We start from the raw sequence: 141164 nt of genomic DNA, 5'->3' as shown, positions 1-141164 counted from the left end.
CTGAATTGATGGGCTTGCCGAAAGGTCGAAGCCATCACTACCCTCTTGCTCTAATGCGTGAAAACTTTTGCAGCAGGCAACCGCTAAATTAAAATTATTGGAAGAAGACGTGGTTTAACTTGTTGGAATTATCGTTGGGAATTTTTCCCTTTTCCCTTTTCCAGTTTTAATTTTCTAGAACACTCCACTGCTGCTGAGGAATACCAATTTCACAGTTGGCAGTCTTCTTCCTTCTTCAGTCTGCAGCCTCCACTCCCCTTCCAAAGGTGAGCACAGCTCGGGCCGGGATTGCGAAATGGCGCCCGGCAAGAAATCGAGGAGGAGCAAGAAGGAATCGAAGAAGCTGAAGAAGCGGCGGAACGCCTCCTCCGCCGCCGCCGCCGCCGCCGCCGCCGGCCCCGCGGACCCCAACACCAGCGACACCGATTGGTGGGACGTCTTCTGGCGCAAGAACTCCCCGTCCCCAGGTTCCCTTCTTTCGTCTCGCCCCGCGTCTTTGAATTTTCCCTTTGATGGTTCCGGTCGCGTCGGCTTCTGGGAAACCGGCCCATCTCGCTCGCTTGGCGAAAAGGATGGAGCTTTTGCGGTTTCGCGGATTTGGGTCGGAAAAAGGATCGGATTTTGGTTTCTGGGTTTTGGTGTTGTGATGCGGTGATGGTTGACGGGACGTGTTTCTGCATTGTCGAGTGCAATCTAGCTTGCGTTGCCGGTGGAAAATGTGAGCTCCGTGCGATAGAAAGTGAAAAAATGTCTGCCTCTTGGTTTGGTTTTTCTTCTGAGTCGGTGATTTTTATTGGCTTTTTCTTGATATTTTGGGGTGGGAGCTAGATTTCAAATTGGGGTAGGACAAGGGTCGAGCTCTTGGCTGCATATGGAGGAGGGGAAACTGGGCATTGAACGGTTTCAGTGGAGTTGGCTTGAAGTCAGATGAAGGCATTGGAGTTCTTCGACGTTTGTGTTCTGAAGATGTTTAAAATAGATGTTTAAAATGTTTGGTTGACGGGAAATTTCTTGAAGGACTTTGAAGGGAAGGCAACTCTTGTTAGAATTAAAACAGTTTCCTTCCGTTGTGTGGGTTCTGAAAAACCCTGAAGCAATTGACCTGCTAGAACTGAGGGAAAATAGCCTCATAAGTTATCTTGCCTAGTGGCTCTCATGAATTTTGATCAAGAGACTTGAGCACATTGCATTGGCTGTTCATTTCACGATACTCTTCTGGCAATCAGGCTAGGCATTTCAAGTGCTGTTTAAGCTGCTAAAGAAATTTTAAACAAAGTCACTGGGGGTGAGAGTAGAGTCATTAGCAGGTCAGGTATGGAGAAGTCACACATCACCATTCTTGGGATTTGCTTGTGCATTAAGAGACTAGGTTTCTTCAACCTTTTGCTGTGGAAACCTGTATCTGTTCCTTTCCTGCCAGTGGATGCCCTCAATAAAATCTTTAAAGGGCTAAAGTTGAGACTCTGTGGAAGGTTTACAGGGCGGGCATAGGAATGAGGAGATCAGGTACCGTGCCACACTAATGATCTGCTGGTGGTGTTCTGGTGGATGTCCCTGTGAGGAGGATATGTACTTTGGTATGGGGTTTGAGGCAATTTTCGATCTGTTTGATATGTAGAAACTCTTACTGTATGGTGGAGTATATAAAGTGATGGATTAGATGGGAGCCTATTGGTCAATTTGCTGGGTGCGAAATTTAAGAGTAACCAAAAGTTAGGATTGCATTGTGCAGAAGCTTTGGAAAGAAACTAGTGAGGGCTTATCTTTCAGCACATGTCCGACGTCCACAAGTTGGCCTGTTTGGAAGAGCTTACCCTTTCCCACGTTCACCACTGCAAATCCCACCTTCTGTGAGAAGAGAAAAGCATGTACCCATGCCCACACAATCTGCACCTGCTGCATCCCATTTTAGGATTAGTTGAAAATTGAGTGAAGGCTTCCTTGGTCTGCTAGATAATGCTGATGGTGACTCCAAATACCATCTGGGGCTGGACCACAGTTAAACATTCACTTAAATGTTATGTGATTTGCACCAATGAACCTCACATACATACACCCGGGTTTCATAGAAGACTAGGAGATTGATTTTAAATGTTGATTATGCATGAAATTGAATAGCAATCATTTTTTTTTCAGATCATATAGTTGAATGTTGAGTCTACAAAGGCTTTGTGAGTCTGGTTTCTGGAGGTGGATCTGCTAGAGGGATTTTATCACTTGCATCCTGTTCAAGGTTACTATTTTAGAAAAAGAAAAATTGGGTGGTTGTTTAATTTTCTAGATCTCATGATTTTGAACCTTGACTTTGCATTGTCACTCATTTTAGTGTCTCCAGACTACATTTGATTCAAGGCTAGTAACAGGCAAAGGGTTCTTTTGATTAACAGATGGTGCCAGTCCTTCATCTGGACAATTCAATCTGTATGGCATCAGACAGGAGTGAGTTTGTTTGTGGCTTAACATGAATTAGAGCAGAGATCCAGGGGGACTTTATGATGTGGCTGGTATGTGTCATTTCAAGTGCATATATTGGTTGATTTGGAAAAGAAGTGGAGACTCTGGGGGTAGGTGCTGGTAGGTTGTCCATCATGATGTATAGTTCCATACATTGAATCAATTGTCTGAAAATTTCTGTTTGATAGTTGTCCTTCATCTAATTGACAACAAATGTTTTTCTTGACCTTTATGTGAGGACTAGTCTCTGCCCTTTAGATAAACTTTCTGTTGGCTAACATGTCTCGAAATAGGAAGGACAATAATTTTTCCATGAGTTTTGATTCTGAAGTGCATTAAATTTCTGTGGTAGTCGTACACTTTTAATTGTTAGTCAATCTTAAAATGTGGCTCTACTTTTAGGTTCCGCAGTGCCAGAGGATGAGGCGGAAGGATTCAAGCATTACTTCCGGGTGTCAAAGGAGACTTTTGCCTATATTTGTTCCCTCGTGAGAGAAGATCTTATTTCTAGACCACCTTCAGGACTAATCAATATTGAAGGGAGGTTACTTAGTGTGGAAAAGCAAGTGGCAATCGCCCTAAGAAGGCTAGCATCTGGGGAATCTCAAGTTTCTGTTGGAGCTGCCTTTGGAGTCGGACAGTCGACAGTCTCTCAGGTGACCTGGAGGTTTATTGAAGCACTGGAAGAACGCGGCAGACACCACCTTAAGTGGCCAGATGCCTCTAGGATGGACGAAATAAAGGCCAGATTTGAGGCATTTTGTGGATTGCCCAACTGTTGCGGGGCCATTGATGCTACTCACATTATCATGACCCTTCCAGCTGTGCAAACTTCAGATGATTGGTGTGACCCTGCTAATAACTACAGTATGTTATTGCAGGGAATTGTGGACGATGAGTTGAGGTTTCTTGATATTGTTACAGGTTTGCCTGGAGGAATGATAGGGTCCAAACTCCTGAAGTTCTCTGGGTTTTTCAAACTCTGTGAATGTGGAAAACGATTAAACGGAAATACAAAGACTTTGATCGAGAAATGTGAGGCCAGGGAATATATAGTTGGTGGCGCTTCATACCCTCTCCTTCCATGGCTTATAACTCCTTATGAAAGTGATGGAAATGGACTTACAGGATTCCATGTCTGATTTTAATGCTATGCATGAATCTGCAAGATCACTTGCGGTGAAGGCATTCTCGCAATTAAAGGGAAGTTGGAGAATTCTCAGCAAAGTCATGTGGAGGCCTGACAAACAGAAGCTACCTAGTATTATATTAGTTTGCTGTTTACTCCACAATATCATTCTTGACAGTGGGGATAAGTTGCATTCCGATGTTGCTTTACCCGGTCACCATGATTTTGGCTATGTAGAACAGGGTTGCAAGCAAGTTGATCCACTGGGAGTGCATTGAGGGAAAACCTTGCTAAAAACTTGCAATGCCGACGAGAGAGTGTTCCATCAAAGTAAAAGAGTCTCTTTCATGTATACACCTGGAAATTATTATGAATAGTTCTCACCTAACTTTTCAGTTCAACCGACCTTCCTAATGTGCAGATTCAGTTTCACTTTTCCGTGTGGAGACTAAGAGGTGGTGGACTAAAAGAGTCTGCACTCTTAGTTCACCATCTTTTGGCAGGTGTTCTAAGTACATTATGAGCCTATCACGAATCAGTTCTATCATCTGAAAATGATCAGATAGCTTAACCATCATATATATTGCTTGAATCTCTTTATTGGTCCTGTGATGACATTTTTCAGTGAACTAGATTTTATGGCACAGTGGCTCGCTATGACTGAGTAGAGGCAATGACACTTATGACGCTAACTTGAATCAGCTTATTACAGAATGCTTCAAGTCCAGATGCATGAATAATAATGATGAGCATTTTGCCTGCATTGCCTTTGGGGCCAATTTCAGTGGCACTGTGTATTAGCAAACCCCATTTTAATCGATAACAGTTTATCTGTCTGTCCTATGTTTCTACTATCTGGTATTTTGCCCCTACTGTATGTGCTTGTGTGGCTGATGTAATAGAGAATTGTGCTTAAATGTGTCCTACAGTGAGATCAGATTTCTGTCTCCATGCAAGCCCATTTCGAGAATTAGGGTACATTTGGTAATTTGGTAATGTTTTTGTTAAAAAATTGTTCTAGGGAACATAAATAGTTGTTCCGGGGAATAATTTTTGAATAAAAGAATGCGTTTAGTAAACTTGTTCTGAAATAGAAAAAGAATAGGAGCATGCTTGGTAAACTTGTATGGTTTTTTTCGTTTCTTTCAATTTTTTTAATATTTTTATTTTATTTTTCCCTTTTTCTTTTCCTTCCTTTTGGCTGGTCGTTGACCTCGGCCATGGCTAGCGATTGGTCGACGAGGGCCGGCAGCCTCGCTCACCCACGGGAGGCTCGTCGGCCCAGACGAGGTCGAGCCTCACGGTGGTGGGCGAGGCTCGCCGCCTAGTGGTGGCCCGGCAAGACCGGCCGACACGTTGTCGGTGGGTGGTCGGACGAGCTTGAGCTCGCCTGCATCTAGCGAGGCCGAGCTCGTCGGCCGGCGCGAGGTCGGCCTCATCTCGCCGGGCTAGCGACACTCTGGTGAGGTCGTCGACCCTCGACGGTCACGCTGCCATGGCCGAGGCTGGCAACCGGCCAAAAAGAAAAGAAGAAGAAAAGAAAGAGAAGAAAAAAATAGGAGAGAGAAAATTTGTTTCTCGAAAGTGTTCCGGAAACAAGAAATAAGTATTTTTTTTATTGTTTCTGTTTTAAAGTTGTTCCCTGAACAAAAAATAGATTTGAAACAAAAACACAAACAAACGCGTTTATGTTCTTTTTTGTTCTCCGGAACAAAAAAAAAAAGAAAATGTGTTCATGAACACATCTGGGAATCACAAACAAACACACCCTTAAAGGATAGGGTGGTCTGGTTGGCTACTACTCCTAGCATATTCTCTGTTGGCAGTGCATGAAGTATTTTTAAGAACTCGGAGCCAGTGAGGTTACACGGCATAAAGTCATTTCGTTTGTTCCAAATATTCCAAACCGCAGCTTCATTTGCTGGTTGGCTATATTGAATAGGCTCTCTACAGAAGATATTTTGCCTAGATGGTTCAACTCGGTTGATACCAATTTTGTGTTTCAATATGCTTTCCTCAGAGACTGGAAATTATTTGAAGTGATGCCACACATCTAGGGTTGTGTATGATGTAACCAACCAATCATATTACTTGCATTCCATGCACCTCATCTTATGTGGTGCTTAAATTTTGTGATCATTCACTTTTGATTGGCATATCATGTCACGTATATCACTCCCACATAACATAATCATCGCACCAAATAACTTCATGGATATGCACTTGCTGGGGAAATATGGCACCGAGTCTATACCAGATGTGGAGTGCAAAGGGCTTCTCATTTCCGGAATACTGAGTTGCAGTAGGTGTCTCGGTGTGCGAAAGGCAAATCACTTTCATCTGTCATTTTCAATGTTGCTCGGCAAGCTGCAATTTATAGCATATGGGCTGCCAGGAACTGGAAGATTGACGAAGCTGAATTTCATGTAGACAGCAGTGTTGTTTTTCCAATTGACGTAAAAACTGGTGAATGTCTGGTTTTATCTCAACATGTTGAGCTATGTAGGAGCTGGAAATTGATGCAACTGTTAGTACGTTTGTAATAGTCTTAGGACTTTGAAGTTATGAATGAGATCTCTCGCTTACACAGCCACCAAAAATAAAATAAAATAAAAAGTTACCGTGATTATAAATAATGCAACTTAAACAGTACATGCAAGAAGAAATCACTGAATTTTCTTACTCTACTTGAATTTAAGAACATGCAGCTCTGGCTGGACTGTGAAAAATGAAGCAACCTTCTTAGTCAAAAAACAATAAGCAATCGAGAAGCCATCAAGAAATTTTGGGCGCTAGGAGCAGCCAATAGTGCATGAAAATTTGAGAAGATTGTGCAGAAGCAAGAAGCAACCATGATAGAGCGGCCTTTGATCTTTATGTTCTAGAGTTTATACCGAAGCTTACTGCAAATTCTTCAAATGCAATCCCACTTTCAAAGTTACCTAAGATGGAACATGTAGCATTGTACATGCATTGATAATGTGTCCTAACATATAATCGAAAGCATGAGTAACAGCGATGACCTTCGACATATTTCTTCATATATCTTCCCAAGACTTCAGAAAGTCGACATAGAGCTGAAACGAACAAGCCGGTGAAACATAAAGGAGCTCTAACTTGTCTCTTCCTAGGATAAGGCCTGAGATATACAATATGATCCCTACAGTAAATAAGATAATGATCTCAGAGAGTTGACAGAGCTTAAAGTAACAAAACGCTGAAACGTATGGAGCTCTAGTTAGTGTCTCTTCCTAGGATATGGCCTGAGATATACAATATGATCCCTACACTAGAGAAGATAACGCCTTTCTCTGCTAAATACGCCCATTAAACTAACTCTACTTCTGCCATTGCTCACTGCCTTCTGGACGGGAGTTGAACGCACGAGCAAAAGGGAGATTTCTTTCTGCTCTGTGGGTTTCTTGGTCTGCCACTTATTAGATAATCCCTAAGCAAAACTCTTGTCTTTCGGTCGACCACTCTGGTTCTTGTTCTGCACTCTTTTTCATCATCCATCTTCAGCAAAAGGAATTGTATCTTCTGCACTTCCAACTGAAGCTTCCCGATTTTCTCAGACCCTCTTCGAGCCTGCTCTGAGATCAGCCTCCTCGCACAACCACGATCATCTGGATCTCTGGTGGATTTGCTGTCACAGGAAGATAAGCGCCTCTCAGCATTTCTAATCAACTTATTATTTGAGTCGGATAATTTGTTGATGGTCGATTGAGCTTCTTCCAGCTGCTCCTTCACATTGCTGTACTCGAGGCCTTTTTCCATTCTGTTCTTCTCTGTGTTCTCCACCTTCCTCCTCAGATCCTGCACTGTTATTTGCAGGTTTGTCAGCTTCTGAGCATTAGTGTTAAGCCTCTCTAATATTTTCCTCTTGATCCTTGCTCGACGAGGTTCTGTCAAGCTCTCGGGTATCTCTAATTTATCAACGCTGAGATCCTTCTCATCAGGTGACTCTCCAGAAGGGTTACAGGACCTCTGTTCCTTATCTGCTTCGACAAAGTAATAGTCGTTGGGCATATCAAAGGTCTTGTGAGCTTTCCCGACTTTAAGATCGATAATCCCACTTGAGTCGCTGGTCTCCCACAGCTCAAGCATTCGATCTTCAGCCTCAACTGAGTCAGTCCTACGAGCCCCATAGGGCAAATGTTTGGAAATCTGGTCGAGCATGATGTCTTTAGTCAGAAGCTCATTCTCAGTCAGAGACATCTGAAGAGTTGCTTTGCGTATCTTCATGTCATTATCAGGTCCATCACCACGTCTTTCCTTTTCTTTTTTTCTTGGGACATGTTTCTGAGATCTGGTAGATTCCAACTCCTCCAATTTGGCATTCGAACTCAAGATTTCCAGAACAGTCGGATCCTCAACTTTCAGCAGCGTATCTCCAATTACCTTGATTCTTAATTGCAGGTCCTGCATTGCAGAAAAACAATCTGGCACCATCAATCTTGTATTTCCAACAGATTCAGAAATCCCAGATTGTTGTTGTGTCATCATGTTGATTTCCTGGTAACAAGGGAATATAAACAAGGACATGAAATTGGAGTCACATGATAATGTACTAGCAAAATAAGCAAACAATAGTTCTCTTGTTTAGCAAGAAGATTTCAAATTAATGTCCACAACAGGTTTGGATAGAAAATAAAGGATAGATGATCAAGTTTTAAGGCCAACAATTTCAGAAAGATTTCAAGCAAAGGGAGTGCAGAAATTTCCCGTGGACTAGGACGACAGACAGACAAGTCAAATTATTTTCAACAAATTTAAAGAAAGGAGATGTAATGAGCAGATCCACTAGCATGTGGTGCGTTAAGGGCAGGGGGAAAATTACCTTGACAACTTCTCTCTTGGACTTGTAAATATCTTTATGGACAGTCGTACAATTTTCCAATGAAGAAATACATTCCGCCAAAGAAAGTACTCCTGAAACGTAAGAAGCAAGCTGAGTTTTCAGTCCGCCATTTTCTCCTTCCAAAGCAATGATTGTTTCTTTTAGCTGTTCAATCTCCACACGTCTCACTTCACTTGCACTTTGATGGGCTTCATTGAGCTCAAGAATTTCCTCCTTGAGAAATGCTTCATCAATCTTGGAGGTTATCAGCTCAGCCTCCAATTTCCATTTTGCTTCCTGAAGAAATCTCGCCTCTCTGGTCCAATGACTCAAATCTTTAGACAGTCTGAGAATCTGCTTCTGTTGATGCTCTCGTCCTATGTTGATATCAGCATACTCTATTTTCAAATCCTCCAGCTTTTTCAGCACCTCTAGCTTCTCATTCTCGATTGCTCTCAATATTTCGGATTTCAGCACTTTTTCATTGTTGATTCCCTCTGAGAACTTCAGCTTCAATTCTTCATTTGTATCTATAACCTTTTGCAGGCCATAGTTCAACACATCGAAGTTCTCAGATTTGATTTTTAGCTCTTGATGAAGGGCATCTCGTTCTATTGCAAGCTTTGTGGCCTCTAGTTCCACTTGCTTGAGCAGTGAATATAGGACTGATTTTTCGAAAACCACCCGGAGATTTTCCTCTTCTAACTTAGAAAAGGATTCTTGCAGATCTCTAATCTTTGTCAGAGTATTCCGTATATAATCATGGTCAAAATCCATATGGTCTTCAAACTCTTGACACGAACAGATCTCAAGAGTCTTTGAAATCCGATACAATGCCAATCGTTCTACAGTCATTTCATCAGACAAAAGTTTGAGCTCGGCCAGATGTTCAAGATTTTCACTCTCCAAGTAAGAAATTTGCTTCTGTGAGAATTGCCATGCGTCTACTAGAGTATGATATCTGAGTGAGAGTGAGAAATACTTCTCCCGCAGATCCTCCAGGAATTTCTGCAAAATGAAGATCTGCATGTGAGAGTCCAAAGCTTTTTCCAGTTCCTCTTCACATTCTGTATCTTTGCTCCGAGCTTCTTGCTGCAGGTGAATGATCTGGCACTCCACATCAGCTAACCGGGTCCTACTCAACTGCACAGAATTGTAATGATCCTCAATCTCTCTGTTCAAATCAAGCTGCAGATTCTGGATGCTCAAGATCAAGGATTCTCTCTCCTCCTTCATATCCGAGTAATCACCTTTTAATCCCTTATAACTGCTCACCAGGCTTTCCAGTCTTTGCTGAAAGACATTTAACTGATATTCCAGCTTTTCCTTCTCAAACTTTTCCTGCTTGTGCAAGACATGCATATCTACTGCATTCCTCACTTTGACATGTTCTTTTTCAAGATCCACATATTCATCATTAAGCAAATGCTGAGAAGTATCGTTCTTCCCCATGAGTTTGTAAAAGTTGCCAATCATACTCTCTATATAAGAAATCAGACTGGACTTATATGCCAGGAGAGATTCACAGGATTCTTCCATTCCCTTCAATTTAAGCTTATACTCTTCCACCTCAGCATTCAAATCCGAGATTCTATTCTCCAATAAGACAGTCTTCTCCACAAGCTTCTGGGAGACTTCCAGTTTCCTTAGTAGAGCGATTTTTCACTTTGTTCTAAATCGCAGCACTTCTCAAGCTTTGAATTCGTATCCATCAACTCCATGAAAGCTGACCCCAAATGCCCCGGATCGAGACCCACTGAAGCCACCTGCTCCATCACTGAGCAGTGCTTCTTTCTCTGGTCATCCAGTTGCTCTTTCAGGTAGTAAATATCTTTTTGAAGAGAATCTCGTTCACCCACTATGGCTGCAGTCTCCGCTTCAAGTTTGTGCATTATTTCTCGCATGCTCAAGATTTCATCTTCCAAGTTTTTTACCAACAGTGATGAAGCCATATTGACCTCATTTAGATTCTTCTTCTCCCCACAGGCCTTCCAGATTTCATCCTTCAAACCCTTATTGTGCAATTCCATGTCTTCTAGAAGCTGAGTCTTCTCCTGAAGCTTCATGGCTAGGGATCTCACCTGTTCCTGAGTCTCAAAGTGAAGATTATGTAGATTCTGAAAGGAAGTTTGAACCTCAGAAAACCGTAACCGTTCTTCTTGCACACAAGTCCAGAGCCTTCCCATTTCCTTCTGCTTCTCTGTAGTTTCTTCACTCTGAGCTTCCATTTTCTTTGTCAAAGCCTCCAAAGCAGACTGCAGAGTCTGATTAGATCTCTCCAAAAGAAGACACATTTCTTCAGCTTTCTTTAGCTTTGTCGAATCCTTTTCCCGATCAGGATCCAACATTTGGGCCTGGTTTCGCATAATTTCCTGCTCGAGATTAGAAATCTTCATCAGCAGATTGTTGCAACGTCCAGCAGCAGCTTCCTTAATCTCTCTGTTATTCTCCTCTGCACATTTTAATTCATCTTCCAGATTTGATATCTTCTCGAGGCAGTGGTTGTGCTGAAGAAGTGCAGCTTGTTTTTCAGCTTCCACCCTTGCAAGATCTTGTTTTAGAGTGTCGGCCTTAGTTTCAGCTTTATCAGCTCGCTGCTTGATTTCATCCACCTCTTCTTGGGCACATGACACAGTGTTCTCAAGAGCTCTTAGTTTTTCTAAAGCCAGGTGGTACTGAATAAGATTGCCTTTCTTTTCGGCTTGTAGATCTGCTAGCTCTGTCTTCAAAGATTGAGCTTCTGCCTCAGCTTCATTGGCCCTTCGAGTAAGTTCCACTTCCAATTTTGATAATCTTTCCAGACTCTGATGAAACTGAAGCACGTAGACTTCTCTCTCAGCCTCCAACTCTGCAAGTGCTTGGTTCAAGTTCTGAATTTCTTTCTCAGTATCACCTGCTCCCTCAAGTTCGCGTGTCATCGCATCATGCTTACAAGTACATTGTGCACTGTATTCTTTTTCTCCTGCATCACGACACATGAGGACCACATTTTCACTTCCTCCTCCAGAATCAGAAGTCTCATCGACCTGTTTCGACTCATTTCTACTTCTCATACCCTTGAAATCTTGATGCACGGCTCCATTCTTCTCACAAGCTTGGAAGTAAGACAGAGCTTGCTCCAAAATATCCTTGGGAAACTCATCACTGTCAAGAAGCGCTGGCTGGACTTGGTTGGGAAACGCTTCCGCCATAGTTTTGTGGGCCTGGCACAGAACTCCTGTGGCGTGATCATATCTCTCAGCTAATCCACGATATGCTCGGTAAAACTCTTCAACCAAATGCAGAAGTTCAGGCCGTCTCTTATAGTACATCTCTGCTCGTCTTGCGAATGAGTCAGCATCTTCCTCAATGATGTTAATCATCTGTTTGACTTTGGCATCCACATCTGTTCAAAAGGAGAAGGATAAGTACATTTAACATCATATGCAGTCACGATATTGCGATGAAATCATAAGAAAAGGTCTGAAGGTAGAATATGCACTACAAACTGCACGATACCTCATGGATTGTATGCATGATTATCAAACTTTTCAAAGAAAGTAACCAGAAATTTTCGTTCAAAAAATTGAAATTCTAAAGTTTTCAGGCAAACCAGATACTAGAACTAAATTTAACCAGTGCTTGAGACATTGATTAAGATAGCGGCCAGCCTTCTCTCCTAGGTCATTTGAAAACTCACTATCCTGTAATGTGAACTTTACTGCTTAGCTATAACACTGACAATAGTGTTGCAGGACCCCTTTCTCTAATTGATTTTCAAGCAAATTTCCTAGTCCAAGCATACAACACCGAAGGAAACATTAAGTTGAGTTGTCAATTCTGTGTCCCAGAAGCCGTGCTGAGCGAAACCATAAGCAACGGAACCATACCTGTAAGATTTTCCACGAGCCATTTGGAATTCTTTGGGGTAACGTGACTACCCCACCACCAAGAATACATCCCTTTAGAATCTTCATTTGCAGTGGCGGCCATAACTCCAACCAACAATGATAAATTTTCGGCACACTTATCTTGTAGTCCCACTGCAGTTTTGGTACCAACTGCTACGTGATCCTGTAGAGAACGAAAAAGATCTCTCTTTATCTTGAGATGCAGATCTACCAAAATGACACAAAATAAGACAACTTTGCTTCATTTTGCTACGAACACAACGCCCACCAAAAATTATTGTCAAAATTATAAATCAAGGGGCAGTAAGCAAAGTACCGGATCAACCGCATCAAGTTCCAGGAATCAGCACTTCTTCATCAATTGATAACAGGTTTACCTGATCAAAAGAGAGTTCATAGGATCAGAACCAACAAAGAAAAAAAAAGATTTGACAAGTAAGGATTTTAACTAGGGATGCATAAATTCCTCATTCACCATGACGTAATCAAATCGCATACCATAAAGAAAAACAAATGCTTAGATGAATAGGCAAAAAGAAGCCCACATTGTCGTCCTCACATCACAAGACCGAAGGGGTTGAGAAACCCAAAACAGAAAAGGAGGAGAAAACGAAAGCTTTCTCGATTAGTGCAGAGAAATCGATCAACCAACAGAGAAACATTGAACCATCAAACGAATAACTGTACCAGCTCCTTACCACGAAAGAAGAGAGTTCAAACGCTGAGCGAGCTCTCCAGGAGACTCCTCAGCTCCTTCCCACGAAACCCAACGTTCAAGAACCAATATGACCCAACACCCAAAAAAGAAGAGAAAGGAAGAGAAAGAGTAAAGCCTGCCGCACAAGGAGGAGCGAAAAACAGAGCTCACCAAAGCTAACAAAAGATTCCAATTCCTGAGGCCTGTAAGAAAAAAAGCAAAACTATAGCACAGCTACTTTCACTGTTCGTGGTCGCAAATCTCAACCACACTGCTGGGTCAGATCTCTCTCTCTCTCTCTCTTTCTAAAGCACACTCACACTCCCTCGCTCTACTCATTACTGCTCGCTGCTCGCTCTTAAAGCTGCGATCTTTTTTAATGGGGATTTTTATATTGGGCGAGATAAAGAAAATTCGTTCTGGGTTTGCCGAGAAAACAAGGGAAAATCCGAGTGTTGCGCCATGACTGTCGTTTTGCGAGTTCTCGGGAGAGAGAGGGCGAAATGACGAGCCTCGCCATGTCGAGAAAGAGGCCTTCGACCCTTGTCGTCTTTTGTCGTGTCTCTGTCCGACGAATGTTTGACCGCTTTCATCGTAAATGCGCAGATCACGATATTGTACGGGAATCGCCAAAATCGAAAAGAACAGGGTATTTGGACAACATAGACAACGAAATAAAATATTTATGGATTATTGATTTGCCAAAAAAAAAAAAAAATTATGAGATTCTTCGTATCCCCATTTGGGGAGGTACAAAACAGATCGCTCGAATCAAAATCATCCAGACCGGACGAAACTAGTTGATTGGGTCTAGTTCTCGAGAATGTCGATCCGATTCTAGATTCCTAAAAGTGAAAATCGATGTCCAAACGCGGTTCGATTCCCAGTTTAAAGAAGAAACTTGATCGAATTGCTTTCATAGATTTTTTTTATTATTTCTTAAAAAATAAAAGTAATCATTTTATATTTCTTTATAAGATATAGCATTAAATAGTGAAAAAAAATTATCGATTTCATTGAATCGGATCAAAAACCAATCACTCTTATCCATATTTCTATATTACAAAGCAAAATTTTGACCAAAAATAATATTATAAAGCAAATTCTCTATTACTTTCAACTTCAAGCTTTCATCTAAAAAATTTCAATAAGTGAAAATGATTGGTTAAAAGCGTTCATATAAAAGTTGCATAATCAAATAAACATGGTAAATGACATGTGAAATTTAAATTCAGTCGCCATCAATCTCGTTAATTTATGTTAATTTCCTAAAACAGTCAAGTTTATTTCTTTATTAATTGATCTTTTGCATTTTTTTTTGTAACGCTCATCTGTGCTTGCCTATTTTGCTTTCTCTTATGTATTATCTCACTTCTAATTATGTAAAGGAAAAGGAAGTTCTTTTTTTTTTTTATATAAATGAAACCTTCCTTTTATTTTCCTCAACACTCTCACTTCCCATATAAATTGTAAAAATAGAAAAAAGATTCACAGATAGCAAAGTCAAATCTGCACCTGACTAGCACTAATTTAATTAGTGTAACGTTAATGACTACTGAGGAGAAAAATGAAGAAAACAATTTAGGAAAAATTACGATTCTCCAATGTTTTTATTGCTAGAAAAAAAAAGGAAAAAAAGGAAAAAATCTATTTTATTGCCTCATGTTATGCACAACAGTGCCTCAAAAATCGAATTATTCCAAATAAAATACAAAATGACTTGTTTCATGGAAAAAAATAACACTGATTCGGTTATGGATGCACCAATTTGTGATGTGTGAGGAGCCTTTTTTTTACAACCAAACAAAATATGCATTTTGAATTTTCATGCAATTTATCGATCAAAGTTAGACAAAGTCACTCGGTAAAAAAAAGATCATGAGGATCGATCCAACCATCAACCACATGACTACAATCAATCAATCCTCCTAAAACAAGAATGTAGAAAAAAAGAATATAAAAGACAGAGAATAGAAAATACTAATCGCGCTTAAAGAGCACGAAATTAATTATTTAATCCTCCTGAATAAGAAATAAGAATCATTAAGGGACAAAAAGGGAAAAGGAAGAAGAAGAGGAAGCATCGCCCATCATTTCAAAGCTGAAAAAGGTCATAAAGGCGTAGTTTTCGATTGCTTCCACCATAATTCATCTTTTTTTTTAGTTTCATCTCATCAATAAACAGTAAAAAGAAGGGAAGGTAGGACAAGATTAGGGACAGAGACAATCACCTTCGCTCCCAAGCATTAGCTTCGCACTCTCATTGCTCATCGAGCACTTGATGCACTAAAAAAAAATAATATTTCGTGTGTGTATTATCAAAATCAATAATGATGTGTGATTTATAAATATATAATCTCTTGATTTTTTTATTTTCAATAAATGCCATATATCTGGCTGAAATCTCTCCCTTTTCATAGCCGTTGTGGGGGAGGGGGATACATGGGTATGTGTTGTTTTTGCAAATCACGAGAGCTGTCGCTAATGATTGATGATTTTCGATGGCTTCCGAGTAAATGTTCCTGCGGAAATCTTGGCGCTGACATTGAAGGGGCGGTAAGGTCAAATTGCGTCGAGAATGACGTGACAGGTGTCGCCATCGTGGAACAGAAGGATTCTGGTGGGGCCCCATTAGGGCATGATGGACGGTCTTCGGTTTCTTGATTTCGTCCACGGCCAATTGGGGGACGTTTCTCCGTACAACTCGGACCGCGTAACATCATGGCTTTCACTGACTGTTTGGAATTTTTTTTTCTTTTTATGACAGTTGAGCTTCATGACGCATAATTGAAATTGAGTTGGGTGCCACTCTCGTAGCTTATTTATTTATTTATTTCTTTTTGCTTCTTTCTTTTTATTTTTTATGCAATTTAATTATGTGACTTTCCCAATTTATGCATCATAATCTTTTCCCAACCAATGTAACACCGATAGAGGGTCTAATGGATTGAGAGCAACCCCTACGGTTCTCAAGTAAGGGCCGTCTAAAAGAGAGATCAATGAGCATGGCGTGATTAATATTGACAATAATAAGTGCGAGTAGCTTGTTCTTGCCTAAGGGCATATGACACCTCAACAAAGGTTATAGCTCCTAATCATTAATGGTGGCAAGTGAAGCGAAGGTTGCCTACCACCAGTGAGGACCTCCAACCCTATGATTAGATATCAAATTATTCCTCGTGAGGGTCTTTAAGCCCTTCTTGGTGTTTGGATAGGGTTGGCATGCTAGCCCATGTGCTCTCACCATTTTTCCTAGATGGCGCCTCATATCCAAATTTCATCAAGTGAGTGACATTATGTCAATGATTTGAAGGTGTTAATGATGAAAGGATTTGCTTGAGCAAATTAGGATAGTTGAAGGGTTACATTGCATAAAAGTAGTAAGAAGGCCAAATTGCACTACTTAGAGGTTTAGAATTATAATTGACCTTTCTATGATGGGCCATATGTTCTTTGTAAATTATGAACATTACTCTCATACAAAACTAATTAAATATAAATGTGAGTGATATTTATGTTCGTAATTCACCAATCATAATGGTGGTTGAAAGTTAGTCTCCTTTAACTAAAGCTAAGGAAAACGTAACCCTTTTCTACGACCATCTACACCTGCTTTTCCTAGATTAAAACTGCCCTTATCGTGCAATATGAGTAGACATAACATTTTTACCACTCAACGTTGAAACATAATTGGATACAAAAAGTTTTTGCTTCTTACACCCACACATGTGAGGGACTCTAATCGCACTTTATGTAAGGGGCGAAACTTCCAACATGTCCAATAAAGTATTGACTTATATGGTAAGCAAGTTTGCTCCTAAGTAAAATTCTGAATGCACTTGTCTTGAGATCGGCCAAGATGGTGGACCAATTAAGGTGTGCAAAATTGACTTGGGCACCACCTGACTACTATACTAAAAAGGAACTCACAACATGTTCGGTTTGATTTGGCTTGGCTCCCCACCATTATCGCCCTCCGCCTCATGCAATCAAGCCAAACCTCCAAAATACTTTATTTAAGATTGCATTGTTGCAAGTCAGGAAAAAACTGTATAGTTGATGGGCGCATTTGTTTTGTTGAAAAATAATGTTTTAGAAATTTTCTTCTTAACATTGATCTTTTGTATTGCTTTTGGAAATTGAGTGAATAAAACAAATTGTCCATTGGTAACGAATTATGTTTATATATTTATTGATAGCAAATATTTTTTCTTAATTATCTTTTTAGTAATATAAACAATTAAAGTGAGAAAAATATTTTCCAAATTGTCACAAACATAAGCAATTTTTTTTCAATGGTAATCCTATAAACCCGGAACTTCCAAGTGGAAGTAATAATCCAAGAGAAAATGCAGCAACTCCAAGGCCAGACCAAAGTCAAGGGGGATGGTCTAACCTAAAGGCATAAAGTCTGATTTTCCTGACACATTTACATTCTTTATCTTAATTAAAGAACTTACTTTACCCTTTATCTTGATTAAACAACTTAGTGACTCAGATAAATAACATATTATAATTATCGGCGTGGTGGTGCAGGTTGGTCACTGACCAAAACACTGTCATGCCGCACACCATCATTTTCTTTATTTATTTTACGGTGGAGATTAAGGACTATTTTACATAATACTCGTTTAGAATATAGTTTGAAAACAGATTCCGAAAATAGGGGGATAAATAAGAAAATGAAAATTTTTGGGGGTAATCAGTTGGGGACCTATTTAGTTATCGACGGAAGAAAATGCCAAAAAAGAGAAGGAGCGAAATTAATAGTTTTGACTTCTGTCTACATTAACAAAAATCTTTTAGAAACAATAATACTGATAATGTTGATGATGATAATAATAAAAAGGATAAGTGTATTGAAAGTTCTAAAATTTGTTGTGAAACTACAATTAAGTTTTAATTTTTTTTGAAAAATCGAAATCAAATTCTAAAACTAGTCATACAAGTCCAATTGAATCTTAAAATTTTCAAAAAGCGAACTCAAGCCCTTAAATTTACTAACATTTTTTGTTTTATAAAGTAAGACAGAGTAAAAAAAAGATTTTATTGCATAAACTTGATAAGATTTAGGATTTGATTAGATTTTTTGAAATTTTTAAGATTTAATTGTACTTTAATGATAAGTTTTAGGATTTGATTATATTTTTTTTAAATTGTAAGATTTAATTGTACTTTTGTGATAAGTTTTGTAATTTTCAATATACTTATTCATAATAAAGAAAGAAGCATTGTGGGCAAAATGTAGATAAGAGAGGGGGATGGAAATTCCAGTTGGGGGTGAAATGATGATGTCAGGTGAAAGGCAGTGCAACCTTGAGACAAAGAATAGTGGGTCAAGCCACATGTTGCACGAGAGCCATCACCAAGTTCACAACTCAAGAATGCTAGTCTAATCATTCTCCTCGCCAGGCCTCTTTCTTATGTCATTCTTCCCTCTTATAACGAATTCCTGTAATGGTATGCTAAATCAATCCATTCAAGCTTAACGCTCCATTTATTTCGTTAAAAATAAATTATTTTAATTTTTTTAAATGATCGCTTTGATCGCTTGAAATTATTAATAAATGGAAAATATTTTCATAATTGACAACAATTTATGTTTAAACATCTTCGTAAACAATGTAAAATTTTTTGTTTATTCATTTTTGAAAAGCATACAAAACGATCATTTTTAGGGAAATTTTTCTAAATAATTTATTTTCCATGAAATAAAAACATTTTTCTTAAAGTGAATGTTTGTATCGCTTAAAATAATTAATCAATGAAAAATATTTTCATTATTAATCACGATTTATGTCTAAATATTTTCGTGAGCGATGAACATATTTTTTCATTCATTCATTTTTGTAAGTGATATAAAAATCATTTTTATGATTTTTTTTTTCAAGTCATTCATTTTTTGTAAAATAAACGGAGTTACTGCAATTATCAATTACTTTTACTGAAATGGCTTTTGCACTCAAACACATGTTCCTACACCATCTGATCAAAACACATATGAATATATTCTCTCATCATTGAAATTGTTTGGAGATGTATTCCAAAATTATCTCCCCTTTTTATGAAAACAAAAACCTTAGCATTAACTCATTTATCCTTGAGGTACCCGCGTGTATAAAAATACATAGAGCCGCTTGCGTTTATGACAAAGAAAGTCAATAGAAAGCAGATTTAAGCATGAAAGCAAATACACTTGTACAAGATTTGCTAAGCACTGAAATTTGTAAAGGCAACTTTGCAACACCCGACCACGAGCAGCGAGCTGACGCACCGCGCCAACCCTGGAGTTTCCGTTAATAGTTCTCGCGAGAAGTTCTGATGTTATGCTCAATCAACTAGTCATTCTGTCCATCTGTCTTCCCTTGGAAATCTTGTGAAAATTCCACGAAAATCACATGTGTAAACTCTCTCGAACCTAGCCAATCAATTGGATTTTTCTGTATGAGGTCAGTTTGGATCGCATCTTTTCCATCGATTTCAGGACGGCTCCAGTCCACGAATTGCTGTTGCAAGATACTTGGATGTCCTTATCTTATGTACATGAGCAGGGACTTCAAATATGGAATTCCAGCAGTCGCGAAATCTATTTATGGAAAGTCCAGGTTGATCCCGTACGCGTCGGTTCGCTACTTCTATCACATGTTTCTACAAGTTGCCCATACAAAATTCGGAACTTGGCGAATCCTTCCTCGTATAAGTGTAGAACCGACGGCCAGTACTTGTTTCTGCAGAGTAACTTCCGTTCGTCTTTTGACATTCTTAAACATAAGTTTCTACCACACATTCACGTTAGATACATAATAAATCTCGCAATCGTCAGGATATTTTAAGGATGTTTTTCCATCGATCTCCCTCTCCGTTATGATGACAAAATACGTACGTGCCCTTCACAGATAAGTGAATTATCTTCGTGCGCAGGTTTCCAGTTCGCTGACCCATGAAAGACAGAACCAGAATCCTATAGAATCAAGATGAATGCTTGCTTTCACATGCTTTTAACAACAAAAAATTTATCTAAGGACTTGAAAACAAACTCCCCACTTGCTTCATGATTTATCCCTTGTTTGTCACATGGAGAATGAATTAAACGCAAAAAGCAGAAAGAGACAGCATATAAGTGAGATTCATCAAAGGCATATACAACCGCCACTTTAAGGTTGAATGGAACTTCTCTCGCTCGCGCACATTCCTCCTGTTGTCTCTGAATCCTGGAACTATATTGCATCAGCTGGTGGTTCAAAGCGGCAGATTCAGAGCTGAAAAATCTCTTTCGGTTATTCATCTGCTTCCCTTTAGGGTAGATGAAATCCCCATAGGTTCCAACACCAACTTCTACTTTATTCTGAAGCATCTTAGGCTTCTCATTCGAAGTTTCCCATGATCTCTAACACGGTTTCCATCGTGCCTATGAGTTACCTTGATCTCATCCGTAGTTTCAGCGGGTCCAACAAGTGTGAAGAAGCACCAAGAACCTGCTTCTGCATTTCAGCTCCTACTTCATCTTTATTTAATTCTTCCCACAGTTTAGTCATATAATTCAGCCCAAAGTTCTCCTTTAGTGAGGGGTCATCTTCCTGCCTTCTTCCCTTTTCTCTCACTCTAATTTTTTGAGTTTCTCAGCCATCTTTTTCATACTAGTTTGCATAGAGACTCCCTTACTGAAAGTCTAAAAGCTGTATCCTCATCTTTATCAAAAACAATTAAAGACACTGCTTTATCTTTCCATCTGTCTTGCATCAAGACAAACTCTACCTCGTTTAAAGTATCCTTCAAACTTCTTTTGGGCCAAAAAGCCATCGTCACGCGTTTTCTTCAATGCTCTTACTCCTTTTAGCTTCAAATTCTCGAGATAAGGGATCCATGAAGGGAAGATCCCTCTATGCCTTCTTTCTAGCCTCATGAGATTGTGAGTGAGATCCAAACGGGATAGACTGATAACATTTCATAATCCCTGAATCAAATTGAGCCAACAGAGCCAACCCTCTTAATCTCTCTTTCTTGTTTTTGTCCTGAGTTGTTGATATATGGCCTCTTCCAAAAGGAATTACCATGTGCTCCTGAGTTTCAGAGGCATGGACGTCCGCAAGAATTTCCTCAGTCATCTCTATGTAGCTTTGGATCAGAAAGGGATATACACTTTTATGGATAGTGAAGAGCATAAAAAAGAGCAAATATCGCCAGCGCTTATGAGGGCGATTGAGGAATTGCGCATTGCAATCATCATTTTCTCCAAAGGCTGCGCTTCCTCACGGTGGTGTTTGGAAGAGTTGGCAAAGATCATGGAGTGCAAGGCACAGAAGGAGCTGATTGTGTTGCCGGTGTTTTACAAAGTGGAATCAAGAGAAATGAGAGAGGGGAGAGAGGCTTATGGGAGAGCTATGGCTAAGCATGAGTCCAATTTTGGGAAGGATCCGGAGAAAGTGAAAAGATGGAAGAAACTCTTTTTGATGCCGGTAACTTGTCTGGGTGGGAATCAATGATGGGTAAGTAAATAGTTGACTTGACGCACTGCTTTGCCATAGTCAGCTGGTGATTGTTTGTTCGTACGTCAAATCCTATGCAGATAAATTACCCCTAAAAAACTGAGAGATATTGTTAAATCGGTCTTTTTAATTGAAGATACAAAGCGGATATATGCTAGATAGCAGACACAAAAGTGGAATAACTAAAATTTCGAGTTAGTAGATTGTATAAACTCGATTCTTGCTGTGTTGATAATGAAATTTTTTTGTCTTAGATAAATAGTCTAGTTTCATGATACCCGAGTCATTTTTGTCTTCAGGCGCAGGTTCACCCAAATGTGTTAATTTCTTTTCATTTTATTATTTGCTAACCTTCTTATGTTATTTTCCTTATGACGTTAGAGGTTGAATTCCTGCCATGGCTTTGAAACTGGAAAACACGTTTCTCTTTCTTTTGATTGCTCATCAGAGATGAAGCAGAACTCATACGATGCATCGTAAAGCAATTATCAATTCATCTAGAGCGAACACACTTATATTTTGCTGTGAAGCAGAGCTCATACAATGCATCGTAAAGCAATTATCAATTCATCTAGAGCGAACACCCTTATATTTTGCTAAGTATCCGGCTGGAATAGATTCTTGAGTTGAAGAACTGATATCATTGTCACAAAAAGACTCAGATGATGATGTTCTCATGATAGGCATATGGAGACCTGGAGGCATAGGGAAGACGACGGTTGCTAAAGCGACAGATAATGCTATTGAGAGACATTTTCAGTGATCTAGTTTTTTGGTGTGAGTGAGAGAAACTTTGAACAAAAGCAATGGTCTAGTTAATTTGCAAGAAAAACTTCTATCTCAGATCTTATATCCTAGACATCTAACAGTTTATAGTGTCTACAGAGGAATTAGTGTGATAAGGGAAGACTTTGTTGCAAGAAGGTTCTACTGGTTCTTGATGATGTTGACCAGTTGCATCAATTGAATGCATTAGCTGGAGAAGGCAATTGGTTTGGCAAAGGAAATAGAATCTTTGTAACATCAAGGGATTAATATTTGCTAACTTCTCATGACATAAATTGTGTGTATGAAGTTAAAACTTTAGACAACGATGAGGCACTAGACTTTTTTTTTTTTTTTTTTTTCAGCATGCCTTTCCAAACTGTAAAAATCTGAAACAAGAAAGGATCTCATAGATAGAGCACTGCATACGCTAGTAGCCTTCCATTAGCCCTCGAAGGGTTGGGCTCCTTCTTGTGCGGAAGAAAGGAACCGGCATGGGAAAGTTCACTGCATAAACTCACCAAAACTCCCGACCAAAGTATCAATCGAGTTTTGAAGACAATCTTCGATGGATTGGAGGATAATGAGAGGGAGATTTTCCTCAACATTGCTTGTTACTTTAAAGGAAAAAGTATAAAATACATCAACAAAGTTCTCGATAGCCTCTCTTTTGTACATAAACTCAAGAAGCCAAAACTCCCAAATGACCAAAGTATCAATCAAATCTACCCATTGTTTTAAAAGAAGACAATCTTTGATCTCGGTTTCCATAAGTTGTATACTTCGAATCATCGGATCCTTAATCTTCGAATCAATCATGATCAAATAAAGGATTCCGTTATTTTCCAGCCAAGAGATCTCGATAAGGTCACATTTAATAAAACATCCAATTCTAGATAGCCCTTGTTACTTTAAAGGAAAAAGTATAAAATACATCAACAAAGTTCTCGATAGCTGTGACTTTGACACAACTACAGGAATAGGAATTCTCATCGAGAGGACCATGAAAAGAAATGAGCATGGGACCCCGCAAATTGATGATCACTTTCTTCATTTGAATCTTCAACAATCATTTATTCTTGGTCTTTCGGAGTCAGTTGCTTCTTGTAATTTAGACTTTGTAGAGTCTAGAAACGAGGTTCAGATTCTTCAAGATGAGTCTCGAATAGATTCATTTTGCATAGAATCTTGGAATTTGACATTCATTGATTCCTCCACGAGTTGAGTCTTTTGTTGTAGACTTTGTAGGCTTTGCTTGAAGTTGAATATCCAAGGAAGATGCCTTCATCTGATCTTTCTTCAAACTTGCCAACTCGATCATTTGCATTTTTCAATAGAAAGCATTTGCATCCAAACATATGAAAATATGAAACAATAGGCTTCTTTTCATTAAATAACTCATAGGGGGTTTTTTCCAGAATAGGCCTTAGAAAAACTCTATTAATAATATAACATGCAGTAGAAATTGTTTCAGCCCAAAAACGTGAAAAGATGTTACTTTCAATTAAAAGAGTTCTAGCCATTTCTTGACGACCTATTCTTTCTTTCCACACTCCATTTTGCTTCTGTATATGGAGAGGAGAACATATGCTGAAAACCAGATTCATCACAAAATTTTGTGAAATCTTGATTTTCAAATTCACCTCCATGGTCTGTTCTTATACTTGAAATAACATACCCTTTTTTCTTTTTGAACCTTCTTAGCAAACTTTTCAAAATAAGAAAATGTTTCAGACTTACTTGCCAGGAAATATACTCAGGTAAATCGTGAGTAGTCATCCACAATTACTAGGCAATATTTCTTACCTCTAATGCTTTGAGTTGGTTGGTCCAAAGAGATCCATATGAATGAGCATGATTTGGTTTAGTTGATGGGTATAAAATACATCATTGTCTATCAAGAATGTTCCATTCGATGATTGAGCATGGGAAATGCATGATTTGGTAGATTATGGCTTTTTGAAGATGTTCAAATGCAACATCTTTTTATGTTTAAATAGCAAATCTTCGAAGATACGGTAAAAGTTGTTTATGCAAACATTGTTATATTTCATTTTTATGTTACTTTGATTTGGACATTATAATGTAAATCTCAATGGAAAGTTTGCGTGACAATTGAATTTGCTCTGTTTTGGATAGGGAACGAATGTAGTAAAAGGCAGAGTATTGGACTTGTCCACACCAAAAGAGAGAACTATGAGTCTTAAAGAGATAACCATAAAGCCTGATGCTTTCACAATCATGAAAATATTGAGAATGCTCATTTTGCTTGAAGTGCATATCTCTTCACAAGGTCCTGTTCGGCTCCCTAACAATCTAAGATGGCTTATATGGCCCAATGCCCCGTTTCTAAAATTTGGCTCTAGTCTAAGGAAACTTATTAGACTTGATGTTCAGAAAAGTCATATCAAACAATTTGAAGGCAAGTTCAAGGTTAGTACTTGTGATGATTAGCTTTTCCCTATTTATAACTAAAAATATTTACAGAGCTTAATGATGGTTTTGGTATTTTTGTTTTTCTACAGAATTTTAGAAAGTTGAAGTACATCAATTTCAGCCAATGCAAGTCCTTGATTAGTGTTCCTAACCTTTCGTCGGTTCCAAATCTGGAGAGAATGAATCTTGAAGGGTGCAAAAACTTGGTGGAGGTTCACCAATTTGTCGCATATCTCGACAAGTTAGAATTTTCGTCACTACCGTTTTGCTCCAACCTCGGTATCTTTCCTAACGCACTTGAGACAAAATCTATTCAAACCCTTGATCTCTTTGGTTGCTCTAAACTTGAGAAGTTCCCTGATATAAGAGGAAAAATGGAACATTTAGAAGAGCTTGATTTAGGAAGGAGGGGTATTAAAGAACTCCTAGCGGCATCAATTGAAAATCTCATATCTATGAAGAGTTTTTTTTTTTTTTAAGATATTGTAAAATCTCACAAGGCTTCCTTTAAACATTTATTAATTGCAAAATCTTGAGCATATGAGTCTTTAAGGCTGCCTGAATTTTGTCATGTTTTCAAAAAATGTAAGGATGTAATTGATTCTAATGACAATCCGAGATTCTCAAATTTATACTGGCTAGAATTTAGTGGGTGCAATCTATCAAAAGTTAGAGTTCCTTGAGAGTTCTTCCAATTTTCCCAAATTGACATACTTGGATCTTTCCAATGACAAGTTTACTCATCTGCCGACATGCATCAACAAATACCGTAATTTGGGAGAGTTGTATGTGGATCACTGCAGGCAGCTTCAAGAGATTCCTCAGCTTCCACCACATGTGCATATCCTATCGACACAGAGATGCAAATCTCTACAAAGATTCCCAGATTCGTCGAGTCTCTCCTCCAATGAACTTTTAGTTGACTTAACTTGCTGTGAATTATTCCACAAAGGGGCAAATACGACTTGATATGTTATTATCACTCAATGTGGGGCGAATACAACCGATATGTTATTATCACTCAAGGTTTCTCTCTCTCTCTCTCTCTCTCTCTCTCTCTCTCTCTAAATGCTTGATAGCTCCCTAAGATGAGAAAAGTGAAAATTGTCTTGATGGGAAGAGAGATGCTAGAATGGTTTCTCCACTATCAAGATGGTTATATATCGTTTATGGTTCCCCAAGACTTGTACAACAAGTTCTTAGGACTAGCACTATGTGTTGTTCTTGGCCAGAAGGAACGAAAAGCGATTGATGTCATATGTCTTATCATAATTCTCGTTAATAGCCGAGCGGTATTTAAAGAAGTGAAACATTTTGATTCGATGGAATCCGATCATGTGTAAATTGAGTATCTGTTGTGCAGTATGCTGCATATGAAAAGGGAGCTTCTGCGAGACGATTGGAGCCAATTCCAAATTGGCCTCTGATTATTTGGAGGAAGATTGAAGAAGTGTGGATTCCATCTAATATGCAAGCAAAAGAGGATGATCTGAGGGTTGTGATCCCACACTAACCGCAGATAGAAACATATTGGTCTTCAGAGGAAAATGATCGGATAGACGCCGAGGAAGACGATAGTTCAAGTGAAACAGATGATGAACTTTTCGAAGCAAACGGGTGGGACCCTCCCAACCAAAGAAATCGGTGGTGGATAGAAGCAAACTGTCGAGTTGGTCTCCACTTGGCTTTGATTCTTGGGGAGGCAATATCTTGATTCCGATGCCTCTTGGTCTTCCCCTCAAATCAAATTCAAAATCATTATGAAATACAGGTTTCGCATCATGCTGTTGAAATGGTTGAAGAAACTTTCTTTTTTCCCTCTCTTTCTTTTATGATTTGTGATGCAGAGTGCATTAATACAAAATTCAGTGGATTCCACGTTGCTTCGTGAAACTTATGACATAAATCCTTGTCACCTTTCTTCATCTAATCAATGATGCCGATACTTCACACTGGAAAATTCTGAGATAGTAAGTTTTGTTCAATCTAATGTATGATCCTTGTCTTTAGGAAAGTGTTGATCTCATCATATCGAAAGATCAAAAGGTCTCCATGGGGAAGAGTAGTTGATTCCTCTGCTTTGTTGCTGGCCAAGTTGCACTTTCTCCCACTTCCTTCAATATTAATTAGACATGTTAACTTCATGTGATCGTCGCATCACAGCATCTTACCGTGTTTGTGTCAATTCTCAAGCTTCAATAGCAGTTTGGAGCAGCTGAAAACTTGTACACTGAAAGACAACTTCAAACAAATCTGAAGCAGCAACCTCACGCACTAATCCCTCTAGCGAAACAGTTTTCCATCCGACCGGACCAACATTGGTATGATTATCTCAGTTCTTGTATGATCTCTTGCATCGTTCTCTCTACCTCTTCAGTAATGCCCGGGATTCAATCATCTCCAAACCTGTTGAAATGGAAGAGCTAGAGAGATGCGGATGATCATGAAACATAGCCACCGACTAGCATGAAGATAGCAGCATAATCTTGTAAGAGGAGTATATTCATAGGGCCAAAAAGTTTCTGATTCAGTTCAGTCTTATTCCAGCTAATATTGACTTTGGTAGCAATAAAATCTATTGAATAACCAAATATATAAATATATATATACACAAACCTGATGGGTTTTTTATTTGATGGGCCAAGTCAAACCCGTTTGCCCATGTTGAGCTAAAATCCAGCCCATAAATAAAGGGCCATAAGAGAGTGCAATTACTGTTGTATAAATATAAAAAAAAAAAGGGAGAACGTTGAGAATATACTGTGAAAAACACATAACGTATTTTTCTTTCTCCTTGGACAACAATGTTTTCTCCCTTGACGAACGGAATTTCTGGGTCTCAATTCATTCTTTTGAGAACGTCTGACAAATAAAGTATGTTCGTTTTTGTGATAATCTTTTGATTGGTGTTAATGTTTTCCCAGGCACGTTTTCACATTCGTTTTTCGGGATTTGTTCGTTTGAGTATCAGTTCATTTACAAGAATCTGTTTCCAACAAAACGAAGAAGAAGAAGAAGAAGAAGAAGAAGAAGAAGAAGAAGAAGAAGAAGGTAGGTGGCTATCGACTTGGAGAAAATATTGGGTGGGGCAAGTACACTATCCAGACAAAATCAATGCCAGGTCATCTCCACATCATATGCAAATCTGAACTCTTCTTCTTCATAGATGCCGCATAAAAGCATCATCCTCATTGCTACTGGTCCCAAGCCACGGGCGACTAACAATGCCTTCGTCAATAGCTCTACTGATCCTCCATCGCAAATTCCATTGTTGAGCTTCCTCGCTACTCCAGGTGAGACTCTTGTCCCATTCGCCAAAGGAGGCGGGCGCTCCAAAGTGACAGACTTTAGAGCCGGAGCCCATGAGAAAATACTAGTGGCGAATCGAGGCTGAACAACAACTATTAAAGAATTTCCTGCATCAGTTGAAAATCTTCCCTCTATAAAGCAAATACATTTGCAAAAACCTTGCAAAGCTCCCTCAAGGGTTTATAAGTTGCAAAATCTCAAGCATTTTCAAGCATTTGAGTCTTCAAGGCTACTCCAATTTTGTCATGTTTCTAAAGAATTTGGAGGATTCAACTGATCCTAATGAAAATTTGGGGTTCTCAAATCTAAAGAACTTAATGACTGCAATCTCTCAGAAGTAGAGTTCCTTGAGAGTCTTCTAATTTTCCCAAATTAGCACATCTAAATCTTTCCAAAAACAAGTTTACTCATCTTCTAACATGCATCAGCATATACCATGATTTGGAACACTTGTACATGGATGGATGTAAGTAACTAGAAGACATTCCTCAGCTTCCGCCAAACGCACATATCCTAATGGCAAAGAGTTGCAGATCTCTACAAGAATTCGCTGATTTGCTCATCGAATCCCTTTTTATTTTGATCCAATTAATGAAGAAGTTATCAAATCCAATTTTTAAGCAAAATAAAGCTTGGTCATAATTAAATGAGAGAAGAAAGACGGTCAATACCACCTTCTGTAGTTGGATCAATTCTTCGATCGGGCATGAAATAACATTTTGTGCTATCTCAAATAATGTCATGTGTACTTGGCAAGTTCCATGAAGAGCCACGAGTTTAAGCATGTACTTGACAATTCTTTAAAAAAAAAAAAAAAAACTATCTATCAACTTTCTTCACAATAAAAAAGAAAAGAGAAATTAAAGTAGAATTGTGAAGAGGCACAACTACTTTATATAAAATTGTTTGCTTTTGAATAATTTTATGATATCATTAACAGATTATATGTGATTATATTTTGATATAATTATTCCATTAATTTTGTAACTTATTAATTTTTAATATATTTTGAATTACTAATCCAGCCTAAAGCATAGGAATTCATGCCAATTGATTACACATATTTTTTTAGGAGCATTTATGCGATTTAACATATTATCAATGTGCTTCCAATCATTATGATCCATCCTCTGAAAACATCACGCTTCATTAGTCCAAGTCACTGAAATTCAGACTACAACCTCGTTAGCCATTGTTTTGGTCATGCTGTTGTTGTCCACATTGCCGGGTCATCGATGCCCTGCTGAGACGGTTGTTGATTGAACCTTATGTAGGCTTGCTTCGCATAGGCCCCATAAGCTTATCACAATTAATTTTGCTAATATATGGTGCACCTGTTATTATAGTGAGGAGGCACTATTACTATAGCTAAAATTAAGTCGCCGCTTACACAAATTTATGGTATAATGACATGTACTGTTCAAACAAACAATTAATTTCTATAATTACTGCATTAAAAAAAATTGAGACAAAATCATAGGCATACCTTAAAGTCAAAAATCAAACGTTGTAAGACATCTTCTATCTGCACGGGCTCATCGTTGGCGAGAGATAATCGTTTATTGATAGTTCCTTCTTCTCATTGCCATTAAGTAAATTCGACTTTAAAGATTATTTTGATCATTACATTTTACTAATTTTTGTTGTGTGACGTTATCTTTGTTCATTAAGGTTTCCTCCATATCACAAGTTATCCATCTATTTCAACTCAGGAAAAACTATTTGTGAAAGCTCATTGACTTTTCCATTGTTAAGGTTTTAAGCTAATATTCTAAACATTGATGTACCTTGAAATAATTGAATATGAAATTAGAATTTTTTTTTTTGAAAAAAGTGATCCACTAACAAGTTAAAATAAAAAATATAGTGATTTGGTCAATTCATCAACAATATCTTCTAATTATTACATGTATAATGAGTTTGATTAGGTGGTGTAGAAACATTTGTTTTAGTTTTGTGTCAAAAGAAAATTTTATTCTTTACTCAAGTGGGTAGAAGCACCAAGAACCTACTTCTACATTTCCGCTCATATTTCATCTTTCTTTAATTATTCCTACAGTTTAGTCAAATAATTGAGCCCAAAATCCTCCTTTAATGAGGGGGTCATCTTCTTCTTGCCTTCTTCCCTCTCATTTTCTCTCTAAACGTTTTGAGTTTCTCAACCGTCTTTTTCATACTGGTTTGCATAGAGATTCCTTACCAGAAGTCTACAAGGTGTTTCCTCATCTTTGTCAAGAACAATCGGTGACACCGCTTTATCTTTCCATCTTGTAGTCATCACGCGTTTGCTTTAGTGCTCTTACTCCTTTTGGCGTCAACATTCTCGACATAAGGGATCCACAAGGGAAAATTCATCTGAGCCTTCTTTCTACCCTCATGAACAAGAGTGAGATCCAACGAAAAATACCGATAATATTTCGTAATCCTTGACTCAAATCAAGCCAATGGAGCCAACCTCCTTGATCTCTCTCTCTATTTTTTTTTTTTCTTTTCCTTTTGTCGGTGGCTGGCCACCAACCACAGTTGAGTCGACTGGCTCACCTGGTTGAGGGAAGCCCTCCCTAAGTGAGGGTCGGCCTTGCCAAAGCTATATTTGGCAAGGGTTGGCCTCATGGGGTGGGTCGCTCGGGTGAAGATGATGTTGGGTGCCAAATCTGCTCAAGTGAGGTGAACCCTTGCTGAGCCTTTCTTGGGTGAGGGCTCCACTAACTAAGGCTTGCCCTCACCCGTGGCGGGTGAGGCTAGCTCGCTTGGCCATCGCCCGTGGCCGGCCATTGATAATAAGAAGAAGAAAGAGAAAAAAGGAAGAAGAAGAAACGATTCAAAAAAATATTAAAATATTATTAAAAATTATCAATGTCAATAGTGATTGTGTCATTTAGTATGGTTAGCATCTACATTAGCGAATTTCGACCAAAATCCCCAGTGGTCGGCCGTCATTGTTGTGGTCATGCCATTGTCAAGGCTGAGCCATGACCACAATCCTAGGTCACGGATGCCCTACCACTATCGTCATTGATTGAACCCTACGTAGGCTTGCTTCGCATAGGCCCCCAAGCTTATTACAATTAATTTTGCTAAAATATGGTGCAGCTGTTTTTATCTTTGTTCAGTAAGGTTTCCTCCTCATTATAAGAAATCTATCTGTTTCAACTCAGGAAAAACTATTTGTAAAATAGTTCCTTTTATTATTGCCTCATCATTTTACTTTTTTTGACTTATTTGGTGACATTATCTGTTCATTGCCAAGGTTTTGAGATAATATTCTAAATATCAATGTACCTTAAAATAACTTAATATCGAAATAGAAAGTCCTTGAAAAAAGTAATATACTCAAAACTATAAATAAAAACATTACGCAGCGTTTTGGTTAATTCATAACGATATCATCTAATGATTATATGTACAATGAGTTTGAGCAGGTGGTGTAGAAACGCGTGCTTGAGTGCAGAAGCTATTTCAGTAGATGTGACTATCAGCGGTCAGGTTCTCCACTTGCTATTCCATCTTTCTTGGAAATATCATGGGGAACTTCCACGAAAGTCACATTGTATGATCAACGGGTCCAACAATGCAGGTAGAATTACCAAGAATCTTCTTCTACATTTCAGCTCCTATTTCATCTTGCTTTTGGTTCTTTTTACAGTTTAGTCAAATAATTCACCCCAAAATTCTCCTTTAATGAGGGGGTCATCTTCCTGCCTTCTTCCCCTCATTTTCCCTCGCTCTCAACTTTTTTGAGTTTCTCAGCCATCTCTTTCGCACCAGTTTGCATAAAGATTCCCTTACCGAAAGTCTACAAGGTGTAGAAACGACACTCCCATCAACTAGGGGTACTGCCATGCCCTCTAGTTGATAGGAGTGTTGTCAGGCAGGACTGTAGCAACTTTCGTTACAACCATTGATACTAGCTAGGCTTATTTAGGCCTAGCCTTACCGAACCGATTAACTTGGTTGTTTCCAACCAAGCCCCGAGGGTTATACTTTTACTTCACGGGCCCCCAATTTCCAGCCAGGCTTTTCTTCCCGACCAAGTGAGACTATAGGGTGACATTATAGGGTCTTAAGGTTCACACTTGCTTTTTCATCTTTCTTTGAAATATTGTGGGGAACCTCCACGAAAGTCACATTGTATGATCTCATCAATAGTTTCCGCGGGTCCAACAAAGTGGGTAAAATTACCAAGAACCTACTTCTGCATTTCAACTCCTATTTCATCTTTCTTTTTATTCTTCCTACAGTTTAGTCAAATAATTCACCACAAAATTGTCCTTCAGTGCCCCCCCCCCCCCCAGGGGGAGGGGTTGTCATCTTCCCACCTTCTTCCCCTCATCTTCCCGCCTTCTTCCCTCTCATCTTCCCGCCTTCTTCCCTCTCATCTAACCTTTTTTTTTTTTTTTCTAACTTTTTGAGTTTCTCAGCCATCTTTTTCGTACTAGTTTATCTTTCCATCGACACAATTTTTTTTTTTTTTTGAGCCAATCGACACAAACTTCACCTCGTCTAAAGTAGTCTTCACATGTCCTTTGGGGCAAAAAGCCATCGTCACGCATTTTCTTCAGTGCTCTCGCTCCTTTTAAAAACTTCAACATTTTCGAGATAAGGAATTTATTAAGGTAAGATCTCGCCATGCCTTCTTTCTAGCCTCGTGAATGTAGGCTTGCTTCGCATAGGTCGCCAATGCCCTGTCGCAATCATCGTTGATTGAACCCTATGTAGGCTTGCTTTGCACAGGCCCCCACAAGCTTATCGCAATTAATTTTACTAAAATATGGTGCACCTGTTATTATAGTGACAAGGCCTTATTACTTTAGCCAAAATTAAGTCCCCTCTACCCCAGATGCATGGTACAACAACATATAATGTTCCACGCTTGAAAACAAGCAATTAATTTCTATAAATACTACATCAGTAAAAAAAAAAAAAAAGATTTTGAGACAAAATCGTAGGTATACCCTAAAGTCAGAAATCAAATGTTGTAAGATGCCTTCTATTTGCACGAGCTCGTCATTGGCAATATATAGTCGTTTATTGATAGTTCCTTTTTATCGTTGCCATTAAGTAAATTTGACTCTTAAATTTTATGTATTTATGGATTGAATTATTTTAATCATTACACTTTACTTATTTTTGTCATGTGAATTTCCTTATTTGGCGACATTATCTTTGTTCATTATGGTTTCCTCCGCATTATAAGTAATCTATTCATAAACTATTTGTGAAAGTTCATTGACTTCTCATCTATCAAATATTGATGTACCTTGAAGTAACTTATCTCATCTATCATATATTGATGTACCTTGAAGTAACTTAATATCGAACTAGAAAATCCTTCGAAAAAAAAGTAGTCTACTCACAAGTAAAAAAAAATAATATGTAGTGATTTGGTTAATTCATCAACAATATCTTCTAATCATTATACCTATAACGAGTTTGATTAGGTGGGTAGAAAAGTGTGTCGGAGCGCCGAAGCTATTTCACTAGATTTGACTAATAGCAGTCAGGGTTCTCCACTTGCTATTGCATAGTTCTTGGAAATATCTTGGGCAACTTCCACGAAAGTCACATTGTATGATCAGCGGGTCCAGCAAGGCGAGTAGAATTACCAAGAACGTACCTTTGCATTTAATCTCCCATTTCATCTTTCTTTTAATTTTTCCTACAGTTCGTTCAGTCAAATAATTCACCGCCAAATTGTCCTTTAGCGAGGGGGTCATCTTCCCGCCTTCTTCCCTCTCATTTTCCCTCGCTCTTAACTTTTTGAGTTTCTCAGCCATCTTTTTCGTACCAGTTTTGCGTAGAGATTCCCTCACCGAAAGTCTCCGGGGTGTTTCCTCATCTTTATCAAGAACAGTTAGAGATCCTGCTTTCATCTTTCCATCCCTCTTCCATCGACGCAAGCTCCACCTCGTCTAAAGTAAGTCTTCACGCATCTTTTTGGGGGCAAAAAGCCATCGTCCGTCACGCGTTTTCTTCAATGCTCTTACTCCTTTTAAGCTTCAACATTCTCTATATAAGGGATTTATTAAGGGAAGATCCCTCTATGCCCTCTTTCTAGCCTCCTGAAATTGTGAGTGTGATCCAACGGGATAGACTGATCATATTTCGTAATCCTTGAATAGAAACGAGTCCACAGAGCCAACCTTCTTGATCTCTCTTTCTTGTTTTTGTCCCAAGTTCCTGATATATGGCCTCTTCCGAAAAGAATTACCATGTGTTCGTGAGTTTTAGAGGCACGGACGTCCGCAACACCTTCCTACGTGATCTCTATGCAGCTCTGGATCAGAAAGGGATATACACTTTTGTGGATAGCGAGGAGCTTAGGAAAGGAGAGCAAATATCGCCGGCGCTTATGAGGGCGATCGGGGGATCGCGTGTCGCCATCATCATTTTCTCCGAGGACTATGCTTCCTCGCGGTGGTGTTTGGAAGAGTTGGCGAAGATCATGGAGTGCAAGGCACGGAAGGAGCTGATTGTGTGGCCAGTGTTTTACAAAGTCGAACCAAGAGGTGTGAGAAGGGGGATGAAGGTGCATGGGAGAGCTATGGCTAAGCATGACTCCGATTCCGAGAAGGATCTGAAGACGGTGGAGACATGGAATAAAGTTCTCTTCGATGCCGGTAGCTTGTCTGGGTGGGTTTGCAATGATGGGTAAGTAAGTAATTGATGTGATGCACTGCTCTGCCATTGTTAGCTGGTGCTTGTTTGTTATATGTCAAATTGTATGCAGAGAACCTACAGCGGAAAAACTGATGGATATTGTTAAATCGGTCTTTTTTAACTGAAGATACAATGCGGAGATATGCTAAGACAGTAGACACAGTAGTTGAATATTAAAACTTCAAGCTAGCAGATTGATTGAAGTCGATTCTTTCTGTTTGGACGATGAGAAATTTTTGTTTTAGATAAATCGTGCATTCCATAGTATCCGAGTCATTTTGTCTTCAGGCGCAGGTACCCTAATGTGTTACTCCTTTTCATCTTATTATTTGCTAATCTTATCTAATTTTCCTTATGACCCTAGAGGTTGAATTCCTGCCATGGCTTTGAAATGCTAAAACATGTTTCTCTTTCTTTTGAGTGCTCATCAGAGATGAAGCAGAGGTCATACAAAGCATCGTAAAGGAATTACCACTTCATCTAGAGCGAACACCCTTGCATGTTGCTGAGTATCTGGTTGGAATAGATTCCCAAGTTAAAAAACTAATATCATTGTCACAAAAAGAGTCAGATGGTGATGATGTTCTCATGATAGGTCTATGGGGACCTGGAGGAATAGGGAAGACGACAATTGCTAAAGCGATATATAATGCTATTGAAACACAGTTTCAGGGAGCTATTTTTTTGGACCGAGTTAGAGAAACTTCAAACAAATGCAATGGTCTAGTTAAGTTGCAAAATAGACTTCTCTCTCAAACATCTCGTAGACATCTAACGGTCTATAGTGAAGGTGAAGGAAGTAGTTTGATAAGAAAAAAACTTTGTCACAAGAAGGTTCTCCTGGTTCTTGATGATGTTGATCACTTGGATCAACTGAATGCATTAGTTGGACAAGGCAACTGGTTTGGCAAAGGAAGTAGAATCTTTGTAACATCAAGGGATCGACATTTGCTTACTTCTTCTCATTGCAAAAATTGTGTGTATGAAGTTGAAACTTTAAAGAATGATGAGGCGCGAGACCTTTTTGTTTGGCATGCCTTTCCAAACGGCAAGAAAGTTGAAATAAGGGAGGATCTCATAGATAGAGCACTGCATTACGGTAGTGGCCTTCCATTAGCTCTTGAAGTGTTGGGCTCATTCTTACGTGGAAGAAATGAACCAGCATGGGAAAGTGCACTGCGTAAACTCTCCAATAGTCCTGACAAATACATTGACCGAGTTTTGAAGATAAGCTTCGATGGATTGGAGGAGAATGAGAGGGAGATTTTCCTTGACTTTGCTTGTTTCTTTAAGGGAAAAAGTATAGAATACATCAAAAATGTTCTTGATGGCTGTGGCTTTGAGACAACTATAGGAATAGAAATTCTCATTGACAGGTCTTTGATAAGAAATGAGCATGGGACCCTGCAAATGCATGATTTGGTTCAGTTGATGGGTCAGAATATTGTTAATCAGGAATGTACTAATGATCCTAGGAAGCGCAGTAGATTATGGCTTTTGGAAGATGTTCAGGACATTCTATGTGAAGACACGGTAAGAGATGTTTATGTAAAAATTCTTATTTCTCATTTTTATGTTACTTTGATTTGGACAGTATATCTAAATCTTAATGAAAATTTTGTGTGACAACTGAATTTGCTTTGTCATGGATAGGGAGTGAATGCAGTAAAGGCCATAGTATTGGACTTGCCCGCACTAAAAAGGGGAAGAACAATGATTCCCGAAGAGAGAACCATAAGTCCTTATGCTTTCCGAAACATGAAAATGTTGAGAATGCTCATTTTGAAAGAAGTGCATAGCTCATCGCAAGATCCGATTTATCTCCCCAACAATCTGAGATGGCTTGAATGGTCCAATGCCCCATTTCTAGAATTTGGCTCTGTTCAGAAGAAGCTTGTTGGACTTGATATCCAGAAAAGTCACATCAGACAAGTAGACGGCAAATTTAAGGTTAGCACTAGTGATAACTAGCTTTTCCCTTTTTTATAACTACAAATATTTTCAGAGCTTAATAATTTTATTGGTATTTTTTCCCCAGAATTTTGAATGTTTGAAGTACATCAATTTCCGTCAATGCAAGTCTCTGGTTAGTGTTCCTGACCTTTCATCAATTCCAAATCTGGAGAGCTTGAATCTTGATGGGTGCGAAAGCTTGGTGGAGGTTCACCAATCCGTGGCGTGTCATGACAAGTTAAAATTTTTGTCACTACAATTTTGCTTTAACCTCACTAACTTTCCTCACACACTCAAGGCAAAATCTCTTCAAGCCCTCGATCTCGTTGGTTGCTCTAAACTCGAGAAGTTCTCCGATATACCAGGAAAGATGGAACATCTAGAAGAGCTTGATCTAGGTTGGACGGCTATTAAAGAACTGCCTACATCAATTGAAAATCTTGTCTCCGTGAAGATAATAAAGTTAAGAAAATGCAAAAAACTCACAACGCTCCCATCAAGTGTCTATAAGTTGCAAAATCTCGAGCATCTGGATCTCGGCTGCTCCAACTTTGTCACGTTTCCAGAGAACTCGGAGGATTCAACCAATCCTAATGGCAATCCAGGATTCCGAAATTTACACCGGCTACATCTTGATGGCTGCAATCTCTTAGAAGTGGAGTTCCTTGAGAGTTCTTCCTGTTTTCCCAACTTGGGGCACCTAGATCTTTCCAGAAGCAAGTTTACTCATCTGCCGACAGGCATCAACAAATACCACGATTTGGAACACCTGTGGGTCAATAAATGCAAACAGCTACAAAAGATTCCTCAGCTTCCGCCAAATGTGCATATCCTACGGGCACGTGGTTGCAGATCTCTACAGGAATTTCCAGATTTGTCGAGTCTCTCCTCCAACTACCTTGACGTTGACGTGTCATCATGTCGTGAATTATTCCGCAAAGGGGCAAGTACGGCTCATGTGTTATCACGCAAGGTTAGAGACTCTCTCTCTCTCTCTCTCTCTCACTAACTATGAGTGCTTGATATGCGAACTATTCGTATGACAGGAGCTCCCGAAGATGAGACGTGTTGATATTGAACTGAGTGGGAGAGAGATGCCAGAATTGTTTCTCCACTGTAAAGAAAGTTCCATATCTTTCATGGTTCCCGGGGACTTGAGTGACAAGTTCTTAGGAATAGCACTCTGTATTGTTCTTGGCCCAGAGGAAGGAAAAGCGGTTGGTGCTGGATGTCACGTCGAAATTGATGGCAAAGGGTGGTTTGATCAACGGCGAGGATTTCGTTCAATGAAATCTGATAACGTGTGGATTGAATATTTGCCACGCAGCGAGCTGCATATAGAAGGGGAGCTTCCGCGAGACGATTGGAGCCATTTCCGAGTTCGCCTCAGTGTATCAAAAGGAAGATTGATTAAGTGGGGATTCCGTGCTATAACCGAGCAAGAGGAGGATGATCTGAGGATCGTGCTCCAACACCATCAGCCGAATGAAACAAATCGGTCTTCGGAGGAAAGAGACTCAGAAGAAGACAATTGGAAAAACACCAAGGAAAAAGAAAGTTCAAGTGAAACAGATGATGAATCTAACAAAGAAAAGCTCTCTCAGCCGAATGAAACAAATTGGGCTTCGGAGGAAAGAGACTCAGAAGAAGACAATTGGATAGACACCGAGGAAGAAGACAGTTTAAGTGAAACAGAACATGAATCTCACAAAGGGCTTCCCTTCGAACTCTTACCGTACAGCAGTTGTGTCGGAGGAAGTCCCTGTCGAAGTTACAACTCGATGAAGAAGCTAATATTGGGGTCATCGTACAGACAAAAAAGATATAGAGAAAGACCGCGCGAACGAGAAAGCTATATATAAAAAAAGTTCAAGTTAAACGGATGATGGATCTTGATGCATTTTGCTTTTCCCTTGTTTCGATCCCTACTAGATATTTTTGATTGTCTGCTCCTTCGATTCACATTCAGAATCATTATGAAATACGGGTTTCATATCATGCTACCGACATGGTTGAATTTGAGGAGCTTTCCTTTTTCCCTTTCTTTCTTTTGTGATTCGTGATGCGGAGTGCGTTAATCCAGAATTAAGTGGATGCTTGTTGAATGATCACGGTCTTCCAAGTTGCTTTGTGAAACTCATCACATAGACCTCACCTCTATCGCATCTCTTCATCCAATCAATGATGCCAATACTTAAGCTCGATAATTTTGAGATGGTAAGTTTTGCTCAATCTAATGTGATCTTCTCTTTTCGGAAGTGTCGATCTAATTGCGTCAAATATCAAAAGGTCCTCGCAGGGAAGACTAGTTGATTCCTCTGTTGTTACTAGACAGATTGCATTCCCTCCACTTCTTTTTGTTAATCAGACACGTCATTTTAACCTAGTTATCACATTAAGTGTCTTATTATGTCCGTGTTGATTCTCAAGCTTCCGTAGCAGTTTTATGCAGCCAATACCTCACACACTGAAAGACAACTTCAAACAAATGTGAAGCAGCAATGTCACCCACCAATCTCTAGTGAAATGGCTATTCCGTGCGACGAAACTGACGTTGTATCTTCATTCCAATTCACATCCCCTCACTCCGACCATTCTCTCTATCTCATCAACAACACCTACATCCAATCCTCTCCATTCCTATTGAAACCGAAGAGTGAGAGAGAGAGAGAGAGAGATGCATATGGTCATGGAATATAGTCATCAACTGACATGAAGCGAACTTGCACAATCCGGCATGAGGAGCATATCAACTAGGCCAAAAGGTCTCTAATGCGCAGACCATCCTTCCCATAACCCTGCCAAATTGGAAGTGAACAGATATAAGCAAACCCGAAAGGAGGAGAGAGGATTTGATTGTTGACTCGAGCGGGGGCAAAGCAGTGGGATTATCCAGTTCAAAGTTGCAATGCCAGGTCATCTCCACGTCAGATGCAAATCCGAACTCTTCTCTCCACTCAAACGACGTCGCATAAAAGCATCATCCTCCTCTTCGCTACCCGTCCCAAGCCGAGGAGAAAATATTGGGTACCCTAACAGTGCCACGTAATCGGTGCTCTAAACGATTCATTGTGTGACACCTGTCCATGTGTCAGTCCACGTCGTCCACTTCTCTGTTTCAGCAGTTCTGTCTCTCTCCTCTCTCTCTTCACGATAAAATAGGGGCGGGCTCGGCTTGCCTCGGCTCGGCTCGCTGCAGAAGAAAAGACAGGTCATATGACTCCCGCCCAAAAGATTTCTCTCTCCTAGTTAAATTTTCTGCAATTTTCTCTCTCTCACTTTCTCTCTCCTCGCAGAAGAACAAACAGAGAACGATCGAGACCTGCGTTCTCTCTCTCCCCTCCGCATCCGCTGGTTGCTTCCATCGCCCCCACGCTGAGGCCGACGCTCCTCCTCCTCCCTCTCGCGACGTTCGCTCTGCTCTCCCTCTTCCCCCCTCCGCGAAGTCGTGCCTCTCTTCCAGCGAAACGCGACGCCGACGGCCCTCCGCCTCCGCCGGTTGCCTCCGTCGGCGTCGGAGTCCGTCGCCCCTGTCTCCTCCGCCTCTGCCTACGCGCCTGACAACAACGCGTCGAACCACGACGCCGAAAATGGAGGAGAGAGAAACGACGAAGCAGAAGACGGAGACGAAGAAGCAGAAGCGCGCACGCTCGGGGTTCTGGACATGGGTCGTTGCGTCGTTCGCGTTCCGGCTCGCTCTCGTCTACCTCCCAGGAACGTCCGCCTGTCCACCCGCCCCGAGGTCGCCACCCCTCTCACCAGCATTCGCCGCCGTAACGCCGCCTCTCTTCGCTCCGTCAATCGATTCCCGATCCCCGATCCCCCGCCCCCTCCTCCCTTGAAATCTTAGAGGTCCATTTTCTGATACGATTTCTGGTTTTTCTTGTTTGTGCCGCCTGCAGTTGGCGAAGGCTACTGGTTGAAGCAGTCGGTGATGTCTCTCCCTACGCAGGTTCGGCTCCGTTCGATCAGGAAGGAAGCTGCTTGTTTGTCTACGGTTCTCCTTTGCTGTTGCTCGTTCTCGGACCTCTCGCTGTCGAAAGGTAACTACGGGAGTATAATCGCCGACGCATTTTGAAGGCTAGGTTGATTGTGAGCTTCGCTGGTTATCTTCTAAAATTGAACTAGATTTATCTGGCGTCATCGAAGCGGAGGCTGTGGCTTATGCAATTATGATCCTTTAAGAATGGCCGCCACCACATCTCTCCTTGAATCCTCCATATTCGACCTGTCATTGACTGATGCAAAGATTATGTGGGGACTCCATCACCCATACCAGACCATCACAGGGAAATCTGTGGAGAGACAAGTTCTGTGGAAGTCAGTAAAATGTGTCTTGTGGTTCCCTGATTTTGAAATTTATGGATATGGAAAAATTTGGAGGGACAGAGAAGTTTTTTGAAGAACTTCTTTGAGTATTTGGCGATTCAGTTACTTGCCGACGCATTATATGAAGTGCCGGTTATTCAGTTACTTTTTTGGCGCTTCGCCAGAATGATGGTGGTGACGGACGACTTCGTGGAGGCGGACAACGCGGAGGCCATCATCTCCAGGATCGAGCACAAGTCCCGCAAGACCGAGAGCTTGCTCAAGCAGTAAACTTCCCCTCCTCAATCCCTCTCTTGCCGCCTTTCCATCTGCGATTTCGCTGGATTGATTTTGAGCTGACCCACCTCCGCATTTCCTTGTGTTTCGTTTTGTCGCGTGCAGGTCGAAGCTGGTGGAGGCTCTCAAGACCGCCCTCGAAGGATGGCCTCCGAACACGCGGGACGAGCGATGCAAGGTTTGCCCTGTTTTTTTTTTGGTGGGTGTTTGCTGCTTGTATCAAAGATCTTTCCGGGTGGTGAAGTCGCGGTCTTTGCAGTCGGCGAACTGGATAGTGGTGCACAGAGCGATAATGGCGATGAAGGATCTGGACGCCCTGTTCTCTTCCCTGGATCCCGAGTACTACAACATCCTCATGAAGTGAGTGTTGCGTTGTCTTTTCCTTGTTTTTCGTACCCATCTGTTGTCGATGTTCGGATTTATTGCTTCGTGTTTGCTAAGTAATCTTTACCGTGGAATTGAAATGTTTGGAGTGATGGTAGCAATTTAAGGCACAGGGGATGGTTTTCTTGTTTCCATTAAGTTTGTAGCGCTTGAAGGCACAAGTGATATCAATGCCGAAATGCTACTGTGTGTGGGGGGTTTGTGAAGGGCTTAATCTTTTCACTCAACTGTCTTGTTCTTTAAATGGGACATTTGAGTACTCCTGTAGTCCCTTGATACAGATTAACATAAGGATCATGGGCTCATTGGGTAGTGATGATTATGCCTAATGATTATCGGTTGTGAAGGGCTTAATTATTGAGCTGTTTGTTGTGGCTGCAGCTTTTGGTAGAGATATTTAATAAACCTACAAATAATTGGGTGAGAATAACTCAAACTAATGAAGTGATCTTGGAAGAATTACCATTTATGAATTTGACCATAACTTTGCTAAGGAATAGCCTACCACTTTGGTTTAGGTTATCAGTTTCTCAATTTTGCTTATGAAGAATAGGTTGCGCCAGTAACTACTATTAATTGTATGCTTTGGCTGATCATAGTCTATCTATTGAAGGCCTTGTTAAAATGTTTGTGTTGTTGTATTGTGAATTCACTGAATTATGCTACTTGTGATTGCTCTACTTATTTATTTGTTGACACCCCATTTTTTGAAGGAACAAACCTTGTTAAACTATGCGAGGCAGTCAAGTTAGAGTGTATAGGGATTCCTATTCCCAAAGAAAAGCCCTTTTAGAGGCTATGCTCAGACTAAGCTGGACTTTCTTTATTGCTCCAATGTGATTTGTATTAGGCATTCTAGTTGCCTCTTCCCAAGGATCGGTACCAATGCTTTGTTTGGGAAGGAGGGGAGCGGAAGGAAAATTGGGGTAAAGTTTGAAACTTTGGCGCAGAGAGGAAATTTAATACCACTTTCCATTTTCATCCCATCCCTGCCTTCTAAACGAAGTATAAGAATGATAGACTGGAGAGGATAAAGCAGGGCAAGTAAGGTTGTCAATTTGGAATAGATGGTAAGATATGCTCAATGATAGTTGCTCCTGTCCTGGGGTTATATGTGTTAATGCTTGGGGGTGGTTGTGGATCTAGAGTAGCAGAAGCAACTCCTGCTTTAGATTGTCTCAAAACAATGATGACGTGTAGCTTTCCCTGAATTCTAGACAAGGCATTTCATAAATTTTATCGACAAAGTCCTTATTGGTTGCTTCTTTGTTGGTTGTATTGAGTGCCAAAATCTAGTCATGCAATCTAGTCCTAAAAGATCTCCTTTCTAGATCAAATCCCTGAGACTTCTGAGTAGGTTGATCTAATGGTATTTCTGTTATGAGTGATTGGAAGGAGAGGAATTAAATTGACAACTTTTGGGGTTAACTTGATCTCAAGGCCGGTTTCAAGTAGGAGTAGAATAATTTTGTTACTGCAGGATTCTGGTTTAGATTTCATTTTCACCAAGGTGCCATACTCTATTGGCTTGCCATAGTCTTCACAACTCAGCCAGAAAAAAAAGTAGTACCATGTTCATTCGTCTTGTGTGTTCTTCTCACTCACTGAATTTTGGCATATAATGATCATACAAGACAATTGGATGCTGTTTTCCCCAGTCTCCCTGCAGTAATGTATTTAAAATTCCTTCCTGTCCATAACAGTGTCATTTGACCAGATAAATTGCGTTTGATAGCACGATACTTTTCTTTCTGGTTGGAGAACATGTTCCTTCTTTTCATCAGCACTCGAAACCTATCTTATTCTATGGATACTGCAAATATGACTTATTGGCTTGTCAATGCTTAAGACTGGCTTAGAGCATTATCTAACTCTCCTTGGAGAATTATATGCAAATGCTCTGGGGATGTTTCTTTATCGCTATTGATACTTGAGTTAGTCTAAACTGACAAGATGGTATCCAACAAAAATTGTCTTGAGGTCATGGTCAAAGTACTTGAATGTTCTTACGGCTGTGAACATCGTCATTTAGGACTGGTTATTAAGTAGATGGGATTTGATGGCATCTATTGTTTGCCTTATGTATGTACGCTTAACATGTATTTTACTTTGACCTTCAGGCTCATCATGCAACTATGGTCTCATGACCAGCAAATTGAGCATTGTCTTCTAATTTTACCATGGTTAACTGAGATTAAAGGTAGATATATTTATTGACCAATTGGTTTTGTTGTTTGGCTGGCCAATAAGTCCGATTCGAGGAGAGCAGAGTTTCCCCATGTATTATTTATTCCTCATCTGATCGTTACCATCTTGCTTGGATTACCGTTATTGTTAAGGCCTTTGATGGAGTTAAACATGCATTCCTTCTCTAGTGAGTAGTAAGAGAATTCAGTGTGCAAATGCCATCGCTGTTGTAGTTCGTGTGTGCTACGTTTCGTTCGTTAATGCCTTCCTTCTTTTCCCACGGACAGCATATCTGCAAAACCAGAACCTACCTCATTAATTTGATCCTCTCGTTGCTTGCCAGATACTTGTACAGAGGCTTGTCTACAGGGGATCGCCCCACCTGTGACCAGTGCCTGCGGATTCACGAAAGACTCACGGAGAGGGCCGGCTTGGGGTGCATACTTCGTTCCCTAGCAGACACCACAAATACAGTATGATGATTATTGCTATCGTGATCTGAAGAGAGAAAAGTGCCCACTGTATGATTGTACAGTATGGCTAACTGATAATTAACAGTTTAGATTGCATCCAAATTTCACGTAGACGATTCTGCGTCGTCACTTGGGGACTGAGACAGTCAAAAGCAACATTTTGATTAAGTCCAAATTTGTCAAATTGAAATAAAATGAAATCTCCATAGCTCATCTTGGTAGCTGACTTCTGTGCATTGATTGTACAAGGAGGACGAAATGGCCATTGTTACATGACAGAGGTGATGTGTAGAATCTTCGAAGTCGTAAAAACCGGGTCAAGTACAAGCCGAAACATACGCATGTGTTCTAAACCATCTTTTCCACTTCTTGAAGCCACCTTATGGGAAAGGTACTTCATGTATCAGTCACCCAACTGATGTGCACTATGTACCTCGTCCTACTCAATCAATGCTTGAATTTCCGAAATTTTTCACTTTCGATCAGTTTATTACACCTTAAGTCGCCATCATATGCCATGTGATGTAACTACTTGCTCTACCAAATGGGCTGGTTAGGAAATTGACTTTATTCCAAAAACTTAACCAGTTTACTCCTAGACCAGAAACGTCGTCAGCGATCGAGATTTATTAAACAATAAGATGAAAGAGAACTGTTAGTATTCTAATATGGTCATTGCCTAATCATAGAATGTGACCGCCATGTACATATCCATGGTTAGGGGACATCATACAACTTTTGCCCGTGTTTCAGTACTTTGCTCCTAAATTTACTTTCGAAAGGCATATTTTGTGTCACCCGTCAACAAATATCACAATTGAATTGCTTGAAACAGCTGATGACCCAACATGGTAGATGAGACCATGATTCATCAACATTTGAATAGATTCCACAATCACCCACATCATGATAGATCATCAAATTACCTAAGTGAACAAGTTTCATGAACAACTAACGTTCACCTTTTCTGTTTCCTACATGTTTTCGACCTTAAAAACAGGGATAAGATTTGTCTATCCCAGCAATCAATGTCCTATTATCAGCAAAAAGCACAATAGACACTCTATTTTGCCAATCATTGGATCTTTCTACGTCATACTTGCTAATGTATCGTCAGGATGAGCTGATTCTCTTTGCTTTAGGCCTTGGCACACGCCGCACAGATGTCAGAAAAGCTATTAAGAGTGCAAATTGTTCAGTCCTTGTTGCATCTGTAGCCTTGCCCAAGGGTTGATGGATGGTCCAAACTGACTAAAAGGATTATGGACCGGCCCCATGGGGCTAATCACTGAGGCAGTGACTGAAGATGAAGATGGAGGCGACAATGATGCCAAAGGAACAGACACTCGCTGTCATGAAGGGCACATGGTGAGCGTGGTGGGACGGTTCATATGCATGTAGAGCTGTGGGGAGAGCTTCAGTGCTCTGAGCTCCTGCACTTCCTTCTGCAGCCTCTTGTTTTCATGTGTAAGATTGTCGCAGCATCTCTTAAGGTACTCACAGTCCACCTCAGTTTGCTTCGTCTTAGTCCTACACCAAATTGGTAAAAAGAAAAAAAGATGTTACGGTACATCCTCATACAGAGCTACCCCACACAGATTGTTGGTGCCAAACTACAGCATGATAATAACACATTATCAGCTCAATCTAGTAAGGTATGAATAACAATCTTCAGCCCATTTCCATGTGATTAAGAAAATCAAGATGGCAGCTATTAGACAAAAGAATTGCACATTTGCTCAAACTTAACATAGAGAAGCTGCTTCATCAAACCAATTCTTTGATGCAAAAGACCCAACGTCATTATCCTAACCATAAACAGAGCTTTCCAGACCTGCATTGTAAATCATGAGTGCATGAATCTAAACTGGGGCCCTCGCATAACAAAATTTTAGGTATTTGAGTACTCCTAATAACTTCGCTTCCTCCCCTGGCGGCTTAGAATTTATGGATCCCACATATCGGTGCTCCATACTAAAGTGAGAACGCGAAGTGTACTCCTAGATTAAGTGACAAGTCACATCACTGGACTCCCGCTACACGCTCACACACCTCGTGTGCAAGATGAACCAACTGGGATACATGTGGACCCAAAGATTACATGCACTCACTATAAAGAAAAACAACTTCGCTGTCGAACTACCATCAAATGATTAAGAGAGAACCAACCACCCCACCCTACCTGCCTCTCTCCCACTCCTGACATTTTTCTTCCACAATAATCAGAATGATGCAGATGAGACGCAGATGTAAAGCCGTGTATTTGGGCAAAAAGAACTCAAAACTATCAATTACCTGGCACGGCTGTTCTGAAACCATAAACAGAGCTTTCTGGGACTAAGATTCAGCTGCTTGGCCAAGGCAAGCTTTTGCTTCTGAAACTCAAAACAATCTCCAGTTAAACTCATCGAAACCATCCCTTTATTACATCCAAAGGGAAACCTAAAGATGATCTCATTATTCATAAATAAAAATGAAAACCAATTTGTGATTCAATCCAATCATTGCAAAAAGGAAAACAGGAAAAAGGTCTCAAATCCCCAATTCGACTGTTACCAGTAAATGGCAACTACAGATAAACATCAATCTCATGACAGAAACGCACTTTAAATTCAATTTTTCCTACCAAACATCCATGTCAGGTTTATAAGCAGTGATTACATGCTCATGCACAATTAAAGAGAGCATATATTTATCAGTGATAGAATGACCAAAATTGCCACTCACAGGGTTAAGAGTGAAAGCTGAAAATGTCAACATTCTAACCAAATCATCCAAGAATCTGAAAATTAATTTTCTCAAGCAATCGCCATTATGATCTTCAAAAGGTCAAAGAATGTATACGAATGCAGCACACCTTAAACTCAACACCATAGTCTAGATGCGAGCGCACACCAACAATGGAGTGTTCAATACTACATTGTTGCTTTTCAATGCTACATTCTTGCAAGAAGCAACATGAGAGATTATTGCATCTACAATCTGCAGAAACAGTTCAAATAAGAGACAGTTTAGACCATTACAAAAACAGAGACTTATCGTGTTGACAAGCTTACCTTGCATTTATCTACGACGGCACACCGATTCCTAGAAAAGAAAAAAAAAAAAAAACGCAGGAACTACAGACTCTCTTACCACACAGAGCAACAACGACCGGAATTCCAGAACTGACCTCACCGCTGACCACGTCGGCAGCGAAATTGCAGACGGCGTCGAGTGTGCTCTCAATCTGCGCCTTCAAGAACCGGGCCGGCGCGAGTTCCGACTTCCTCAACCAGTAGTGCCCGACCATGCGGCCCTCACCCAGGCCGGGTTCGCGATCGCGCCCTTCTCCAGCTCCTCCATCGCCTTGAACGCGGCCTGGAACCGAGGCTCCATCTTCTCCACAAACTCGTCCGTCAACCCGATTGGCTCGTGTCCAAGGAAAAGCCCTAAATCCGGTGCTGGTGCAGCCAGTCCACGTACCTCGTCCACAGCGACCTCCAACCCTCTAGCCCGCACCTCTCCTTCTTCGCCGTGCCGTCGGCCCTGCCCAGGTGCACCGAGATCTCCCTCGCGACCGATCGGACCAACGACAGGGACAGCACCCGGTCAACGGCGGGGAGCCTAGCGCCGCTCGGGAACGAGACCGAGACCGCCTCCCTCCTGCCGGAGGCCGACGGCTTCGCGGCGGAGGCCGGCAGTATCTTCGGCCAGAGGGAGGGGGTGGACGAGCAGATGCCAGAGACGGAGGACGCCATCGGCGGCGGCGGCGGCGGCGGCGGCGGCTCGGAGTCGGAGTTGATGACGAGTTCGTCGGAGGGAGGCAATCGGACGGAGGCCCAGAAGTTGCCGAGAGACCAACGCGAGCACAAATGATCTCGGCGTTGGAAACCGTTGGAGGCGAAGGGGGTCGGGAACCAGCTGTGACTGGTGGGGCTCTTGGAGGAGGCGACGTGCCAGAGGTAGATGACCGGCGAGGCCTCTTGGAGAGGGGGAGGCAGAGGCGGAGGGGGTGGAATGCGCTGAAAAGGAAACAGAAGAAGTGCAGCTCGTTCACGAGGAGAGAGAGAGTCCAAAAATATTTGAGTGAGGAGAGAGAAATTTTAAGCGGGATGTTGCGCATTTATTATCTATTCGCTTGTGCTTTCTTCTGCTCAGCCGAGCCGAGCCACCAGCCGCCGAGTTACTGGGAGAGAGTGAGACAAGAGAGGAGAGAGAAGCGCGAGAAAAGGGAAGAGGCCGACGTGGACCTGTCGCTGGACAGGTGTCGAACGGTGAATCGTTCAGAGCACCGATGACGTGGTCCTTTGAGGGTACCTAATATTTTCTCCGAGCGGAGAAGACGCCGTTGACTCATCAGTCTTCTCTCTCTGTGACTAATCATGCCTCCTTCAATGGCGTTGTTGATCCTCCGTCGCAACCTCCATGGTCGAACCTCCTCGCTCCTCCAGGCGAGGCTCTTCTCCCGTTCGCCGGCGGCGGCGGAGGCCGAGGCTCCGAAGCGGCGAACCTCGGAGCCGAAGTCCATCGAGAAGATACTGGTGGCGAACCGAGGCGAGACAGCTTGCAGGATCATGAGGACGGCGAGGAGGCTCGGGGTTCGAACCGTCGCCGTCTACAGCGACGCCGACGCCGGGGCTCTCCACGTCAGGTCCGCCGACGAGGCCGTCCGCATCGGTCCCGCTCCGGCTCGCCTCAGTTACCTCAGCGGAGCGTCCATCATCGACGCCGCGCTTCGTGCCGGTGCTCAGGTGAGGGGTTGAGAATTAACTATCTGCCGTTTGAAGTGCCAGTAATCGCTGCGGTTGGAGGATACGGGATTTCGCATGTAGCATGATTCCATGTTAGATTCTGGCCGTGAGAAATGGTCGTGTTCGTTAGAGCAGTGGTTGTTAGCTTGGAGTGAATGGAATTGGTGACAGTGGAGGAAATTTGTGAGAATTTGAACTTCAAGTATTGGAGCTTACTAGTTCCCATTTAGTGTTGCCTCCGTGAACTTACTGCTACTCTACAAATTTTGGATGGATGATGATATTATATACGCTATCCTGATGAATACTGAGGGAGCATTTCTCTGTGTCGAATTGTTTCCAAGTCTCTGGACGAAATAATATTTCCAATTGTTTCTTGTCTTTATGGGTGTTGCTTTAATTTCCAAGTTAGGTGGCTTTCTGTTGGCTGAAAGAGCGGTTGAAGGGTTATGGATATCTCTGCTCTATAGTAACCTGATCTCTGTCAATTCAGTAGATTGCAATTGCCTAATTTGTTAGTACGTGTGGGGCATGCTTTCAGCATGGCTATCTTTTTTGATGACTAGGCTATCCACCCAGGATATGGTTTTCTGTCAGAGTCAGCTGAATTTGCTCAGCCCTGTGAAGAAAATGGCCTCGCTTTCATTGGTCCTCCTGCGTCAGCTATTAGAGACATGGGTGACAAAAGGTATGAAAGAGGAACCTTCTGCCATTGTAGGTTCACTGTTTCGATACTAATTGGGTCTGCTTAATTGGTTCTGTGTGGGAGACAAGAATTCTGTATCTTTGTTCTTTGAATGATAATATATGTTTATCCAGTGCATCAAAAAAGATAATGGGTTCTGCTGGGTTCTGCTTGTGCCTGGGTATCTTGGTGATGAACAGGACATTGACTTTATGAGGTCGGAAGCAGAGAAGATTGGTTATCCCATTTTGATAAAACCAGCACAGGAGGTGGGGGGAAGGTATGTTTTTTTCTCTGTCGAAAAGATCACCGATACATCTAATGTTCTTAGAGATCTAGAGTTTGACATCATATTCAAATGCATTTAACTTTCCTTTTCTTTTCGTTTTCCTTGAGGCTGTTACTATCTCACAACTTATTCTTCATACATATAGGGTATGAGGATTGTTCAAAGTGCAAATGAATTCGTCGATTCCTTCTTAGGAGCACAACGTGAGGCTGCTGCTTCTTTTGGCGTAGACAAGATCTTACTGGAGAAATATATCACAAGACCGAGACATATAAAAGTCCAGGTACCTATAATGCTGATAAAACAGAAAATATTTAAACAGAATGCACCTGTTCTCTTTGTCAGTCATGTCCTTGAGCCCAAGTGGTCTCTTGTTTATCTGAATTTTTATATCCAGAGCAACATATCAATCTCTTTGAACTTGCCTGATCAATGTTTATGAATATGTCGTGACCAGCTAAATTGTTTCTCTTATTGTTTTAGATATTTGGAGACAAGTATGGTAACGTACTCTACTTAAATGAGAGAGGTTGCAGTGTACAAAGAAGACATCAGAAAATTATTGAAGAAGCTCCTGCTGTAAGAAATGCATTTTGATTCTAATCTGGGCAGTTCTTGGCATGGGTAATCCGTTCTCCATACCCTTGGAGGCTCGTCCCACTTCCACTTCAAATCAAACGGACCTGTCGACAGCAACCCACGTAGATCTCTTCAAACAGCGATCCCCGGTCGTCATCCATAGACACCTTCCCCCCTCTTTCTAATGGACAAATCACTGTCCCTCGTGCACGTCAAGCTCCTAGCCTTCGACCTCCTCTCCCTGGCCCAATCCCCACCCGACACCCCAACCTTCTCCCGCAATGGCGTCTCCCTTTCGCAGGCTGAGGTGCTTGGCGTCGTCATCCACCGCGAGCACAAGCCCGGCCACTTCCTCAAGTTTGTGGTCGACAACGGCACCGGCTGCATCCCCTGCATCCTCTGGCTCAACCACGCCGCCTCTCCCTACTTCGCCCGCCAGCGCCCACAAGGTGTCCGACTGATTGCCAATGTGGCGAATGGCCAGGCTTCCCTGGTGAAGTTGGGCGCGGTCACTCGAGTGCACGGCAGGATCACGAGGTACCGGGGCGTGGTGTAGATCACAGCGTTGAGTGTTGCGGTCAAGAGGGGCCCGAATGCAGAGGTCCTGCATTGGCTGGATTGCTTGAAGCTGGCTCGAAGGGTCTATGATCGCCCAGGATCGTGAGAAATGCTTGCACGGACGGTGCCCATGGACAGGACCCGATTGCTATAGATGACGGTTTTCCGCAATGTCAATTTGATCTGATCGTTCGAGACGCTTATAAATATATTATTCATTTCCATATATATCAAGTAAACATTTCACTGCACTTGCTGTCGAATGGTAAGATGTAACAACCATGCATTTATTGGCAGACGTAAGAAATCATGTCAAATTCATGGAAGCCGCCACGCAATCATCGGGATTGTTCCGTGAATTTGTAATTCTTGTATCTGATCCTGCAATCTTGAAGCTGAACCTGCGCTCCAAAGTTCCAAGTACACTCGTCTCGTATCCATTTCCACGCGACAATCAAGCACGACTTGCAATCCAAAAGAACGAGCACACTGTTGCAGGCCCCAGGTGCATAATCATGCGGCACTCCATAGTGGTTTTCAGATTTGTCGTAGTAGTTATAACCGTTGTTGGATGTATGCTCCACGACGTCAGGGAGGGCCAAGTCTATGGAATTGTGGAAGAGACTAGATGGATCGTACATGTCGCCGTTACCTATCTTATACACTTGATTAACGTTTGGAGTGGCACTAACCACATGGTAGATGAAAAAGAGCTCAATCACAAGAAATGTAAAGGTTTGTGCAAAGCAGCCATGGAAAATTGTGTTTGGTTGCTCCCCGTGTTTGTCCCTATTTGCACTATTTATTGTAGCGTTTTTTCGGTGTTGGTGAAGTGCTGATCGAATTATTTTCTTTTTCTATACTGTATCTCCATTGTTCATCACTTGCTATGACCTAACCTATGGAGGACGATCTCTCTCGCTCTCTCTATTTTCCAATGCACCCTATATTGTCTTAGGTACTCAAACCTCCACTAGAACTTTGGTCTTTGAGCAAACTCAAATGAAGTGGAAAGAAAAATGAAAAGACCAATGACAATGCAAAATATATAAGTAGATGATGTATTTATCTTGTGAGATCTTATACGAAATTCCATTATTATTATTTTTTTCTATTGACATAGGCTCTTTCTTGAAAAGCAAAAAGTACGTATCGAAAATAGCAGACTCCAATTTGTTTAGACCTTTTTAAGTAAAAAAATACTTAGTTTCTTCCTGATCAGAATGAAAACAATTATTCCATATATATAAATGACAGTAAAAAGAACCATTGCACGAGCATCGTTTAAATGGTAACGGCCATATCTGATTTTACATATCACAACTTTCGCAAGCTAAAGATACAAGGGCTTAAAGCTTGACAATGAATAAAAGACTTCTGTACTTACCATCCAAGATTCCTTTTCATCAGAATCTATATACTAATTCGTATGATTTACATATCACAGCCTAATCAGATGAAAGAGAAGGGCTTGGAAAAAAGGATGAAGCGAAATATAGCTGCTACACCAAAACTAGGCTCAAAGAACAAAGTAGCAAAACCTGGGATGTAAGTCCCAACTAATTCACGAAACAAAAGTGTCCATAAAAAAAGGGACTAGAGTACATTGTCATGTAGCATTCCCATTTTCTAAACTCAAATTGAGATAGCGAGTGTCCCAAAAGACAGGAAGTCACGTTTCTTTGAGGCCCAGGGCCTTCTTGCACAATGTCTTCGTCCAAGCAACAGCGTCTCAATCTATGGTACCCCACAATATCTGCACAAGGTTTGAGAAATTAAAATGTGTATGAGCAAAAAAGCATGTGTTGCTAATGCAGCATGCTTCATCTGAAACATCCGATCCCAAAGATGAAGCAATAGTTTCTTTAACAGGCTCTGTACATACGGATGCGTCGGTTGGCTTTACCTAGAGTCTCCACTCTAAAAATGCTCCAGTGTAATGTATACCACATTGCAACCAATTTTCCTGGCAGGTCTCGCGGCATATCAAAATTTATGGTCATTCATGTGAAGTGGAGGTTGACTCAGTATTTCTCTTCCCCCTCCAGAGGATGATCTGCTCATCCTTAAATAATATAGGAACACACGGTACCAAATCCTGCATGTGTGTAATACAGACATTAAGCTCTAAAAAGACAAATACAGATCAAGATGATAGTAGAAAACATCCCATGCAGAAAAGGAAGAAAAAAAAAAAGAAATTTAGAGAGCATACTCGAAGTTTCACGCCAATCAGTTTGCAGTCACTTGTACACACATATTTGCAGTCTAACCTCACAACCTCTTCAGTCTTGAATGCTTCCCTCACTTTCTCCACCACATTGACATACACGCCATTCCTCGCTGATATAAAATGAATAGTTTATTATGTCGTATTGAGATCGATTATAGCAGGTAAGAAAGAAGGAGACTAAGTAAATGGCTGAGCCATTGGAAACAAGTTTACTTACTAAGTTTCATTAAAGGGGGTCCGCTGTTTCTCATTTGTTTTTTTTCTTTAAATGTCAACCCTTCTGCAACGTTCTTCACAAGCTTCGGGTATATTGGTGCATAAGGCTTTCACAGCATGAGAGGTATAACTGGTTTTTGCTTTGGATCATAATGTCGACCTCGATACAAGAGGAGGATATTGATATTGCGGTAAATTATGTTCCCACCAGCTTTGTCCTTTGAGAAAACTGGTAACCCGTCAAACAATAGACCGTGAAAAGGCAGAAAGGGTCTTATCATATTCTCAATCAGTTCATTCAGTTAATACCTCAAGGTGAAAGCACACATTGTCCATGTCAAGCGTCGGAACTCCCAGGCACTTAATCCTAACTGCTTCGGCCCTTTTCCAGTGATTGTGGATGTCATCCAATATGTTGTGAGTAACTCCTCCTTTTCCTGCGCAAAAATAATGACATCAATCAGAGTGCAGTCAGAGGTAAAAGAAAATAACACAAAGGGCGAAAAGGAGATAACGACAAAGCGTAGCAACATCTCTCATTGACTCTTCTCGACAAAACTTCCATGTTCTGCCTACATACCATAATCGAGTATCTCAAACTAAGTCTCTATTTTCAATTCCACCCGAGAAGATAGCTTGCACCCAAATCACACTAGTTAGAATTGTTGGAGAAATCTTCTTGAAGTGTTTTGAAGCTGACAAAACGTTTCCATCAATCTAGTCTGAAGGCTTGCAGACTCTGTTATTTAAAGTCTGAAAACCTCCGGATAGCCAGACTCAAGACTCAAGACTCAAAGTCTATCCTCATTGACAGTCTCTAATCCGTTGAAAAAAGGTTATCCAGAACTGGATGTTTCATTAAGAATATGACCTTATCGACTGGAGAAGATCTCTTGGCTGGAAAAGACACAACAAAATCCTTTGATTGATCGAGATTGACTCGAAAATTAAGGAACCGATGATTGCCTAAATATTCTTGAAAGGTTCTACTTATGGAAACCGGGATCTTGATTGTATGGGCGAACGGGATTGATGGGCTATCGACACGTTCCTTTAATAGCTGGAATAATCTTCTTAATTGATTCCGTCCAACGGGTAGATTGGAGGAATTCCTTTGGTAAGTGCCAACGGGTATGATGGCATAAAGGAGTATATAAGGAAGACGTTCTAAGTTGTTGTGGGGTGCGCGATAGAAGAATTCCAAAGTCTGAAGCTCCTTGTTGTTTAGACAATTCCTTTGAGCGAATACTTGTATACAAAAGAGAGTCTATATTTGTGAGAAACCTTGAGGAGGTGTGGTAGAACATCTACACTATGGAATCAAGGAAAAGCTGTGCTATAACTTCTCTTTTGTTCATAGTGAAATCCAGCCGGTGGGTTGTCAGTGCGGAAGAGTGGACGTAGGCTTGAAATAAGCCGAACCACTATAAACCTTGTGTTCAATTTTCTCTTCCTTACTCTCTTTACTTTGATCGTACTTCATTTTGTTAATCAATAGAGAACTTTCTTTCTATCGGTTGCCAAGAATCGCTTCTGTATCTCGATAAATTGTTTGTGCACCTATTCACCTCCCCTCTAGGTGATTATACTAGCTATCTCAATTGGTACCAAAGCTCATGTACTCACTTTGTTTGAAGTGTTTTACTTCAGAGTTAAAGATCCATGACTAGTATGTTGGCTCCAGGGCTGGTAGAAGGGCAAAGCAACACCAGACCGCCTTACTTTGATGGAAATGACTACAACATATGGAAAAACAAGATGAAGGCGTTTTTAAGATCAAAGGATCCTTTGGAATGGGACGTTGTAGAAAAAGGAATCGTTCATAAAGCTGCATCTGTCTTAGAAAGAGGAAAAGACACTGTTGAGTCTAGCGAAATGACTCAGGAAGAGATAATCAAGAGACAAGCTCTTGATGCAAAAGCTATTTATTCTTTATATTGTGCTTTATCACCTACTGAATATAATAGAATATCTTATTGTGATACAGCCAAAGAAGTCTGGGATAGACTACACATTACCTATGAAGGAACTGATCGAGTGAAAGAGACCAAAATCAACATTCTCCTCGGTCAATACGAAGCCTTCAGAATGAAATCGGGAGAATCAATAACTGACATGTTTAGTCGTTTTACAGATATCGTGAATGGTCTTGAAAATCAAGGTCAACCAATTTCGATCCCATGAAAGTAAACAAACTACTCACGTGGACTCTCCAAGGATTGGAATCACATAAAGACCTCAATCGAGAGACCCAAAGAATCATGCCACTGTCTGTCGATGAGTTGGTTGGGACCCTTCAGTTTTATGAAGTGGAACGAATCAATGAAGACGAAGATCCTAAAGGTAAGAAATCTATTGCATTAAAATCTAATGATGATTCTGATGTAACAGATTCTGAAGACGACATGGATGATGAAGAACTTGCTCTCATGATAAGAAGATTTAGAAAGCTGAATAGAAAAGGAAGAAGATTCAATGCAAAGAAACAAAGTTTTCAAAAGCAAATGCACAAGTCTGTCAAGATAATGAATCAAACAAAGATGTAGTCTGCTTTGAATGTAAGAAAAATGGACACATCAGACCCAACTGTCCTCTTCTGAGGAAGAAGAAAGGAAAAACTGAAAAGTATCGAAAGGCTCTCAAAGCTTAAACCTGGAGTGATACGGAGTGCGAAGATAGTGATGATGATTATGCCAACATATGTCTAATGGCACAATCGGATTCAAATTCAAACTCCGAGACAGACTTCGTTCGAACCGAATTTGAGGTAAGTAACTTCAAAATCCCTATTAAAGTTTCTAAATACATTGATGAGTTGTGTTTTAGTCTTAAGACTTCTCTTAAAAGGATTTCCGAACTCAAAAGGAAAATTCTGCTTTAAAACAACAAGAGAATGTTTTGGAAGAAAAAGTGAAATTCTTAGACTAGAATGTTTCTTCTCTCGAGAGAAAGTAAAGATAATTTTTTAAAAGAAAATGCATTCTTGAAAAATGATATTTCAAATATTTCCAAAAGATTTTCTCTAGGATCTGAAAAACTGGAGAAAATACTTTATGTTCAAAGACCTTATTTCAATAAATCTAGTTTAGGAATGACTGCATAAACCATTCATTTAATCGATTTTCCTAAAGTAAAAGAAAGAATTAAACAAAGACCCACAAGAAATGCTTACAAAAATCATTTTGAAAGGACCTTTGTAAAACCAGTAGGTCGCAATGCTCTTAGATGTTCAAAATGCCATAGTGGAGATCATTTTGAGAAAGAATGCCCTATGGTTTGGAGACTCCAATAAAGTCTGGGCAAAAATTGTATATCGACTAACTCAAAATGACCCAAGAAAATATGGGTACCAAAGAAAGCTTGAGTTTCTTTTTAAATGTAGGTCACTATCAAGAAAAAAGTGAAATGGTATCTGGATAGTGGATGCTCGAGACATATGACAGGAGACTCAAATTGTTTCATAAAGCTTGTTCAAGTGAATGGTGGAAAATTCTCATTTGGAGGAAACAGCAAAGGAAAAATAGTGGGATTTGGAACTGTAAAGATTGAGAGCCTCACAATAAGCAATGTTTCTTTAGTTGAAGGGCTAAACTATAATCTGCTCAGCGTCAGTCAGCTGTGTGATGCCGGTTTTAAAATCAACTTTCAAGAGGGTATTTGTTTAGGAACTAGTAAAGACTCTACTCAGTCATTCATGGGTCGAAGACATGGGAATATCTACCTCTTAGGTGTGAAACCAGATGAATCGCAATGTCTAATCTCAATCCAAGACGAAGCGAACTTATGGCACAAAAGCTTGGGCATATCAACATGAAGCGAGATAGCCAAAATCTCAGCAAAGAAGCTTGTTCGTGGTCTACCCAATTTATCATACCAAAAGTCTGATCTATGTACACCATGTATATTGGGAAAACAGGTAAGAAATTCCTTTAAACCAATAAATCAAGTTTCCACTAACTGTGTACTGCAGCTTTTGCATATGGATCTCTTCGGACCAACAAGAACGTAGAGCATTGGAGGTAAGAAATATTGCCTAGTAATTGTGGATGACTACTCACGATTTACTTGGGTATATTCCTTGGCAAGTAAGTCTGAAACTTTCTCTTACTTTGAAAGATTTGCTAAGAAAGTTCAAAATGAAAAGGGGTATGTCATTTCAAGTATAAAAACAGACCATGGAGGTGAATTTGAAAATCAAGATTTTGCAAAATTTTGTGATGAATCTGGTTTTCAACATTTGTTTTCCTCTCCATATACTCCAGAGCAAAACGGAGTCGTGACCAGAAGAATAGATCTATTCAAGAAATGGCTAGAACTATTTTAATTGAAAGCAATATCTCTTTACGTTTTTGGGTTGAAGCAGTTTCAACATCATGTTATATTATCAATAGAGTTTTTCTAAGGCCTATTCTAGAAAAAACCCCCTATGAATTATTCAAAGAAAAGAAGCCCATTGTTTTATATTTTCATATATTCGGATGCAAATGTTTCATATTGAAAAATGCAAATGATCGAGTTGGTAAGTTTGAAGAAAAGTCAGATGAAGGCATCTTCCTTGGATATTCAACCACAAGCAAAGCGTATAGAGTCTACAACAAGAAGACTCAAACTGTGGAAGAATCAATGAATGTTAAATTCCAAGATTCTATACAAAATGAATCTATTCAGACTCATCTTGAAGAGACTGAACCTGCTCCATACTCTACAAAGTCTAAATCTCAAGAAGCAGCTCAAACTTTGAAGGACAAGCAACAAGTGACTGTTGAAGATTCAAGTGAAGGATGTGACATCCCGATTTTCCAATTATGGTTTCAATTAAATAAGTCGGGCATTTCATCTTCGCGTCTATAGCTTTCTTCTCTCGAGCTGATCACTCACGAGATAACTAGTCTATCGGTGAAGCCGTTAAGGAATCTAAACGCAATAGACTTGAGAATTCGACCAGAAACGACCGCTCGACCGTACGAATCTGCAAGGGTCATTACGGCACGGACGATTAGAGACCCGAGAGATAGGTTGATTCAACAGAACCATGTAATTCAGTGTGGGTGATTCCACCTAATTGCACAATTCTTGTTGATCGGCACTAAACTGATTTCTCTATCGTTTTGGTACCATGTGTCCGTATTTGAAACCTCGAGATTTCTACGACAATCAAGAGTCGCCAATGTGTCGAAGATGCACTTTGTGGTTTGAGAATAATCAACCACAGTCAATTGCACAGAAAATTCCTAAAAGCTACTCGGTAGGTTAGGACGCGCTAAAATCGTGCCGATTGAATTTAACCGTGAAATTGAACCCGATTACAGAAATTGGAAGTTCTGTCAAGTCACAATTCATTTTAGGAATGTCGACTCATCTCCAGAAGATTTTTCTACAAACCGAGATTTTTGGCGGAAAAGCAAAGTAATGCCGTTTTTGTTCGGGATTCTCAGAGGGCCGTTTTTAATCGAATCTTCGGGATGCAAGTTGGATCATTTGATGGGGAAATGTCTTGAGAAGGCCGAGGACACATGGGTTAATTTAATTGAGCTTCAATTGGATGGAATTGAGTGAGAATTGATTGAATTTGATGCACAAATGTCTAAAATTCGTATGCCATGGGGCTAGGGACTTTTTGCACCTATTGCCAAGCTTGTAGAGGAAGATTGGAGGAGAGAGAGTGGCTGAGGTCATGTGATGTCATGGTGGGGGCAAAGCCAATGAGAGAGTGGCAAGTGTTGAGCTCTAAAGAGCCCAAGGAGACCCCCTTGCTCAGCAGCCTTCTTCTCCCTTAATTTGTGGCTTTCTCCATTATTGTTGAAGGAGAGAAGCTCAGCAAAAACCAGAGAAACCGAGCAGCAACAGCCCTCCACCGTCGCATGCCCATCGGACTCCATTTCCTCCTCTGTTTTCTCCTCGTTCCAGTTTCTGCTCCAGCTGATTTTTCGCCAAAGATTCGAGTTAAAAGTCGACTTCCCGGATGAATCAGCGAACGCTCCACCCACGTCCGTGACGAGGACATCCATCCCGTTCCGGAGCACCCTGTCTCTCGCCGGAACGATTCTCCGGCTGTCCCGAAATCCTGAGAGAAGCTGCCGCCGCCGGACCGTCCGGTTCCGCCCCGCTCCGCCCGTTCCGCGTTTCCTTGCTGTTTCGCCCCTTTCCGACCCTTCCTTTGCCCATCCCAACCTCCTATAAGATCCCCAAGACCCCGGGAGCCACCGGTTGCCAACCACCCGCTTGCCTCGAGCTCCGATCGGCCCGTTTTCGCCGTTGAAGTTCTTTGGTTTCTTCTCTGCGTTGATCCGCATCGAAGCGAGAAGACAGCAAGGTTTTGGAGACTTCGGGGCCCGTTTTCAGTGTCTTCCCGGCCTCCGTTGGTGTCGCCGCTTTGGGGTTTATCGACCGCCTTGGCGTCGCCTTCGCCGTGGACTCGCCGGAATGTTAATCCGGTGAGTTTATCCTCTAATTCCTTCTTAGTGAGTTAATGATGCTTAAGGGGTGTTTAGATTAGTCTAATTAGGTTTAGGTGGTTAGATTAGATTATTTTAATGTAAATTAGATTAGTTGTGTGATTAGTTTAATGGATGTTTAATTAGGGCTAATTGTATGTTTAAATTAGTGTAATCTAGTTTAAGCACTAATTAATTATTTTTAATTAAATATTTATTTCGAATTTATAAATATTATTTTATTAAATTATATTATTATAAAATAATATTTAATTATTTAATTTTCGGAATTAAATTTAATTATTTAATAATTTCGAAAATTATGCTTGGATGGCTAGGTCGTTAGAATTTCGCGCTAATCGCAAAGAAAGCGGTCGGTTTGTGTTAATTGTATGTTTAAATTGAGAAATTGAGTGATTGATTATTATGGTTAATAATTCCAAAAGTGTGGAATTGAGTGATATTGATGAAGTTGTGGTATTTAACTTGAAAATACCCTGTGTTAGCTTCTAACACCGTGATTGGTTTGTATGGCCGCTTTGAATCTATTGATTGATTTGATTGAGGATTGGTTTGGGTTATTGTTGAATTGATAGCTTTGGTGAGCGCTTGTTTATATATGTATCAGCTTGGGCAAGCAAATATTATATACATATATGCTACAGCTTCAGTGAGCTATCTATATGCTACAGCTTCAGTGAGCTATCTATACGCTACAGCTTCAGTGAGCTATTATATTATCTATCAGCTACAGCTTCAGCGAGCTACCGTCTATATAATATAGCTTTGGAGAGCATTTGTCGTATTAACGACTGGTTTGATAGACGGTATGGAAAGATAGATAATATGATTGAATTGAATCATTGCGAATGATTGGATTGATTGAATTGATAGACCGATGTAAGTGTCGGTAGTTTCAGCTTGTATGAGCATTGTTTGAATATGAATTGTACTGACATGCAGGAAAGGGACTGAGGAGAGGTAAGTCCTCCATCCTTTTGTGTGGCTAGAGCGCCCTGAGGCGTATTTTCTTCCTAATTGAGTTTTAGATGGTAGGACTCGCTGAGACGTAGTCTCATCCCGGTTGTGGGATAATATTTCAGGTCCCTAGATGACGGTCATGGAGGATCGGAAGTCCTGGAGTTCGGAAGGTGGAGGCTGAAGAATCGGCGAACGTGTCTGACAAGTTGGTCATAGGACAGTTCCCTAGTTGTTGAGCCTGTCTATTTTGTAGACAATCCAGTGTTGTATATAAACCTATGTGTTTATAAGAAAGCTTGTTTGGTTGTGATTGATTGCCCTTTTCTATCCCAAGTTAATTGTTGTCAGGGGATTTGTTTCGCTTCCGCATGCATAATAAAATTGAATGGGTCGGCGACATGTCCTGGGAAGTCACATTTGTATCGACCAGAGTGGGATGTGCGCGCACTCGGAGGATCGGGGCGTGACAAAGGAAGTGACCATCAATCTGATAAATCAACAAGCAACTGGAAACATAAGTCCAGTCATCCCAAAGATCTTATTATTGGCGACATCAATGAAGGAATTCGCACAAGATCCAAAAGACGAGAAGAGTCTAGTGTTTGTGGCTCTTATTTCTAAAATAGAACCCAAAAGCATAGATGAAGCTTTATCGATGAAAGCTGGATTGAAGCCATGCAAGAAGAGCTCGGCAATTCGGTATCAATGATGTTCTGGGAATTGACTCCAAAACCGAAAGGTAAATCGCTTATTGGAGCTAAATGGGTTTTCGAAACAAGATGGACGAAAAGGAAAGGTCGTAAGAAACAAAGCAAGACTCGTGGCCAAGGGATACACGCAAGAAGAAGGGATAGACTATGACGAGACTTACACACCAATAGCAAGGTTAGAAGCAATTCATTTATTACTTGCATTTGCTTGTCATAAAAATTTCAGGTTATTCCAAATGGATGTCAAAAATGCCTTCCTTAATGGATTCATCCATGAGGAAGTCTATGTGGAACAACCACCTGGGTTTGAAGACCCAAGGAAACCAGACTCAGTATTCAGACTCAAAAATGCCTTATATGGCTTAAAACAAGCACCCCGAGCTTGGTCCGACAGACTAAGTAAGTTCTTAATACATAATGGTTTTGTCAAAGGTAAAGTAGATACTACTCTATTTATCAAAAAGGAAAACAAAAGCTTTTTACTTGTTCAAAGATATGTGGATGATATTATTTTTGGATCTTCTAATGAAAGTCTGTGCAAGAAATTCTCTAAGACTATGCAGGATGAATTTGAAATGAGCATGATGGGTGAGTTAACCTTCTTTCTCGGGCTTCAAGTGAAACAACTGAAGGAAGGAACTTTCATTCATCAAGAAAAATATGCAAATGATCTTGTCAAAAAGTTTGGACTGGACAATTGCAAAAAGGCTGACATACGAATGTCAAGTTCCTTGAAGATAGACAAAGATGAATGAAGAAAGAAAGTCGACCAAAAGTTATACAGGAGTATCATCGGATCACTTCTTTATCTTACTGCTTCTAGACCTGACATTTTATTTAGTGTTTGCATTTGTGCCAGATTTCAATCAGACCCAAAAGAATCTCATTTAAATGCAGCAAAGCGTATTATCAAATATATTTCATCAACTTCAAGCTTTGGTCTCTGGTATCCAAAAAGGGGAGACTTTACTTTTCTTGGATATTCAGACGTAGACCTTGCTGGATGTAGAGTCGATAGAAAGAGCACCTCGGGTACTTGTCAACTACTTGGAGGCGGGGATGGTGTCTTGGTTTTCAAGAAAGCAAAGTACAAGAGCTCTCTCTCTGTGCAGAGCGTGAGTATATAGCTCTCGGAAGTTGTTGTTCGCAAATTCTCTGGATAAAACAACAGCTAAGAGACTTTGGAATTGAAGACTCATGCACAGAGATTAATTGCGACAACATCGGTGCTATAAACCTCACCAAAAATCCAATTCTCCACTTAAGAGCAAAGCATATAGAGATTCGACATCACTTTATTAGAGACCATGTTCAAAATGGAGATGTTTCAATTCAATTTGTTGACTCAAAGAACCAACTGGCGGATATATTCACAAAGCCTTTGGAGAAAAATCAATTTGAATCTATCCGTTCCAGACTCAACATTTTAAGGTATGAGGAAATCAAAGTCTAATGACTCTCAGACTCAAACATACAAGACTTTAACTGTAAGTTAGTCTCTCTCTCTCTCTAATCTTATCTTGAAGAGGTCCGACCGTCAGATTGTGTTTAAATTGCTATATTTAATCAGCGTAATTATTGTATCGTTTCCTTTTCAAAAAGGAAGTTATTTTTTAAATGACTATTTTCACGAAAAAAGAACGGTTATTCTGAAAAGGCATCTTTTTATTTTCCTTTGTGACGGTTCGTTTATCTCCCTTTTAACCGATCGTGCACTGTTGATTGCTCTCCACTTTACTCTCAAAAACCCTATAAAGCATCGATCTTCCATTCCCGTTTTTCTTCCTTGTTTAATTTTCGAAAAAGTTGTCATCTTTCTTGGGAAAGTCAAGCAAGGAATCTTCCAAAAACTGAGAAAGATGTTGTCTTCAAGAAAGTCTTCGAGAATCGCAAGCAGGGGACCACGGCGAATGAGTGAGGGGCCTACGCACTTCGATCTCACCGAAGAAGAAGTGTCTCCAAATTAGCAACAGAGCCTACAACATTCTCAGCAACGTCACTCTCCTCCATCTAGTCCTCAAGGCATTGATCATCAACAAGAGGAAGAAATCATCGAGGATGCAGATCATGTAAGAGTTCAAAAGCCTGCTTTTATTTATAAGCTGTATTGTGCTTTAAAAGGGACTCATACTCCTTTGAAGTATGTCGATGATTTTCTTACGGACAAAGGGTATGGAAATGAATATATCTTTTTGCGAAAATGGAAAGTATGGGAATTGCTCGTAAAGGGGTGGCGAAGAAACCCTTGCGAATATCCCAAGTGATCCTCGTGATTGGGGAGTGAATCCTGTAGATGGGAATGATGATGATAAATTGTACAGCCAATTTCAACCGAGAATGGGTATTGCGGTTGAAAATCGAGGAAAAAGGGGAGACTTGTTCAGATCGAAGGAACAAAAGGATCTGTAGTCAAAATTGTTAAAGCGTGGGGTGATAAAACCCTAGGAGTGTGGATTTTGACTTTCGGATCTTTGTGAATGTGAACTTGAGGGAAAAGTTCGGTTATCTTCAACTTGAAAAGTTACCCTTTCTCCGACACTACTGAGGGCTATGCCGAACTAACCGCATATTTCTATTCAAATCTTAGCTTTTTGGATGCGAATAGATTCTCTTTCAGTGTCAAAGATCAAGACTATGTTGTGGATATGGATATGCTGACAGATGTGTTAGGAGTTGAGAGATGAAGATATCAACCAATCAAAGTTTCTATTGCTCGTGCTACATTGGAACTTGTTAAGGTCAGGAGAACAGATGAAAAGATTTCCTACTTAAGGATGAGTGCATTCAACATCTTGCTTCACAAGATTGTGATCAATTGCCTCCGACCAAAATCAACTTCCAAGACTGATGTTTCAAGTTCAGAGGCAAAGCTGATGTATGCCATCCTCACTTGGAAAAGGTTTTCTCTTCCTCACACTGTTATGTTCCACATGTATAGAGCCATGATGAAGGACAGAGGCCAACTTCCTTACCCAAGTCTTGTGACGAAGTTATTCAGATATCTGAATATTCAGCCTCCGCAAATTTTTTGTGTTCGATCGTGCGATCAAATGGTGGTAGGACTGAAAATGGTGACCAAGATGCGTCTGAAGGAATTGAACAAGGCGTTGGAGAAATTCAAGGAGAAGACTCCAGTCAAAGCTCATCAACCCTCTTCTTCATCAAAACGGAAAGGAAATGAGCCATTGGTTGCTTCAAAACCGAAAAGAAGAGCTCTTATTGTTGAAGATGAAGATGATGATGAAAATCTCACCATCTTTGCAATGGCTTTGAAGAATTTAAGTTGTCCTGTTCCAGAGAAAGAACCGGAACAAAAGACGAAAGAAGTAGAGGAGAAGGAAGAAGAAGAAAGAGAAGCTGAAAAGGAAAGAGATGAGAAAGAAGAAGAAGAAAAAGAGAAGAATGAGAACCTGAGGAACACTCTTCTCCACCTGAAGGCATGGAAATAGGAGGAGATCAAGAGAAAGGAGGGAAGTCCTCATATCCTGATGCAAGTGAAGGCGTCAGTCGCTCTCCTGCAGACCCAGAGGACATTTATGCCTCTCAATTTTCAGAGGAAGGTCATGAAGTTTCATCGCCAAACCTGCGAGATTATGCTGATCTACCATCGTCTGCATTTACTCCATCAGATCAAGCCGAAGCAAGTACTTAGACTGATAATGCAGCAGATTTTCGCAGAATCATGGATATTCTCTTGGAGATGCGAGGTCAAATTTATGCTTTGGGATGCGAGGTTCAAAACTTGCAAAACGCGGGTCAAGTTTCTTCATGTTCATTGAATGATAAAATCCAAGCCCTCTTTGTTCAGATTCAGGTCAATGCCAAGGGTGAGGAGATTGCACAATTGAAGGAAGACTTGAAAAGGCCGAAGGCATCGTTCGCCTATGGGAGATTTCCAGCTTGTCCGCATTCCCAAGAAATCTTGACTTTATTCCATTTTCATCTCAACCTTTTTTAATGCTGACAAAAAGGGGGAGAGATGCAAGATTTGAACTTGAACAATTTGACTTTTAATCGTATGGGTTGTTGGACTGTTTGTTGGATTTTGTTGGATTGTTTTGATCTGTTTGACTTTGTTTTTGTGTCTAGATGAGAACTGAACTAGACTTACACTTGACTGCTTCTATTGACTATTATTGATATCTTATGGATGGCTTTATCGCATATTAGACTAACCTATTTTCGTGGTTGCAGATTCTAGTGTTATTCATTTAGCCATTTATCTCTATAAGATATGCATATGTGTTTGAGAAATGTTTCGCAGTCAAAGTTGTCCAAATCTGCAGGAAAGTTTTGTCACCATCAAAAAGGGGGAGATTGTTGGAGAAATCTTCTTGAAGTGTTTTGAAGCTGACAAAACGTTTCCATCAGTCTAGTCTGAAGGCTTGTAGACTCTGCTATTTAAAGTCTGAAGACCTCTAGATAGCCAGACTCAAGACTCAAAGTCTATCCTCATTGACAGTCTCTAATCCGTTGAAGAAAGGTTATCCAGAATTGGATGTTTCATTAAGGATATGACCTTATCGACTGGAGAAGATCTCTTGGCTAAAAAAGACACAATGAAATCCTTTGATTGATCGAGATTGACTCGAAAATTAAGGACCCGATGATTGCCTAAATATTCTTGGAAGGTTCTACTTATGGAAACCGAGATCCCGATTGTATGGGCGAACATGATTGATGGGCTATCAACACGTTCCTTTAATAGCTGGAATAATCTTCTTAATTGATTCCATCCAACGAGTAGATTGGAGGAATTCCTTTGGTAAGTGCCAACGGGTATGATGGTATAAATGAGTATATAAGGAAGACGTTCTAAGTTGTTGTGGGGTACGCGATAGAAGAATTCCAAAGTCTAAAGTTCCTTGTTGTTTAGACAATTCCTTTGAGCAAATACTTGTATACAAAAGAGAGTCTATATTTGTGAGAAACCTTGAGGAGGTGTGGTAGAACATCTACACTATGGAATCAAGGAAAAGCTGTGCTATAACTTCTCTTTTGTTCATAGTGAAATCTAGCCGGTGGGCTGTCAGTGCGGAAGAGTGGACGTAGACTTGAAATAAGCCGAACCACTATAAACCTTGTGTTCAATTTTCTCTTCCTTACTCTCTTTACTTTGATCGTACTTCATTTTGTTAATCAATAGAGAACTTTCTTTCTATCGGTTGCCAAGAATCGCTTCCGTATCTCGATAAATTGTTTGTGCACCTATTCACCCCCCTCTAGGTGATTATACTAGCTATCTCAAGAATGTCAGTCTGGTGCTGACTTCGCTGAAGGATTCGCAAAATTCCTCATCTCGCCCAAATGCATTCATATCATTACCAGAATATTCAGAAGCAGCATTGGTACAGGTATCAAGTACAGCAACTATACTAATGAGCAGGCAAGCCAATCAAGAAAAATCAAAACTTAAAAAAAAAAGATCCAAAAACAGGTTAATTTCATTCATCATCAACGAAGTTTTCACAAAGATTCTACAATCTACACTAGGCAGTAGCTCATCTAATCATTTGAGGCCTCGGGGATCATCAAAATTATCGCTACAAAGAAAGGACGAAAACGTACACTTACCCAGATTAATCTAGCGATTGCAATCGTCGTGCCGATACCGCTCCACGAGCTCCGCCGCCCTCCTCCAAAAGCGGAGCTCCCAGACCCGTTCCTCTCCCCCACCACCTTCTCCAGTCCGGCGCCTCTCGGGCCGGCGCGGAAGTCCCCGTCTAAGTCATGTCGATCCGACCAGGCCTGAAGAGAGAGAACCGCGGCGGCTTACGGAACCCGATGGGCTCGACGGCGGCACTCATCTCTGAGTACGAGTACCTGAAGTCGAAGGAGGTCTGGCCCAACCGGGCGACCCGGGTCGCCGGCCGGGCTTGATCCCGGGGTTCCTTCCAGCCTTGCTACTCCGGGTCGCCGTTGACTCATCGCCTCGCTCCCTCCCTCCCTCCCTAACTAACAATGCCTTCTTCAATGGCATTTGTAGAAACCTGGAGGATTCAACGATCATAATGAAAATTTAGGATTCTCAAATCCAAAGAATTTAATGATGACAATCTCTAAGAACTAGAGTTCCTTGAGAGTTCTTCTAATTTTCCCAAATTAGCGCATCTAAATCTTTCCGAAAACAAGTTTACTCATCTTCCAACATGCATCAACAGAAATCATGATTTGGAACACTTGTACATGGATGAATGCAAGCAACTAGAAGAGATTCCTCAGCTTCCACCAAACGTGCATATCCTAATGGCAAAGAGTTGCAGATCTCTACAATAATTCCTTGATTTGCTCATCAAATCCCTTTTTGTTTTGATCCAATTAATGAAGAAGTTATCACATCCAATTTTTAAGCAAAATAAAGCTTGGTCGTAATTAAATGAGAGAAGAAAGACAGTCGATACCACCTTCTGTAGTTGGATCAATTCTTGGACCGGGTATGAAATAACATTTCGTGCTATCTCAAATAATATTATGTGTACTTGGCAAGTTCCATGAAGAGCCACGAGTTTAAGCGTGTACTTGACAATTCTTTTCAAAAAAAAAAAAAAAAAAAGCCTATCTGTCAACTTTTTCACAATAAAAAGAAAAAGAAATTAAAGTAGAATTGTGAACAGGGAAACTACTTTATATAAAATTGTTTGCTTTTGCAAAATTTTATGATATCATTAACAAATTATATGTGATTATATTTTGATATGATTATTCCATTAGTTTTGTAACATTAATTTTTAATATATTTTGAATTACTAATCCAGCCTAAAGCATAGGAATTTTTAATATATTTTGAATTACACATTTTTTTTTAGCATTTACATGATTTAACATATTATCAATGTGCTCCCAATCATTGTGATTCATCCTCTAAAAACATCACACTTCGTTAGTCCAAGTCACTAAAATTCAAACTACAACCTCGTTAGCCATTGCTTTGGTCATGCTGTTGTCGGCCATATTGCCGGGTCACCGATGCCATGCTGAGACGGTTATTCATTGAATCTTATGTAGGCTTGCTTCGCATAGGCCCCACAAGCTTATCACGATTAATTTTGCTAAAATATGGTGCACCTGTTATTATAGTGATGAGGCACTATTACTATAGCTAAAATTAAGTCGCTGCTTCCACAAACTTATGGTATAACAAGATGTACTGTTCAAACAAGCAATTAACTTCCATAAGTACTGCATTAAAAAAAAAATCGAGACAAAAAATAGGCATACCTTAAAGTAAAAAATCAAACGTTGTAAGACATCTTCTATTTGCATGGGTTCGTCGTTGGCAAGAGATAATCGTTTATCGTTTATTGATAGTTCTTTCTTCTCATCGCCATTAAGTAAATTTGACTTTAAAGATTATTTTGTTCATTACATTTTACTATTTTTTGTTGTGTGACGCTATCTTTGTTCGTTAAGGTTTCCTCCATAACATAAGTAATCCATCTATTTCAACTCAGGAAAAATTATTTGTGAAAACTCATTGACTTTTCCATTGTTAAGGTTTTAAGCTAATATTCTAAACATCAATGTACCTTGAAATAACTGAATATGAAATTAGAAAGTTCTTTGAAAAAAAGTATTCCACTAACAAGTTAAAATAAATAAAAAAATACAGTGATTTGGTCAATTCATCTACAATATCTTCTAATTATTACATGTATAATGAGTTTGATAAGGTGGTGTAGAAACATTTGTTCTAGTTTTGCATAAAAAGAAAATTGTATTCTTTACTTAAAGTGGACTGGACCTGAGCAGATCCTTAAATTGCTCCGTCTGGTCGGAAACAGCCCACGGACGTAAAATGTGGGCAATGTTAACCGTGGGGGACCGGACCACCCTGTGCAAGGATCCCCCGGCTTAGATTCCCGCGATGCCCTTCTCCTAGCGTATTAGGCTAGGTACAGAAAGATGACGAGCAGCCATGTATAATGAGTTTGATAAGGTGGTGTAGAAACATTTGTTCTAGTTTGGCATAAAAAGAAAATTGTATTCTTTACTTAAAGTGGACAGAAGCACCAAGACGCTACTTCTACATTTCCGCTCAAATTCCATCTATCTTTAATTGTTCCTACAGTTTAGTCAGATAATTGAGCCCGAAATCCTCCTTTAACGAGGGGGTCATCTTCTTCCTGCCTTCTCCCTCTCATTTTCTCAGCCGTCTTTTTCATACTGGTTTGCATAGAGATTCCTTACCAGAAGTCTACAAGGTGCTTCCTCATCTTTATTAAGAACAATCAGTGACACGGCTTCATCTTTCCATCTAAGAAGAAGAAAATCCAGTCAAAGCTGTAATGCCAGGTCATCTCCACGTCAGATGTAAATCCGAACTCCTCTATCCTCTCAGACGACGTCGCATAAAGGCATCACCCTCAACGCTGCCCGTCCCGACTCCCAAGACAAGACGCCGTTGACTCATCACTCTCTCTTTCTCTCTCCGACGACTGATCATGCCTTCTTCGATGGCGCTGTTGATCCTCCGTCGCAACCTCCATGGTCGTACCTCCTCGCTCCTCCAGGCGAGGCTCTTCTCCCATTTGCCGGAGGCGGCGGTGGCGGCAGCTGCTGCTGCGATGGGCCTCGGAGCCGAAGCCCGTCGAGAAGATACTGGTGGCGAACCAAGGCGAGATAGCTTGCAGGATCATGCGGACGGCGAGGAGGCTGGGGGTTTGGACCGTCGCCGTCTACAGCGATGCTGACGCCAGCACTTATGAGGGCGATCGAGGAATCACACGTTGTGATCATCATTTTCTCTGAAAACTATGCTTGCTTATGGTGGTGTTTGGAAGAATTGGTGAAGATTATGGAGTGTAACGCACGGAAGAGTTGATTGTGTTGCCAGTGTTTTACAAAGTGCAACTAAAAGAAGTGAGAGAGGGGAAAGAGGCTTATGGGAGAGCTATGGCTAAGCATGAGACTAAGTACGGGAAAGAGACAGTGAAGAAATGGAAGAAGGCTCTATCCGACGCCGGTAGCTTGTCTGGCTGGGATTTTAGTGATGGGTAAGTAGGTAATTGATGGAACGCATTGCTTTGTCACTTTTAGCTGGTGATTGTTTGTTATATTTCAAACCGCATGCAATAAACTACTGCTGAAAGCTGATTGATATTGTCAAGTTCGGTCTTTTGATTGACATATACTAGACAGCGGACTCAAAATTTGAATAACCAAAACTTCAAGATAGCAGATTCTTTGAATTTGATTCTGGCTGTGTGGATAATGAGAACTTTTTGTCTTCGATGAAAGTGCGCGTCAACAGTTCCTTAGTCATTATTGTCTTCGGGCGCAGGTTATTCGTAATTTTCATTCGGCAGGGCGGGTTCACCAGATGTGTTAATTTCTTTTCATCTTATTATTTGCTAACTTTCTTATGTTATTTTCCTTATGACACTGGAGGTTGAAATCTTGCCGTGGCTTTGAAATGCTAAAACATTTTTCTCTTTCTTTAGAGTGCTCATTAGAGATGAAGTGGAACTCATACAATGCATCATAAAGGAATTATCAATTCATCTAGAACGAATACTCTTACATGTTGCTAAGTATCAGGTTGGAATAGATTCCCAAGTTGAAGAAGTGATATCATTGTTGCAAAAAGAGTCGGACAATGATGATGTTCTCATGATAGGTCTATGGGGACCTGGAGGCATAATTGCTAAAGCGATATATAATGAAATTGAGAGACAGTTTGAGGGATGTAGTTTTTTGGAGCGAGTTAGAGAAACTTTAAACAAAAGCAACTGTCTAATTGATTTGCAAAAAAAAGCTTCTATCTTAGATCTTGTCTCTAGACATCTAACAATCTATACTAAAGACGGAGGAATTAGTTTGGTAAGGGAAAGACTTTGTTGCAAGAAGATTATCCTAGTTCTTGATGATGTTGACCAGTTGGATCAATTGAATGCATTAGGTGGACAAGGCAATCGGTTTGGCAAAGAAAGTAGAATCATTCTTTGAATTCGACTCTTGTTGTGTGGATAATGACAACTTTTTGTTTTCGATGAAAGTGTGGTTTAACAGTTCCTTAGTCATTATTGTCTTCAGGCGCAAGTTCTTCGTATTTTCCTTGGGTAGATGTTGGGGCAAGATCACCACATGTGTTAGTTTTTTTCATCTTATCATTTGCTAACCTTCTTATCTTATTTTCCGGGAAAAGTACCAAAAAAGTCCTAAAACTATTGCGTTAGTATCAATTCAGTCATAAATTTTTCATTTAAACCAATTCAGTCTTAAATATTTTTACATTAGTACCAATTCAGTCTATCCAGTCAATTTTGGCAGGTGGCGCTGACATGAACGCCAGCTGGTGGCCGGACACTGATGTGGTAATTTTTAATATTTCTTTTATTTTTTCAGGTTTTTTATTAATTTTTTCTTTTTTCTTTTCTTTTTCCTTTTCTTCTCTCTCTTCTTTCTTCCTCCTTGGGCTGTCCTTGCGGTGGTTGATGAGCCTCTAGGGAGGGCCGTGGCCCTTGCTCGGCCTTGCCTAAGGCTGGGCAAAGGTGGCCTCGCTTGTGGCTAGCGAGGCCATGGAGGCCATCGCTAGGCTAGAGGCTCGCCAGCCACTAGGCGAGGGCTGCGATGACCTCGCCTGCAACCTTGGGCAAGGCTAGGTGAGGGATGCGAACCCAGTGAGGACTCCGTGGCCCTCATCCAATGGCTGGTGAGCCTTCGACTTGGAAATGGCCGCCATGGCCTTGCCAGTCCACGCTTGAGGCCACCTTCGCCTATGGCAAAGCTTGGGCGAAGCCACATCACATGCGGCCTTGGGTGAGGCCAGGCGACGGCCACGACCCCCACAAGGGCTTCATGGCCCTCGGCCAAAATGGTCGGCAAGCCTCCGGCCTAGTGATGGCCGCCATGGCCTAGCCAAATCCAAGCGAAACCACCTCACTTATGACCTTGGGCAAGGTCAGGAGAGGGCTATGGCGCTTGCACGAAGGCTCATCAACCATCATAAGGATAGTCCAAGGAGGAAGAAGGGAGAAAAGAAAATGGAAACAAAATTAATAATAAAAAAATTCAAATAAAAAAATATGAAAAAAATTGTTACGTTAACGTCAGGTCACCGGCTAGCATCCATGTTAGATTCCAACCATCGGCCGGCCAAAATTGTCCAAATGGATTGAATTTGTACTAATGTGAAAATGTTTAGGACCAAAACTTCTAGCTAGGGTGGGGACATGGATCTTCCATTACTCATTTGTGTTATCCCTGCCGTAAAAGAAAAATTAATTCAATTGAAAAGTTTAGGACTAAATTGGTACTAATGCAATAGATTTAGGACTATTTGAGCACTTTTCCCATTATTTTCCTTATGTTAGAGGTTGAATTCTTGCCATGGCTTTGAAATGCTAAAACATGTTTCTCTTTCTTTGAGTACTTATTAGAGATGAAACGGAGCTCATACGAGGCATTGTCGAGCAAGTGTCAAGTCATCTAGAGTGAACACCCTTACATGTTGCTAAGTATCCGGTCAAAATAGATTCCCGAGTTCAAGAAGTGATATCACTATCATAAATAGAGTCAGATGTTGATGATGTTCTCATGATAGGTCTATGGGGACTTGGAGGCATAAAGAAGACAACAATTGCCAAAGCGATATATAATACTATTGAGAGACAGTTTCATGGATCTAGTTTTTTGGAGCAAGATAGAGAAATTTTTAACAAAAGCAATGGTCTGGTTGATTTGCAAAAGAAACTTCTATTTGAGATCTTGCTTCCTAGATATCTAACAGTCTATTGTGTTGATGGTGGAATTGGTTTGATAAGGGAAAGACTGTTGCAAGAAGGTTCTCCTAGTTCTTGATGATGTTGACCAATTGAGTCAATTAAATGCATTAGCTAGAGGAGGGGATCGGTTTGGTAAATGAAGTAGAATCTTTGTACCATCAAGGGATAAATATTAGCTAACTTCTCATGGCATAAATTGTGTGTATGAAGTTAAAACTTTAGAAGACGATAAAGCACTAGACCTTTTTGGTAGGTATGCCTTTCAAAATTGCAAGGAAGTTGAAATAAAAAGGGATCTCATAGATAAAGCATTGCATTATGCTAATGGCTTTCCACTAGCCCTCAAAGTGTTGGGCTCATTCTTATGTGGAAGAAACGAACAAGCATGGGAAAGTGCACTGCGTAAACTCTCCGATAGTCCTGACCAAACTATCAATCAAGTTCTGAAGAAAATCTTCGATGGATTGGAGGACAAAAAAAATCTTCGATGGATTGGAGGACAAAAAGAATGAGATTTTCCTTGATGTTGCTTGTTTCTTTAAGAGAAAAAGTATAGAATACATCAAGGAAGTTCTTGATGGCTACGACTTTGAGACAACTATGGGAATATAAATTCTCATTGAGAGGTCCTTGATAAGAAATGAGCATGGGACCCTGCAAATGCATGATTTGGTTCAATTGATGGGTAAGAATATTGTTAAGCAGGATGTCCCAATAATCTTGGGAAACGCAACAGATTATGGCTGTTTGAAGATGTTGAGGACATTCTATGTGGAGATACGGTAAAAGTTGTTTATATGAACATTTTTATTTCTTATTTTTATGTTTCTTTGATTTGGACAGCATATTGTAAATCTCAATGGAATTTTTGTGCAAGAACTGAATTTCCTCTGTTATGGATGGGGAACGAATGCGGTAAAGGCCATAGTATTGAACAAGCATACAACTATGAGTTCTGAAGAGAACCTTAAGTCTCGATGCTTTCAGAAACATAAAGATGTTGAGAATGCTGCTTCTGCTTGAAGTGCATATCTCTTCGAAAGATCCTGTCCTTCTCCCTTATAATCTGAGATGACTTAAATGGCCCAATGCCCCAGTTCTAGATTTTGGCTCTGTTCTAAAGAAACTTATTGGACTAGATGTCCATAAATGTCATGTCAAGCAATTAGAAGGCAAGGTTAGCACTTATGATAATTAGCCTTTCCCTTTTCATAACTACAAATATTTACGGAGCTTAATGATTGTACTTGTTTTTTTTTTTTTTTTGCAGCATTATAGAAAGTTGAAGTACATTAATTTCAGTCAATGCAAGTCCCTAGTTAGTGTTCCTGACCTTTCATCGGCTCCAAATCTAGAGAGCTTGTATCTTGATGGGTGCATAAGCTTGGTGGAAGTTCACCAATCCATCGCATATCTCAACAAGTTAAAATTTTTGTCACTACAGTTTTGCTCTAACCTCAGTATCTTTCCTCACATACTCAAGACAAAATCTCGTCAAGCCCTCGATCTCTTTGGTTGCTCTAAAATCGAAAAGTTCTCCGATATACCGAAAAGATGGAACATCTAGAAGAGCTTGATCTAGGAAGGACGGCTATTAAAGAACTCCTTGCATCTGTTGAAAATCTTCTCTTTGTGAAGAAAATAAATTTAAGAAAATGCAAAAAACTCACAATGCTCCCATTAAGTGTTTATAAGTGGCAAGATCTCAAGCATCTGAATCTTGCAATTTGCTCCAATTTTATCAAGTTTCCAAAGAACTTGGAGGATTCAAATAATCCTAATGGCAATTCAGGATTCCAAAAATTAAAGTGGCTAGAACTTAATGGCTGCAATCTCTTAGAAGTAGAGTTCCTTCGAGTTCTTCCAGTTTTCCCAAATTGAGGCATCTAGATCTTTCCAAAAACAAGTTTACTCATTTGCCGACATGCATCAACAAATACAAATATTTGGAACACTTGTGCGTGGATAAGTGCAAGCAGATACAAAAGATTCCTAAGCTTCCGCCAAATGTGCATGTCCTTTCGGCAAATTGTTGCAAATCTCTACAAGAATTCCCAGATTTGTCGAGTCTCTCCTCCGACTATTGCTGGGTTAACTTGTCATCACGTCGTAAATTATCCCGCAAAGGGGTAAATATGGCTCATGCATTATCGCTCAAGGTTGGTCTCTCTCTCTCTCTCTCTCTCTCTCTCTCTCTCTCTCGCACCCTAACTTTGAGTGCTTGATATACATGCTATTTGTATGACGGGCTCCCGAAGATGAGAAATGTTGACATTTGCCTAATTGGGAGAGAGATGCCAGAATGGTTTTTTCACTGGAAAGACAGTTCCATATTTTTCACTGTTCCCTGGGACTTGCACGACAAGTTCTTAGGACTAGCACTTGTTTTGTTCTTGGCCCAGAGGGAGGAAAAGCAGTCGATGTTTTTTGTGAAGTCCGAATTCTTGTTAATGGCCAACTGGTGTGTGGCTCGCAAGAGGCGTGCATTCAGTGGAATCCGATCATGTGGGGATGGGATATTTCCCGCGCAATAAGCTGGGTATATCCAAGAAGCGTTTGCGATATGATTGCAGTGATTTCCAAGTTAAATTCGTACCAGAAACCGGAGCAAGATTGAAGAAGTGTGGATTCCATCCAATATGCGAGCAACGGGAGGATGATCTGAGGACCGTGCTTCAACCCCATCAGCCAATTGAAACAAATTGGCCTTTGGAGCAAAGAGACTTGGAGGAGGACAATTATATGGACACCGAGGAAGACGAAAGGTTCAAGTGAAACAGATGATGAACTTATCAAAGCAATCGACCAAGAAAAAGAAAAACAAGGACGTTTCAAAGCAGATAAGTTCGGGCCATTGGAGGAAAGAGACTGGGAGGAAGACAATTGGGCAGACACCGAGGAAGAAAGTTCAAGTGAAACAGATGATGAACTTATCAAAGCAATCGACCAAAAAAATGAATTACAAGAACTTTATGAAGCAGATAAGATCGACGATGACCTAGTATCATATGAATGTGTAGCTACAGGGCCATGTCGAAGTAGTAAGACCTTGAAAAGGAAGCGATTCTTGAGGAAGAAAATTTGGGAATACTGATTCCAATGCCTATTTTTTCCCTCTTTTTTTTTTTTTTTTTTTCCGTCTCTACTGGAAGTTCTTGAATGTCTGCTCCTTCAATTCAAGTTCAGAATCATTATGAAATACAGGTTTCACCTCATGCTACTGACATGGTTGAGGTTGAGGAGCTTCCTTTTTCCCTTTCTTTCTTTTATGATTTGTGACACGGATTGCATTAATACAGAGTTAAGTGGATGCTTGTTGAATGGCCATGGTCTTTCCAGTTGCTCTGCGAAACTCATCACATAGACCTCTGTCACCTCTCTTCATCCAATTAATGATGCCAATACTTCATGCCCAATAATTCTGAGATAGTAAGTTTCACTCAATCTAATGCAATCTTCATCTTTAGGGAAGTGCCGATTTGATTGTGTCAAAAATCAAAAGGTCTGCACAGGGAAGACTAGTTGATTCTCTGTTTTTACTAGCCAGATTGCATTCCCTCCCACTTCCTTTTGAAATTAATCAAACACATCACTTTAACATAGTTGTTACATCAAAATATCTTACCATGTCCGTGTTAATTCTCAAGCTTTGATAGCAGCTTTTGTTTTTTGGTCGGAACGACAGCAGCTTTAAGCAGCTGTTATTTTGTACAATAAAAGACATTTTCATACAAATCTGAACAGCAATTTCACACACAATCCCTCTAGTGAAATAGTTATTATGTGCAACCAAACCGATATTGTCAGGATCTTCATACCAGTTCTCATATGATCTCTCCCATCTCTCTCTATTTCTTCAGCACCGCCCGGGATCCAATCATCTCCAATCCTGTCAACACTGAAGAGCGAGAGAGATGCGGCTGATCACGAAATATAGCCATCGACTAGCATGAAGCAAATAGCATAATCCTGTAAGGGGAGTATATTCACAGGGCCAAAAAGTTTCTGATTTAATATTGCTGGATGTTACATTAGCGAGTTCTTTTCTCGTTACGGATGTAATATTGCTGGATGATACACATCGTTTCTGGAGAATACACCAAAGTACATTTTCATCCATAGTATATTATCTTTTCATTCCTTAAAACCCAATCCTTCATCTCATTTCTCCTCATTTTTATCATAATTATTGGAAGGATTATCTTAGCAAGTGTCCTAAGCACACTTTTTAAGCACCTAAATCAACGAAATCTTACCGTTTCTAATGCGCAGACCGTCCTTAAAATATGTTTGATTCCTTTTTCCTGCCAGCCAGAAACTAACACAGGCATCGGCAAACCCAAAAGAAGAAAGGTTTTGACTGTTGACTCGAGTGGGGGCAATGGAATTGTCCGGTTAAATGTTGCAATGCCAAGTCATCTCCACGTCAGATGCAAATCCGAACTCCTCTATCCTCTCAGACGACGTCGCATAAAAGCATCATCCTCACCACTCCCCGTCCCGACTCCCAAGACAAGAAGACGACGTTGACTCATCACTCTTTCTCTCTCCCCCTCTCTCCCACCGACAAATCACGCCTTCTTCAATGGCGCTGTTGATCGTCCGTCGCAACCCCCATGGTCGGCGAGGCTCTACTCCCGTTCGCCGGAGGCACGGCGGCGGCGGCGGCGGCGGCGGCGGCGGCTGCTGCTAAGCGACGGGCCTCGGAGCCGAAGCCCATCGAGAAGATACTGGTGGCGAACCGAGGCGAGATAGCTCGACGGGATCATAAGGACGGCAAGGACGCTGGGGGTTCGGACCGTCGCCGTCTACAGCGACGCCGACTCCGGCGTTCTCCACGTCAGGTCCTCCGACGAGGCCGTCCGCATGGGTCCCGCTCCAGCTTGCCTCAGTTACCTCAGTGGAGCGTCCACCATCGATGCCGCTCTTCGCGCCGGTGCTCAGGTGAGGGGTTGAGAACTAACTATCTGCTGTTTGAAGTGCGTGTAATCGCCTTCGGAATGATCGTGTTCGTTAGAGCAGTGGTTGACAGCCAGGAGTGAATGGAATTGGTGACGGTGGAGGAAATTTGTGAGATTGTGAGTTTCAAGTATTGGAGCTCATTAATTCCCATTTGTTCATTAAGCTTTCCTCCACGTTACTCAGGAAAAGCTAACATTTTAAATATGGAAGTACCTAGAAATAACTTAATATCGAATTAGAAAGTCCTTTGAATAAAGTAATCCACTCAAAAGTTAAAAATAAAATAATACGCAGTGATTTGGTTAATTCATCAACAATATCTTCTAGTGATTATATGCATAACTAGGTGGTGCACATACGTGTGCTTGAGTGCATAAGCTGTTTCGGTAGATGTCACTAACAGTAGTCAAGGTTCTACACTTGCTATTCCATCTTTCTTCGAAATATCTTGGGCAACTTCCACGAAAGTCGGACTGTATGATCAGCGGGTCCAGCAAAGCGGGTTGAATTACCAAGAATCTACTTCTGCATTTCAGCTCCTAATTCATCTTTCTTTCATTTCTTCCCACAGTTTAGTCAAATAATTCACCCTAGAATTTGTTGGGGGAGAACTTGGGTACAACAATTCACTACAAGCCAAACACAATCCAAGATCAATTTCTCTCTCGAAACTAAATCAACTGAAATTCTCTCAATCCCCAATAACAACTAGCAATATATAACCTCACAATATGTAAATATAAAACCGGAATGATAAGTAGACAAAGCAAATAATGACACCATTGATTTAACGTGAAAAACTCGATGAGGAAAAAAACCATGGACCGCCCAAAATTATCCACTAATAACCAAAAATAGTAGGATAAACAAAGTATTCTCCTTTAGTCACATAGTAGAGGCTTAACATCAACATTAAAATTATATTTTTCTCACCACATAGTTAGATTAACAAATTTGGAGCACGAAAACCTTAACCGCAACTGGAGAATTCAGAGACGGTTCTCGACGAACAAAAACCATCAACTTGTAGTCCTCGGCCTCACGAGCAACATATTGAAATTTGACTCAACTCCATCAATATTTGGCATTCGAATCAGAGCCGCAAAGTTGCAGCTCTCTTCTTTTTTTCTCTTCTCCCTTGCTTCAGTAGTTTTTTGTTTTCTCTCTCTTCTCTTCACTTTTTGGACGCACACTTGCACACCACCACTTCCACTTCTTTTTGTTCTTTTCTTTTCTTTTTGTTTTTATTTTATTTTATTTTATTTAATGCTAGCTATGCCTCACATGAAGGTGGACCTAGCCAACAAATCTCCCCTTCCACCTCATGTGGGAAGGTTAGTCATGCCCGCTTTTCTTCTACAAGCATCAAGCTTCACCACGAACAAGGCCTTGGTCATCATGTTGGACCTATTATTGTTAGTATGAACTTTCTCAAGTAGGAAAAGCTTATCTTCTAACTTCTCTCCAATCCAATGATACTTCACATCAATATGCTTCGATCTTGAATGCAATACTAGATTCTTGCTAAGATAGATAACACTTATGCTATTGCAATATAGAACAAACTTCTCTTACTTCAAGCCCACCTCTTGTAGGAATTTTTGTATCCACAAGAGTTCTTTACCTCCTTTAGTAATAGCGATAGATTCCGCTTCAATTGTAGATAAAGCAGTATATTTTTGCAATCTCAATTGGCATGAAACAACTCCCCCTACAAATATTATTATATAACCCAATGTGGATTTCCGAGAATCAACATCACCGGCAGAGTCCGCATCCAAGTAGCCACTCAACTCAAGCTTCACATTTCCATAACACAAGCAAAGTGTAGAAATGCCTCTAAAATATCTCAAAATCCATTTAACAATGGTTTAATGCTCCATACTTGGATTAGAGAGAAATCTACTCACAACATCAACTGCATGAGTACATCAAACTACCCATGGTTGATGTATAAGGAATTTTCATCATCTCTACCTTCTTCTCTTTCTAACTTGAAGGACACTCATTACTACTCAACTTAAAATGGCCTGTAAGTGGAGTACTCATCGGTTTATATGTGCTCATGTTGAATCTTTCAAGTGCCTTTTCAATATACTTTTCTTGAGATAATCACAATTTCTTATTCTTCCAGTCACAAGTAATTCTCATGTCTAAGATTTGCTTAGTTGGGCCTAGGTCTTTCATTATAAAAGCTTTACTCAACTCATTTTTCAAGCTCTTAATTTTCTTGGCATCATACCCAATAATCAACATATCATCCACATAAAATATGAGAATAAGAAAATTATTATCTGAGAATCTTTTCAAAAAGACAATAATCGGAGCTTGTCTTACCGTATCCTTATTTTTCCATGAATGATTCAAACTTCATATATCATTGTCTTGGCGTTTGCTTGAGACCATCTACACTTCCTCAAGGTTTCACAAAGATATTAACTCTCTTTTGAATACAAGATTTCGCTTAACAATTGAATTAATTAAGAATAAGAAGCTTCAGACTTTGGAATTCTTCTATCACGAACACACTTGAACAACTGGAATGTCTTCCTTATATACTCCTTCATGCCATCACACCCATTGGCACTTACCAAATGAGTTCTTCCAATCTACCCATTGGACAGAATCAATTAGGGAGATTTCAAGTTATTTAAGGAATATGTCGATAGCCCACCAATCCTACTCGCCCATATATCAGGATCTAGGTTTTCATAAGTAGAACATTCCAAGTATACTACGCCAATCAATGGATCCAAAATCCCTGAATCAATCTTAATTTGAATAATGGATTCTGTCATGCTATATCCAGCTAAGAGATCTTCTTCATTCGATAGAATCAAATCCTTAACGAAATACTCAGTTATGGATAAGCCTTCTTCGACGGTCTAGAAACTGTCAATAAGGATAGACATAACTTTGACCCGCAAAATAATACTAAGCAAACATGGATATCTCACAAAAGATAATTGACTTAGTAAAGATAACATTAAAATCTGCATCCACAAAAAGTAAGTTAGTCCTATAAATGAGCAACTATCTTTGCCATGAAATACCAATAGTGCTTAAGATAAACAAACGATCAAACAGTCCAAATCCAAATCCAAATCTAGCCAAACACAAAAGTAAAATCAATCAAACACAAAAGTCAAGAGTTTAAATCTCAAATTTGCACCACATCTCTCATAAATTTTCCCTCAATCTACATCAAAGTGCTCTTTGCCTTCATGTTGGGAATAACGGATTCCCTAAACCGATCCGATACTCAATCGAACCCCTAAAACGAACGCGGAAGACGAGTCCATGAGTTACATATATCACCGATCAAAGATACACTACGGAATCGAACATACCTTGTCTTTCATATATTAAACACCAATGTTGAAGTTCGAGGAAGAATTCTGATTCCATTCTACCAAGAAGCGTACTATTGTTTTTAAGGGGAGAGAACTCTGAAAACATACTTTCTTTTTTGGAGCGTTGTTACTGAGAGAGACATATTCCTTCTCTATATAAAACGCTACTTTAAACAACATAATCCTTCGTACCCAAACAATGCAACCTTTCACATCGTAACCATTCCTCCATGAGCCCTTAACTTGCGAGCCAAATTCTTATGCTCAACATGGGCGAACGAGCCTACTTAGGCCCATCAACACATAGAAAAACCTATCATCTCTCACTTACACATGGTGAGCCGAACATGATCCTCTTTACCTCTCTACAACAATCATACCAATGAATAATCCGTGCGACCAACATACTTTGAGAGTTTGTTGCTATACATCTGTTAGGAATATATAGCAGCTCATTATGAGCATCACACTCTGAGTAGATTTAGTATGCAGTACCCTAAATCGATCAATCACATTTATATCTCTCTTGATCTCTTTTTAAACAATGATATATTGTATTCACAATTATGATTATCCCAAAAACAATCATAATTAGTCGACCAGTGAATAAAAAACTAGAATGTGATTCTTCAAATTCGATCTTCCTCTTTCCTTCAAACTTTTAATTTCAGTTTAGCTTGCTTTTCTAGAAATGTTCCATTAGATCGAATCAATTCATGATTATTAGCAACATACTAATATAGCAAAAACTGAATAAAAATCTTGAGAACAAGTAAGAGTCATGAGGGTACTAAATTGAGGAATTCTTTTCCTCAAAAGTCTCACACGGTATAAAAGTTGAGATCAAACTTTTCCCACTCTTATTGATCGTCTCATGCATACATAGTATGAAATATGTATTACAGTATTAACTCATTTCCCATGGAGCGTATATCTATATCATCAATACCATACAGATGATAGTTCAGACATACCTAATGTCTAACTTGAGTTCACATATCTACTCATTCACAGAATTCATTAAAACTCACATTTTGTATCATAGATAGATAAAGTAAAATATGTGGGTTACTTTACTTTTGGACATGGTAAATATTAGGGTTAATACCCTAAAAAGCCTTAAACTGGTATACTTATGACAAATTTACCCCAAACTATTTTTTTTACCACAAAAAACCCAAAACTGGTATACATTTGACAAATTTACCCCAAACTAGTACACTTATGATAAATTTACCCTCTGAGTTAAATGACATGTAACAATTGATTGGTATACTAATTTGAGATTTTATACTTCGTTTGTCACAGTTTACAATTTTTGTGATTTTTTTGTGGTATTAATCTAATTTAGCAAATTTACCAGGTTTAGGGTTTTTTTATGATCGAATAAATTAGTTTAGGGTAAATTTATCATAAATGTACAAGTTTAGAGTTTTTTATGGTCGTCGGGTAAATTTGTCACAAGTGTATCGGTTTGGGGTTTTTTATGGTCAAAAAAGTAGTTTTGGGTAAATTTATCACATGTGTACCAGTTTAGAGTTTTTCAAGATATTAATCCTAAATATTATGCCATCATCTTAACACTCAGTTAATGTGACATATATATTTTAAGCTTGAGCTCTCAATTATCACCTAGATAATAAGCTTAAAAACTGTCTCATATCTATTTATCGCATAGTAAATAGATGCGATTACCCATGTGAGTGGGCTATCTTTTATCTGTCCGACATACTTTCTCAACTTTATATAATGCACTGAGCATTAAGATGCATAAATGTCAAACAAAAATTCATATGCATTAATAATGAAAACACAAATTCATTAAATGTGAACATTTCAGGGAAATTACAATATTCAGTACATTAGCCTCTACGCAATTCTAGAGAATTTACATGACCACAAAACACATCTTTAGGTATTGACTTTGTCATAGGATATGCTACCATTCTATGCGTGGATATGTACTGTAAATTCATATCTTTTCATACAATCATATCCTTGACAAAATTATACTTGATATATATATATATATATATATATATATGTTTGATCTTGCCATAATATTTTGGATCTTTGGTGTACGCTATAGCTGCTTGGCTATCACAATGAACCAATAATTGATTTGCAGCATACCCAATAACACATAAATGATCCAAAATTCTCTTAAGTCAAACACATTCTTGTATTACTACTGATAATGCCATGAACTCAACTTCCATCATGAACAAGACTATACACGTTTGTTACTTACTGCTTCAAGATATGATGCAATTATTCAGTAAGAAAGCAAAACCAGAGATAGATTTCATTTCATATAAATCTCATCCCCAATCAACATCTGAATAGCCTTCAAATCGCAAATCATTTTCTTGGTATTTCAGCTTGTATTCAGCAGTTTCCTTTAGATATTTCAGTATTATTTTAATGGCTTTCCAATGTGCTTGACCTAGATTGGATTTGTATGTACTCACCATTCCAATTGTAAAACATATGTCAGGTCTTGTATACATCATAGTGTATATTAAGCTTTCCACAGCACTAGCATAAGGAATATGTTTCATTTGTTCTTTCTCTTGTGGAGTCCTTGGACCCAGTCTATGGTTCAATCATTCACCTTTTGTAATAGGAGTATCTATGGGTTTATAATCGTGCATACGAAATCGTTCAATAACCTTATTTTTGTATGTTTCTTGCAAAAGAGATAATGACATCTTCGAACGATCTCTTAAAATCTTAACTTCAAGAATATATATAGCCTCACCCATATCTTTCATCTCAAAGTTGGAAGACAACCAACTTTTGACAGTATTAACAAACTTTATATTGCTTCCAGCAATTAGTACATCATCAACATATAATGATATGATCACAAATTGATCTTTAGATCTTTTGATATATACACAATGATCATAATCTATCATTGTAAAATCATACGCCATTATGGTATTATGAAAACATATATACTATTGTCTTGACGACTGCTTAAGGCCATATATCGATCTAAAAAATCGACATATCTTTTCTTCTTGGCCTTCCATAATGAAATCGGCAGGTTGTTTCATATATATTTATTCCTCTAATTCTCCATTGAAGAAAGCAGTCTTTACATCCATTTGATGTAACTCAAGATCCATACTTGCCACTATTACTAGAGTAATGCGAATCGAGATAAATCTCACTATAAGAGAATGTTTCCTCATAATCAATTCATTCATGATGATTATAGCCCTTCGCTACAAAATGAGCTTTATGTCTTTCTATTGAGCCATTAGATTTGCTCTTTATTTGGAGAACCTACTTGTTCCCAATAGTTTTGCATCCTTTTGGAAGATCAACTAGTTCCCAAATATAGTCTAACTTCATTGACTACATCTCATCTTCCATTGTATGCATCCATCTTTCTTTACTAGGGTAATTTAGAGTCTTATGTATATTTCTTGGCTCATCTTCATCTTGTGGAGCAACCATAAAAGTTTCTCCTTCAATGTCAAAACGTCGATGGGAAATACTTTTATGACTTGCTCGCCATATGGGATATTATACACTTTACATATCATTCCTCACCATGCTCCTACTCGGATTAGATAATGACGACATCATCTCATTATGTGGTTGTAATTGAGAGTGAGTTGAATTAAATTCATTACTTCTCATGTTACTTTCACTTGAACGAACTCCACTAGGTTCATTATCTTGATCCAATGTTTCAAATAGGGAGTAATCCTCACCTATTTCGCCTTTCTTAGAAAATTCATTCTCTAAGAATGTGACCTCCCGTGATTCGAATTCAGTTATACTTCCAATTTCATGATTACCTATAAACACATACCCTTTCGAGTATTCTGAGTATATTATGAAAATGCTCTTCTTTCCTCTAGGACTCAGTTTGGGAGGGCTCATAAGTATGGGCAGCACAACCCCATAGTTTAAGAAAAATTAAGTCCATTTTCTACACATCCATAACTCATATGGAGCGGAAGTAACTGATTTGGAAGGCACCGAGTTAAGTATATAGGTAACAGTTAATAATGCATCACTCCAAAAAGTAATAGATAAGTTAGCATGCATCATCATGAACCTAACCATTTCTAGTAAGGTTTCGTTCATTCTCTCTACAACACCATTTTGTTGAGGAGTATATGAAATAGACAACTGTTTTTCTATTCCTTTTTCATCACATAATTTTCTGAACTCATCAGATAAATATTCTCGAACTTGATCGGATCTCAATACTTTTGTTTTCTTGTCTAATTAATTTTCTACTAAGTTCATAAACCTTTTGAAACAATTGAATACTTCAAATTTATGAGAAATCAAATAGATATATTCGAATCGAGTATAATCATCTATAAATGTGATGAAATAAACAGCCTTATGCATTCCCCTCACATTCATCAAATCACAAATGTCAGAATGAATTAAATGCAAAGGAAATTTAGCTCTTTTACATTTTTCCAAATGGTTTTCTTGTCATTTTCTCTACTAGGCAATGCTCACATATGGGCCAATCGATTTTTTTAATGTTGCCCAACAAGCTCTCTTTGGCTAGTCTATTTATATGTTATTGGCCAATATGATCAAATCTAATATGCCACACATTCACATCATTATCATATAAATTAAGTGACGTGAAAAGGGAATAATAAACATTGACATTACCATAGTCAACATTTAAAACAATGAAATCATCTAGAAAATAACCACAGCCATAATAGTTTGTATTCAAAAACAAATCAACATCATTATTATAGAAGTCCATACTAAAATCAAGCTTTACCAACATTAAAATAAAAATTAAATTTTGACGAATCTCTGGAGTATATAATATATCATGTATGAACAAAGTACGTCCACCACGCATATTCAATTGGCAGGTGCCAATTCCTTTTACTTTGGCTCTAGAGTTATTTTCTACATAAATCCACTTAATTCCAATTGGTACTCGTCGGAATTCCATGAAGGATTCTCTATCCTTCGCTACATGGTCCGTCACTCTAGAATTTACATTCCACAAAGGATTAGACTTAGTTAAGAATACAAAACTTGACACATAAGTAAAGTTTTGAAATGTAGAAGATGTGTATACCTTCTTTGGCTTGCGACAGTCGCGAGCATAGTGACCATTCTTGTCACAATTGTAACACTTGACCCTTAATAGCTTCTTCATTCGAAGACGCTTTCTACTTTCATGTTGGGCAACCTTTGGTTTCTTCCTTGAAGCACTTACTCCCTTGTCTTTCCTTTCATTAAACCAGTTAGGACGTTTGCGCTTGGAGCTCGAAGCTCCATGTGAGCTGGAACCAGCATGATAAATCTCAATTTCCGATTTAGCCACCAAGAGGCGGTCCTCTTCCAACTCAAGATGACGCACTACATCCTTAAAGGTTTTGATATTCTCATTGTGAGTCAGGCGCACTTTCATATGTTCCAAACTCTGAGGTAAGGAACGAATCACTACTTGCACTTACTGCTCGTCAGTCAGGACATTGCTAGCATCTTCCAGCTCATTAATCATGTTTGACATCTTTCTTAGGTGTTGCTTCATGGTTTAACTATAAGGCTTCTTGTAAGAGTCAAATATAATAGTAAGCTACCTCAGTCTGGTCATCGAAGTATGACCAAATCTTGCTTTCAATACTTTCCACATTTCCTTGACATTCTCAAAACGCCTGAACTCTCTCATGACATCATTCTCCATGCTACTCAACAACGTAATGCGAGCAAGAGAGTTCTTTCTCTTCCATGCAACAAATGCATCCTTATTTCCTCTTATGTTGTGTAGTGTTTCCATTTCCAGGTTCTTCCATAGTTAAGTTAAGAGTTTCTAGTGCCTCTTGTTCTTCCAGCACATATTGAATTTTCATATACCATATTTTATAGTTATCGCTGTTGAACTTCTCACATTTGTTCAGCTCAACGACTATGCTCCTTGTGGGTGAAGCCATCGATCTGAACATATCAGACACATATGCACGAATTATTATTACTTATCATTTATGCATCTATTTTGCACAAACCCATCATATTAATTAATAATTTCAAGTAAGATTTTAGAATCAAAATATCACTATATTTACAATCATCATCCAAAAATCCTAACTTGGAATTATTATTAATATAATATTCTATGCAAAATAAATTCTTTGAAGTTACAAAAAATTTTATGAACTACCCACAACAGTTAATAATAACATAAGCAAATAATATTTGACAACCAATAATGATAGAATAATAATGCTTTCACATAATACAACTAGCATATTAGTTGTTATACCAACAACAACTAGGTAAAAAACATTTACATAAGATGTCTATAAAGCATACTAAATAAAGACTAGTCAAAACATCTAACGTCAAGACAACATATGAATTGGGAAAGATTCCTTTTTGTTCAATTTTTTGATATTTTCTTCTTTAAATTCCTTAGACATTCTAGGCAGCCAGGTAAACACAGACAAGTATCCCTTAGGATTTTTCCTTCGCACATTCATCCCCCTTCGGATTGAAGTCATTCCATGGATCGCAGTCTTTGTGACTTCAATCCAATGATGTTCATCTATAAAAGCCATTACAAGCCTCATATACGTAGTAGCTCTGTTGACCTTCCATAGGCGATTCAACATTCCTTGTCATATCAGTAGAAGAGTGTTCATGAAGAATCGCACCATCTCAAAATGTGACATAGGATGACTATTCCATATGACATCTTATATTTTACTGTTGACCTCGAGAAATGATCAATCAGTCAACTCAGCTATCAACCTTGAAAGCATTTTCTTTTGTTCATCTGTAGTTGCGCATATAGGTGTGCATGCCTGACGATGAGGCATTGTTCTTGTAACAAATGCAGAACAAATAAGGGATTACTTATAATTCACATAAACTTAATTAGAAAAAGAAACAAATTCTTTTCCTCCTTTTTTTTTGGGTCAACGGTCAATGATCAATGGTCAACGGTCAGAATAGTCGAGGTCAACGGGTTGGGTTGGGTCTAACTGACCGACCCGGCACGTGCCTGCGTGTGCGTGGCTAACGTCATGATGACGTCTATTGGCACATGCCATGCTCGTGCGGCTGATGTCACGATGACGTCATCTAGCACGTACCACGCTCGTGTGTGGATGATGTCACGATGACGTCAGCTGGCATGTGCTACACACGCGTCAACAACCACGCGTGTGTGTCGCACGCACCTATGACCGAAACGAAATAGCGTGCGTCGCACGAGCCTAGTGGAGACCGAATCGGCATGTGTGTTGCAAGCACCGACGACACCAATTCCTTCCGGCCGCACGTGACGGCGCGTCCGGCGGCCTCTAGTGGCAATCCGCCACTTGATTTTCTCATATCAACAAGAGCTTCGACCATACGCTATCAGAAACGGATTTTGATTTACAGAACATCACAAACATATGTGAACAGTACACGGATGTCGGGATTTTTCGTCCCCGATACGAAAATTCAATCAAAAGCAATTCATAAAGATGAAAAGGGATCGGGAAACATAAACATGGCTCTGATACCAAAGTTGGGAATAACGGATTCCCTAAAACCGATCTGATACTTAATCAAACCCCTAAAACGAACGCGGAAGACGAGCCCAGAAGTCACATGTACCACCGATCAAAGATACACTACGGAATCGAGCGCACCTTATCTTTCACAAATTAAATACCAATGTTGAAATTCAAGGAAGTATTCTGATCACATTATACCGAAGAACATACTGTTGCTTTTAGGGGAAGAGAACTCTAAAAATGTACATTCTTTTTTGGAGCGTTGTTACTGAGAGAGACGTATTCCCTCTCTATCTAAAACGCTACTTCAAACAACATAATCCTTCGTATCCAAACAACGCAACCTTTCACATTGTAACCATTCTTCCATGGGCCCTTAACTTGCCAGCCGAGCTCTTAGGCCCAACATGGGTTGACGGGCCTACTTAGACTCATCAACACATAGAAAAAGCCATCACCTTCAACTTCAAAACCCTTCGGTTGCTCTATATATATTTCTTCTTTTAGGTCTGCATGAAGAAAAGCCATCTTTATATCAAGTTGTTCAATTTTTAAATTCAAATTGGCAATCAACCCAAGAACAATTCAAATAGAAGACATTTTTACAATCGATGAAAAAATCTTTTCAAATTTATGCCATTCTTTTGACAAAAGCCCTTCACAATAAGTCTAGTCTTGTGTCATGATTGCATACTATTTTATTCTATTTTCAACTTGTACACCTACTTATTTGTGAGTGTTTTCTTACCCTTAGACAATTTCACCAATTTAAATGTGTGGTTCTCATGCAAGGATTTAAGCTCCTCTTGTATGGCTTCATGCCACTCATTCTTTTGTTTACATGATATAGCTTCTTCATAAGTTTCTGGCTCTCCTGCATCAGTGAGTAACATATACTTATGCGACAAATATTTTTTAGAATGCCTATGCTCTTTTTTAGATCTTCTAACTTGAGATAAGATAGATTGCTCTTGCTCAACTATTTCATATGTCTCAGCTGAAGAATCAACATTATGTGAGGATTCACCATCTTCATGATTTCCATGCACTTCTCCCCATGATTTCTATCAACATCATAAGGATTTGGGCTGAAACTAATTGAACGTTGAGCTATATTATTTGGTCTCTCCGCATTGTCAATGTCTTCAATAGTTTAATACTCATAAAACACCACATCTCGGCTTCTAATGACTTTCTTTGCAACTGGATCCCATAACCTGTAGCCAAACTCTTCATGTCCATAATCTAAGAAGATACACTGTTTAAACTTGTCATCAAACTTTAATCTTTCATCTCTTGAAACATGCACAAGTGCCCGACAATCGAATACTTTTAGATAGCCGTAGGAAACATCTTTGATACTCCAAACTCTTTGCCGAACATCCCCCTTAAAAGGAACCGATGGATAAAGATTTATCAAGTCCATTATTGTTCTTATCACTTCACCCTAATATGACTTAGGCAACTTCGCATGAAAAAGCATATGCCGAATCCAATCATTAATCATCCGGTTCATTCTCTCTGCTACTCCATTATGCTGTGGTGTTTTTGGAATGGTCTTCTCAAGCTTGATACAATAATCCCTGCAATAGTGTTCAAATGAGTCTCTATATTCACCACCGTTGTTAGCCTGAACACATTTTAGCTTCCTCTCGGTTTCTCTTTCCACATTGACATGGAATTGCTTGAAAGCCACAAGTACTTGACTTTTAGATTTCAAAGCATTAGCTCACACTTTTCTATAACAATCATCAATAAATGTCACAAAGTATAATGCACCTTTAAGAGTTCTAGCATCCATGCAACAAACATCAGTGTGAATTAAATCAAATACATTTGATTTCGTGTGTAGAGAGAAACTATGAAATGAGAATCTATGTTGCTTACCTATAAGATAATGAATGCATTCCTTTAGATTTTTATCCTTCAAAGGTAAAAGATTCTTTTTAGCAAGAGTTTCAAGTCCTTTCTCGCTAAGATGACCCAGCCTCATATGCCATAAATCAACCGATGAATCCTCTACTGCATTTACCTCTTTTTTAATCAAGTCAGCTTACATAGTGTAAAGAGAACCTATCTTCTTATCCTTTGTCTCTACCATGAAACCTTTAGTCAACTTCCATTTGTCATCAAATAAGGAATTGCAATAACCATCATCATCTAAGACAACCGTGGAGATCAAGTGAAGTCAAATATCTGGAACGTGTCTCACATTTTTCAAAAACAAATTACATCCGACATCGGTCTTTAAATAAATATCTCCCATGCTAATAACCTTGGAAACACCACTATTTCACATCTTAATACAACCAAAGTCGCCACCATGATAAGAAGCAAAGTAATCACGCCATGAGGTAACATAAAAAGAAACCGTGGAATCGACAACTCACATAGAGTCTTGGCATGTAAGATTCACACATCCGTCGTCACATACGAAATACGCTGAATCCAATCATTAATGGTCCGGTTCATTCTCTCTGCTACTCTATTATGCTGTGGTGTTTTTGGAATGGTCTTCTCAAGCTTGATACAATAATCCCTGCAATAGTGTTCAAATGGGTCTATATATTCACCACCGTTGTTAGCCTGAACACATTTTAGCTTCTTCCCGGTTTCTCTTTCCACATTGACATGGAATTGCTTGAAAGCCGCAAGTACTTGACTTTTAGATTTCAAAGCAATAGCCCACGCTTTTCTATAACAATCATTAATAAATGTCACAAAGTATAATGCACCTCTAAGAGTTCTAGCATCCATGCAACAAACATTAGTGTGAACTAAATCAAATACATTTGATTTCGTGTGTAGAGAGAAACTATGAAATGAGAATCTATATTTCTTACCTGTAAGACAATGAGTGCATTCCTTTAGATTTTTATCCTTCAAAGGTAAAAGATTCTTTTTAGCAAGAGTTTCAAGTTCTTTCTCGCTAAGATAACCTAGCCTCATATGTCATAAATCAACCGACGAATCCTCTACTACATTTACCTCTTCTTTAATCAAATCAGCTTACATAGTGTAGAGAGAACCTATCTTCTTATCATTTGTCTCTACCATGGAACCTTTAGTCAACTTCCATTTGTCATCAAATAAGGAATTGCAATAACCATCATTATCTAAGGCAACCGTGGAGATCAAGTGAAGTCGAATATCTAGAACGTGTCTCACATTTTTTAAAAACAAATTACATTCGATATCGGTCTCCAAATAAACATCTCCCATGCCAATAACCTTGGAAACACCACTATTTCACATCCTAATACAACCAAAGTCGCCGCCATGATAAGAAGCAAAGTAATCACGCCATAAGGTGACATAAAAAGAAACCGTGGAATCGACAACCCACATAGAGTCTTGGCATGTAAGATTCACACATCCGTCATCACATATGAACACAATATTGCCATCGGATGCAACCGCCGTTGTAACTTGTTTCTCTTCTTTCTTTCAATCTCCATTTCTATCACGAGATCTATCTCTCTTTGGCAACCAATACTCTTTTACATAATGTCTCATTTTGCCACAATTATAACACTTCACACTCCTCCTCAGTCTTGATTTCGCCCTTCCTCTTGGCTTGCCTCGAGTATCATTTCTTTGAAACCTTCTTGAATGACTTATTGCCATGTTTTCTATAACAAGAGCATCCGATATAGAAACACAATTTAAGCATTTTCTTCTTATTTCTTCATTAAACAAACTTTATTTAACCATGCTCATAAAAAGCACACCAAAATAAGCCAAGTTGTTTAACGCCATAGCCAAGATGTCCCAACTATCGGGAAGAGTACCAAATAATAAGTATGCTTACAATTTATCACCAAGATCAATTTCAAGGTTTGTCAATTGATTTACAACATCTTAAAATTCACTCAAGTGTTCCACCATATTACTCCATTCCTTTTATCTCAAATTCACAAATCAGTTAACTAGAAGAGCTTTATTTTGTGGAGTTTTTCTCTCATAGAGATCTTGTAATTTCTTCCACCAGTGTCCGCCTTCGTTTCTTGAGTAACATGATGAAACACACTATCATTAATCCATTGTCAGATAAACCCAACCTTTTTTCAATTTATTCTCTCACATTCTTTGTCTTCCTTATCTCCTTTGACTTCATCACCCTTAATAGGATCAAACGAGTCTTTGCAATATAATACATCTTCCATTCAAGACTTCCAAATAGAATAATTCAAGACATTTAATTTAAACATGGTGCCGCTAGTTTCTTCCATTTAACCCTAGAATTTCAACCTAGCTTTGATACCACTTTGTTGGAGAGAACTCGGGTATAATAATTCACCACAAGCCAAACGCAATCTAGGATCAATTTATCCCATAAACTAAATTAACTGAAATTCTCTTAATCCCCAACAACAACCAGCAATATATAACCTCACAATATGCAAATATAATGCTGAAATGATAAGTAGACAAAACAAATAATGATACCGAAGATTTAACGTGAAAAACCTAATGCGGGAAAAACCACGGATTGCCCAAAAATATCCACTAATTACTAAGAATAGTAGAATACACAAAGTATTATCCTCTAATCACACAGTAAAGGCTCAACATTAATATTACAATCTTCTTTTTCTCACCACATAGGTAGATAAATAAGTTTGGAATAAGAAAACCTTAATCGCAACTAGAGAATTTAGAGACGGTTCTCGATAAACAAAAACCATCAACTTGTAGCATTTCATGAACAACATACTGAAATTTAAGCCAATTCTGTTAATATTTGGCCTTCGAATTGAAACCGCAAAATTGCAGCCCTTCTTTTCTTCTCTTCTCCCTTTCTTTAGCAGTTTTTTTGTTTTCTCTCTCCTCTTCACTTTTGGACGCACACTTGCACGACCACCACTTCCACTTATTTTTGTTCTTTTTTCTTTTTTTTTTTATTTAATGCTAGCTGGGCCCCACATGAAGGTGGACCCAGCCAACAGAATTGTCCTTTAGTTAAGGGTCATCTTCCCACCTTCTTCCCTCTCATTTTCTCTCACTCTTAACTTTTCTGAGTTTCTTAGCCATCTTTTTTGTACTAGTTTGCATTGAAATTCCCTTACGGAAAGTCTACAGGGTGTTTCCTCATCCTTATCAAGAACAATTAGAGGTCCTGCTTTATCTTTCAATCCCTCTTCCGTCGATGCAAGCTCCACCTCGTCTAAAGTAAGTCTTCACGCATCTTTTTGGGGCAAAAAGCCATCGTCCGTAACGCGTTTTCTTCAGTGCTCTTACTCCTTGTAAGCTTCAAAATTCTCGATATAAGGGATCCTTTAAGGGAAGATCCCTCTATGCCTTCTTTCTAGCCTCCTGAAATTGTGAGTGAGATCCAAAGGGATAGACCGATCATATTTTGTAATCCTTGAATTGAATCGAGCCAACAGAGCCAACCTTCTTGATCTGTCTTTCTTGTTTTTGTCCCCAAATTCCTTATATATGGCCTCTTCCAAAAAGAATTACCATGTGTTTGTGAGTTTCAGAGGCACTGATGTCCGCAACAACTTCCTCAGTCATCTTTATGCAGCTCTAGATCAGAATGGAATATTCACTTTTTTGGATAGTGAGGAGCTCAGGAAAGGAAAGCAAATATCGCCGTCGCTTATGAGGGCGATCGAGGAATCGCGTGTCGCGATCATTATTTTCTCTGAAGACTATGCTTCCTCACGGTGGTGTTTGGATGAGTTGGTGAAGATCATGGAGTGCAAGGCACAAAAGGAGCTGATTGTGTTGCCAGTATTTAACAAAGTGGAACCAAGAGAAGTTAGAGGGGGGAGAGAGGCTTATAGGAGAGCTATCGCTAAGCATGAGATCAAGTTCGGGAAGAATTCGGAGAAAGTGAAGAGGTGGAAGAAGGCTCTCCTCAATGCTGGTAGCTTGTCTGGGTGGTATATTAGTGATGGGTAAGTAAATTGATGTGACGCACTGCTTTGCCATTGTTAGCCAGTGATTTTTTGTTATATTTCAAACCGTATGCAATAGACTACCACTGAAAGCATTGATATTGTCAAGTCGGTCTTTTGAAATTCGAATGAAGATACAAAGCGGAGATATACTGAACAGCAGATTCAAAATTCGAATAACCAAAACTTCAAGCTAGCAGATTTTTTGAATTCGATTCTTGCTGTGTGGATAATGAGAACTTTTTGTCTTCGATGAAAGTGTGGTTTAACAGTTCCTTAGTTATTACTGTCTTCAGGCGCAGGTTCTTAATTTTTCCCTTGGGCAGATGTTGGGCAGGTTCACCAGATGTGTTAATTTCTTTTTCTCTTATTATTTGCTAACCTTGTTATGTTATTTTCCTCACGACGTTTGAGGTTGAATTCCTGCCGCGTTGAGATGCTAAAGCATGTTTATCTTTCTTTTGAGTGCTCATCAGAAATGAAGCGGAGCTCATACAATGCATCGTAAAGGATTTATCAATTCATCTAAAGCGAACACCCTTACATGTTGCTAAGTATCCGGTTGGAATAGAGTACCAAGTTAAAGAAGTGATATCATTGTCACAAGAAAAGTTGGATGGTGATGATGTTCTCATGATAGGTATATGGGGACCTGGAGGCATAGGGAAGACGACCATCGCTAAAGCGATATATAATGCTATGGAAATACAGTTTCAGGGATCTATTTTTTGGAGCAAGTTAGAGAAACTTCAAACAAAATCAACGGTCTAGTTGATTTGCAAGAAAAATTTCTATCTCGGATCTTATCTCCTAGACATCTACCGGTCTGTAGTGTCAATGAAGGAATTAGTTTGATAAGAGAAAGACTTTGTTGCAAGAAGGTTCTCCTAGTTCTTGATGATGTTGACCAGTTGCGTCAACTGAATGCGTTAGCTGGAGAAGGCAATTGGTTTGGTAAAGGAAGTAGAATCTTTGTAACATCAAGGGATAAACATTTGCTAACTTCTCATGGCATAAATCTTGTGTATGAAGTTAAACCATTAGACCATGATGAGGCACTAGACCTTTTTAATCAGCATGCATTTCCAAATTGCAAAAAATCTGAAATAAGAAAGGATCTCATAGATAGAGCACTGCATTACGCTGGCGGCTTTCCATTGGCTCTCGAAGTGTTGGGCTCATTCTTTCGTGGAAGAAACGAACCAGCATGGGAAAGTGAGTTGCGTAAACTTTCCCAAATTCCCGACAAAGATATCAATCAAGTTCTGAAGATAAGCTTTGACGGACTGGAAAATGATGAAAAAGAGATTTTCCTCGACATTGCTTGTTTCTTTAAGGGAAAAAGTATAGAATACATCAAAAAAGTTCTCGACGGCTGTGGCTTTGAGACAACTATAGGAATAGAAATTCTCACTGAGAAGTCCTTGATAAGAAAGGAGCATGGGACCTTGCAAATGCATGATTTGGTTCAATTAATGGGTCAGAATATTGTTAATCAAGAATGTCTTGATGACCCTGGGAAACGCAGTAGATTATGGCTTTTGAAGATGTTGAGGATATTCTATGTGAAGACACGGTAAGAGTTGTTTATGTAAACATTGTTATATCTCATTTTTATGATACTTTGATTTGGACAATATATTTAAATCTCAATGAAATTTTGTGTGAGAACTGAATTTTCTCTGTTATGGATAGGAAACGAATGCAGTAAAGGCCATCGTATTGGAATTGCACGCACCAAAAGTGAGAACTATGAATCTGAAGAGATAACCATAAGTCCAAATGTTTTCGGAAACATGAAAATGTTGAGAATGCTTATTTTGATTGAAGTGCATATCTCATCGCAAGGTCCTGTTTGTCTCCCTAACAGTCTGAGATGGCTTGAATGGCCAAATGCCCCGTTTCTAGAGTTTGGCTCTGGTCCGAAGAAACTTGTTGGACTTGATATCCGGAAAAGTCATATCAGACAATTTGACGGAAAACTTAAGGTTAGCATTAGTGATAACTAGCTTTTCCCTTTTTATAACTACAAATATTTTCAAAGCTTAATGATTGTATTGATATTTTCTTTTCCAGAATTTTAAATGGTTGAAGTACATCAATTTCAGTCAATGCAAGTCCATGGTTAGTGTTCCCGACCTTTCATCAATTCCAAATCTGGAGAACTTGAATCTTGATGGGTGCGAAAGCTTGGTGGAGGTTCACCAATCTGTCACATGTCACCACAAGTTGAAATTTTTGTCACTACAGTTTTGCTCTAACCTCAGTAACTTTCCTCACACACTCAAGGCAAAATCTCTTCGAGCCCTCGATCTCTTTGGTTGCTCTAAACTCGAGAAGTTCTCTATATCCTAGAAAAGATGGAACATCTAGAAGAGCTTGATCTAGGTTGGACGGCTATTAAAAAACTACCTGCATCAGTTGAAAATCTTCTCTTTGTGAAGATGATAAATTTAACAAAATGCAAAACACTCCCAACGCTCCCATCAAGTGTCTATAAGTTGCAAAATCTCGAGCATCTGAATCTTGGAGGCTGCTCCAATTTTGTCATGTTTCCAAAGAACTTGAAGGATTCAACCAATCCTAATGGCAATCTAGGATTCCGAAATTTATACCGGCTAAAACTTAAGGGCTGCAATCTCTCAGAAGTGGAGTTCCTCGAGAGTTCTTCCAGTTTTCCCAAATTGGGGCACATAAATCTTTCTGGAAATAAGTTTACTCATCTGCCGACTTGCATCAATAAATACCACGATTTGGAACACTTGTATGTCGATAAATGCAAACAGCTACAATGATTCCTCACATCGGCTTCCGCCAAATATTCATGCCCTAAGGGCAGTTGGTTGCAGATCTCTGGAGTTCCTTGAGAGTTCTTCCAGTTTTCTGAAACTGGGGCACATAAATCTTTCCGGAAACAAGTTTACTCATCTACCGACATGCATCAATAAATACCACGATTTGGAACACTTGTATGTCGATAAATGCAAACAGCTACAAATGATTCCTCAGCTTCCGCCAAATATTCATGCCCTAAGGGCAGTTGGTTGCAGATCTCTACAAAAATTCCCAGATTTGTCGAGTCTCTCCTCCAACTGCCTTTGCGTTGACGTGTCATCATGTCGTGAATTATTCCGCAAAGGGGCAAGTACGGCTCATGTGTTATCGCGCAAGGTTAGAGACTCTCTCTCTCTCTCTCTCTCTCTCTCTCTCTCTCTTCTCTCTCTTTAACTGTGAGCGCTTGATATGCGAACTAATTGTGTGACAGGAGCTCCCGAAGATGAGATATGTTGACATTACCCTGATTGGGAGAGAGATGCCAGAATGGTTTCTCCACTGCAAAGACAGTTCCATATCATTCATGGTTCCCGGGGACTTGAGTGACAAGTTCTTAGGGATAGCACTCTGTATTGTTCTTGGCCCGAAGGAAGGAAAAGTCGTTGATGCTGCATGTAAAGTCGATATTGATGGCCAAGGGTGGTTTTTAGGGACAAGATGGTTTCTTTCAATGAAATCTGATAATGTGTGGATTCAATATTTACCCGCGCAGCAGGCTACATATAGAAGGGGAGCTTCCGCGAGATGATTGGAGCCATTTTCGAGTTTGCCTCAGTGTATCAGAAGGAAGATTGATTAAGTGGGGATTCCGTCCGATAAACGAGCAAGAGGAGGATGATCTGAGGATCGTGCTCCAACACCATCAGCCGAATGAAACAAATCAGTCTTTGGAGGAAAGAGACTCAGAAGAAGACCATTGGAAAGACACCAAGGAAGAAGAAAGTTCAAGTGAAACAGATGCTGAATCTAACAAAGAAAAGCTCTCTCAGCCAAATGAAACAAATTGCGCTTCGGAGGAAAGAGACTCAGAAGAAGACAATTGGATAGACACCGACGAAGAAGAAAGTTTAAGTGAAACAAATTTTGAATGTAACAAAGAAAAGTACTTCGGAGATTTACAGAGTTGCCGTTGTGTCACTGGCAGTGCCTGTCGAAGTTTCAACTCGTGGAAGAAGCTAATATTGGGGTCATCGTACGGACGAAAAAGACATATAGAAAGCTCGTACAAATATATATATAGAAACTTCAAGTTAAACAGATGATGAATCTTGATTTATTTTGCTTTTCCCTTTTTTCCGTCCCTACTGGATGTTTTTGATTGTCTGCTCCTTCGATTCACATTCAGAATCATTGTGAAATATAGGTTTCATATCATGCTACCGACATGGTTGAGGTTGAGGAGCCTTCTTTTCCCCTCTCTTTCTTTTGTGATTCGTGATGCGGAGTGCATTAATACAGAATTAAGTGGATGCTTGTTGAATGATCATGGTCTTCCAAGTTGCTTTGTGAAACTCATCACATAGACCTCACTTCTGTCACCTCTCTTCATCCAATCAATGATGCCAATCAAGCTCGATAATTTTGAGATGGTAAGTTTCGCTCAATCTAATGTGATCATCTTTTCGGAAATGTTGATATGATTGTGTCAAAGATCAAAAGGTCCACGCAGGGAAGACTAGTTGATTCCTCTGTTGTTACTAGTCAGATTGCATTCCCTCCACTTCCTTCTAATATTAATCAGACACATCACTTTAACCTAGTTATCGCATTAAGTGTCTTACCATGTCTGTGTCGATTCTCAAGCTTCTGCAGCAACTTTTTGTAGCCAATACCTCATACATTGAAAGGCAACTTCAAACTAATGCAAAGCAACAATATCACCCGCCAATCTCTCTAGTGAAATGGCTATTCTATACGACAAAACTAACGTTGTGAGGATCTTCATTCCAATTCACATCCGGTCACTCCCATCATTCTCTCTATCTCATCAACAACGCTTGCATCCAATCATCTTCATTCCTATCGAAACCGAAGAGCGTGAGAGAGAGGGAGAGAGAGAGATGCATATGGTCGTGGAATATAGCCACCAATCGGCATGAAGCGAACTTGCACAATCCGGCAAGAGGAGCATATCAACTGGGCCAAAAGGTCTTTTTTTCTTGTTATGGATGCAATATTGCTGGATGATAGACACATCTTGCTACAAAATACACTAAAATATATTTACGTTATAGCGTATCATCTTTTCATTTCTTAAAACTTAATCATCCAACTCATTTCTCTGATTTTTATTATAATTATTGGAAGGATTTTGTTAAACGAGTGTCCTAAGAGTACTTATTAAGCACCCAATCGACGAAATTTTACAATATCTAATGTGCACATCTTGACCCATTATAGCCTCTTTCACCAAAACTAACCCTACCAAATTGGAAGTGAACAGATATAAGCAAAGCCGAAAGTGAACAGGCGAGAAGAGAAAGGATTTGACTGTTGACTCGAGCGGGGGCAAAGCAGTGGGATTATCCAGTTCAAAGTTGCAATGCCAGGTCATCTCCACGTCAGATGCAAATCCGAACTCTTTTATCCACTCAAACGACGTCGCATAAAAGCATCATCCTCTTCGCTACCCCACCCAAGCCAAGAAGACGCCGTTGACTCATCTCTCTCTCTTTTAATCATGCCTTCTTCGATGGCGTTGCTGATCCTCCGTCGCAACCTCCATGGTCGAACCTCCTCGCTCCTCCAGGCGAGGCTCTTCTCCCGTTCGCCGGAAGCGGCGGCGGCGGGGGCTCCGAAGCGGCGAACCTCGGAGCCGAAGCCCATCGAGAAAATACTGGTGGCGAACCGAGGCGAGATAGCTTGCAGGATCTTTAGGACGGCGAGAAGGCTGGGGATTCCGACCGTCGCCGTCTACAGCGACGCCGACGCCGGCGCTCTTCACGTCAGGTCCGCCGACGAGGCCGTCCGCATCGGCCCCGCTCCGGCTCGCCTCAGTTACCTCAGCGGAGCGTCCATCGTCGACGCCGCGCTTCGCGCCGGTGCTCAGGTGAGGGGTTGAGAATTAACTATCTGCCGTTTGAAGTGCCAGTAATCGCTGCGGTTGGAGGATACGGGATTTCGCATGTAGCATGATTCCATGTTAGCCTCTGGCCGTGAGAAATGGTCGTGTTCGTTAGAGCAGTGGTTGTTAGCTTGGAGTGAGTGGAATTGGTGACGGTGGAGGAAACTTGTGAGAATTTGAGTTTCAAGTATTGGAGCTTACTAGTTCCCATTTAGTGTTGCCTCCGTGAACTTACTGGTACTCTACAACATCGTGAATTTTAGATGGATGATGATATTATATACGCTATGCTGATGAATGCTGAGGGAGCATTTCTCTGTGTCGAATTGTTTCCAAGTCTCTGGACGAATTAACATTTCCAATTGTTTCTTGTCTTTATGGGTGTTGCTCTAAATCCCAAGTTAGTTGGCCTTTGTTGGGTGAAAGAGCGGTTGAAGGGTTATGGATATCTGCTCTATAGTAACCTGATGTCTGTCAATTCAGTAGATTGCAATTGCCTAATTTGTTAGTATGTGTGGGGCATGCTTTCAGCATGGCTATCTTTTTTGATTACTAGGCTATCCACCCAGGATATGGTTTTCTGTCAGAGTCAGCTGAATTTGCTCAGCTCTGTGAAGATAATGGTCTCACCTTCATTGGTCCTCCTGCGTCAGCTATTAGAGACATGGGTGACAAAAGGTATGAAAGAGGAACCTTCTGCCGTCGTATGTTCACTGTTTCTATACTAATTGGGTCTGCTTAATTGGTTCCGTGTGAGAGACAAGAATTCTGTATCTTTGTTCTTTGAATGATAATATATGTTTATCCAGTGCATCAAAAAAGATAATGGGTTCTGCTGGGGTTCCGCTTGTGCCTGGGTATCATGGTGATGAACAGGACATTGACTTTATGAGATCGGAAGCAGAGAAGATTGGTTATCCCATTTTGATAAAACCAACACATGGAGGTGGGGGGAAGGTATGTTTTTTTTCTCTGTCGAAAAGATCACCGATATATCTAATGTTCTTAGAGATCTAGAGTTTGACATCATATTCAAATGCATTTAGCTTTCCTTTTCTTTTCGTTTTCCTTGAGGCTGTTACTATCTCACAACTTATTCTTCATACATATAGGGTATGAGGATTGTTCAAAGTACAAATGAATTCGTTGATTCCTTCTTAGGAGCACAACGTGAGGCTGCTGCTTCTTTTGGCGTAGACAAGATCTTACTGGAGAAATATATCACAAGACCGAGACATATAGAAGTCCAGGTACCTATAATGCTGATAAAACAAAAAGTATTTAAACAGAATGCACTTGTTCTCTTTGTCAGTCATGTCCTTGAGCCCAAGTGGTCTCTTGTTTATCTGAATTTTTATATCCAGCGCAACATATCAATCTGTTTGAACTTGCCTGATCGATGTTTATGAATATGTCGTGACCAGCTAAATTGTTTCTCTTATTGTTTTAGATATTTGGAGACAAGTATGGAAATGTACTCTACTTAAATGAGAGAGATTGCAGTGTACAAAGAAGACATCAGAAGATTATTGAAGAAGCTCCTGCTGTAAGAATTGCATTTTGATTCTAATCTTGGTTTTCACAATTTGGAACTGCTAGACTATAATGAGAGTGCCACTGGTGCAGCCAAATGTTACTAGCGACTTCCGCACCCACTTGGGTCAAGCTGCTGTTTCCGCAGCCAAGGTACTATATCCGAATTGATTAGAAGCTGTATTATATTGTAAAACACACCATTGGATTGACTATATTAGCTTAGCAAGCTGTTTTCTCTCAACGCCCTTTTGCAAGCAAAGGACTACAATTGAGATAACTATTCAGTTCAGAATATAGTCTATAAAATATCTAATATATATGGTCAGAAGAATCATAAGTTGAATGAATTGGCAAGATATAGTGTATATGTGTCACTGATGACATAGTTACTTGCAAAATAGGCATACATTAGACAATGAGGTAGTAGAACAAAGAAGAGGACCATGTGCCAATATGGACCTGGGCACAAGAATCTGCATTGTACTGAGAAATTCTGTCTTTATGGCTTTGTTGTCTGCTCAGTATAAAGGTGGTCTTAGATGGACTTAGGGGATTAACCTTTGCAGTCTTTTTTCATTTGAGTACCATTGCCTTTTGTCTAGGTGCCAGTACAACAATTATTGCCTTATCTCTTGCCATTCATGTGTATGCCATGAACTTTGAGGAAGTATCCTAACCTTAGCAGCTAATTTCACTGTTGTTACCACTTACTTCGTTTCACCTTTGATCAGACTTGAAATTGGCTTTGCCCAAGTCTAGGGATAATCGTTGGCTTTCATGACAGTACAGACTAGCTGCTGCTGAAATTCAGGGTCCAACTAAATGATTCCAGATAAATAGATTCCGTTTTGACAAATGTCCCCTACCACAAGTTATTGATGTTTGGTGCAAATGAGATTTGTCCCTCCTATCATTATGAGTCCTGCATGTAAGTCAATAGTTTTGATTTCTTGTGTTTGTGTGGACAAGGAACTGTTCTTTTCTGAGTGCATGAGTTTATTGATGAACTTTTGGTCTTTGGATCCACCAAAGCCAAAGTTCGATGTTCTTGTTTAGCTCACCATACAAAGATCATGTGCCTAATGGATTACATATATGGCTGCTGAATGTTGATCTTGGTTAATTATCTGTCTTCTTTCGTCATAATTCTGATGAACTGCTTAATACATTTATGTTTCCTCTTGGAATATTGAGGCAAAGTTCCTTTACAATATGTGAAGGCAGTAAATTATCACAATGCTGGCACTGTGGAGTTCATAGTTGATACTGCTTCTGGCCAATTTTACTTCATGGAGATGAATACCCGTCTACAGGTGCTTTGATGATTCTATCTGTCTACTTTTTGAACTTACGTCACAGATGGAATCTTTCTAAAGTTTGTTTTGTATTATCTGCCAGGTTGAACATCCTGTGACTGAGATGATTGTCGGTCAAGACCTTGTCGAGTGGCAAATTCGTGTTGCCAATGATGAACCCCTTCCCATTGATCAGTCAGAGGTTCCATTGTTAGGTCTGTGATTTTTCCCGTGAAGTCATAGCAAAGTACTTCCTACATGTTCTCTGGATATGTGTTCATTATCAACTTGTGATGATGTAGTTGAACACTAGATGACCTGTGCAATGCACTTTTGATAATGGGCCTGTGCATGTGTGTGAGCGCGTGCAGGCACATGTGTTCAGAGATTTAATTATGGAGATATATATAAAATACATCCCTCTTCAGCATTTTTGTTTGGAGGGTTTGCAAGTAGTAAGGGTTGCAGGGAAGAAAAGGTAGTTTATTTCTAAGTGAAATGTTCATTATGTTTTTCTTTTATGGCCTATTATATGGCAGCATTTTGCCATTTGGTTGTTGGCAAGTAGAAGTACAACTGGCTTAGGTAAATGGTTCAGATGTTCTCTATAAACAGTTGTCCTTCTTTTTTATAAACTTTGACAAAGGAATATATATTCAGAATAATAATACATGCTATCTTCTTATTCATATTCTTGATGACAGGTCATGCATTTGAAGCCAGAATATATGCTGAAAATGTTCCTAAAGGATTTCTTCCAGCGACTGGAGTCCTTCATCACTATCGTCCTGTTCCAGGCACATCAAGTGGTCAGTTACATCAGAGATCTAGCTAAATTTCCATCAGATAATTTGACATTGTTTGAAGATCCGTCTTCTTCTTTTGGAATGAAGAATTGTAATGCTTATAATGATTTTCCTTTAAGAAACTCTTCCCTGTCTTGTGCTTTTGAAAAGCTTTGATAGTGCTGAGTTGGCCATAATGTGCTGGATATGTCATCTGGCAGTGAGGGTCGATACTGGAGTTGAGGAAGGAGACACTGTTAGCATGCATTATGATCCTATGATTGCGAAGCTTGTTGTATGGGGAGAAAGCCGCAGTGCAGCACTGGTTAAACTGAAGGATAGCTTGTCAAAGTTTCAGGTATCTTTTATGAAGATATCAGTTCTTCGATGAGAGCAAAGCACTTATAATGATTCTTTTGAACTATCAAATTTATGTACATGGATCGCTAGTTTGATAGGTCTTTGGGCCTGACTGAACTTTCCTTCTTGAGTTGTCCTATGGCATTGCAAAATTAAATGAAGCGCAATAATGAAACACATCCATGACATGATGAGTGCTATCCTTCTGATGATGACTACAGAATTTAATTCGACTTTATTGTTTGAAATTTCTTATAGCTTCCTCCTTTAGAAGTTTCTTTTGCTTTAGTCTCAGATGATCAACTTTGACAGGTTGCAGGCCTTCCAACCAATATAAATTTTCTCAGAAAGCTTGCTAATCATTGGGCATTTGAGGATGGAGATGTGGAAACTCATTTTATTGAGCACTTTAAAGATGACCTCTTTGATGATTCCTGTCATGAAAACGAGGCATACAAGGAGGCTATATATAGTGCAGCCCTGGTTGCTGCATGCATTTGCAATAAGGAAAATTCAAATTTTAGAGAAGGTTTTCCTGGTGAATTCAATGTGCTATGTGATTGTATTGTCTTCCATTCTTTGTAAAATTTCCTTGTAATGTGAAATTTCTCTTTGCTCAGGAGGCAATGGATTAAACTCCATATGGTACGCTAATCCCCTTTTCGAGTCAATCACTGTGCGAAGCGTGTCTTTGAATTTAAGTGGGATAATGATTATGATAGCACTGGCTCAAAACCACTGGTGCTTTCTCTTACTTATCAGGCTGATGGGCAATATGATATCGAGGTACTTTCCCATCTGCAGTAAGTTAAATATTATAATTAGCTGTAAAACCACTCCAAAAAAATATTGCAGTTCTTTGTTCCAGCATTATATTTATTATGAATTTTCAATTGTTACCGACAATTTGAGCATCATTTGCATAGATGAAACTCATAATGCTCTTCATCTTCTCACAGGTAGAAGGAGAAGGCACTTCCTTGGGCTTTCATGTCAAAGTGACATACCTAGGCAACCATGACTTTAGAGTTGAAGTCGATGGTGTCAGTGTTCAAGTTAGTTTAGCAACCTACGAAAGGTATAATTCTGTTCTGACTGTACTGTCTTTTTATCTGTGCTTTCTTGTGTAGTTGCATATAAAAATTCTTATTGGGGAGAAAAATCATATGCCCCAAATTAGATGGTTGTGGTGTGGTCCTGCGAGTACTTTATCTGTAAAGATTGCAGTAAACCTATCATTTAAGTCTGCACCCACGATAATTGGTTCACCATGCTTTTCTTAACCATAATTTTCCAAATTTATTTAGTTTTCTTTTTTTTTTTTTCTGATATGAGCCAATCGGGAGGGCCACATTATCAATCATCTGTTGCCAAAGGAAGTTACAAGAATAAAAGAAAATAATTAACAACACTAAGCAAGAAAATGCCATTCACTTGCAAACGAAAATTATAAATGCTTCAAGTAATTTGAATATAGTATAGATGAAGAATATTCTTAATTAATCTTAGGAAGTTTTCTGAGTTTAGTTCTATCAGCATGGTCAGTAAACTTAGTCCCAATTGTTTTCAGCATTTTAGACCATCATTAAATGCTTAAATACATGTCTGGTGAGTATATATTTCCTTATGAAAGATTGAGTCAAGTCATACTTGTACTCCACAAAACCATAAAACTCAGGTTGTTGCATCTTCGTCTTCGGGGATGTACAGTTAGGTGTAATTTTTTAGTCAGCTAGTCATAACACAGTATTCCATGTGAACAAGATTGAGCTCAAATTCTAGTTGAGTATCTATGCTCTACTTTGGTTTATATGACTTAAGCTCCAAATCATGATCAATGTCTGAAACTTTGTTGAGGGATGGTCAATGTCCTATCTTACCTGTAAGTTCGAGAGTAATTGATTAGATGCTCCATCCTCTTCTGTTAATGAAGAATTTGGTTTTGGCAGGATTTGGATAAGCATATTCATATCTGGCACGGGTCTAAACATCATCATTTCAGACAGAAACTGGGACAGCCATTGTTTGACGACGACGACAGCCAGCACAAGCCCAGTTTTGAGATGGCATCACATCCACAGGGAACGGTAGTGGCACCAATGGCAGGTTTAGTGGTTAAGGTCCTGGCGAAGGATGGGATGCGAGTGGAGGAAGGTCAACCTATATTGGTTTTAGAAGCAATGAAAATGGAGGTATGCAGTAGTGCTAGATTCACCTGGTACATTTCACCTCTATGTTCCCCTGTATGGAAGAACTGAAAGTTTCTGTCGGTCACAGCATGTTGTCAAAGCACCGTCTGCTGGGCATCTTCATGGGCTTGCCGTAACTGCTGGTCAACAGGTTCCTGACAGTAGTGTTCTCTTCAGCATCAAGGTTAGCAATTTCTTTACAACGAACTTTTTCAACGAGTCAACTAATCTAAATGAAGATTGGTTGACTATTTCTCCTGATATTACTCACAGGAATAGTATCCAGACCAGAAAGAATAATTCAAAATAAAACAAATCAGTGCGCGTGACAAATTGTTACGACGACGGTGATTGTTTGTGGCTTAGTGGCATCGCTGCTGGTTAAACTTGAGATGGTGCTCATTTGCGACAAGGAGTGGAAGTTCACTCAATGCCGGCAAGGAAAGGCAGTCACTAAAATGTATCAAATGTTATTCGTTACATTGTATATTTACACAGCCAAACGCGCAATTTCTGCTCTCGTCTATTGGCGGAGTCAATCGGACCTGTAAAACATGTACATTTTTGGGGATTCATCGGCAGATGTTCCATGTATTGGATGGCTTTCGTCCTATGAGCTTATGTCCTAGTTTTCTCTGCTACTCCTAGGGGATGGACGTATCATAGTAGTTCTAACGGTAGTTCTCTTGCAGGTTGGTTTAATCTAAATCTAGCTAGTTTATGCAAGGGTTAAGCCACGTCACTAATCAGAGTGGTATAATGAATACGTTGTCGCTTTTATCTAAGTAAGAATCAAATGGATAAAACAAAGATAGAAGGGAGAGGCTTGTAAGGATGATCGATTCTTGGTTCCCTTACAATTCTTGGTTCGGTCTAATTCAACGGAATCGGTCGAACACGAAGTGAAAGAAAAAAGATTTTTGAAGAATTTCTTTGTATTAACTCTGCTTTGATATGTATTCTTTACATGTATTTATATTCCAAAGTGTAAACAATAAAAGGAAAATACAGAGATACAAAATCATTTTGAATCACTAATAGTTATCAATCTAAATCTTAGATTGATTTAAGTATCTTCAATCAAATCAATTGCATAAATAATTTCTCCAACATGGTTACTTTATTTTATTTAGTTCATATATTTTTCTAATTCTTTTTTTTTAAGGAATAAAAAAAGTATAAATAGTTGATCCCGTTACTAGACACTAGTTCTGCTTTTAGGAATTGGGAACTAGATTAACAACTTTGGAAAGACCCAAATAGTTTAGCCCAATCAGAAATATAATTTTAGTTTTGTTAATTTAATAAGTTTATTCCAATCTGGGCAGAGTTCTTCGCGCGGGTAATCCGTTCTCCATACCCTTGGAGGCTCGTCCCACTTCCACTTCAAATCAAACGGACCTGTCGAGAGCAACCCACGTAGATCTCTTCAAACAGCGATCGCCGGTCGTCATCCATAGACACCTTCCCCCCTTTTTTTAATGGACAAATCACTATCCCTCGTCCACGTCAAGCTCCTAGCCTTCGACCTCCTCTCCCTGGCCCAATCCCCGCCCGACACCCCGACCTTCTCCCGCGACGGCGTCTCCCTTTCGCGTGCCGAGGTGCTCGGCGTCGTCGTCTACCGCGAGCACAAGCCCGGCCGCTTCCTCAAGTTTGCGGTCGACGACGGCACCGGCTGCGTCCCCTGCATCCTCTGGCTCAACCACGCCACCTCTCCCTACTTCGCCCGCCAACGCCCGCAAGGTGTTCGACTGATTGCCGATGTGGCGAACAGCCAGGCTTCGCTGGTGAAGCTGGGCGCGGTCGCTCGAGTGCGCGGCAGGATCACGAGCTACCGGGGCGCGGTGCAGATCACGGCGTCCAGCGTCGCGGTCGAGAGGGACCCAAACGCAGAGGTGCTGCATTGGCTGGATTGCTTGAAGCTGGCTCGAAGGGTCTATGATCGCCCATGATCGTGAGAAATGCTTGCACGGACGGAACCCATGGAGAGGACCCGATTGCTATAGATGATGGTTTTCCGTCAATTTGTCGATTTGGCCTCCCATTTGATCGTTCGCAATGAAGTGCCTAAAACACTCATAAATTTGCTTTGATAGTCCGAGACACTTATAAATACGCTATTCATTTCCATATATATCAAGTATACGTTTCACTGCACTTGCTGTCGAATGGTAAGATGTAACATCCATGGAAGCTGCCACGCGATAATCGGGATTATTCTGTGAAATTGTAACTCTCATATCTGATCTTACAATCTTGAAGCTGAACCTGCGCTCCAATGTTCCAAGTACACTCGTCTCGTATATGTTTCCTAGCAACAATCAAGCATGACTTGCGATCCAAAGGCACGAGCATGCCGTTGCAGCCCTGTGTACATAACAATCATCTGGCGCTCCATAGTGCTTTTCAGATTTGTCGTGATGGTTATAACTGTTGTTGGCCGTATGCTCCGCGACATCAGGGAGGGCCAAGTCTATGGCATCGTCAAAGAGACTAGATGGATCATACGTGTTGCCATTACCTATCTTGTACACTTGATTAACGTTCGGAGTGGCACTAACCACATGGTAGATGAAAAAGAGTCAATCACAAGAAATGTTAGGTTTGTGCAAAGCAGCCATGGAAAATTGTGTTTGGTTGCTCCCCGTGTTTGTCCCTATTTGCACTATTTACTGTAGTGTTTCTTCGGTATTGGTGAAGTGCTGATCGAATTATTTTCTTTTTCTATACTTTATCTCCATTGTTTATCACTTGCTAAGACCTAACCTATGAGGATGATCTCTCTCTCTCTCTCTATTTTCCAATGCACCCTATATTGTCTTAGGTACTCAAACCTCCACTAGAACGTTGGTCTTTGAGCAAACTCAAATGAAATTGAGAGAAAAATGAAAAGACCAATGACAATGCAAAATATATAAGTAGATGATGTATCTATCTTGCGAGATCTTATACGAACTCCATTATTATTATTATTTTTCAATCGACATAGGCTCTTCTTTGAAAAGTAAAAAGTATGTATCGAAAATAGCACACTCCAATTGCACGAGCATGGTTTAAATGGTAATGGCCATATCTGATTTTACATATCACAGCTTTCGCAAGCTAAAGATACAAGGGCTTAAAGCATGACAATGAATAAAAGACTTCTGTACTTACCATCCAAGGTTCCTTTTCATCAGAATCTATGTACTAATTTGTATGATCAATTTACATATCACAGCCTAATCAGATGAAAGAGAAGGGCTTGGAAAAAAGGATGAAGTGAAATATAGCTGCTACACCAAAACTAGGCGCAAAGAACAAAATAGCAAAACCTGGGATGTAAGTCCCAACTACTTCAAGAAACAAAAGTGTCCATAAAAAAAGGGATTAGAGTTCATTGTCATGTAGCATTTCCATTTTCTAAACTCAAATTGAGATAGCGAGTGTCCCAAAAGACAGGAAGTCGCGTTTCTTTGAGGCCTAGGGCCTTCTTGCACAATGTCTTTGTCCAAGCAACAGCGTCTCAATCTATGGTACCCCACAATATCTGCACAAGGTTTGAGAAATTAAAATGTGTATGAGCAAAAAAGCATGTGTTGCTAATGCAGCATGCTTCATCTGAAACATCCGATACCAAAGATGAAGCAATCGTTTCTTTAACAGGCTCTGTACATACGGATGCATCGGTTGGCTTACCTAGAGTCTCCACTCTAAAAATGCTCCAGTGTAATGTATACCACATTGCAACCAATTTTCCTGGCAGGTCTCGCAGCATATCTAATTTATGGTCATGCATGTGAAGTGGAGGTTGACTCAGTATCTCTCTTCCCCCTCCAGAGGATGATCTGCTCATCCTTAAATAATATAGGAACACATGGTACCAAATCCTGCAAGTGTGTAATACAGACATTAAGCTCTAAAAAGACAAATACAGATCAAGATGATAGTAAAAATGTTAACATCCCAAGCAGAAAAGGAAGAAAAAAAAAACAATGAAATTTAGAGAGCATACTCGAAGTTTCATGCCAATCAGTTTGCAGTCACTTGTACCCACATATTTGCAGTCTAACCTCACAACCTCTTCAGTCTTGAATGCTTCCCTCACTTTCTCCACCACATTGACATACACGCCATTCCTCGCTGATATAAAATGAATAGTTTATCATGTTGTATTGAGATCAATTATAGCAAGTAAGAAAGAAGTAGACTAAGTAAATGGCTGAGCCATTGGAAACAAGTTTACTCACTAAGTTTCATTAAAGGGGGAGAGGTCAGTCCTCTGTTTCTCATTTCTTTTGTTTCCTCAAATGTCAACCCTTCTGCAACATTCTTCACAAGCTTCGGGTATATTGGTGCATAAGGCTTCCACAGCATGAGAGGTATAACTGGTTTTTGCTTTGGATCATAATGTCGACCTCGATACAAGAGGAGGATATTGATATTGCGGTAAATTATCTTCCCACCAGATTTGTCCTTTGAAAAAACTGGTAACCCGTCAAACAAGAGACCATGAAAAGGCAAAAAGGGTCTCATCATATTCTCAATCAGTTCATTCAGTTAATACCTCAAGATGAAAGCACACATTGTCCATGTCATGCGTCGGCACTCCCAGGCACTTAATCCTAACTGTTTCGGCCCTTTTCCAGTGATTGTGGATGTCATCCAACATGTTGTGAGTAACTCCTCCTTTGCCTGCGCGAAAATAATGACATCAATCAGAGTGCAGCCAGAGGTAAAAGAAAATTCCACAAAGGGTGAAAAGGAGATAACGACAAAGCATAGCAACATCTCTCATTCTCTTCTCGACAAAACTTCCATGTTCTGCCCACATACCATAATCAAGTATCTCAAACTAAGTCTCTATTTTCAATTCCACTGAAGAAGATAGCTTGCACCCAAATCACACTAGTTAGAATGTCAGTCTGGTGCTGACTTCACCAAAGGATTCGCAAAATTCCTCATCTCGCCCAAATGCATTCATATCATTACCAGGATATTCAGAAGCAGCATTGGTACAGGTATCAAGTACAGCAACTATACTAATGAGCAGCCAAGCCAATCAAGAAAAATCAAAACTTACCAAAAAAAAAAAATCCAAAAACAGGTTAATTTCATTCATCATCAACATAAATTTTCACAAAGATTCTACAATCTACACTAGGCAGTAGTTCATCTAATCATTTGAGGCCTCGGGGATCATCAGAATTATCGCTACAAAGAAAGGACGAAAAACGCACACTTACCCAGATTAATCTGGCGATTGCAATCGCTGTGCCGATACCGCTCGACGAGCTCCGCCACTTCCTCCTCCGAAAGCGGGGCTCCCAGGGCCCGCTCCCTCTCCCCCGTCGCCTTCTCCGGGTCCGGCGCCACTCGGGTCGGCGCGGAAGTCCCCGTCCAGGTCCTGTCGATCCGGCCGGGCCCGAACGGAGAGAACCGCCGCGGCTCGCGGAACCCGATGGGCTCGACGGCCGCGCTCGTCTCCGAGTACGAGTACCTGAAGTCGAAGGGGAGGTCCGGCCCGACCGGGCGATCCGGGTCGCCGGCCGGGCTTGATCCCGCGGGTTCCTTCCGGGGTCTTGGGGCTCGGCCGGGGGGCTTAGGACAGAACGGAGGGTCGTCGTCGGCGACGTCTGAGAGGGGCCGCCGGAGGAGGAGGAGGAGGGCGCGCGAGCTCCCGGGGCGTAAAGGTAGGGTTTTGAGGGCGACCCGGCGGAGAAAAGGGAGTCTCGCCATGGAAGGAGATGGTCCGAAGATCTCTCGTTCGGTCTCTGTGCCAGAGATGATCGAAGGCTGCTTAAAGTTCGCACCTTTACGCTTAATCTAAACCAGGTTTTCTTGTTCCTTTTAGTTGGTAATGAAGCCCTTCCGACGCCGGATCCGGCTAAATTCAATTGTCGTGACCGCCAAATGACGTTCGTAGCGTGATGGGATAAAATTTTATGCTGACTGAGTTTTATTCACATCACTCTTATATTTGCCTCCACATACTTTTGCATCTTATAACAGATATATGGAGTGAATTTTGTCGCATTTGGTGTTAGAGAGACTTGATCAGAGAATTTGTGAATGATTTCATAAGATTAATAAAATAAATAAAAATGCCGTTGACAGGACCATCCCTAACAAGCCTTACTCTAAGTCCATCAAGCCAAAAAAGCAAATTCATTAGACTAGAGGTATATAGCGTAGTATCCTCACAAAATATGAGATTTAGCCTTCTTTAGGAGGTTGTACTGATGAACTTTAATGGATGATTAGGGCTACTAAGGGCAAGGACTTGGTGACGAGGCTTTCCTAGCAATTGTATATTGCACTTTGATGGTTAGCAAGGGCAGACATTTTCAAAACAAGTCAAATAATATCCACTTTATTTCGGTTAATGTGCGTAAAATTGTAAGAGGTAGAATGAGGAACTTTAGACCTTCTTAGGCAAATGTCGTATTAGCTACTATGTGGAGGTTTTTTTGTCTCCATTTTCTTGTATTATTAGTTTAGTTTTGTAATATTGGTGTGCTCAAAAGCTTCCATACTTGTTTCACTAGAATTTCTCTTGCGACGAAATATCTTTTACCAAAAATCGTTCTTTTGATTTTTGATTGAAGGAGAGAGGTTCTAAGTCGACTCCAGATATGAAATATCATAAGTAATAAGAAAATCAACAAATTTTATTCAAAGGGGACTGAACAAACATAAACTATGTTGGACATTAATTGATGATAAGGCCAAGAAAATACAGATGTTGTGACAGAACCAAACATAAACAAATAGTGTCATAATTTAATCGACAACAGATCTTGCAAACGCAAAAATGCTACACTAGAATTTAATCAACGATACAACGTTCAGGATAAAGAAACACGTCAAAATTTAATCTATGACATGGATATGAAAACTACAACTAAGAAACACGTCGGAATTAATCAATGATGCAAGTTTGGAAAATAAAGTTACTCTATAGGAAGTAAAGATAACTAAAAGATAGTAAATTTGTTTAATATGTGCAGGAAATCTTTAGTAGACAAGCGATGGTATTATAATGTTAATGTCATAATCGCACTTGAGTAGTTTCCAGCAATTGCATTCCATGTTCTTCCATTTCTTTTGTGCCAATGTTCTCTTGAGGCCATGATCTGGTTGTCGAATAGTTGCTCCTTTATAAATAAGTGCTCGTTGTTCCACCATCTCAGTTGTTCTGTTCTCTAGTGGCTTTGAACTTGTAATTTTATGTTGATGCTCCTCATGCATTCATCGACTTTGACCGATTGGTGACAATCATTGTATTCACCAACATTGATACTTATTTTGGTTGTCGACAATGGGTCATGTGCTTAACAATATTTGATGCTTTAATAATGTGACTTCTCATGTCAATAACTTGATCATTTTTTGGTGCAAATAGTACTTCATCTTATTAATAATATTTACATATTTACCAAAAAAAAAATGTTATAGTGTTTTAATGTTTAAAACTTTTAAGTCTACCAATCTCAAATTGGAATGATTTTTGCTTTCTACTTGATGCTTTAAAATCTTAAATCTCGCGCATTTCGACTTTATTGTGGATTGTTTCTTTTAATAGTGCCGACGGATCTTAAAATCTGTCCTACGTCACTCGAACTTAGCAATTAACGTAGTAAGTATCAATCAATCTGACTGAAGAAGGTGCTTTTTCTTCGCCTAATGCACAAGTGATAATTGCAAGGAGAAGTTATTATGCCAACGACATACTTAGGTTTTTCTCTGATGTGTTAAATTGACCCCATTTATTTATTATTCTAATAACTTGTACAAATTACAGTGAAAAATAAAAATGAAAATGTGGGGGTCGTCTTGCTAAATCTCCTATTATTGTAGAAGAGATTATGATTAACAACGTATCTAAAGTCATTTTGAGCAATTGGACCGGAAAAAGTATGTGCCCAATTTATCGTAAAAGATTAACCTAATATTTAGTTCACACTATTGTAATAAATTTTTAGACATTTCAAATGTAAGCTAAGTTGCACATCAATGTCAAAAAATCTCATTTCAATCATTTTCCATATTATTTAGCCATCACGTTACCATATGCTTTCGTTTCTATTTCTCAGTTTGGAAATGTCATTATATGTTTATTGTTGGATGAGGCTATTTATTCAGCACAAAGTAATTTAAACTTACCCAAATTGTAAAATGTCTAATTGCTAACTCTTTTTTTTTTAATTACGTTGGAAATACTTTCGGTATAGCAAAATGTATATCAACAGTATCAACTAGTTAATTACTGAAAAAAGCACCACATATGTCCCTCAATGAGCAGCAATATCATTTCTTGATGAAATAACTATATTATTATTATTTTTTAATTATGAAACAATGCCATTACAGTTGGTTTTACACGGAATGAAATCTCAATTATTTATAATAAAAAAAAGGGTGACAACTTTATATAGGAGGGACGTGCAGTCCCTTAGTGCCAGACGCCATGTTTTCCTCCAATTTTAAGCAAGTTCATATACAAAAGCATTTTAATATTTGACGTTAGCTTTTCCCGTAAAAAATATTTTTTAAAAAAATGACAAGAAAACTGTATACCCAAAACTCAATAACTATTCAGTTCCAAAGTTAGATTTTTCTTCATTTGTAAAAGCAAATCAAATATCTATGAATATAATCTAAGAATAGAAATCAAATCATCTAGAGACCAAGTTATGGTAATAGCTTGAATTAGTCAGTTAACCATCAAATAGAAAAAAAAAATCAGCATTATGAATTTAAATTTTTAGAATATATATAGTATGTGTTATTATATATGTCGACCTTACTTTTTCGTGCGCGAGACAATATTTATATTTTCCCACAATATTATAGCGGGTGGTCTTTCCTCGCCGCTTTCTCAAGTGCGTCAGTCGCTCCCTTGTCTGATTCTTCTCCGTTTGGAAAGCCAAAAAGGATAGGGGGGAAAGTGAAGGAAAAAGCAGCAAGAAAGTGTAGGGAAAAAAGGCCGAGAAAATCCTTAGAATTAAATTTGTTTGACAAGGGGTGAGGTTGTTTGACAAGGGGTGACTTGTGTTTTCACACAGTTGAGATTGAGTCACCGGAGAAGATGCTTCCTTTTGCCGCCCCTTATTTCTTTACCAACTAGTGGAATCTAATGAGCTATCGTCTTTGGTGGTTGCTCTATATATAAGATTGTTTTGTGCTCGAGATGGTATGTATAAGTTGTGATTCGGTCGCACAGGGTATGCGTTACACCTATGTGTAGGATTGTGTTTCTCATTACTAGCAAATAGAAGTTTCAAGAAATTTAAAAGGAAGGACGGCATGGCTCTTGCATCTTAATTATTCTCAATGGATTCTGGTTTAATTACTGGGTTTCTTGTCCGTAGTTTTTGGGCAGGGGCTTCTAACTTAACCATGTAAATTATGACGACTTTGCATTTCTTCATTTCTTCATCCGTCGAATTTGAGCTTCTTTTTAGGACATTGAATAGCCAACTCATATTCTAGTAAAAGTTACTGAGATTTTATTGGTATCTTTATGAGATGTTCTTCACTGCCACCTTTTAGAAATGATTAATATCTGGGTTCATGAAGACTAAGAAGACTAAGGCTGCTTCTGGTCAAAAGGGGAAAAAAAGAAAGAAGACTCACGTTTATTATCATTTGCTAGATTGTAAAAAGAAAAGAACGTAGTGACTGTACATAGGATTGTTCCTAAACGGTTGTGAACTTCCACATGAGCTTATGACCTACAATTTTCTTGTATGACCAGTTGTTTGGGCTGTTGGTTTTCACTAACGATTTACTAGCAGGGGCTCTGTTTTTATGTACTGATATAGTGGCTTTGTGGGATCATGAGAAGGGATCAAGATGTCAAAAATTCAGACTTCGGAGAGGAGAGTGAAATGCAGATGCTCAGTTCCGAAGATGATGCTGGCACTCAAATTCTAACTCAAGCTCAATCTCTCGTGGAAGGATCTGGTGCTGTCCTAGCATCAGAATATAAACCAGTTTCCAAAGTTGATTATTTGCAGGTCAGTAGTTTCCATTCGGTAGTGCACATGATGTCGTAATAATTCCTCTTTCTGGTTTGCTCCTTCCTTTTCCAAATCTTTTTCGCTATGTGAATTATTATATCATATCAGCAGATGCTTTTTGGGTAAGTGGCCTGTCTCCTGTAACATGCTAATGATTTTTTCGCATCTGATCCTGCTCTTTTTATTTTTGTGATCATTTTCTTTTATTGATTCTAAAGCACGGCAAGATTTTGATTTTTTCTTTTCTTTTTTTCTTGGAGATTGTTGCGTCATAGGAAAATTTATCTTCCTGGAGAGAAGGTTGAAATTTGAAATTGGGCTGATATAAGCTGAGAGCCCAAGCTTGTCCTTTCTAGATTATATCTCAATTGCGAAATTCCTTGTTTTTTCTGTGCAATTATTCAGCTTTTGTTGAGAGATTTTGTGATAGTGAGTGAGATGCCATGTTGGGTCAGTAGTGTTGTGAAAAATCATTGGAAGAACGAAATGACTGAGCAATTTGTATTATATTTTGAAATCTTGTTTCCTGATGTGAAAAACATTGCTAGTATCACTCCCAGTTGGAGTGTTTTTTTTTTTTTTGAACAATTCCGATATAAAATTGTACGAAGAAAAAGGGGATGTGACTTAACCAAAGACAACCTTGTCCCAAGTAAGATCAGGAACGTTGCCCTAAAGGCTTCAACTGAGAGGTCCAAAATGACCTTAAAAAGTATGCTAATTTAGGTGAAATTTGCCAAATGCACGCAGACTTAAAACCCAACTTTAGAATAGAGTTAAAGATTACACTATCTTTGGAGCATTCAAGTTCATAGAGGCATCTGCTTTGCCATGTAGATAAAGTTTTGGTTTGGTTCATGAGGAATCATCAGCTTCTCTAAATTGGTTGATGAGAAATTTTCACATTTCACAGGCTAGAATTATGTCACGTGGAATCAAGATCAAGACATATAATTGTTCTTCCTCACCTCTGGATCTCCTTCTTTTTGAAGGTTAAACAATATTATATTAATAAGGCTACTGAAGGGTTGCCGTCCCTATTCAAAATGACTTCAGAAGGGAGTCTCCCATAATTCAAATAAGTGGGAACTAGCGATCATTTCTATATTCCAATAAGCTACAAGTACGGTATTGAACTTTCCCACCATCCCAAATGTGAAGAGCATATGACTGGATATCTCTAAAAGAGTCGTAGTAGGATTCTTCTTGGTATACTTTCTTGCTTCTTTCTTTCCAATTGAGCCAAATAGCAAGGAGAGAAATTATCTTGATTATGTCTTCTTTCTTGAGCAATCCCAGGCCCAAAGTTACATTTGTACTGTTTATCTTGCACCCTTCTTCCTCTGTATCTCTTCACTTATTATATTGTTGCACTGTTCATATCCTTCATTCTTTCTTTCTCTCTCCATCTTGGTTTCCTTCTTTTCTTGGCCAACTTTTTCCTCTGTAATTTCCTTTTGAGATATGTCTCAATAGCACGGTGAGGATTTCTCGTTTGATTTGGATAGATTTTTTAGTTCAAAACGTGTAGATCTTACCCGCACTGTCTTAAATGTATGGTATGTTTGGCACCCTGTCCGCTCCATTTTCTACTTTTGTGGCCTGGAAGTCAAAGCACCATTTGTGACCGACAGAATCTCAGTGGCCTAAATTAACAGGAGACAGGCTGTAGTGTTAGTGGGCCACTGGAGGTCATCAGGTTTGTTGGGAAATGGTGTTAGTTCCATGTAAAGCACTCTTGGTCTCGGAGGATTTAACAAATTGTTAAACGATAAGTACACGCAGACATCAATAAATATCTTTATTTATTTCTCTATATGTATATACATCCCCATTACTTAAAACAACTCCTAAAAAGTTTTGAATTTACTCTGCTTTGAGGAGTAATTATTAAAATTAGAAGAAAATTAAGTTTATGCTTTTTTCCATTGTTTCAGAAACAGAATTTGAGAATATCTTCAATTAGCCTATTGGAGATCAAATCCAGTTTCCTAGCTTCAAAAGAGACATGTGGTTGCTAAAATTTGTTGGGAATTAACTAGGAAGTGTTTTGAGTACCCTGCATAGTGTCATCCAAGATTCAGGACTCATGTAGGTTAGAGCATGGGTTCCCAGTCGCTTCGACCTACTTTAATTTATCGCAAGGGCCAAGCTACTATGCCCTTGCTTGGTAGTTCCTGACATAGAATTATTCACATGATAAAGGTTCTATTTCCAAACATGAGTCTCTGAATGTGGTGTTTGTTGTGTTCTGTGACAAATTCTTGATCTAATTAGAAATCCTAGAGTCGAGGTTTGACATCTAGAATTTGAATTTTTGCTACTAAATTTCCTGAATCTAGCTCCTATTTTTTTTTCCAAAGTTTATTTTACACATTCTTTAAGCAATTTAATGAGTGGAGTTCAGAATTTATTCTGAAGTGATTCTCTTCTTTGGCAAAGACTGATGGAAAGAGTTTTGCGGTGGTGACTTAGACGACAGAACCAGTGAGTTGGTTGCTGGACTCAATCGAATTACGCTCACTTGCATTAACTGATGTACATACTATTCCATTGCGTACTTCTTTGCTCTTGGACTGAGTTATTCTACTGCAAGTACTTGCATTATCGACTCTCTCTTATTCCTATGTTATTGAACTCTCTACAATGATTCATTTTTGCAGGAGTTATTGGCCATTCAACAGCAAGGCCCTCAAGCTATTGGCTTCTTTGGGACAGGAAACATGGGATTTATGCATCAGGAACTAATTGAGATTCTTAGCTATGCAATGGTTACAGCCATAAGATGCTGTGAATGTGTTACGAGTCGTTTTATATTGAATTTGACTGCTGACATCTTGCGAAGTTGTATCTCTATTGTTTAAGAGGCAGATACTCAATACTATAGCTTGACCTTTTTGACTTTAGGTTGAGGATTGTAGTTAGCTATGGAATGCCAGCACCAAATATTCATTTTCAATTTATAGATAAAGTCTTTTGTCTTGAGAGTACTGCTTTCCCTCGTAGAAAAACCACATATCTACATCGGGGGAATCCGGGACTAATGCAGCCATAATTGGTGGTGCTTTAAGAGCAGAAAAGCCAGAGCTGCTGACTTGTCTAAACCACATATCTTACCTCAGAGTTTGAAAAAGCAGCGGTCAGATAGCCAGTAATTATTGTCTAAAGTAAGCTGCCTCCAGTTTTCGGCTATTCTGTATCCGGTTTTCGGCTATTCTTTAATTGAGAGTTCTATTAATTTTTTGCCTGGTGGAATTGTGCTTCTTTAGCCAATATTTGTATGTTAGGATGACCCATTTTTTTCCCCCTGCAATCTGGCTTCTTTCTTCTTGTGTGCCCCAGCTTCGTCCTACACGCACTCACACGCATTGATCAAATCTAAGACTGTCATATATATGTTCCTTGGCTAGTTACGGAACGATATTTTCTGGTGGTTAACCATGGAGAAAACTAAGGGACAAATTGTAAATGTAGCACTTACAACAGCGAAGCTCATTTCTAAAGATTTGCCTTATGCAAAATTAGCAGGAGGTTGACCAGAATCACAACAAAACCTGCAGTTCTAAGAAAGCAAGTTTAATTTCTGGCTTCCTACAGTATTTTGTTTTGTCCTTAAAAAGAAAAAAAAATTGTGAAGCCGTGTGGTGCTTGCAGCATGGTGAGAAAAAATGTTGTACATGTTCATGGTATCAGGAGTACGTAGTTCATTAGAACAGAGTATTTTGTGTAGGTTCAGTTGAGTGAAATTAAATTAGAATATTCTGTTCACAGTTGATGTCAATTGCCAAAAGCCGAATGAACTTGAACTGTGCCAAAAGATTCTTCTGTGCCTTTTTTCTACCCTCATTAACGTGAGTGAGAACCAACGGGATGGACTAATTATATTTCGTAATCCTTAACTCAAATCTAGCCAACAGAGCCATCCTTCTTAATCTCTCTCTGTTTTTTTTTTTTTTTTTTTTTTGTTACTTTTTTCTTCCTTTTGTTGGTGGTCAAGCACCAACCACGGCAAAGTTGGCTGGCTTCACTAGTTGAGGGGATCCCTCCCCCAAGCGAGGGTTGGCCTTGCCCAAGCTAGATTTGCCGAGGGTTGGCCTTATCGGCTGGTGTCGCACGAGTGATGCTAGGCGCCAAATTGCCTAAGCGGACCCTTGCTGGGCCTTGCTTGGGTTAGGGCTCCACTAGTCGACACTCGCCCTTGCCTGGTTTAGCCCTAAATAGTATCGATACGAGATACGCTATATGCAACAAAATACGTCGACATGTCATTTTTTAAAAATAGAGAATTTCAGTATGTTGAGACATGTTATATATTAAATGAATATTTTTATCTTTAATTAGTTTGATGCAAATTTACAAATAAATAAATAATAAAAAATAAGCCTTAAATGAATTTAAACTTATAATATTAATAAGGAAAAATGCCATAAAAAATTTTAAATTTTACTCAATGTGATAAATTTATCTTGAACTTTTTTTTTGACATAAAAACTTCAAATTTTATCAACCGTAACACATTTATCCTAAACATTTTCATGAGATAAAAAATTCCAAATTTATATTCACATGACACATTTATCTCAAACTATAAGACATTTTCATCTTTTACTTTTAAATTTTTTTCTTTTTCTTTTCTATTTTTCTCCTCTCTTCTCTTCGTCATGGCCGGTGGAGGGAAGAGAGAGAATAAAAAAAAAAAGAAAAAAAGAAAAAACAAGAAAAAAAGTTAAAGACAAAAATGCCGTTCAATTATAGAGTTTGAGTAAATGTGTCACTATTAATAAAGTTTGGGGTTTTTTTGTCACTGAAAAAACTTGGGAGTAAATTTGTCACATTAGGTCAAATTTAAGGTTTTTTTGTGACTTTTTCCCTATTAAAAATTAATTTTTAGAAAATTCGAAAGATATATTATTCATAAATAATGTGTATTTATATTTGGGGATATGATTTTAACTTTAACAAAGTTGTCAATCAAACTAATGACTAATAAGATATTAGAATTAATTTATTTAAATAAATCTATTATCTTCTGTAAAGATCAAAATTTATCATTATTTAACGTTCAATACTTTTATTTTCTGAAATCATTTTTTGGCCCCGCTCATATATTTTTCAGACCTTAAAAGAAAAAGCCCCACCCATATATTTCACTCGCCCGTTTCTTTTCCAGCACCACCTGTAACTTGCTTTCTTCAAAATTGAAACCATCCTCCACCCTCCCCGCCCTCCAATCAGCACCCCCATTTTTAATTTTTTTTTCTACGCTTCTTCCTAAAACTTAAAAAGGAACCTCCGCATCATGGAAACTAAAAACCTCCGCCTCCGCCTCCGCCTCCTCCTCCGCCTCCTCCTCCTTGCACGATCATCTTCCTCTCGATATCTGCTCTCTCTCGGTCGCGTCATCGCAGTCGCTCGCCGCCTCGCCTCCGGCCCTCCCTCCTTCGCAGCCGCAGCCTCGCCTTCGGCCCTCCATAGCGGCATCGCAGTCGCGGCCCTTTGGGTCGCCTTGGTCTCTGTTCTTGCTCTGGCCCTCCGTTGCTCACGGCCTCGCCTCCGCTCCCTCGTCCTCGCCTCCACCCTCGATTCTCTCGCAGTTCCCGACTCGCGGAGCGTCCGACACAATACGGGCCTCCGGAGAGTGCCCGTGCTTCATAGGATATAAGGGATCCATTAAGGGAAGATCCCTCTATGCCTTCTTTCTAGTCTCATGAGATTGTGAGTGTGATCCAACGGGATAGACTGATCACACATTGTAATCCCTGAATCAAATCGAGCCAACAGAGCTGACCTTCTTAATCTCTCTTTCTTGTTTTTGTCCCCAAGTTCCTGATATATGGTCTCTTCCAAAAAGAATTACCATGTGTTCGTGAGTTTTAGAGGCACGGACGTCCGCAACAACTTCCTCCATGATCTCTATGCAGCTCTGAATCAGAAAGGGATATACACTTTTGTGGATAGCGAGGAGCTTAGGAAAGGAGAGCAAATATCACCGGCGCTTATGAGAGCAATCGAGGAATCGCGCATCGCGATTATCATTTTCTCCGAGGACTACGCTTCCTCACGGTGGTGTTTGGAAGAGTTGGTGAAGATCATGGAGTGCAAGGCACAGAAGGAGCTGATTGTGTTGCCTGTATTTTACAAAGTGGAACCAAGAGAAGTAAGATTGGGGAGAAAGGCTTATGGGATAGCTATGACTAAGCATGAGAAGGATCCTGAGAAGGATCGGAAGACAGTGGAGACATGGAAGAAAGCTCTCTTCGATGCTGGTAGCTTGTCTGGGTGGACTTGCGATAATGGGTAAGTAAGTAATTGATGTGATGCACTGCTCTGCCATTGTTAGCCGGTGATTGTTTGTTATATGTCAAATTGTATGCAGAGAACCTACAGCTGAAAAACTGATAGATATTGTTAAATCGGTCTTTTTAATTGAAGATACCAAAGCGGAGATACGCTAGACAGTAGACACAGTAGTCGAATATCAAAACTTCAAGCTAGCAGATATTTGAAGTCGAATCTTGCTGTGTGGATAATGAGAAATTTTCGTTTTAGATTTATCGCGCATTTCATAGTATCCGAGTCATGTTGTCTTCAGGCGCAGGTTCACCCTTATGGGTTACTATTTTTCATCTTATTATTTGCTAATCTTGTAATGTAATTTTCCTTATGACCCTAGAGGTTGAATTCGTGCCATGGCTTTCAAATGCTAAAACATGTTTCTCTTTCGATTGCTTATCAGAGATGAAGCAGAGGTCATACAAAGCATTGTAAAGGAATTACCAATTCGTCTAGACCGAACACCCTTGGATGTTGCTAAATATCCAGTTGGAATAGAGTCCCGAGTTAAAAAACTAAAATCATTGTCACAAGAAGAGTTGGATGGTGATGATGTTCTCATGATAGGTATATGGGGACTTGGAGGCATAGGGAAGACTACGATTGCTAAAGCGATATATAATGCTATTGAAGGACAGTTTCGGGGAGCTATATTTTTGGAGCGAGTTAGAGAAACTTCAAAGAAATGCAATGGTCTAGTTGAGTTGCAAGAAAAACTTCTTTCTCAATTACCTCCTAGAAATCTTTCAGTCTATAGTGAAAGTGGAGGAAGTAGTTTGATAAGGGAAAATCTTCGTCATAAGAAGGTTCTCCTGGTTCTTGATGATGTTGATGATTTGCGTCAACTGGATATGTTAGCTGGAGGAGGTGATTGGTTTGGCAAAGGAAGCAGAATATTTGTGACATCAAGGGACAAACATTTGTTTACTTCTCTTCGTTGCAAATATTGTGTGTATGAAGTTAAACCTTTAGAGGTTGATGAGGCACTTGACCTTTTTATTTGTCATGCCTTTCCAAACAGCCAGAAAGTTGAAATAAGAAAGGATATCATAGATAGAGCAGTGCATTACGCTAGGGGCCTTCCATTAGCCCTCGAAGTGTTGGGCTCATTCTTATGTGGAAGAAACGAACTAGCATGGGAAAGTGAGCTGCATAAACTCTCCAATAGTCCAAAAGAAAATATCGATCAAATTCTGAAGATAAGCTTCTATGGATTGGAGAAGAATGAGAGGGGGAATTTTCCTTGACATTGCCTGTTTCTTCAAGGGAGAAAGTATAGAATACATCAAAGAAGTTCTCGATGGCTGTGACTTTGCGACGACTATAGGAATAGAAATTCTCATTGAGAGATCCTTGATAAGAAATGAGCATGGGACCCTACAAATGCATGATTTGGTTCAATTGATGGGTAAGAATATTGTTATGCAAGATAATCCTGGGCAACGCAGTAGATTATGGCTTTTTTGAAGATGTTTTGGACATTCTATGTGAAGAAAAGGTAAAAGTTGTTTATGTAAACATTGTTATATCTCACTTTCATGTTACTTTGATTTGGACGGTATATTATAAATCTCAATGGAAATTTTGTATGACAACTGAATTTGCTCAATTATGGATAGGGAACGGAAGCAATAGAGGCCATAGTAGTGGACTTGCTAACACCAGAAGAGATAAATTTGAGTCTTGAAGAGATAACCATAGAGGCTGATGCTTTCAAAAAAATGACAGACTTGAGAATGCTCATTTTGCCTGAAGCGCATATCTCTTCGGAAGGTCCTGTTTGTCTCCCTAGTAATCTGAGATGGCTTAAATGGCCCAATGCCCCATTGCTAAAATTTGGCTCTGGTCCAAAGAAACTTATTGGACTTGATCTCCAGAAAAGTCATATCAGACAATTAGACGACAAATTTAAGGTTAGCGCTTGTGATGATTAGCTTTTTACTTTTTATAACTACAAATATTTATAAAGCTTAATGACTACCGTATTTTTATTTTTTTCATTTTTGCAGCATTTTAGAGTGTTGAAGCACATCAATTTCAGTCAATGCAAGTCCTTGGATAGTGTTCCCGACGTTTCATTGCTCCCAAATCTAGAGAGCTTGAAGCTTGATGGGTGCAGAAGCTTGGTGAAGGTTCACCAATCTGTCACATATCACGACAAGTTAAAATTTTTGTCCCTAAAGTTTTGCTCTAACCTCAGTGTCTTTCCTCACACACTCAAAACAAAATCTCTTAAAGCCCTCAATCTCCGTGGTTGCTCTAAACTCAAGAAGTTCTTTGATATACCAGAAAAGATGAAACTTCTAGAATATCTTGATTTAGGATGGACAGCTATTGAAGAACTGCCTGCATCAGTTGAAAATCTTGTCTCCGTGAAAAAAATAAAGTTAGCATTTTGCAAAAAACTCACAACGCTCCCATCAAGTGTTTATAAGTTGCAAAATCTAGAGCTTCTGAAACTTACAGGCTGCTCCAATTTTGTTGTGTTTCCAAAGAACTCGGAGGATCCAACTGATCCTAATGGCAATCCGGGATTCCAAAATTTAGTTCAGCTAATACTCGATGGCTGCAATCTCTCAAAAATGGAGTTCCTTGAGAGTTTTTCCAGTTTTTCCAAATTGGCGCGCCTAGATCTTTCCGGAAACAAGTTTACTCATCTGCCGACATCCATCAACAAATATGATTATTTGGAAAACTTGACTCTGTTTAATTGCAAGCAGCTACAAAAGATTCCTCAGCTTCCGCCAAATATGTGTTCACTACTGGCAAAAGGTTGCAAATCTCTACAAGAATTTCCAAATTTGTCGGGTCTCTCCGCCAAAGTCCTTAAGGTTGACTTATCTTCGTGTCGTGAATTATTCCGTAAAGGGGCAAACACTACTGATGTGTTATCACTCAAGGTCAGACTCTCTCTCTCTCTCTCTCCTCCGCACTCACTAACTTTGAATGCTTGATATGCGAACTATTCGTATGACAGGAGCTCCTGAAGATGACAAAGGCTGACATTTTGCTGACTGGAACAGAGATGCCAGAATGGTTTCTCCCCTGTAAAGACGGTTCCATATCTTTTATGGTTCCCAGGGACTCGTATGACAAATTCGTAGGACTAGCACTCTGTTTAGTTCTTGGCCCGGAGGAAGGAGAAGTGGGCTGTGGCATCGAAATTCTTGTCAATGGCCAAAGAGTGTTTTGCCTGGCAAAAGGCATCTATTTTCTGAAATCCGATCTTGTGTGGGTTACATATCTCCAAAGGAGTGAGCTGTATCATATGTGTGAAGAAAGGGAGGTTCTGCGAGAGGATTGGAACCATTTCCAAGTTCACGTCACCGCAGACAAAGGAAGATTGAAGAAGGTCGGATTCCGTCTAATATGCGAGCAACAAGAGGATGAGCTGAGGATCGAGCTCCAACACCATCGGCCGACGAAAAAAGGACTTTGGAGGAAAGTGACTCGGACGAAGACAATTGGATAGACACCAAGGAAGAAGAAAGTTCAAGTGAAACAGATGATGAACTTGTCAAAGCAATTGACCAAGAAAATGAAAGACGCTCACTTACCTTAGCAGAGAAGATGATCATGCCTTCACGAAGAGATGGTTGTAGCGGTGGTCATGGTGGCTGTCAACGTCTCTTGTTTAGGAAGCGACTCTTGAGGGAGCAAGGTATGAGATTCTGATTCCAGTGCCTTTTGCTTTTCCCTTGTTCTTTTTTCAGTGTCTACTGTAAGTTTTTGGATGTGTGCTCCTTCAGTTCAAGTGCAAAAATCATTATGAAATACAGGATTCATACCATGCTACTGACAAGGTTGAGGTTGAGGAGCTTCCCTTTACCCTTCTCTCTTTTCTTCTTGTGGACGTAATATTGCTGGATAAATGGACATACTACTGCTCACGAAAGTGCATTCATGTCGCATGGCTTTATCTTTTCATTCCTTAAACCCAATCCTCTCCCTCATTTCTCTTCATTTTTAAATTAATTATTAGGCTAATTTCATAAAAAAGCGCAAACTTTAGGTATTGTCCCTAATCTAGCCCAAACTTTATTCTGTCTAAAACAAAAACACGAACTTTAGGTGTTGTCCCAAATCTGGTCTGAACTTTATTTTGTCTAAAAAAAAAAAAGCACAAACTTTTACTTGTGTCCCAAATCTGGTCCTCTGTTAACTCTAATGCCATAGTCATCCGACGTGGGATTTCCACGTCAGCAATAATATCCAACACAACCAAACGATACTGCATTCGAGTGTTTAGAGGAAGTGTTAAATTTAAGTCTGCCCTCTAATGAGGTGAATTTTATAGATGATTCTCATGGGAAAAATAATTTAGCAGCTTCAGTTCCAATAGACGAGGCACATAGCTAAGGCCATTAGATCAATTAACAATCGGCAAGATGTTTGCAATGTTAGAAGTTGGGTTGGAAGCAGAAGATTACATTGCCTTAAAAAAGCGAGATATAAAAAGTGTGTGCATATCTTGTAGATAAATAGAGATGTGAAGCCTATTCGTAATAAACTTACTTTATTTTGTCTCAAATAAAGTTCGGGTCAGATTTGAGATAATACCTAAAGTTCGTGTTTTTTTTTTTGACAAATTTGATAACACCTAAAATTAATGCTTTTTTTTTTAGACAAAATAAAGTTCGGGCCGATTTGAGATAATAGCTAAAGTTCGTGCTTTTTTTTGAAATTGGCCCATTAATTATTGGAAGAATTTTGTTCAGCGAGTGCTCTGGAAATTCTTATTTAGCGCCCAGTCGAAATTTTATGATTTTTAATGCACGGATTGTTCTCGTGTTTTGCAAAGTCAATATTAATTTGATTATTACGAGCGACGTGTGCAGGAGAAATTGGGGAGCCCAAGCCCATCGAGAAGATAGCTTGCATGATCACGAGGAATGCGCTGAGCCCCGGGATTGGTAAGCAAGTCATCTACAGAAAAGCGACGTCGGTCCGAATCAAGTGCAGCGCTACAACCAAGTGTTGGACATTTTCGTGTGGTTCCGAAAATTCCGAAAACTGAAATATTAAATTTTAAGGGAAGGAAATTGTCTTTGAATGGCCATGTGGACAATTACATCATCGCCATGATATTTTATCACTTGGACCAAACCCCCCCTATGTGAAATTTGTTATGGGAATATAATATTGATTCCTATATAAAAATCAAATGCCCTAAAGTGGCGTAGGAATTATGAGCTTATTATTAATATTTTCTATGGGCTATTTAAATTGGACATGGGACAACTTGGCCCAAATTTTTCGGGCCCAAAGCAGGCCAAGAGGCCCAAACTTTCGGCCCATAGAGGAGAACCAGATGGAGGCCATGCCACCTCCTCCACTTGTCTCCTTGTTGGAGACACTTGTCTTCCCCTTCGAGCCAAGTGTCTCTTGCATGCAAAAATCCAATGATTGCTAGCCATGAAGCAATCGAAGGGAGAGGGGAGGCGGATTGATCAAGGAACCGCCGAGAGAGAGAGAGTGAGACCGAGTGGGCGAGTGAGAGAGAGAGAGGAGGAGAGTTCGAGTGAGAGAGAGGGGCGAGTGCAGGCTGCAAGGGGGAAGAGGAAGGCCGTCTTCCGCTGTGTCCTAGCTGCCGCCGTTGACACCGCCTAGTTTCGCCGTCGGTTGTGCTATGCCCGAAGCCCTAAAGTCGCCGTTTGCTTGCTGTGGTTGCGTGAACTTAAGGCAAGTGAAGTCCCTTGATCTACATGATGCTTGTTGTGGTTGTGTGTGAAGTATAGTAGATTTTGGATGTGCTGGATGTTAGAACTTTCGAAATTGTGGGAGTAGTACCTTAAGCTAGTAAACTGTTTTATGGAAAACAGTTTGACCTCTGGTGATTCCGAATTGTATGCAATCATCTAGTTGAAATATTACTGCGTGTCCTTGATGAAAGTTGTAGATGACATCTTGAAGAGTAACATACTAAAATTTGAGAAGAAACGGACAAGTATTGGTTGGTGAAGTGATTTTTCCTTGGAAGTGTTAAATCTGGAAACTGTTCCGCGGGTTAGGGTGAGTTATGGTGATTATAGCTTTTGATCTATCATGAATCCTACTTCGAGTTCTGCATGAAAATTTTACCTCTAGGTTTTAACTATAACATATCAAAATTTCAGGATGTTAAATTCTCAGAATTTATTAATATCGTTTACTGATTTTTTCAGAACTTTAATTAAAGGAGTGCATTCTGTTTTATCCGAAAATTATTTGATTTTCAAGAACAAGTGAATTGCTCTATGAGATGTGATATCTTGGGTTGTTATTTAGACAGCCTATGCGGTGACATATAGCATATCATATAACATTAGGAATGAAATTGAAGAGGCTTTGTAAACTCATTGAAACTTATGATTGTATTGCATCAATGGTTGTTTTTCAAGTGAGACATATATGTATATATTGTGATGTTAATGGTACCGTCGGACGGCTAAGTCGACGATGCCCCAGGAGTGTCGGGATGCTCGGAGGTGTGTGCCGGATGTCCTCGGGAGTTTCAAGATGCCTAGAGGTGTATGCTGGATGCCCGAAGGTGTGTGCCAGAGGCCTCGTGATGACAGTTGGGGTACGAGATGCCTGGAGGTGTGTGTCGGATGCTCGAAGGTGTGTGCTGGAAGCCTCGCGATGCCAGATTAGGTGCGAGAGTTAGGAGGGATGCAAAGATTGGTCCTCGAAATCCTTTTTGAATATCGAAATGAGAAATGAATCATGCGCATGTGTGTGCATATGGTATGGTGCATGAATTGTTTATGAATTTGAGTTGGTACTATTTTGGCGTTGAAGATGTGATCATTAAAGCATTAAATGGATCTCATGGAGATATATGCGTGACTGTATAAAGATATATACACGACGGCATGGAGATATATGCGTGACTATATGGAGATATATGCATGACTGCATGGAGATATATGCATGTCTGCATGGAGATGTATGCTTGATTGCCTGGATGATATGTGCATTACTGATGATACCTTGGTTGTCTTGCTTGTTGAACTATATAGTTTGATGGATCTTTACTGCTGAGTGGTTGTACTCACCCCTTTTTGGAGACTAACATTTCAGATTGAGATATGCCTCTATTACCCGTCACACGTGGCACATTTTACGGCGTTCCCATTGATGTTGAGTGCTCGTGTTCGGAGCACATCTATGTTGGTGTCTGAGGATTAGATTCATCCGTGTTTGAGTCTTAGTCATGTACGATATGGGTTTACCTGATGGCCCCGTGATACTAGAGTTCCTATCTGTGCATGTTCGTCGTGATGAGATCATGATGGGGATCCTGTCACCGCCGCCAGCCGATGCACCAGGCTGGGTGTGATGGTGCATGTGATGGGTAGTGGAAGACACTTTTTGGGATGTCCGACACTAATCGATGGACTGTTGCACATGACTGCTGTGGAGTTGGGTACTTTTGGTTATAGCCAAGCTTAGAAAAGCCTTGGTCTTTTGTTGTACCAACTCATGATGTCCACCAAATTATGTAAATAAAAGTGGTTCGGCTCTAACTTATATATATAAAGTGTGTGGTTGGTGTGCATTGCATTATTTAGTTTGAGCGAGGGTAAGGGAGATATTGAATATGCTTCTATTATATGAACTGCACTGGGACAAATTGGAATAATTCAACCCCCAAGACTTATGAACCCACTATAATTCAATGGTATTAGAGAAATGGATTTTTAGGGCAAGCAAAAAGGTTGATTGTGGCAAGCCTAACGGATTGGGGGCCGTTCTCGGGGGTGCCACATTATGACTTCGAATTTGGTAGAACAATGGAAATGGATCTTTATAGTACTCAAGTTGGATTTGAGGCGTGATATCATTTTGTTTAAGGATTTATTTGTCCACAAAGTTGTTATGGTTATCGGCAAATATATACAACAAAGTCTCAAAAGTGAGAATACTAGATAGCAATTGAAAAGATGAGTGTGCTATTCAGCAAGGGCTTCATAACATCGCTCATCTCATCAGCAGGCTCCCTCCTCCTTTTCTCAACCTCCACGACCTGGTGCAAACCCAAACCCAAATAGAAAAGCGCACGAGTCAGGATGAATTCTTCCCAAAGTCCCAACCAACCATGAGAAACCCAACAAACCAAAAAAGGAAGGCAAGGCAGAATCTTGTACCCTCGTTGCCCCAAACTCCACCATGCAATCGGGAGCCTGCGGCTGGGTTTTGATCGCGAGCTCAACAGAGCACTCGGTGCATTGGAAGTAAAACCTGAATCTCTGGTTCCCCAAATATGTCTGCCAAAACAAAAAAAGCACAAAGCGATCAACTCCACAAACTCGGTACTCGGAGGAAGATGGAAAACCACGGAATTGAAGGTGTGCAGCACTGACCTCGCCGACGACTTCCTCCTTCCTAGAATTGAACTTTGTCCCCTGGCAGATGTGATTCCCGCAGGTGTTGCACCGGATGCTCATCGGCAGCATGATCCGAACCTTAACTGGCTGTTTCATGGGCCTCCTCCGAACCCTAGGCGGGTACAAAGACTCGGAAAGGTAGCGGCGGCGGATACATCTCCTTCATCTTCTCTCCAAATCCAAACTCAGACGACGAACGCAAGCGATCAACGCTTCAAGTTCTCGACGGCTGTGGCTTTGAGACAACTATAGGAATAGAAATTCTCATTGACAGGTCTTTGATAAGAAATGAGCATGGGACCTTACAAATGCATGATTTGGTTCAATTGATGGGTCAGAATATCGTTAATCAGTAATGTATTGATGATCCTGGGAAGCGAAGTAGATTATGGCTTTTGGAAGAGGTTCAGGACATTCTATGTGAAGACAGTGTAAGAGATGTTTATGTAAAAATTGTTATTTCTCATTTTTATGTTACTTTGATTTGGACAATATATGTAAATCTTAATGAAAATTGTGTGAGAACTAAATTTGCTTTGTCATGGATAGGGAGCGAATGCAGTAAAAGCCATTGGACTTGCCCGCACTAAAAGGGGGAAGAACAATGATTCCCAAAGAGAACCATAAGTCTCGATGCTTTCCGAAACATGAAAATGTTGAGAATGCTCATTTTGAAAGAAGTGCATAGCTCATCGCAAGATCCGGGGTTTATCTCCCCAACAATCTGAGATGGCTTGAATGGTCCAATGCCCCATTTCTAGAATTTGGCTTTGGTCGGAAGAAGCTTGTTGGACTTGATATCCAGAAAAGTCACATCAAACAAGTAGACGGCAAATTTAAGGTTATAACTAGTGATAACTAGCTTTTCCCTTTTTATAACTACAAATATTATTAGAGCTTAATAATTGTATTGGTATTTTTTTTCCCCAGAATTTTGAATGTTTGAAGTACATCAACTTCCGTCAATGCAAGTCCCTAATTAGTGTTCCTAACCTTTCATCAATTTCAAATCTGGAGAGCTTGAATCTTGATGGGTGCGAAAGCTTGATGGAGCTTCACCAATCCGTCGCATGTCATGACAAGTTAAAATTTTTGTCACTACAGTTTTGCTTTAATCTCAGTAACTTTCCTCACACACTCAAGGCAAAATCTCTTCAAGCCCTCAATCTCTATGGTTGCTTTAAACTCGAGAAGTTCTCCGATGTACCGGGAAAGATGGAACATCTACAAGAGCTTGATCTAGGTCGGACAGCTATTAAAGAACTGCCTGCATCAATTGAAAATCTTGTCTCCAAGAAGATAATAAATTTAAGAAAAAGCAAGAGACTCCCAACACTCCCATCAAGTGTCCATAAGTTGCAAAATCTCGAGCATCTGAATCTTGGAGGCTACTCCAATTTTGTTGTGTTTCCAAAGAACTTGGAGGATTCAACCAATCCTAATGGCAATCCAGGATTCCAAAATTTATACCAGCTAGATCTTTGTGGCTGCGTCTCTCGAAATAAAGTTCCTTAACAGTTCTTCCGGTTTTCCCAAATTTGGGGAACTAATTCTTTCTAGAAATAATTACTCATCTGCCAACATGCATCAACAAATACCATGATTTGGAACACCTATTTTTCGATAAATGCAAACAGCTACAAAAGATTCCTCAGCTTCCGCCAAATGTGCATGGGCTATCGGCACGTGGTTGCAGATCTCTACAGGAATTTCCAGATTTGTCAAGTCTCTACTCCAACTGCCTTGCCATTGACATGTCATCATGTCATGAATTATTCCGCAAGGGGCAAGTACGGCTCATGTGTCACGGGCTTGAAGGAGAGCCGACCTAAGAAGTTCATGGAGGATGACCATGACTCGTCCATGGAGGACCTCCTGCTTTCACTCGGATTCCCATCAAGTCTTCTCCCCGAAATTTCCAAGGGTGGACGACATTGTCATTACGCTTGATTCTAGAAGACTCCATTGCTATTTATGTCGGTAGCTAGTAGTTAGCATTTATGTCGGTAGTTGAGGCGATGCGATCTCGTCCGCCGGTTAAATTCTAGATCAATGGTTGTAAGAAGGGGTGACCTCCCTCATTTGTAATCATCAAATCCTTTCAGCAATACACATTATTTCTAGAGCTCCTCTCTCTAAACTTTCTCTCTTTACGATATGAGTATACGAGCAAGTGAGTGTTCGATTCGATCGAGCAAAGCTTGGCTTGGGTGATTCGAATAAGCCTGAGTTACCACGCGGTCACGATCCCAATCGATCAGCTCTTGACAAGTGGTATCAGAGTAAAAGAGAGATCCGTTTCGAGAGATCAAGGAGTGCCAGCTGTTCGAAAGAATGTCAAGCCAAGACGCTATCATGGATGGAGAGTCTGTGCAAGTCAAGGAGACCCACAACAAAGCAAATAAAAGAGACGCCTCGGTAGATGCCGTAGCTACGTTCGATGAGAAGATTGAGAAGTTTCGGAGTGCCATGCTCAAACTCATGGAAGGTCTTGATGATGTGCGAGACCGGATCATGGAGGTTGAGGGCTCGCTCCGTGAAGACTTCACGACCGACATCAACCAAGCTACTGCTTCATTGCACGACAAGGATAAAGCTCTCGAAGCATTGATCGATGGTTTGAACGAGCGCGTCCAAGTGATCGAGGAGGTAAGCCCGTGTAAGGACGAGGTCGAAGCCATGAAGGCGGAGATCCAAGAGCTCAAGACCGAGCTCGCCCTATGCAAGCTTAGCATCACCAATGGTGCAGTGCCTACTCAAGTAGTGCCCAAAATTGAGGTACTGAAGCCAAAAGAGTTCAAAAGCAACCGATCCGCCCAAGAGGTGGACAACTTTGTCTGGAGCATGGAGCAATACTTTGGCGCCGTCAACATACATGACGAGTCGATTAAGGTATGAACAGCTTCCATGTTCCTTACTAATATGGCAATGCTTTGGTGGCGTAATAGGTGCGATGAGATTAGACGCGGCGCCGATCCCATGAACACGTGAGATGACTTCGTGAGAGAGTTCCGCGACTACTTTTTCCCCGAGTTTGCTCAACAAGAAGCCCATAGCAAGCTCCATCACCTCGAGCAAAGAGGTGCGATCCGAGAGTACATGAAGGAATTCACGGAGCTCAAACTCCAAATTCACAACCTAAGCGAAGAGGAGGCTCTCGGAGCGTTCATGGATGAATTGAAGCCGTGGGCCTTACTTGAGCTCAAGTGACGGGATGTGAGTAGTCTTGTGAGAGCACTGAGCATGACTGAGTCGCTCGTTGATCTCACCAAAGCCGAACCAAATAGTAGACCAAGAGATTGGAGGTCGGATCGACCCGAAGACGAAGGAAGAAACACTCCCCGAGGCACGCCTAATCAAAGCGGCCGAGTCAAGACGTGGGGAGAAGGGCTTCCAAGCCGTCCTTCCAAAGGGGTCAACTGCTGACGGACTACACGAGTAAGTTCGATCAACCCCCGCCTTCTCCTTGCTTCATTTGCAAAGGTCCACATTGGACCCAAAAGTGCCCGAAGAAGGGTCGAATCAATGCCCTCCTTGCCATTGAAGAAGAGGAGGAGCCCAAAGAAGAAAGGTGACAAATCTGACTTGGAGCCGTGAAGATGATCAACTCCGTCCAAGCTCGGTCACCAACCAAAGAAAAAGAAGATGCGTCGAACTCGGAAATGTTCTTCGTGGAAGTCAACGTGTGCGGTCGAACGCTATACGCCTTGGTCGACACGGATGCGTCGAACATGTTCATGTCGACTGAAGTGGCGAAGGCCTTGAATCTTTGCATGGAGCCAACCGGGAATACCTTCAAGCCGGTCAACTCGGAGGGCGTCCATGGTGTAGGATCAACTTCGGATGTGGACATCAAAATTGGCGGATGGAAAGGAAAGATGGAATTTGAGGTAATTCCTCTCGATGATTATGATCTCATTCTTTGTATGCAATTCTTCAACAGTATGAGATTCATGATCGACATGAGGACCAAGTGCCTCATGATCCTCGACCTAAAATATCTGACGACGATCCCCATGATCAAAGGGGTGGTCAACACCAAGACCATCACCACGATCCGACGCCTCAACAAGAATGGTTTCTCCACCGGAAAGACAGTTCCATATCTTTTATGGTTCCCGGCGACTTGAGCGACAAGTTCTTAGGAATAGCACTCTGTATTGTTATTGGCCCGAAGGAAGGAAACACGGTTGGTGTTCAATGTAGCGTCTCTATTGATGGCCAAGGGTGGTTTGGTCTAGGGCGATGGTTTCGTTCAATGAAATCTGATAATGTGTGGATTCAATATATGTCGCGCAGCGAGCTGCATATAGAAGGGGAGCTTCCGCGAGACGATTGGAGCCCTTTCCAAGTTCGCCTCAGGGTATCAAAAGGAAGATTGATTAAGTGGGGATTCCGTCCTATAACCGAGCAAGAGGAGGATGATCTGAGGATCGTGCTCCAACACCATCAGCCGAATGAAACAAATCGGTCTTCGGAGGAAAGAGACCCAGAAGAAGACAATTGGAAAGACACCAAGGAAAAAGAAAGTTCAAGTGAAACAGATGATGAATCTAACAAAGAAAAGCTCTCTCAGCCGAATGAAACAAATTGGGCTTCGGAGGAAAGAGACTCAGAAGAAGACAATTGGATAGACACCGAGGAAGAAGAAAGTTCAAGTGAAACAGATGATGAATTTTACAAAGAGACCTTCGAAGTTTTACCGGACACAAAATGTGTCGCAGGTGTCTGTCGAAGTTTCAACTCGTGGAAGAAGCTAATATTGGGTTCATCGTACAGACAAAAAAGATATATAGAAAGTTCGTACAGCTGAATGGATCCACGCAGAAAGTTCATGTTAAAGAGACGATGAATCTTGACGCATTTTGCTTTTCCCTTTTTTCCGTCCTTACTGGATGTTTTTGATTGTCTGCTCCTTCGATTCACATTCAGAATCATTATGAATTAAAGGTTTCATATCATGTCACCGACATGGCTGAGGTTGAGGAGCTTTCTTTTTCCCACTCTATCTTTTGTGATTTGTGATGCGGAGTGCATTTATACAAATTTAAGTGGATGCTCGTTGAATAACCACGGTCTTCCAAGTTGCTCTATGAGACTAATCACATAGACCTTACCTCTGTCACCTCTCTTCATCCAATCAATGATGCCAATACTTCATGCTCGATAATTCATTATTGATGGTAAGTTTTGCTCAATCTAATGTGATCTTCATCTTTTCGGAAGTGTTGATTTGATTGTGTCAAAGATCAAAAGGTCTATGTTAGGAAGACTAGTTAATTCCGCTATTATACTAGCCAGATTGCATTCCCTCCCACTTTCTTTTAATGTTAATCAGACACATCACTTTAACCTAGCTGTCGCATCAAGTGTCTTACCATGTTTGTGCCAATTCTCAAGTTTTGCCAGCAGTTTTATGCAACCAATATCTCATACATTGAAAGGCAACTTCAAACAAATGCGAAGTAGCAGTATCACCCATCAATCTCTCTAGTGAAATGGCTATTCTGTAAGACGAAATTGACGTTGTGAGGATTTTCATTTCAGCTAACATCCGATCACTCCCACCATTCTCTCTATCTTATCAACAACGCCTGGGATCCAATCCTCTCCATTCCTATCAGAATCGAAGAGAGAGAGAGAGATGCAGATGGTCATGGAATATAGCCAGCAAACGGCATGAAATGAACTTGCACAATCTGGCAAGAGGAGCATATCAACTAGGCCAAAGGGGCTGTTTTTTTTTCTTGTTATGGATGCAATATTGCTGGATGATGGACACATCATTCCTACAAAACCGGATTGTCCAGCTTATTTCTCTTCATTTTTATTATAATTATTGGAAGGATTTTTTTAAACGAGTGTCCTAAGAGTACTTATTAAGCACCCAATCGACGAAATTTTACAATATCTAATGTGCAGACCCTCCTTACCATAACCCTACCAAATTGGAAGTGAACAGGCAAAAGCAAACCCAAAAGAAGGAGAAAGGATTTGACTGTTGACTCGAGAGGGGGCAAAGCAGTGGGATTATCCAGTTCAAAGTTGCAATGCCAGGTCATCTCCACGTCAGATGCAAATCCGAACTCTTCCACCCGCTCAAACGACGTCGCATAAGAGCATCATCCTCTGCGCTACCCGTCCCAAGCCAAGAAGACGCCGTTGACTCATCATTCTCTCTCTCTCTCTCTCTCTCTCTTAATCATGCCTTCTTCAATGGCGCTGTTGATCCTCCGTCGCAACCTCCATGGTCGAACCTCCTCGCTCCTCCAGGCAAGGCTCTTCTCCCGTTCGCCGGAGGCGGCGGCGGCGGAGGCTCCGAAGCGGCGAAACTCGGAGCCGAAGCCCATCGAGAAAATACTGGTGGCGAACCGAGGCGAGATAGCTTGCAGGATCATGAGGACGGCGAGGAGGCTGGGGATTCCGACCGTCGCCGTCTACAGCGACGCCGGCGCCGGTGCTCTCCACGTCAGGAGGAGGATATTGGTGCATAAGGCTTCCACAGCATGAGAGGTATAACTGGTTTTTGCTTTGGATCATAATGTCGACCTCGATACAAGAGGAGGATATTGATATTGCCGTAAATTATCTTCCCACCAGATTTGTCCTTTGAGAAAACTGGTAACCCGTCAAACAAGAGACCATGAAAAGGCAAAAAGGGTCTCATCATATTCTCAATCAGTTCATTCAGTTAATACCTCAAGGTGAAAGCACACATTGTCCATGTCGAGCGTCGGCACTCCCAGGCACTTAATCCTAACTGCTTCGGCCCTTTTCCAGTGATTGTGGATGTCATCCAACATGTTGTGAGTAACTCCTCCTTTGCCTGCGCAAAAATAATGACATCAATCAGAGTGCAGTCAGAGGTAAAAGAAAATTCCACAAAGGGCGAAAAGGAGATAAGAACAAAGCGTAGCAAAATCTCTCATTGACTCTTCTCGACAAAACTCCCATGTTCTGCCCACATACCAAAATCGAGTATCTCAAAACTAAGTCTCTATTTTCAATTCCACCGAAGAAGATAGCTTGCACCCAAATCACACTAGTTAGAATGTCAGTCTGGTGCTGACTTCACCGAAGGATTCACAAAATTCCTCATCTCGCCCAAATGCATTCATATCATTACCAGAATATTCAGAAGCAGCATTGGTACAGGTATCAAGTACAGCAACTATACTAATGAGAAGCCAAGCCAATCAAGAAAAATCAAAACTTACAAAAAAAAAAACAAAACAAAAACAAAAACAGGTTAATTTTTTTTTTTTTTGTAAGGAAAAACAGTTTAATTTCATTCATCATCAACAGAAATTTTCACAAAGATTCTACAATCTACACTAGGCAGTAGCTCATCTAATCGTTGAGGCCTCGGGGATCATCAGAATCATCGCTACAAAGAAAGGACGAAAAACGCACACTTACCCAGATTAATCTGGCGATTGCAATCGCTGTGCCGATACCGCTCGACGAGCTCCGCCACTTCCTCCTCCGAAAGCGGGGCTCCCAGGGCCCGTTCCCTCTCCCCCGTCGCCTTCTCCGGGTCCGGCGCCACTCGGGCCGGCGCGGAAGTCCCCGTCCAGGTCCTGTCGATCCGGCCGGGCCCGAACGGAGAGAACCGCCGCGGCTCGCGGAACCCGATGGGCTCGACGGCCGCGCTCGTCTCCGAGTAAGAGTACCTGAAGTCGAAGGGGAGATCCGGCCCGACCGGGCGATCCGGGTCGCCGGCCGGGCTTGATCCCGCGGGTTCCTTCCGGGGTCTTGGGGCTCGGCCGGGGGGCTTAGGACAGAACGGAGGGTCATCGTCGGCGACGTCTGAGAGGGGCCGCCGGAGGAGGAAGAGGAGGGCGCGCGAGCTCTCGGGGCGTAAAGGTAGGGTTTTGAGAGCGACCCGGCGGAGAAAAGGGAGTCTCGCCATGGAAGGAGATGGTCCGAAGATCTCTCCTTCCGTCACTGTGCCAGAGATGATCGAAGGCTGCTTAAAGTTCGCACCTTTACGCTTAATCTAAACCAGGTTTTCTTGCTCCTTTTAGTTGGTAATGAAGTCCTTCCGACACCGGATCCGGCTAAATTCAATTGTCGTGACCGCCAAATGACGTTCGTAGTGTGATGGGATAAAATTTTATGCTGACTGAGTATTATTCACATCATACTCTTATATTTGCCTCAACATACTTTTGCATCTTATGACAGATATATGGAGTGAATTTTGTCGCATTTGGTGTTAGAGGGACTTGATCAGAGAATTCGTGAATGATTTCATAAGATCAATATAATAAACAAAATGCCGTTGACAGGACCATCCCTAACGAGCCTTTCTCTGAGTCCATCAAGCTAAAAATGCAAGTTGATTAGACTAGAGGTATATAGCGTAGTATCCTCACAAAATATGCGATTTAGCAATCTTTAGGAGGTTGTATTGATGAACTTTAATGGATGATTAGGGCTATTAAGGGTAAGGACTTGGTGGCGAGGCTTGCTAGTGACTGTATATTGCACTTCGATGGTTAGCAAGCGCAGACATTTTCAAAACAAGTCAACTACTATCCGCTTTATTTCGATTAATGTGCGTAAAATTATAAGAGGTAGAATGAGGAACTTTAGACCTTCTTAGGCAAATGTCGTATTACCTACTACGTGGAGGTTTTTTGTCTCCATTTTCTCATATTATTAGTTTAGTTTTGTAATATTGGTGTGCTCAAAAGCTTCCATACTTGTTTCACCAGAATTTTTCTTGCGACAAAATATCTTTTACAGAAAGTTGTTCTTTTGATTTTTAATTGAAGGAGAGAGGTTCTAAGTCGACTCCGGATATGAAATATCACAAGTAAAAAGAAAATCAACAAATTTAATTTAAAGGGGACTGAACAAACGTAAACTATGTTAGATATTAATTGATGACAAGGCCAAGAAAATATAGATTCTATGACGGAACCAAACATAAACAAACAATGCCATAATTTAATTGACAACAGATCTTGCGAACGCAAAAATGCTACACTAGAATTTAATCGACGATACAACATTTAGGATAAAGAAGCACGTCAAAATTTAATCTATGGCGTGGATATGAAAATTACAGCTAAGAAACATGTCGGAATCTAATCAATAATGCAAGTCTGGAAAATAAAGTTACACTATAGGAAAGTAAAGATAAATAAAAGATAGTGAATTTGTTTAATATGTGCAGGAAATCTTTAGTAGACAAGCGATGGTATTATAATGTTAATGTCATAATCGCACTTGAGTA

At 40.0% G+C, this 141164-nt stretch overlaps 13 protein-coding genes and 2 pseudogenes across 19 annotated transcripts; 10 read left to right on the top strand and 5 right to left on the bottom strand.

The window, feature by feature from the left end:
• Positions 1-201: 201 nt before the first annotated feature.
• Positions 202-4132, top strand: LOC104456961 (protein ANTAGONIST OF LIKE HETEROCHROMATIN PROTEIN 1). Its single transcript, XM_010071866.2, is given in 3 exon segments — positions 202-467; positions 2857-3572; positions 3574-4132. Coding segments are annotated over 3 exon segments (1176 nt in total). The 5' UTR covers positions 202-295; the 3' UTR covers positions 3862-4132.
• Positions 4133-6593: 2461 nt separating this feature from the next.
• Positions 6594-10066, bottom strand: LOC120286356 (protein NETWORKED 1D-like). Its single transcript, XM_039299354.1, has 2 exons — positions 8424-10066; positions 6594-8098 (listed from the first exon to the last, which is right to left on the bottom strand). The coding sequence occupies exons 1-2, from the start codon at positions 9960-9962 to the stop codon at positions 6938-6940; spliced, it is 2700 nt and encodes an 899-aa protein (XP_039155288.1). The 5' UTR covers positions 9963-10066; the 3' UTR covers positions 6594-6937.
• LOC104456962 (protein NETWORKED 1D) lies at positions 10035-13522 on the bottom strand. 3 transcript variants are annotated; one of them, XM_010071868.3, is made up of 4 exons: positions 13001-13522; positions 12630-12690; positions 12293-12476; positions 10035-11808 (listed from the first exon to the last, which is right to left on the bottom strand). In XM_010071868.3, the coding sequence occupies exons 3-4, from the start codon at positions 12393-12395 to the stop codon at positions 10070-10072; spliced, it is 1842 nt and encodes a 613-aa protein (XP_010070170.2). In that variant the 5' UTR covers positions 12396-12476; positions 12630-12690; positions 13001-13522; the 3' UTR covers positions 10035-10069. The 3 variants fall into 3 exon arrangements, with proteins under 3 accessions (XP_010070170.2, XP_010070169.2, XP_018717187.2); XM_010071867.3 differs by having other exon boundaries at positions 13012-13522; XM_018861642.2 differs by having other exon boundaries at positions 13182-13522.
• Positions 13523-21085: 7563 nt separating this feature from the next.
• Positions 21086-22203, top strand: LOC120287051 (TMV resistance protein N-like). The gene is made up of 2 exons (XM_039299708.1): positions 21086-21466; positions 22180-22203. Exons 1-2 carry the CDS (start codon positions 21086-21088, stop codon positions 22201-22203), a joined length of 405 nt encoding a protein of 134 aa, XP_039155642.1.
• An 11635-nt stretch (positions 22204-33838) lies between these two features.
• Positions 33839-127327, top strand: LOC104456963 (TMV resistance protein N-like). The gene is made up of 5 exons (XM_039299133.1): positions 33839-34657; positions 35098-36199; positions 36320-36616; positions 36705-37592; positions 126529-127327. The coding sequence occupies exons 1-5, from the start codon at positions 34194-34196 to the stop codon at positions 127021-127023; spliced, it is 3246 nt and encodes a 1081-aa protein (XP_039155067.1). The 5' UTR covers positions 33839-34193; the 3' UTR covers positions 127024-127327.
• LOC104438628 (actin-related protein 2/3 complex subunit 5A) lies at positions 41033-44555 on the top strand. The gene is made up of 4 exons (XM_039299141.1): positions 41033-41214; positions 41330-41402; positions 41484-41584; positions 44139-44555. The coding sequence occupies exons 1-4, from the start codon at positions 41114-41116 to the stop codon at positions 44272-44274; spliced, it is 411 nt and encodes a 136-aa protein (XP_039155075.1). The 5' UTR covers positions 41033-41113; the 3' UTR covers positions 44275-44555.
• LOC120286708 (homeobox-leucine zipper protein ATHB-4-like) lies at positions 45136-47189 on the bottom strand. Its single transcript, XM_039299144.1, has 3 exons — positions 46996-47189; positions 46564-46643; positions 45136-45798 (listed from the first exon to the last, which is right to left on the bottom strand). Exons 1-3 carry the CDS (start codon positions 47026-47028, stop codon positions 45621-45623), a joined length of 291 nt encoding a protein of 96 aa, XP_039155078.1. The 5' UTR covers positions 47029-47189; the 3' UTR covers positions 45136-45620.
• LOC120286706 lies at positions 48604-50600 on the top strand (annotated as a pseudogene).
• Positions 52453-70425, bottom strand: LOC104416525 (annotated as a pseudogene).
• Positions 94412-95241, top strand: LOC120286707 (TMV resistance protein N-like). The gene has a single exon (XM_039299140.1). It carries the CDS (start codon positions 94684-94686, stop codon positions 95149-95151), a length of 468 nt encoding a protein of 155 aa, XP_039155074.1. The 5' UTR covers positions 94412-94683; the 3' UTR covers positions 95152-95241.
• LOC104416524 (methylcrotonoyl-CoA carboxylase subunit alpha, mitochondrial-like) lies at positions 100614-107832 on the top strand. The gene is given in 17 exon segments (XM_039299134.1): positions 100614-101031; positions 101603-101724; positions 101856-102003; positions 102159-102296; positions 102497-102592; positions 102673-102732; positions 103803-103895; positions 103981-104092; positions 104582-104686; positions 104884-105020; positions 105335-105551; positions 105643-105675; positions 105678-105808; positions 105982-106099; positions 106970-107214; positions 107300-107395; positions 107485-107832. Coding segments are annotated over 17 exon segments (2226 nt in total). The 5' UTR covers positions 100614-100662; the 3' UTR covers positions 107491-107832.
• On the top strand, positions 108532-109244 carry LOC104416534 (CST complex subunit STN1). The gene has a single exon (XM_010027911.3). It carries the CDS (start codon positions 108693-108695, stop codon positions 109164-109166), a length of 474 nt encoding a protein of 157 aa, XP_010026213.2. The 5' UTR covers positions 108532-108692; the 3' UTR covers positions 109167-109244.
• On the bottom strand, positions 110326-139960 carry LOC104456979 (CRS2-associated factor 2, mitochondrial). Of its 3 annotated transcripts, none has more exons than XM_039299138.1 (6): positions 139340-139960; positions 138619-138746; positions 111444-111669; positions 111209-111336; positions 110897-111083; positions 110326-110745 (listed from the first exon to the last, which is right to left on the bottom strand). In XM_039299138.1, the coding sequence occupies exons 1-5, from the start codon at positions 139830-139832 to the stop codon at positions 110985-110987; spliced, it is 1074 nt and encodes a 357-aa protein (XP_039155072.1). In that variant the 5' UTR covers positions 139833-139960; the 3' UTR covers positions 110326-110745; positions 110897-110984. The 3 variants fall into 3 exon arrangements, with proteins under 3 accessions (XP_039155072.1, XP_039155070.1, XP_039155071.1); XM_039299136.1 differs by having other exon boundaries at positions 110326-110743; positions 110893-111083; positions 139340-139959; XM_039299137.1 differs by lacking the exons at positions 138619-138746; positions 139340-139960 and adding exons at positions 111761-111888; positions 112440-113037 and having other exon boundaries at positions 110326-110743; positions 110893-111083.
• LOC104428875 lies at positions 116494-120208 on the top strand. Of its 3 annotated transcripts, XM_039299143.1 has the most exons (3): positions 116494-117215; positions 118877-118917; positions 119882-120208. In XM_039299143.1, the coding sequence occupies exons 1-3, from the start codon at positions 117036-117038 to the stop codon at positions 119964-119966; spliced, it is 306 nt and encodes a 101-aa protein (XP_039155077.1). In that variant the 5' UTR covers positions 116494-117035; the 3' UTR covers positions 119967-120208. The 3 variants fall into 3 exon arrangements, 2 of the variants coding, with proteins under 2 accessions (XP_039155077.1, XP_039155076.1); XM_039299142.1 differs by lacking the exon at positions 118877-118917; XR_005545424.1 differs by lacking the exons at positions 116494-117215; positions 118877-118917 and adding an exon at positions 118924-119756.
• Positions 122544-125277, top strand: LOC108954529 (TMV resistance protein N). The gene is made up of 2 exons (XM_039299135.1): positions 122544-123515; positions 123955-125277. Exons 1-2 carry the CDS (start codon positions 123052-123054, stop codon positions 124796-124798), a joined length of 1308 nt encoding a protein of 435 aa, XP_039155069.1. The 5' UTR covers positions 122544-123051; the 3' UTR covers positions 124799-125277.
• Positions 139961-141164: the final 1204 nt, after the last annotated feature.

Source organism: Eucalyptus grandis, chromosome 8 (genome assembly GCF_016545825.1).
Source record: "Eucalyptus grandis isolate ANBG69807.140 chromosome 8, ASM1654582v1, whole genome shotgun sequence".
Taxonomy (NCBI): Eukaryota; Viridiplantae; Streptophyta; class Magnoliopsida; order Myrtales; family Myrtaceae; genus Eucalyptus; species Eucalyptus grandis.
Note: the sequence above shows the minus strand (reverse complement) of the source record. Positions and strands in the feature narration are given on the sequence as shown.

What these genes read in the sequence shown, in the direction of transcription:
- LOC104456979 (XM_039299138.1), bottom strand. Translation starts at nt 139,832, where the DNA reads ATGGCGAGACTCCCTTTTCTCCGCCGGGTCGCTCTCAAAACCCTACCT. An exon ending in TCCCCCTTTAATGAAACTTA is followed by an intron (nt 111,337 to 111,443) that starts GTGAGTAAACTT and finishes ATTTTATATCAG; the next exon opens with CGAGGAATGGCGTGTATGTC. An exon ending in TGATTGGCATGAAACTTCGA is followed by an intron (nt 111,084 to 111,208) that starts GTATGCTCTCTA and finishes ACACACTTGCAG; the next exon opens with GATTTGGTACCATGTGTTCC.
- LOC108954529 (XM_039299135.1), top strand. Translation starts at nt 123,052, where the DNA reads ATGGTCTCTTCCAAAAAGAATTACCATGTGTTCGTGAGTTTTAGAGGC. An exon ending in GGGTGGACTTGCGATAATGG is followed by an intron (nt 123,516 to 123,954) that starts GTAAGTAAGTAA and finishes ATTGCTTATCAG; the next exon opens with AGATGAAGCAGAGGTCATAC.
- LOC104438628 (XM_039299141.1), top strand. Translation starts at nt 41,114, where the DNA reads ATGATGGTGGTGACGGACGACTTCGTGGAGGCGGACAACGCGGAGGCC. An exon ending in ACCGAGAGCTTGCTCAAGCA is followed by an intron (nt 41,215 to 41,329) that starts GTAAACTTCCCC and finishes TGTCGCGTGCAG; the next exon opens with GTCGAAGCTGGTGGAGGCTC. An exon ending in TACTACAACATCCTCATGAA is followed by an intron (nt 41,585 to 44,138) that starts GTGAGTGTTGCG and finishes GTTGCTTGCCAG; the next exon opens with ATACTTGTACAGAGGCTTGT.
- LOC120286356 (XM_039299354.1), bottom strand. Translation starts at nt 9,962, where the DNA reads ATGGAAGAATCCTGTGAATCTCTCCTGGCATATAAGTCCAGTCTGATT. An exon ending in CCAAGAGAGAAGTTGTCAAG is followed by an intron (nt 8,099 to 8,423) that starts GTAATTTTCCCC and finishes CCTTGTTACCAG; the next exon opens with GAAATCAACATGATGACACA.
- LOC104456962 (XM_010071868.3), bottom strand. Translation starts at nt 12,395, where the DNA reads ATGGCCGCCACTGCAAATGAAGATTCTAAAGGGATGTATTCTTGGTGG. An exon ending in GCTCGTGGAAAATCTTACAG is followed by an intron (nt 11,809 to 12,292) that starts GTATGGTTCCGT and finishes CCTTTTGAACAG; the next exon opens with ATGTGGATGCCAAAGTCAAA.
- LOC104416534 (XM_010027911.3), top strand. Translation starts at nt 108,693, where the DNA reads ATGGACAAATCACTATCCCTCGTCCACGTCAAGCTCCTAGCCTTCGAC.
- LOC120286707 (XM_039299140.1), top strand. Translation starts at nt 94,684, where the DNA reads ATGGCCTCTTCCAAAAAGAATTACCATGTGTTTGTGAGTTTCAGAGGC.
- LOC104428875 (XM_039299142.1), top strand. Translation starts at nt 117,036, where the DNA reads ATGAGAAGGGATCAAGATGTCAAAAATTCAGACTTCGGAGAGGAGAGT. An exon ending in CCAAAGTTGATTATTTGCAG is followed by an intron (nt 117,216 to 119,881) that starts GTCAGTAGTTTC and finishes TCATTTTTGCAG; the next exon opens with GAGTTATTGGCCATTCAACA.
- LOC120287051 (XM_039299708.1), top strand. Translation starts at nt 21,086, where the DNA reads ATGGACGTCCGCAAGAATTTCCTCAGTCATCTCTATGTAGCTTTGGAT. An exon ending in AGAAACTCTTTTTGATGCCG is followed by an intron (nt 21,467 to 22,179) that starts GTAACTTGTCTG and finishes TTCTCATGATAG; the next exon opens with GCATATGGAGACCTGGAGGC.
- LOC120286708 (XM_039299144.1), bottom strand. Translation starts at nt 47,028, where the DNA reads ATGTTGACATTTTCAGCTTTCACTCTTAACCCT. An exon ending in CAGCTTTCACTCTTAACCCT is followed by an intron (nt 46,644 to 46,995) that starts GTGAGTGGCAAT and finishes TTTGAGTTTCAG; the next exon opens with AAGCAAAAGCTTGCCTTGGC. An exon ending in TTTCAGAACAGCCGTGCCAG is followed by an intron (nt 45,799 to 46,563) that starts GTAATTGATAGT and finishes AATTTGGTGTAG; the next exon opens with GACTAAGACGAAGCAAACTG.
- LOC104456963 (XM_039299133.1), top strand. Translation starts at nt 34,194, where the DNA reads ATGGCCTCTTCCGAAAAGAATTACCATGTGTTCGTGAGTTTTAGAGGC. An exon ending in ACATTCTATGTGAAGACACG is followed by an intron (nt 36,200 to 36,319) that starts GTAAGAGATGTT and finishes TGTCATGGATAG; the next exon opens with GGAGTGAATGCAGTAAAGGC. An exon ending in AAGTAGACGGCAAATTTAAG is followed by an intron (nt 36,617 to 36,704) that starts GTTAGCACTAGT and finishes TTTTTTCCCCAG; the next exon opens with AATTTTGAATGTTTGAAGTA.